At 38.0% G+C, this 144,179-nt stretch overlaps 1 protein-coding gene across 1 annotated transcript; it reads right to left on the bottom strand.

Annotated features, from left to right (window-relative positions):
- Positions 1-46,824: 46,824 nt before the first annotated feature.
- On the bottom strand, positions 46,825-127,474 carry LOC128647430 (UAP56-interacting factor-like). Its single transcript, XM_053700221.1, has 9 exons — positions 127,296-127,474; positions 93,567-93,701; positions 90,904-91,046; positions 61,599-61,717; positions 56,425-56,509; positions 56,298-56,347; positions 56,143-56,217; positions 55,410-55,527; positions 46,825-47,459 (listed from the first exon to the last, which is right to left on the bottom strand). Exons 1-9 carry the CDS (start codon positions 127,363-127,365, stop codon positions 47,364-47,366), a joined length of 891 nt encoding a protein of 296 aa, XP_053556196.1. The 5' UTR covers positions 127,366-127,474; the 3' UTR covers positions 46,825-47,363.
- Between the last annotated feature and the right edge of the window lie 16,705 nt (positions 127,475-144,179).

Raw genomic sequence — 144,179 nt, 5'->3', positions numbered from 1 at the left:
GCCCCCCAAAATAAAAAAATGCCCTACCCTATTCTAAATTACTAAAGTTCAAAGCTCTTTTACCTTACCAGCCCTGAACAGGGCCCTTTGCGGGGCATGCCCCAAGAAGTTCAGCTCTTTTGCCTGTAAAAAAAAACATACAATACCCCCCCCCCAACATTACAACCCACCACCCACATACCCCTAATCTAACCCAAACCCCCCTTAAATAAACCTAACACTAAGCCCCTGAAGATCTCCCTACCTTGAGTCGTCTTCACCCAGCCGAGCCAAATTCTTCATCCAAGCGGAGCAAGAAGAGGTCCTCCATCCGGTAGAAGTCTTCATCCAAGCAGGGCAGAAGAGGTCTTCCATCCGATTGAAGTCTTCATCCAAGAGGCATCTTCTATCGTCATCCATCCGGAGCGGAGCAGCAGCATCCTGAAGACCTCCGACGCGGAACATCCATCCTGGCCGACGACTGAACGACGAATGACAGTTCCTTTAAATGACGTCATCCAAGATGGCGTCCCTCGAATTCCGATTGGCTGATAGGATTCTATCAGCCAATCGGAATTAAGGTAGGAATATTCTGATTGGCTGATGGAATCAGCCAATCAGAATCAAGTTCAATCCGATTGGCTGATCCAATCAGCCAATCAGATTGAGCTTGCATTCTATTGGCTGTTCCGATCAGCCAATAGAATGCAAGCTCAATCTGATTGGCTGATTCAGCTCAATCGGAAATTCGAGGGACGCCATCTTGGATGACGTCATTTAAAGGAACCGTCATTCGTCGTTCAGTCGTCGGCCAGGATGGATGTTCCGCGTCGGAGGTCTTCATGATGCTGCCGCTCCGCTCCGGATGGATGACGATAGAAGATGCCTCTTGGATGAAGACTTCAATCGGATGGAAGACCTCTTCTGCCCCGCTTGGATGAAGACTTCTACCGGATGGAGGACCTCTTCTTGCTCCGCTTGGATGAAGAATTTGGCTCGGCTGGGTGAAGACGACTCAAGGTAGGGAGATCTTCAGGGGCTTAGTGTTAGGTTTATTTAAGGGGGGTTTGGGTTAGATTAGGGGTATGTGGGTGGTGGGTTGTAATGTTGGGGGGGGTATTGTATGTTTTTTTTTACAGGTAAAAGAGCTGAACTTCTTGGGGCATGCACCTCAAAGGGCCCTGTTCAGGGCTGGTAAGGTAAAAGAGCTTTGAACTTTAGTTATTTAGATAAGGGTAGGGCATTTTTTTTATTTTGGGGGGCTTTGTTATTTTATTAGGGGGCTTAGAGTAGGTGTAATTAGTTTAAAATTGTTGTAATATATTTCTAATGTTTGTAAATATTTTTTTATTTTTTGTAACTTAGTTCTTTTTTATTTTTTGTACTTTAGTTAGTTTATTTCATTGTATTTATTTGTAGGAATTGTATTTAATTTATTTATTGATAGTGTAATGTTAGGTTTAATTGTAGATAATTATAGGTATTTTATTTAATTAATTTATTGATAGTGTAGTGTTAGGTTTAATTGTAACTTAGGTTAGGATTTATTTTACAGGTAAATTTGTAATTATTTTAACTATTTTAGCTATTAAATAGTTCTTAACTATTTAATAGCTATTGTACCTGGTTAAAATAATTACAAAATACCTGTAAAATAAATATAAATCCTAAAATAGCTATAATATAATTATAATTTATATTGTAGCTATATTAGGATTTATTTTACAGGTAAGTATTTAGCTTTAAATAGGAATAATTTATTTAATTAGAGTTAATTAATTTCGTTAGATTAAAATTATATTTAACTTAGGGGGGTGTTAGTGTTAGGGTTAGACTTAGCTTTAGGGGTTAATACATTTATTAGAATAGCGGTGAGCTCCAGTCGGCAGATTAGGGGTTAATAATTGAAGTTAGGTGTCGGCGATGTTAGGGAGGGCAGATTAGGGAGTTAATACTATTTATTATAGGGTTAGTGAGGCGGATTAGGGGTTAATAACTTTATTATAGTAGCGCTCGGGTCCGGTCGGCAGATTAGAGGTTAATAAGTGTAGGCAGGTTGAGGCGACGTTGTGGGGGGCAGATTAGGGGTTAATAAATATAATATAGGGGTCGGCGGTGTTAGGGGCAGCAGATTAGGGGTACATAGGGATAATGTAAGTAGCGGCGGTTTACGGAGCGGCAGATTAGGGGTTAAAAATAATATACAGGGGTCAGTGATAGCGGGGGCAGCAGATTAGGGGTTAATAAGTGTAAGGTTAGGGGTGTTTAGACTCGGGGTACATGTTAGAGTGTTAGGTGCAGACGTAGGAAGTGTTTCCCCATAGCAAACAATGGGGCTGCGTTAGGAGCTGAACGCAGCTTTTTTGCAGGTGTTAGGTTTTTTTTCAGCTCAAACAGCCCCATTGTTTCCTATGGGGGAATCGTGCACGAGCACGTTTTTGAGGCTGGCCGCGTCCGTAAGCAACTCTGGTATCGAGAGTTGAAGTTGCATTAAATATGCTATATCCTCCTTTTTTGGAGCCTAACGCAGCCATTCTGTGGACTCTCAATACCAGAGTTATTTTAAAGGTGCGGCCAGAAAAAAGCCAGCGTTAGCTACGCGGGTCGTTACCGACAAAACTCTAAATCTAGCCGTTTGTGTTTTGAAGCCACAACCTAATAAAATGGGTTGAGCTTGTAGGTATAATCAGATCTCATTACTTTATCACACTGTGTACATATACGTGCTTCTTTATCTTATATCTGTTCATAAACCAATCACCAATACTTGGAGAGAACAATGGGAAATTAACATTTTATTACCTTATCTCTTCTATAACCCACTGGGAGTGTAATTTCTTCTACTGGCTGTGTTAACACAGCTTGGCCTTGAGGCCAAAAACTTTCAGGATGAGTGGGGATACCACAGGCTAAATAAACTATTTCAAATGCCAATATAAGGGTAATGGAAATACTTGTAAACAATTTAATACACTCCAGCAGGTAAAGTGGATCATTAGGAACGAATTAAAGGGGACAATGTGTTTTTCAGGACAATAACAGTAGTCTAGCTACTTGGTGGTGGTGGGTTTTACCATCATTCTACTGTAGACTCTTAGGGCTCCATATACTAAGTAGCAAATGTTGCCATGGAGCCCTTGCGTTCATCCGACTGCTGCTTCTTACCCTCCCCCGCCACCTCTGAGTTTAATATGCTTAGCAAGCAAGTGCTTGTGCAACAGCCCATATTAGTGCACATGTAATGTCTGCTGCTTGTCCACCGTGAAACTGGGCAGACAGGTTCCCATTTCTTGAACCTCATCTGCCCGTAGTATAGTACACCGGGCCCTAAGGGCACGATGATCTAAAGCTCTCTGCCTACATGAGATTATCTAAAATGATGCTCCAGGACTGTGAGATCAGGTAGCACTCCCTGATCTCCACATCACTGGGCAGAATACAGAGGATGAAATACCAGTATGGATGTTGAAGTTATACCGGGGGAATGACTGGGACCTTGTAACCTCTATGCACAAGCTGCAGTGGCTTTTTGATGAACCCATATTGTTTTTATATCAAGTGGACAACATTGTGTGTCTAAGAGAATAAATATAACAACTACTTTAAATCAGGTGGCGCTATGTGTTTGTAATTTCAGATTTTATATTATACTTTGTATTTGTTCTATATAAAATAAAACTGACACTTTCAGAAAGGTGGGTGGACAGGAGGAATTCTTTTGGGCTGTACAGGGGAGTTCCCTGGGTCTGTCTGAACCTCTCTCACAATGCTCATGATATGCCTTTAGCATTTTACATCTGTAGGTCTGGTTTATCTTGCCAGTGGTATGCAGATGAAATTTGCTCATAATTCACAATTAATTTGTTAAATTATAGTGAAAACATTTCAGTTTTACTTGTATTTGCTGCAAACGGATACTTTATCAGTGTCAGGTGCTCCTCTGTTAACTTAACTCTCCCATTTGAGATTCTCTATCCCAGCTTTCATCTCTCTGGGACATCCAGCTTATGCTCTTTTTCTTATTGAATTCAGTGAGGTCAGCCCCATATAAGCTCAGCACTATAATTTCTCTCCAAGCTGGAAAATGATTGATCATCTGGCCCTTACAAAGAAAAATCCTTTTACCAGTAAACAATAAAGCATAGTATTTTCTTGCTAGCAAAACAGCATAGTCAAATGCAGTGTAAAACTAAATGATATTGTCCTTCAGCAGTGGTAAAAGCATTGATTACCATTGTGAGAAATTGAATATTCTAAGAATGGATACTGAAAAATTGTGCTGAAAGAATGTGTTCTCTGTAGTGTGGTATTCAACTTGAACTGGATACCGAGCTTCCTCAAATTGCAGATTAAATTGTACAAATCCTTTTTATTTGAATCTTTGCTCCACATGGAATCTAACTAGCGTAGTTTCATTATGTGTAGATAAAGCTTCTGTGGAGCTGGTTCAGTGACCAGGGAAAAGATATGCCCACAGGTGTGTGATTGATCACAGAATACACTGCTCCATTGTACCATTGCTATGAACCTGTACTGAAAATATGAAAGAGACCATCTCTGGGTTATGTAAAACTTATGCCAATGCTATTTGACTGTGTGTATGCATGTTAATGGTTTTGCTCTTTCAGTGCATCAGAAAGCAATTTAAATAAAAATCTATTACATCATAGTAAAATCAATGTTTCCCAATTATCAGGAAACCATAACAAACAACATTTAAATGATTTCACTACATGAGCACACATTTATCAGTCAGTGAGCTACTGAACAGTCCAAGAAAGGAAATACTTTAGGGGTATTTGAGGACTGGAGTTGAGAAATGCCGGTATAAAAGTATATTGGTTCCATGAAGTATGTGGCAATATATGTATCCCATCTGTAGTTTGTAAGTACATTTACAGTCATTCTTGAATTCCTTTCCTGTAATTTTTGGTGTTTGGCCCCATTCTCTCTATGTATTAATGGCCTTTTCAGTAGAGAAGTTCTAATGCAAATTAATTCTGGGCCTGCTATCCCAGACCTCCCCTGTCCAGGATCCTGTGTGATTGTTACAGATTTGGGGCTCTGCATGTTTTACAGCCTGCAGCTTCTCTGGCCAGGGTAGAGGATTTCTAGGACTGTCTCAGCATTGTCCAGGACATGCCCAACTATTCAAAGTACAGTCCGTGACACTCTCCAACCCATTCTAGAGCACACCATGAGGTAAATTTACTAAATGTCTAGTGGTCATGATTCGCTATAGCTAAAAGGTGGCGGACAAGTTAAGGAGGAGCGGTCTTATAACCGCTGCTTCTTAACTTCCATTTAAGGCGAGTCTGAAATGATGGGACTCCGAAGCAGCATCCGCTGCTTCATAAATGGAGCCCCATGACACTGTCCCACTTGTAGCAGCCCAACCTCAGAAAACGATGGGCCGCTGCCCACAAGTACTTTCCCCTCAAAAACTTCCATGCTCTGATTGATTAAACTCCTTTTAGTTAGGGTTTTTTTTTTTCATTCTAATATGTTTACTTCTAATTTTTTAACTTTTGTGTTGGTACAATCAAAATCCAACCAGAAAATTCTGGGAAATTGATTGTATAAAGACCAGACTAGGGCCTCTATTTATCAAGCTGTCTACTTTCCTGCATTCGACGGCCCCAATATGCTCGCCTAAGATCGCCTAAAGTTGCCGCCGCGGACCTGAATACGTTCGCCAAATTTATCAAGAAAGCTGTCAAAAAGCCGCACACCAAGTATGGTGCGATGAGCAGCGGACTCTTGTTAACTAACAGTCATCGATCTTGCTGCTCTTCGGCTTATTCGCAGCTTTCTTGCTACCCTGTCACTAAGCACCCACACTATACTATACTGTTTACCCCCTATAAAGCTGCTCCCATAGTCCCCCGCAACTATAATAAATATATTAACCCTTAAACCACCGCTCCCGGACCCTGCTACAACTATAATAAATATATTAACCCCTAAACCACCGCTCCCGGACCCAGCCGCAACTATAATAAATATATTAACCCCTAAACCGCTGCACCCGGACCCCGCCGCCACCTACATAAAGTTATTAACCCCTATCCTGCCGATCCCAGACCCCACCGCAACTAAATAAATTGTTTAACCCCTAAACCGCCGCTCCCGGAGCCCGCCGCCACCTGCATTATATATATACATATACACACCCCTTATTTTACAGGTACTTTTGTATTTATTTTAGCTAGGTAGTTATTAAATAGTTAATAACTATTTAATAACTATTGTACCTAGTTAAAATACTGTAAATACAAACTTGCCTTTAAAATAAGAATAAACCCTAAGCTAGCTACAATGTAACTATTAGTTACATTGTAGCTAGCTTACGGCTAGATTTGGAGTTTTGTTGGTAACGACCCAGAAAAGCTAACGCCGGCTTTTTTCTGGCCGCACCATAAAAATAACTCTGGTATTGAGAGTCCACATAAAGGCTGCGTTAGGCTCCAAAAAAGGAGCGTAGAGCATATTTAACGCAGCTTCAACTCTTGATACCAGAGTTGCTTACGCAAGCGGCCAGCCTCAAAAACGTGCTTGTGCACGATTCCCCCATAGGAAACAATGGGGCTGTTTGAGCTGAAAAAAAAACTAACACCTGCAAAAAAGCCGCGTTCAGCTCCTAACGCAGCCCCATTGTTTGCTATGCGGAAACACTTCCTACGTCTGCACCTAACACTCTAACATGTACCCCGAGTCTAAAAAACCCTAACCTTACACTTATTAACCCCTAATCTGCCACCCCCGCTATCGCTGACCCCTGCATATTATTTTTAACCCCTAATCTGCCGCTCTGTAAACCACCGCTACTTACATTATCCCTATGAACCCCTAATCTGCTGCCTTAACATCGCCGACCCCTATATTATATTTATTAACCCCTAATCTGCCCCCCACAACGTCGCCTCCACCTGCCTACACTTATTAACCCCTAATCTGCCGATCGGACCTGAGCGCTACTATAATAAAGTTATTAACCCCTAATCCGCCTCACTAACCCTATAATAAATAGTATTAACCCCTAATCTGCCCTCCCTAACATCGCCGACACCTAACTTCAATTATTAACCCCTAATCTGCCGACTGGAGCTCACCGCTATTCTAATAAATGTATTAACCCCTAAAGCTAAGTCTAACCCTAACACTAACACCCCTCTAAATTAAATATAATTTACATCTAACGAAATTAATTATCTCTTATTAAATAAATTATTCCTATTTAAAGCTAAATACTTACCTGTAAAATAAATCCTAATATAGCTACAATATAAATTATAATTACATTGTAGCTATTTTAGGATTAATATTTATTTTACAGGCAACTTTGTAATTATTTTAACCATGTACAATAGCTATTAAATAGTTAAGAACTATTTAATAGTTACCTAGTTAAAATAATTACAAAATTACCTGTAAAATAAATCCTAACCTAAGTTAGAATTAAACCTAACACTATACTATCATTAAATTAATTAAATAAAATACCTACAATTATCTACAATTAAACCTAACACTACACTATCAATACATTAATTAAATACAATACCTACAAATAACTACAATGAAATAAACTAACTAAAGTACAAAAAATAAAAAAGAACTAAGTTACAAAAAATAAAAAAATATTTACAAACATAAGAAAAATATTACAACAATTTTAAACTAATTACACCTACTCTAAGCCCCCTAATAAAATAACAAAGACCCCCAAAATAAAAAATGCCCTACCCTATTCTAAATTACTAAAGTTCAAAGCTCTTTTACCTTACCAGCCCTGAACAGGGCCCTTTGCGGGGCATGCCCCAAGAAGTTCAGCTCTTTTGCCTGTAAAAAAAAACATACAATACCCCCCCCCAACATTACAACCCACCACCCACATACCCCTAATCTAACCCAAATCCCCCTTAAATAAACCTAACACTAAGCCCCTGAAGATCATCCTACCTTGTCTTCACCTCACCAGGTATCACCGATCCGTCCTGGCTCCAAAATCTTCATCCAACCCAAACGGGGGCTGGCGATCCATCATCCGGTGGCTGAAGAGGTCCAGAAGAGGCTCCAAAGTCTTCATCCTATCCGGGAAGAAGAGGCGATCCAGACCGGCAACCATCTTGATCCAAGCGGCATCTTCTATCTTCATCCGATGACGACCGGCTCCATCCTGAATGACGGTTCCTTTAAGGGACGTCATCCAAGATGGTGTCCCTCGAATTCCGATTGGCTGATAGGATTCTATCAGCCAATCGGAATTAAGGTAGGAATATTCTGATTGGCTGATGGAATCAGCCAATCAGAATCAAGTTCAATCCGATTGGCTGATCCAGTCAGCCAATCAGATTGAGCTCGCATTCTATTGGCTGTTCCGATCAGCCAATAGAATGCGAGCTCAATCTGATTGGCTGATTGGATCAGCCAATCGGATTGAACTTGATTCTGATTGGCTGATTCCATCAGCCAATCAGAATATTCCTACCTTAATTCCGATTGGCTGATAGAATCCTATCAGCCAATCGGAATTCGAGGGACGCCATCTTGGATGATGTCCCTTAAAGAAACCGTCATTCTTCAGTTGGACGTCGCCGGAAGAAGATGGGTCCGCGGTGGAGGTCTTCAGGATGGAGCCGGTCGTCATCGGATGAAGATAGAAGATGCCGCTTGGATCAAGATGGTTGCCGGTCCGGATCGCCTCTTCTTCCCGGATAGGATGAAGACTTTGGAGCCTCTTCTGGACCTCTTCAGCCACCGGATGATGGATCGCCAGCCCCCGCTTGGGTTGGATGAAGATTTTGGAGCCAGGACGGATCGGTGATACCTGGTGAGGTGAAGACAAGGTAGGATGATCTTCAGGGGCTTAGTGTTACGTTTATTTAAGGGGGGTTTGGGTTAGATTAGGGGTATGTGGGTGGTGGGTTGTAATGTTGGGGGGGTATTGTATGTTTTTTTTACAGGCAAAAGAGCTGAACTTCTTGGGGCATGCCCCGCAAAGGGCCCTGTTCAGGGCTGGTAAGGTAAAAGAGCTTTGAACTTTAGTAATTTAGAATAGGGTAGGGCATTTTTTTATTTTGGGGGTCTTTGTTATTTTATTAGGGGGCTTAGAGTAGGTGTAATTAGTTTAAAATTGTTGTAATATTTTTCTTATGTTTGTAAATATTTTTTTATTTTTTGTAACTTAGTTCTTTTTTATTTTTTGTACTTTAGTTAGTTTATTTCATTGTAGTTATTTGTAGATATTGTATTTAATTAATGTATTGATGGTGTAGTGTTAGGTTTAATTGTAGGTAATTATAGGTATTTTATTTAATTAATTTAATGATAGTATAGTGTTAGGTTTAATTGTAACTTAGGTTAGGATTTATTTTACAGGTAATTTTGTAATTATTTTAACTAGGTAGCTATTAAATAGTTCTTAACTATTTAATAGCTATTGTACCTGGTTAAAATAATTACAAAGTTGCCTGTAAAATAAATATTAATCCTAAAATAGCTACAATGTAATTATAATTTATATTGTAGCTATATTAGGATTTATTTTACAGGTAAGTATTTAGCTTTAAATAGGAATAATTTATTTAATAAGAGTTAATTTATTTCGTTAGATTAAAATTATATTTAATTTAGGGGGGTTAGTGTTAGGGTTAGACTTAGCTTTAGGGGTTAATACATTTATTAGAATAGCGGTGAGCTCCGGTCAGCAGATTAGGGGTTAATAATTGAAGTTAGGTGTCGGCGATGTTAGGGAGGGCAGATTAGGGGTTAATACTATTTATTATAGGGTTAGTGAGGCGGATTAGGGGTTAATAACTTTATTATAGTAGCGGTGCGGTCCGCTCGGCAGATTAGGGGTTAATAAGTGTAGGCAGGTGGAGGCGACGTTGAGGGGGGCAGATTAGGGGTTAATAAATATAATATAGGGGTCGGCGGTGTCAGGGGCAGCAGATTAGGGGTACATAGCTATAATGTAGGTGGCGGCGCTTTGCGGTCGGCAGATTAGGGGTTAATTATTGTAGGTAGCTGGCGGCGACGTTGTGGGGGGCAGATTAGGGGTTAATAAATATAATACAGGGGTCGGCGGTGTTAGGGGCAGCAGATTAGGGGTACATATGTATAACGTAGGTGGCGGTCGGCAGATTAGGGGTTAAAAAATGTAATCGAGTGGCGGCGATGTGGGGGGGCCTCGGTTTAGGGGTACATAGGTTGTTTATGGGTGTTAGTGTACTTTAGAGTACAGTAGTTAAGAGCTTTATGAACCGGCGTTAGCCCAAAAAGCTCTTAACTACTGACTTTTTTCTGCGGCTGGAGTTTTGTGGTTAGATTTCTAACGCTCACTTCAGACACGACTCTAAATACCGGAGTTAGAAAGATCCCATTGAAAAGATAGGATACGCAATTGACGTAAGGGGATCTGCGGTATGGAAAAGTCGCGGCTGAAAAGTGAGCGTTAGACCCTTTTTTGAGTGACTCCAAATACCGGAGTTAGCCTAAAACCAGCGTTAGGAGCCTCTAACGCTGGTTTTCACGGCTAACGCCAAACTCCAAATCTAGCCGTTAGGGTTTATTTTACAGGTAAGTATTTAGTTTTAAATAGGAATAATTTAGTTTATAATAGTAAATTTATTTAGACTAATTTAAATAATATTTAAGTTAGGGGGATGTTAGGGTTAGACTTAGGTTTAGGGGTTAATAAAATTAATATAGTGGCGGCAGTGTAGGGGGGGCAGATTTGGGGTTAATAAACATAATGTAGGTGGCGGCGGGGTCCAGGAGTGGCGGTTTAGGGGTTAATAAGTTTGAGTGGCGGTGGACTCCGGGAGAGGCGGTTTAGGGGTTAATAAGTATAATGTAGGTGGCGGTGGTGTAGGGGGAGCAGATTAGGGGTACATGTTAGGGTGTTAGGAGTTGACATTTCCCATAGAAATCAATGGGATAACGGGCAGCAGCGAACATAAGCATTCGCTGTTGTCAGACTCCCATTGATTCCTATGGCATCCGCTGCCTCCAGTGCGGCGGATTGAAAACCAGGTACGCTGGGCCGTAAAAAGTGCCGAGCGCAAAGTAGTGAGATTGTGCCGAACTTGCGTTCAGAACATCTGGAGTGACGTAACCATCGATCTGTGTCGGACTGAGTCCGGCGGATCGTATGTTATGTCACTAAATTCTACTTTTGCCGGTCTCTAGCCTTTGATAACTAAGGCGAATCAGGCTCGCCACAAATACGCTGCGGAATTCCAGCGTATTTGCGGTTCACAGCTTGATAAATAGAGGCCTAGGCCTTTAGCTATGATAGGCATTTAAAAGGAAATGCTAGTGTTGACTTAAAATGTTCTATATCTTTATAATATTTTATTTTTTAAATAAATTCCTTTAATTACAATAAATTTAAACATAAATTATCTATTTAAAATTATAGGTAATTTCACTCATTGATATTTTATAAAATTAAAATCAGTAAAAACTATCTATTATTTAAAGTCATGTTGGTTGTTGGCACAATAAAGCTTTTAACAAACAGCAAACAGGGATTTAATGGTCGGGAATACAAGGCCGAAGAGTGTCTGTGTAAATGAACTCACAACTCACTGCCAAGGTTAGTGCCTTTTGTTTTAAATCTCAGTGTATCAGAGAGACACAATCTCAGTGAGGCCTAGTAAGTTTCATTCTCAAGCTCCTTTGTATTTTCTAGCAAATGTTAGCTTTATAATATAATTTATAAATGGATTTTCATTTTGAGTACTGTATGGAGTGTAGATCACACATCAATCATTTATTATAATGTCAGATGTGAAAAATATCATTTTTCTGCAGAAAAAAACAATGTCCGCATATTGGATAAATGCATAAAAATTGTATTTAAGAACAAAATGACCAGAATGTTTTGTCATGAATTAACTTTGGCCTCATGTCAGAGTGACACAGTGGCCCGGTCATAGCAATAGATCTACATTTCTGGAATGTTCCTTTTTTCAGGAAATATGTAGTGAGCAACAGATTGCATCATTAAAGCCAATATGTAATTTTCTGTGTATTTGGAATGTTCTTTGAGTTATTGCAAATTCATATTTTGTTTGTTACTTGACATAAACTTATTGAAGTTATATCTTGTGTAATATCTACAAGTCCAGACAACTAGTACGTACTTTACCGTCTTCAAATTAATTTCTTGTCTGAAAAAAGGGTCATTTAATTCTGAAGTATATTCATCTTTTGCCTTGATTTCCAAGGCCTCTATTTAACAAAGGTCTTGCGGACCTGATCCTACAGTGCGGATCAGGTCCGCAAGACCTCGCTGAATGCGGAGAGCAATGCGATCTCCGTATTCAGCATTGCATATGTACTAGATCGGGTTGATTTCCGGCGATGTCTGTCTGCCAGGTTATGGAGCAGCGGTCTTTAGAAGTGGAACGGTCTCTTAAAACGACATGCTTTATCTGAAAGTTTAATTTGACTTTAGTGTCCTTTTAAACTTTAGAGATTCAGGTAGAACATGCACATTTAAGCCACTTTCCAATTTACTTCTATTACTTCTACTTACTTCTAATTTTACTTATCTAATTTAATTAATTCACATTGTAGCCTTTGTTAAAAAAAAGAATACCTAGGTAGGCTTTGTAGCAGCAACGCAGTACTGGGATCCAGCTGCTGATTGGTGGATGCACATATATGCCTCTTGTCATTGTCTCATCCGTATGTTCAGCTAGCTCCCAGTAGTGCATTGCTGCTCCTTTAGCACAGGATAGCAAGAGAATGAAACAAATTTGATAATAGTAAATCTGAAAGTTGTTTAAAAGTGTATGCTCTACCTAAACCATGAAAGAAAAATTTGTGTTTCATGTCCCTTTAATAGGATTGCACAGAACTATACAAAGAACTCCTCTACTTGCGCACCATCAGTTAGTGCTCGAGCGATATCACACATGAATTTTACTGCACGTCCCCATAGAAGTCTATTATGTGAGAGATTTAGCGCACCCACGCTATCTGATTTGCAGAAGTCAGTGCGCCCTAGGCAGTCACTCAAGTGATAAAAAAATAACTGAGTAGTTTTGATAATAGAGAAGCTATTAATTATGCTTGAGCGATGTTAAAGCGACATGAAACACATCATATTTCTTTCATGATTCAGATAGATCATACAATTTTAAACAACTTTCCAAAGTACGTCTGTAATCTAATTTGCTTCATTCTCTTGGTACCCTTTGTTGAAGGAGCAGTAATACACTATTGGGAGTTAGCGGAAAGCCAATGACAATAAATATGTATATGCAGCCACCAATCAGCAGCTTCTGAGCCTTTCAACAAAGGATAGAAAGAGAATGAAACAAATTAGATAATAGAAATAAAGTGGAAAGTTGTTTAAAATGTCATGCTCTATTTGAATCATGAAAGAAACAAAAATTGGGTTTCATGTTCCTTTAACGCACAATAGCTAATAATTTTGCGCTTCCACTTGTAATCGTGGCCTATATGGCTGTACTGTGTAATTGTGGCCTGGATTTATATAAAATTCACATTGATTTTGCAGTTGTGTCTTACAAATGTTATTTTTATACAATATCATATACACAATAATTGAAATAATCATTTTACATTCTTGCATTTTAAAGTGAGTGTAAAGTTTGCAGAATGAGTGCCCGGTTTTTAGAAATCCTATTAAAAACAGGGGCACTTTCATTCATCAAACTTTACATTTCACTTGTTTTGTTAAAATACTTACCTTTTATTCTTGAAAGCCGCTCCAGCGCTTCCCCCGCCCGTCGCAAGCCTCTTTCATACGTCAGCAATGACGATTCCGGCATGATTGGTGGAAGGCCGGGATCGTCATTTCTCACGTAGGAAGAGGCTTGCGACGGGTGGGGGAAGCACTGGAGCGGTTTTCACGAAGAAAAGGTAAGTATTTTAACAAAACGAGTGAAATGTAAAGTTTGATGAATGAAAGTGCCCCTGTTTTTAATAGGATTATTAAAAACTGGGCACTGGTTCATCAAAATTTACACTCACTTTAAGGATTAAGATTTATTGACTACATTTAAAAATAATCTATATGAATTGCAGTCATCACTGACCTGAATCTTATATAGTAATGTTTTTAATTTTATTGTATCAATTATACAGGAGACACAGCATATAGTGGAGGGGTTTTATATATTGATGTTTTATTTGCATCATTTTTGAGTGCTAATGTGTGTAATATTATTAAGAAACATTTTAAACAGTATAATGCTATGGGGATTTGTCTGTACGCTTCTTAAAACAAAGGCTTTATTGTATAATTTAGTGGAAAAAGTCTGCCATCTGCTGGACAAACAGAAAATCTTGAGGCATATTTTTGTAATGCACCAACAGATTGTGCAGAACTGTACCGGGGCCCGGGGGTACAGAAAATAAACACAAGACAGGGAAAGCAAACCTAAGGATTGCAGCTCCCTAGAGGACTTACATTCTAAGGGGTTTGTAGAAAAAATGTGACATTAACATTTCTACAAAAAAAGAGGGCATCTGTTGCAGAGTTTAAGAATGATGAAGCAACTAATGTCTGTGCCACTATCTGGTGAGATGTATGTCAATAGGTACCAGATGAAGCAAATTTGTAAAAATAAAATGTAAGTAGAGCCTGGTTAATTGTATAAGTAAACAACTGGCCCACCATAGAAGGTGATAAAAGTTAACAAACACATTCAAAGTATATTCAAAAGATTATTTTTTGTGTGGAAAATAATGTAATTCTTCAGTTCGCTCTTATAATTGTCAGACTTCTACATTTCCTATATTAAAGTAAGATATTATAACTATAAAATAAATCTTTAGAATTTCTCTAAAAATTGCACAATTAAGAGCTAGTTTACGGCTCCATTTAATACCAGGTTTCCATTGAAATATTGTGTGCAGTCGCTCTTTTCGTGTAGGTGTTAGCGTTAACACTTCCATCTGATATCGGATTTCTTGAAAATCAAGTTAGTTGCTATGGTAACTCAACCTTACACTATAAAATGCATGTTTTAACACCTGCACTTCTTAATTGAGATCACCTCTAAAGAGAAACAAAAAACAAAATTTATGCTTACCTGATAAATTTATTTATTTCCGGATATGGTGAGTCCATGGCTTGAGTAATTACTGTTGGGAATATCATTCCTGGCCAGCAGGGGGAGGCAAATAGCACCACAGTTAAACTGTTAAGTATCTCTCCCTTACCCATAACCCCCAGTCATTCGACCAAAGGGAAATAGAGAAAAAGGAGTTACACAAGGTGTAGAGGTGTCTGAGATTATAGTCAAAAGAACAACTGTCCTAAAATAAAGGGTGGGGCCGTGGACTTGCCATATCCGGAAAGAAATACATTTATCAGGTAAGCATAAATTTTGTTTTTCTGTCCTAAGATGTGGTGAGTCCACGGCTTGAGTAATTACTGTTGGGAAGCAATACCCAAGCTAGAGGACATGGATAAATAGGGAGGGACAATACAGGCAGTCCTAAACAAAAGGCACCACCGCTTGAAGAACACTTCTCCCAAAAGAAACCTCAGCTGATGCAAAAGTATCAAATTTGGAAAAAGTATGTAGAGAAGACCAAGTTGCAGCCTTGCAAATTTGTTCTACTGAAGCTTCATTTTTGAAAGCACAAGAAGAGGAAACAGCTCTTGTGGAATGAGCCGTAATTCTCTCAGGAGGCTGCTGTCCAGTAGTCTCATAAGTCAAACGAATTATACTTCGTAACCAAAAAGAATGAGTAGTAGCAGTAGCTTTCTTACCATTACGTTTGCTAGAGAAACAGACAAAGAGAGCAGAGGACTGGCGAAAATCCTTAGTTGCCTGTAAGTAGAATTTAAGAGCATGTACAACATCCAAATTGTGTAACAAACATTCTTTGGAAGACGAAGGACTAGGACACAGAGAGGGAACTACAATTTCGTGATTGATATTTCTATTAGAAACAACCTTAGGAAGGAAACCTAACTTCGTACGAAGAACCGCCTTATCGGCATGAAAAATAAGATAAGGGGAATCACTGAAGAGCTGAGAGTTCCGAGACTCTTCGAGCAGAAGAGATAGCAACAAGAAACAAAACCTTCCAAGATAACAACTTAATGTCTATGGAATGCAACTGCTCAAACAGAGCCAGCTGTAAAACTTTAAGAACAAGGTTAAGGCTCCAAGGAGGAGCAAAAGACTTAAAGAAAGGCCTGATTTTGACCAAGGCCTGACAAAAAGATTGCACATCTGGCACATCCGCCAAACGTTTATGTAGTAAAACTGATAAAGCAGAAATCTGACCCTTCAGGGTACTGACTGACAATCCCTTCTCCAGGCCTTCCTGAAGAAAAGATAAAATTCTAGGAATTCTAATTCTACTCCAAGAGTAGCCCTTGGATTCACACCAATAAAGATATTTGCGCCATATCTTATGGTAAATCTTTCTAGTAACAGACTTGTGAGCCTGAATCATGGTCTCAATGACCAACTCAGAAAAACCACGCTTAGACAGAAGTAAGCCTTCAATCTCCAAGCAATCAGCTTCAGAGAAACAAGATTTGGATGAAGGAAGGGAGCCTGAATCAGGAGGTCCTGATTCAGAGGTAGACTCCAAGGTGGGAGAGATGACATCTCCACTAGGTCTGCAAACCAGATCCTGCAAGGCCATGTAGGGGCTATTAGAATAGCCAACCCCCCTCCTGTTTGATACGAGCAATGATTCGTGGAAGGAGAGCAAACGGAGGAAACAGGTATGCCAACCTGAAAACCCAAGGAACTGCCAGAGCATCTATCAGAACGGCCTGCGGATCTCTTGACCTTGAACCGTACCTTGTAAGCTTGGCGTTCTGATGGGATGTCATCAGATCTAACTCCGGCACCCCCCATTTGAGGACTAAGCTGGAAAAAACCTCCGGATGGAGTTCCCACTCCCTGGGATGAAAACCGATTACCTCCATACATTGAGCCACTGAAGGATAAGCAGTAGCCTGAAGAGAGATGCAAGAGGAAATTATTTTGTTTTTCCTGACCTCTGTCAGAAAAATCTTCATCAATAGAGAATCTATTATGGTCCCTAAGAACACTACTCTTGTAGCAGGGGAAAAGGAGATTTTTCCAGATTCACATTCCATCAGTGGGAACAAGAAAAAGACAAAAATATCTCTGTGTGAGATTTTGCTTGTTGAAAAGATAGCCCCTTAACCAATATGTCATCCACGTAGGGTGCCACAGCAATTCCACAAGAACAGATCACTGCCAAAAGAGCCCCCAGAACATTTGAAAAAATTCTGGGAGCCATGGCTAGACCAAATGGAAAGGCCACAAACTGGAAATATTTGTCCAGAAAGGCAAATCTCAGTAATCTGTGATGGTCCCTGTGAATAGAAACATGAAGATACGCATCCTTTAGGTCTATGGTTGTCATGAACTGACCCTCTTGTACTAAAGGAAGAATAGAGCATATAGTCTCCATCTTGAAGGATGGAACTTTGAGAAACTTGTTTAGACACTTCAAGTCTAGAATGGGACGGAAAGTTCCCTCTTTTTTTAGGAACCACAAATAGGTTGGAGTAGAATCTGAGACCCTGTTCCAGCACTGGAACTGGAACTATCACTCTCAGGGAGGAAAGATGTTGTATACATTTCAAGAACGCCTCTCTCTTTATCTGTTCTGCAGATAATCTTGAGAGAAGGAATCTGCCTCTGGGAGGAAAAGTCTTGAATTCCAATTCATAACCCTGGGATACTATATCCACAGTCCAGGGATCTGGGACATCTCATATCCAGGCTTGAGAGAACTGAGAAAGTCTGCCCTCCACCTGATCCAATCCCGGATCGGGGGCAAACCCTTCATGCTGATTTGGAATCAGCTGTGGGTTTCTTTGATTGTTTCCCCTTGTTCCAAGACTGATTGGGATTCCAAGAAGACTTGGATTGTTCCTGCTTGGAAGAAGAAAAGGAAGGCTTTCCTCTGAAGTTACGAAAGGAATGAAAATTACTCTGATGTCCTTTAGGCCTATTCTTTTTATCTTGAGGTAGAAAAGACCCCTTTCCACCCGTAATATCAGAGATAATTTCTGCCAAAATGGGTACAAACAAGGTTTTGCCCTTGTATAGAATCGCCAGAAGCTTGACTTTAGAGGAAACGTCCACAGACCAGAATTTCAACCATAATGCCCTGCGGGCTAGGACACCGAAACTAGAAGCTTAAGCTCCTAGTCTAAAAACCTGTAAAATGGCATCTGCAATAAAGGAATTGGCCAACTTAAGAGCTTTAATACTATCTTGAATTTCATCCAAGGAAGTCTCTACTTGAAGAGGATCAGACAAGGCGTCAAACTAATAAGATGCCACACTAGACACGGTGGCAATACACACCACAGGTTGCCATTGGAGACCTTGATAAACCTATATCTTTTTCAAATAAGCATCCAGCTTCTTGTCCATCGGATCCTTAAAAAAGCATCTATCCTCAATAGGAATACTGGTTCTCTTAGACAGAGTGGAAATGGCCCCTTCAACTTTTGATACAGTATACCAAGGGTCTTTAATGGAGTCCTCGACAGAAAACATTTTCTTAAAAATGGGAGATGGGGAAAAAGACACCCCTGATTTCTCCCATTCCTGTGAGATAATCTCCCTAGCACGGTCCGGCACAGGAAAAACCTCCGAAGTGGAAGGTTCATAAAAGAAACTATTACGTTTACTAGATTTCTTAGGAGTGACAATGACAGGGGTATCGGAGTCCTCTAAAGTAGCTAAAACCTCCTTTAACAATACAGGAAGGTGTTCAAGCTTAAATCTGAAGGATACCACCTTCTCAGAAGAAGGAATTATACTGTCCGAATCTGAGATTTCACCCTCAGAAAGTCCAGATGTATCTTCCTCATCAGACTTATGAGAAAGGGCAACTTGGGAAGCAGAACTGAGGACAGGCACCTTACTTTCTGAATTTCTAGATTTCCACGTGCGTTTTCCCTGTAATCTGGGAATGGCAGCTAATGCCGCAGATACCGCTGAAGATACCTGGGCAGCAATTTCTGCTTTAAAATAAGCTCCACTAGGAGTTATAGAGGAACCTCAGGGCACTGCTTGTGATGCCATTAAGGCTTCGGACATAGCAGGAGAAAGCTAAAGTATCATCCTGAGAGACATTAGGCTCAAAAATCTTACCTTTATTTTGCAAGGTTTTCTTGACACATGAAGAACAAAATTGCATAGGAGCTGCAATTTGTGCATCTAAACATAATAAGCATGAATTCATGACAGCAGGCTCTTGCTCCATATCAGACATATTGTGAAACAGTAAATAAACGTGTACAGATAAGTTTCACAGAATTTAATATTCAATTAAAATAAGCCAAGGAGGGGGCGTGGCCAGGCAGCGCCGGGAGAGGACGCAAATTCAGTGATCTCTATTATGAGATACTAAAGCTTTGAACTATTCCTTAAATCAAACAATATAAGCTGTGGAAAATTGTTCAGCCATCTACATAGAAGCTCGCTGAGCAAGAAAATACCCAACTCGGCGATATTTATCTAGTATTTGTCCTGCCTAAACTGCTGAGGCCTTGATACGTAGGCTTTTTGACACCCTCTCCCGGCGCGCCGAATATAATAGTTAACTTTCCACATTATAATAAACAGCTCATAACAAATATGGAGGAGGCTCATGGGATGTTGCTTGTGCTGCTACAGGACTTGGATCGACAATTAGATTACTGCTATTCAGGGCTATCGGATACCTTAGCAACAGCAATGCGGGGAGCAGTCAGCGATACTCTGGATCTCATGGCACCAGAAATCACGCCGAAAGTTAAAGCTCCGGAGCATATAAAAGCCTCATCTACTCAACCCCCTAGACCTACTGGCTATATCGCTGCATCTAGGTTTACACCTCAAGATCAGAATGTCCCACTCTCCGCCGAGCATGTAACAAGGAGTTCTGAGGAGGTGACAACAGTTAGGAGCTGTGCAGTACTACCAATAAGGTCTTTGCGGACCCCGGAGTCACAAGCTTGCACAGCCGATCAAGGTTACACCAGGGCTGTTCTACATTTTCATCTAGCCCATACCGTACAACTTAAGCGGATGGCCCAGCATGTTCCGAGTGCAGTCGATCCAGTCCCAGATAAGACATCCTATGAGTACTCGATGGGGTCTACCAGGTACAGCTGCGATTCAGAGAGCCAGAGGAATCAGCTGAGCATAGGAGCAGAACTAGCACGACAATGGGGCGCAGCACGCAGCAGCAGAAATCTTTCCACATGCAAGTGGAGGTGGGTTTCTAGAGTCCAAGCTGAGTTTGCCTGTATTCAGCACCTCAGGAGATGATGGCTACATGCAGACAACGAGCACAGAAAGATGGGGACACCCTAGATCTATGGAGGCTTTCCTGTATGACGGAGCTCTGTGGGCCTATCTTCCTATACAAGATACTATAGACAATGGGTCAGTGATGAGCCCCTCACGACTACAGAAGCTACCATCCACTGTACCCACCTCAGGTCTGCTCGCTAAAGGGGTCGGATAAAGAATTCAATCATCTTTATATACACCATTTATTATGCATATTGTAGTTGCTTTATCTCTTAGCTTAAAAGTTTCTCATAGTTTATATTTTAATATATATTTAATTATCCCTGGTTTGTTTTATTTGTGTTATTAACTAACTTTCATGTACATGCTGAAGCTTTTTATATGTATGTTCAAATGTTGCCACATCACTTTTACGGTACTAGTAAAGCTCACAGCTTATAAGGTGCTCATATCCCTATTAGTAAGCAAGGTATATCGTTTGATGATGATAAGGTCCATTTAGCTTTATTTGCCTTTACTTATTTAGCAAGGTAATAAGATCTGAGGGCTCTTTGGAGACTTTATGGATGTGATTGAAACAGCAAGATTGTGTACTAGGGGTCATAGTGTACAGGTTTACATCTATATTATACTACATACTATAATATCCTGCAAGTCTACTTCCAACAAGCAGAACATAAGGGTTTAAATTGACGCTTCCTGCACGATTAGTATAAATAAACCCCCACCTCCTAGGCTAAGAGCAATATGTAGTGAACCTGTTGTACTCCTTACCTAACATTATAGTATATATTATTTGTCTGTCCACAGACAGTTGCCGCCTTATATAAACCGCGGCTATATAATTTTTTGTGGCATACCACTGAATCCTATTTTTTTTTTGGGGGGGGGCTTTACCTTTCATCTGTAGGTTCTGTGTGTTGGAACTTCGTAATGAGAGCTAACTAGCTTGATGTCGACTCCTACCTTATTACACCAGATGTTTGATAGCGTTCTAGATATTAATACCAATTTTACCTGACCTGTACTTGCCCACAGTAATAGGTTGTTACTTGCTCACTATGGCATATGGCTTAATCTATATTATGGGTAGCATGGAGGTACCTGAGATAATTAGGTCATATATGTACCGCATATTAGATTCAGTCTTGCATGATCTTGTACATAGCGCACTAACTTTAATATACATTAAGACTATATTAAGTCTGACTATTTTTCCTTATACTGGCTAGTTGGACTGCTCCTTACGTTATTGTAAATATTACCCTAGGTTATTAATGTTTTATACCACTGATACTGGTTAGATTTATTTACTTTTAATGCCAGAAAAGAATTGTAGGCTCCATTGTTTTGCTTTTCCTGTGTACACATCATAAGTATATTATGTTTATACTGTATTTTTTTTTATTTATTTTTTTTTTTGCACCATTTATATGTACACTGAAATGTGAAAATAATCCTGACTAAGCGTCTCTGTCAGCCCTATTTCCAGCCTATAAGACTGTCCTAAACTCTGCTGGAGACTGTAAGGTTGTGTATTAATCTTTAGCTAGCTATTCATTTTTGAGTTATTCTAGATCATTTTAAATGTACACCCAAGATTGATGTACTCATTAGCATGGAATACAAGTTAACATTGTTACATATGTGGTTCACATTATTCTAGTCACCTCAGCAACTCATTACTTTACCTCCTCCCTTATGCACCCCATTTAGCCTTCTCTAGACCCTATATCTTAAGTCTTACAGGTAGGTCACTACAACTGGGTGGTCATTTCACTATACATGCAGCCCGGTCCAAGTCATATACGCCTATCATTATATATACACTGATGGGTCTGCGGCTGGGACCTCAGAGTTTCTTTATTCATCATATATGGCTTGATGTTGGACACCATTAATAGTGAAACGTTTTAATTACTGCATATTATATAAGGCATAACTCACAACACCTAATTGACGCTGGAACTCCCCTATTATGTTTAGGGCTCTTTTACCTTTATCATATGTAACGGAGAAGTCCTATTATATTACTTAAGATAATCCTGCTCTCCTTATTTAGCCACATACACAGTAAAGCACCCCATCTTGGACCCACTTTTCTAATCATGTAATATGACCTACATTTATTCCCTCCAATTTATTACTCTGACATTCTAAATAGCTCTGCCCCCCATCCCCCCCCTTTTTTTTCTTCAATTAGAGCGGCTCTTGCCCGCTGCACTCCTTTCCCCTTTCCTCGTATATTATGGTCCAAGAGTGACCAAAACAAAACGCTAACTTGCCCCAATCCTATTTGAATAGTTAACTTTATGAAAGCTCTCTCTAGCAAGGAAGGGATCACTTATCCTACTTATATAATATAAAACTGAGGTTACACTATAAAACTCATCAACTTTTTACTGACATACAAGCTAACCATGTTTGGATTATCACTTCCATATTTATATTATAGATTCCTTTATTACCACATAGATAGTAGGAAGTTTGGACATAGCTCTATACTCTATGGTTATGATACTTACATCCCTCCAGAAATGCTCAGACTCTTTGTCTAGAGTTCTTGCCTCTCAACTACTCAACTATACTAATGCTTTAATAATGTATGTCTTATTATCACCAAGTTGTTATTGTTTAAAGATGAATCTTGTTTGTAGCATTTTTTCATAACCTCAATAAAAACTATTTAAAAAAAAAAAAAAAATAAGCCAAGGAAAAAAATGTTATCCCAAATTAGGATCGATCCCCAGCTAAAATTATGTGAGAAAAGTTAAGAAAAAACATTTAATAAACATTAAATAAACTTCTAAAATACCCCTCAGGCAACCCCACACCTCAATTATTGAGGTGCCTTACTGCTACCAATTAAGACCGGATCACCCAGAAAAGGAGAAAAACAACTTTTTCTTCAGAAACGTTATGAAGTAAAGTCGGTCATGTGACCGCAACTGCCGAGATCAAATTACTGCTGCGACACAGAGAGGCACAAAAATAGCTTCCTGGCACACTGAGTACCAGAAATAACCGTTTTTTTTTAAACCTGACAGTTTAAAATGTTGCAGATGTGTGTCAGAAAATAAAGCCTAATAAAAACATTTTACCCTTTCTTTTTAAAAGAGTTTAAATGTTAGTCTTACACATGCTACAGTGCCTGCTTCATGCCCCAGTGTAACTTATACAACAGGATTATCTATGTCCCAATAAAAAAGCAGTGTCTTTAGTGCATCGTCTCCCCAACTGGAAGAAAAAGCATTTACCTGCTCCGCTGTCTGGCATGTAGACAGTTACAAGGTATGAGAAGACACAGTTCCTCACAGAGACCTTTGAAAAAGAAAGAACAGAGTAGCCAACTCTGGCTTTCTAAACTAGAACAGCAATTGTTAGGAAGATGCAGTAAGTGCTTCTTTACAAGTTCCTAACTGCTTTAAAGCCACCACTACCCTACTGCAAGGATTGACGTGGAATACGGCTATACCCCAAAACTTGCTTGTAGATGAAATCATAATTATTCTTCAGACACCTAAACTTCACTTCCTCCATGCACCGAAGGCAAAGAGAATGACTGGGGGTTGTGGGTAAGGGAGTGATACTTACAACTGTGTTGCTCTTTGCTTCTACCTGCTGGCCAGGAGTGATATTCCCAACAGTAATTACTCAAGCCATGGACTTACGATATCTTAGGAAAGAAAACAAAGGTAAGTTTATTTATCATACATATTTTTTTATCTATTAGCAAATACTATTTTTTATTATAATTATATTTTTCACTTTATTAATATATGTAATATGTATAGCCATCCCTAGGCATAGGTCTAGTTAGAATTTTGTAGATATCTGCTTGCATATATTTTGATATGTAAATACATACTGATATTTCCATAAGAACATAAGTGCAACTATTTCTATACAACAATAAATATTACATATTACAATTTTTTTTCAACATTAAAACACTTGCATTTGTTTACAAGATTTTAAATTATAATGGGAATTAGGCCTCTTTTACACCTAGTTGAGCTGGGTTAAATTTTGTTCAATGTATCGACAGCCTCCAACAGTGTATTAATGGTTTGCGCTTTCATTGGATGCTTTCTAATACTTTCTATAGAACACAAAAAATAATTCTGGCCTTTAGAAAAGATTTTCCAATGATTTATCTATAAAAAATCACCATAGACTTTAATGGTAAATTTTGTAGAAAAATTATTAGAGAAACATTTCTAAAGAATTTTTATTGAGCCCTTTGTGCTGATAAAAAGCCACCTTGAAACTTTAAATCTCTTGTTGATCATATTGGGCGAGATTACATATGCGGCGCAGGCTTCAGCGTAACTGTTGAAACCTGCGTCGCCCGTAAATTCACCTTGCACATTGGGGAATCCAATGAACCCTGCCGGTAGTTCATAAACTGCCGTAAGTCGGATAAACTAGCGATGTCCAGAAATGTGCATAAATACGCATTTCTGGAGTCGCCAGTGACTTTAGAAACTGCCGCCGCATAAAAAAAAAACAATAAAAGTTAAATCTCCCATAAAAGTCTAACCCACCTCCCAAAAATAAACCTGACATGTCAAAACCCCTATATCCGCCATCCCTTTAAAACGCAATATACCTAATAAATGTATTCACCCCTAATCGGCCATTCACCCACATGGCAATCTATTTAATAAAAGTATTAACCCCTAATCCACCATCCCCCACATCGCAAAGTATCTTATAAACATATTAAACCCTAAACCACCAAACCTCCACAACGCAATTAATCTAATAAATCTATTAACTCCCGCCAACGACCCACAATGCAAATTACTAATTAAATTGCTAAGCCCCCTTAACCTAACACCCCCTAAATTAATCCCAATTACCTAAAATTAAAAAATACTAAATTACAATTAAAATAAAAAAACTAACATTACTTTAAAAATAAATTTAAATTAATCTAAAATTACAAAAAATAAAAAAGTCTAACATTACAAAAAATAATAAACCAAATGATCAAAAATAAAAAAATTAAACCTAATCCCTATGAAAATAAAAAAGCCCCCCAACATAAAAACAACCCCTAATCTAAACTAAAATACCAATAGGATGAGAGCTACTGAAATCATATTAATTTGCATACAAAGAGAGAAGTGATCTACCTATTGGCTATTCAAATCAGCCAATATGATTTCAGTAGCTCTCATCCTATTGGCTGATTTGAATTTGAAGAATCAAATAAGCCAATAGGAATGCAAGGGACGCCATATTTAAACGCGTACCTTGAATTCACTATTCAGTGTACGGCTGCGATCGTATGAAGAGGATCCTCCACGCTCCATGCCTCCACGGTCGCCGGTCCTGCTCCACGCTCATCTCTGCTCCACCCCGGCTTGGTCCTGGATGAAGAAGGAAGAGGTCCCCGCTTGAAAGAAGATGTCGGCCGCTTGGAAGAAGACTTCATCACCTGGAACAGTACCTTCTCCGCCGGACTTCAGGAACGGTGAGTACCTATTTGGGGAGTTAGACTTAGGCTTTTTTTATTTTATTTTATTTTTTATTTTTTTTAGATTAGGGATTTCTGGGCACTCTTAAAAGAGCTGAATGCCCTTTTAAGAGCAGTAAAAGAGCTGAATGCCCTTTTAAGGGCAATGCCCATACAAATGCCCCTTTAGGGCCAATGGGTAGTTTAGGATTTTTTAATGTTAGGTTTTTTATTTGGGGGGGTTTGGTGGGTGGTGGGGTTTTACTGTTAGATGGGGGACTTAGTATTTGTTTAAGGAAAAGAGCTGTTTAACCTAGGGCAATTCCCTACAAAAGGCCCTTTTAAGGGCTATTGGTACTTTAGTATTAGCTTAGGGGGTGTTTTTATTTTGGGGGCTTTCTTATTTTCATAGGGATTAGGTTTAATTTTTTTATTTTTGATAATTTGGTTTATTATTTTATGTAATGTTAGACCTTTTTTATGTTTTGTAATCTTAGATTAATTTTAATTTAGTGGGGTTTTTTAAGTAATGTTAGCTTTTTTATTTTAATTGTAACTTATTTTTTAATTTAGGTAATTGGAGATAATTTAGGGGGTGTTAGGTTAGGGGGCTTAGTAATTTTAATTAGTTATTTGTGTTGTGGGGGTTTGGCGGATTAGGGGTTAATAGATTTATTAGGATTGTTGTGTGGGTTTGGCGGATTAGGGATTAACAGTTTTATTAGGTTTGTTGCATTGTGGGTTAATGGCGGATTAGGGGTTTATATACTTTATTAGGTTTATTGCGATGTGGGTGAATGGTGGGTTAGGGGTTAATACATATATTAGGGCAATTGCAATGTGGGTGAATTTCGGATTAGGGGTGAATAGTTTAATTAGGAATATTGCATTGTGGGGGGTTGTTGGTGTAGGGGTTAATACTTTTATTATTAGTTGCGATGTGGGGGGATTGCAGATATAGGGGTTTTACGTATCCGGGTTTATTTTTGGGAGGCGGGTTAGACTTTTACTTGAGATTTGAAATTTTGTTTTATTTTCTTAGGCGCCGGATGTTTCTAAAGTGCCGTAAGTCACTGGCAACTCCAGAAATTTGTATTTACGCTCATTTCTGGACATCGCTAGTTTATCCAACTTATGGCAATATATGAACTGCCGGCAGGGTTTATGTAATACCCCGATGTGCTAGATGAAATTACAGGAGGCGTGGGTTTCAGCAGTTGCGCTGAAGCTTGCACCGTATATGTAATCTCGCCCTTAGTGTTTAACATGGAATGCCTACTAAAACTCACTTTTTCAGAATTAATAGATAACATTCTGCCTATTATCTCTATAGAAGCCTCATAGGAAACTTTTTAATTTTTTATTCTGTTGTAAACTTCTAGCATTTCCTAATAATTAATATAGCAGTGGGTCGTTTATGCTCCTCTCATATTTATTTGCAAACTAAGAACTAGATTACAAGTGAAGCGATTAATTTAACGTGCGCCCGTAAATGGGCAAATTTTTTCCATTACGGGTGCACGTTAAATAACCAGCCATTACAAGTGGCTAGTTAATGCTACTGCAAACTAGTGGTAGAACTTTGCACTAAGTGCAATTAACCAGAGGTCAGACCTCTGGTTAATTAAAAAAAAATCCCCCAATTGCCCCCCAAATAAAGTGTACAGTTCTTTTATTATTTTTTTTTAATTATTTTTTATTGAGGTTTAATTTTACGACATACAAACACAAACAATATTTCAATCTTTACAGAGAAATTGTTCCATATTGGGAATCCATATAAATCACACAAGAAAACAATATGTATTATATAAGATATCTAGAAATCATAATAAACAAAATCTTTGCCAAGTAAACTATATGTCCTCCGAATAATATATATGAGGCCACTTTTGGACCATGTAGTACTATAAAAATAGCCGTTACAGAAGACAATCGCGAACAGTAAAAGACCACTCTTGGGTCCCAAATTGTTAACCTCTTTTTTTTTTATAGCATTGATATAATGATCTAGTAGGAGGACATTATGTGTCTAAACTATTAAAGAACAAATTAAATATAGAGTATTTTAGAACCTTCATTAACTATGCTGCCTGCTCCACGCTCATCTCTGCTCCACCCCGGCTTGGTCCTGGATGAAGAAGGAAGAGGTCCCCGCTTGAAAGAAGATGTCGGCCGCTTGGAAGAAGACTTCACCACCTGGAACAGTACCTTCTCCGCCGGACTTCAGGAACGGTGAGTACCTATTTGGGGAGTTAGACTTAGGCTTTTTTTATTTTATTTTATTTTTTATTTTTTTTAGATTAGGGATTTCTGGGCACTCTTAAAAGAGCTGAAAGCCCTTTTAAGAGCAGTAAAAGAGCTGAATGCCCTTTTAAGAGCAGTAAAAGAGCTGAATGCCCTTTTAAGGGCAATGCCCATACAAATGCCCCTTTAGGGCCAATGGGTAGTTTAGGATTTTTTAATGTTAGGTTTTTTATTTGGGGGGGGTTGGTGGGTGGTGGGGTTTTACTGTTAGATGGGGGACTTAGTATTTGTTTAAGGAAAAGAGCTGTTTAACCTAGGGCAATTCCCTACAGAAGGCCCTTTTAAGGGCTATTGGTACTTTAGTATTAGCTTAGGGGGTGTTTTTATTTTGGGGGCTTTCTTATTTTCATAGGGATTAGGTTTAATTTTTTTATTTTTGATAATTTGGTTTATTATTTTATGTAATGTTAGACCTTTTTTTATGTTTTGTAATCTTAGATTAATTTTAATTTAGTGGGGTTTTTTAAGTAATGTTAGCTTTTTTATTTTAATTGTAACTTATTTTTTAATTTAGGTAATTGGAGATAATTTAGGGGGTGTTAGGTTAGGGGGCTTAGTAATTTTAATTAGTTATTTGTGTTGTGGGGGTTTGGCGGATTAGGGGTTAATAGATTTATTAGGATTGTTGTGTGGGTTTGGCGGATTAGGGATTAACAGTTTTATTAGGTTTGTTGCATTGTGGGTTAATGGCGAATTAGGGGTTTATATACTTTATTAGGTTTATTGCGATGTGGGTGAATGGTGGGTTAGGGGTTAATACATATATTAGGGCAATTGCAATGTGGGTGAATTTCGGATTAGGGGTGAATAGTTTAATTAGGAATATTGCGTTGTGGGGGGTTGTTGGTGTAGGGGTTAATACTTTTATTATTAGTTGCGATGTGGGGGGATTGCAGATATAGGGGTTTTACGTATCCGGGTTTATTTTTGGGAGGCGGGTTAGACTTTTACTTGAGATTTGATATTTTGTTTTATTTTCTTAGGCGCCGGATGTTTCTAAAGTGCCGTAAGTCACTGGCAACTCCAGAAATTTGTATTTACGCTCATTTCTGGACATCGCTAGTTTATCCAACTTATGACAATATATGAACTGCCGGCGGGGTTTATGTAATACCCCGATGTGCTAGATGAAATTACAGGAGGCGTGGGTTTCAGCAGTTGCGCTGAAGCTTGCACCGTATATGTAATCTCGCCCTTAGTGTTTAACATGGAATGCCTACTAAAACTCACTTTTTCAGAATTAATAGATAACATTCTGCCTATTATCTCTATAGAAGCCTCATTGGAAACTTTTTAATTTTTTATTCTGTTGTAAACTTCTAGCATTTCCTAATAATTAATATAGCAGTGGGTCGTTTATGCTCCTCTCATATTTATTTGCAAACTAAGAACTAGATTACAAGTGAAGCGATTAATTTAACGTGCGCCCGTAAATGGGCAAATTTTTTCCATTACGGGTGCACGTTAAATAACCAGCCATTACAAGTGGCTAGTTAATGCTACTGCAAACTAGTGGTAGAACTTTGCACTAAGTGCAATTAACCAGAGGTCAGACCTCTGGTTAATTAAAAAAAAATCCCCCAATTGCCCCCCAAATAAAGTGTACAGTTCTTTTATTATTTTTTTTTTAAATTTTTTTTATTGAGGTTTAATTTTACGACATACAAACACAAACAATATTTCAATCTTTACAGAGAAATTGTTCCATATTGGGAATCCATATAAATCACACAAGAAAACAATATGTATTATATAAGATATCTAGAAATCATAATAAACAAAATCTTTGCCAAGTAAACTATATGTCCTCCGAATAATATATATGAGGCCACTTTTGGACCATGTAGTACTATAAAAATAGCCGTTACAGAAGACAATCACGAACAGTAAAAGACCACTCTTGGGTCCCAAATTGTTAACCTCTTTTTTTTTTATAGCATTGATATAATGATCTAGTAGGAGGACATTATGTGTCTAAACTATTAAAGAACAAATTAAATATAGAGTATTTTAGAACCTTCATTAACTATGCTGCCATTTACCATTACATTTTTAATACAATGGGAACATTACTGGCATACACATTTGTGATGGATAGATTCCCTCATATTTTGAGTCATCTAGAACTTTGGTTAAATATGCACTGGGTCTCAGGTAAATACATCAATAGGTCTTCTTCCACTAAGGCTTACATTCCCTAACAGATAAAAAGAAAACCTCTATATAGCCAAAACCCATCAGTATAAGAACACAAAAGGTAATGTACCAGTTAATAATATGGAGAGGAGCTATTTTAGTATGAAAAGGGGATAATTATCAATTATTTTCATGGCCACATACATATATATATAAAAACGTAGAGAAAATAGGTGACAATATTTGCTATATAGATAGAGTCTTTCACATATATTACACAGTCCGCGAAAGAAACTCCATTCCAATAGCTTCCATCTAGAGGCTCATCATACATTCTGACATTGCCACACAGTGCGCCAGAACAAAAAGTGAGCTTCAGAAAGTTCAACCCACCCCAGTTCTCCGGAAGGTTTGGGCACCACTATTTCTCATGGTACATCGGGGCTTAGGTGAATAAGCATATTGGAGGGACTCTGTAATGACCGATACCTGGAGGAATTGATCGTTCACAAATGCAGCCGATACATCGGAGACCCACCACATATCTGGGCTCATGGGAAATCCTTTGAGGGTATCATGGGAGAAAGTCACTGCACTGACCCACCGTTTGTTTGCATTCCAATTCAGGGGGCCGGCCGCATCCCCCACGTCCTGGAGGGTGGTCTGCGTGCAAATGTCTTTAAACTGAAATTAAGCCACTATAGCGTTGGACAACCCTGACTCCATGTGCATTCCTGTGGTTAGTGATACATCAGTGCATTGCGTAGCAAGATATATCTTATCTGCCGTTACATACTCCAAGTTGTCTTCCCCCAAGTAAGGGGTCCGTGCAAGTGTAGCAAGTTCCTTCAAACTGTTAGTCACGCTGTGTTCAAAATCAGCCAGCACCTTTTCCATAAGCTTTTTAAGGTCCTCCATGTTGTTTGATTGTGAGTATAGCTAGATGAAGTAACCCGGCAAACCGGGGGGGGGGGGGAGATGAGGTACGAGATAGAGGCCGCCGCCACTGTCCTCACCGGCCCAGAGTAGGGTCTCTTCTGGGTTATTAGGTAAAACATTTATATCCAGCGATGCAGCATAGGTTGATTTACCATCTGCGTGGTAGCCTGACAAATAATACCGCTGCTAATTTACAATAATCGGCGGATTACTGAAGTAATATGAAGTGCTCCCTATTTTGCGACCTAGTATGGCCGCCGCCTGGACACGCCCCCCCAGTTCTTTTATTTAAATTAAAAATATAAGCATTTTTTTTTTTTAAATAACTGCAAGCAGTAATAAGTTAAAGTAAGGGGATGGGGGCGAAGCAAAAGAAAAGGCCTTTAACACAGGCATGGAACTTCCCCAAGCCTGTAAGTGCGCCGCTTATGACAGCTGGCAGATGTCACCATGGCATCACAAATCTCATCCCCTGGCATTACCATGCACAAGAGAGGGCAAGAGACCTATCTAAGTGCAGCACAGCAGCTTCTAAATCACACTTTACCCTGACTAGCAAAGGACAAGTGTCCTCCTCTGAGGGTGGCATTGCGTTGCGCTGTGCTCAGTGTTGCAAGCTTTCTATGGGCGCTGACTGAGGTCACAAAGGTCATAGACACCGACTAGTGTCCCAAAGAGTCTTCCCTGGCATGCCATTGACAGTGAGAGGTGGCTGAAAAAGACAGCCGTCCTTTAACTGAGGCTTTTACTGATATATCTAGAGTATATTTGGTTAGGTCTCCTATTGTTCTTTGCCTTGGGTAATTAAGAGTGTCAGCATTTAAGTTTGTGGGTTAACCCTTTGTCTGCCAGAGAAGACCACCCGCCCGCATCTCGCACTTAAATGCCTGCTGGACTACAGCCCATCCCTTATCAGACAAGCACAACCGCCTGGCTTTGCCGCCCCCCCCCCTTCCTTATCTATAAAAATAAAAATCTCTTTGGCGCACTCTGAGGGCCCTCCTTTCAACTGATGGAGAGAGGGTCGTGCTTAGCGGCTGACAGGAAAATGACATCCTCCGTCTGCAACCGTGAATGATCCAAACCTGCTTGCCATTCTCCTCTCACCTCCAGCCTGGAAAATGCAAAAACAAAAACAGGCAGACAAGCTGGGTTGTGGATGCTGGTCTCTTGCTAGTGTTTTCCCAATTTGCATAAAAGGCGGACATGGTGCTTTGAGTCCCTCGCATTAGTTCCTAAGGGCATGGTGCTTTGTAGCTTGGGACAAAAACGCTCCAGAAGTAGAAAGGGCTGTCTGTCCTTGCAGGCCTTCCCTGTTACCAAACCATTGATGCTAGCATGCGCTGTCCACGCCAAGACATCTGGAGTTCTTTTTTGCTCTCTTCTGGGGTTCAACAAGCAAAACAGCAATTTCCCTGACCCGGAATAGAACCTGGGCCGCAGCAGTGAGAGCACCGAATCCTAACCACTAAACCACAGACGAAGATGTGCCAAAGCCATTTTGTGGGGAAGCAACATTTAAGGTGAATTAGAACTGCCCATTTGGCGTCAGCTGTCTTATGTCACCATTTTCATGGTCGCAAACAGCCTTTTTTGCGTGTAAGGATTGTTGCTGGGTGGAGGGTGAAGCAAAGGAAAAGGCCTTTAACACAGGCTTGGAAGTTCACCGAGCCTGTAAGTGCGCCCCTTATGACAGCTGGCAGATGTCACCATGGCATCACAAATCTCATCCCCTGGCATTACCATGCACAAGAAGGGCAAGAGACCTATCTAAGTGCAGCACAGCAGCTTTCTCTGGCCAGAGCTGTGGCCTTTTGTGATCACTGAGTGATGTCACAAAGGACAGCATCCCCAGCAGTACTTATAAATCACACTTTACCCTGGCTAGCAAAGGACAAGTGTCCTCATACCTATAGGTGGGGTTTTCTTTTTTATCTCAGAGTGCTAAAAGATAAGTTGTGATCCAAGCTTCAAACAACTCAGGGTATTTCTAGTGATCTTACATGTTCCCTTTATCCTATAATGCAGAATTATGGGAGCATTTAATTCTTTATTTAAAAGCTTAGAGGAGATTGGCGATAGTCTTCTCATTGTTAGATTATTTAAAGTACCATTAAATACAGTAGAATTCAAGTGCCTCAGAAAGTGAGTATATGAAGACTGAGCAAAATTTGATAATGGAAGCAAATTGTAATGTCGCTTAAAATGGCATGCTCCATGCCTCCATCTGAATTATAAAAGTTTAATATTAGTGTCCCTTTAATAATGGTAAACTTAAACCTAGGGAAGAGCTGAGAGATAAAGGTAATGGGATATTCACAAAACGGCTGAAATATGCACAACTCAACCATTTTTTTTTTCATACCCCCTTATAGAAGTTGAATTACATGCCCACTAACTACCTTTTAACAATTATGTTTGTCCGGTATAAACTTATAGAAACAGCCATCCAGTCTCCACACCTAAATACACTGATGACATCATTAAGGCCATAAGGCCCGAAACATGGTCTGTATTTTTATCCCCTATGTTGGAATAAAGATTTGACACAGTGCTGCTATTTGTACTTATTTGGATATACTTGAGGGTGCAGGACCCTACAGGGAGCATGTGAGTTATAGAAGTGCTGGACATACTAATATTTCTTTATTAAGTACACTGATTACAATTTTATTTGGCATTGGAGCCAAAGGACTAGCAAAATAATATTTTGTAATTCACGTAAAACTTTTCGATCTTATCAGATATGATAACTTCAATTCTAAGGCATGTACACAATACATTATGTAGTCTCTGTTGGAGGAAGCTGGAGAGATTGGACATAATGATATAATCCATAATTATGTGAAAAACTTAAAATGTTTTGGCAATTAATTGATCTTTTGTATGTATGTTGTTGAGAGAACAACCTACTTTAGTTGCAAACTTAGACTGCATTTTACTCAAAAGTCACAGTGCTTTAATATCAGGACTATAGAAACCTATGCAAATACTAACATTACAAATGAGGGTTAACATTATGGGGCCTATCTATCAAGCACCGTATGGAGCTTGAAGCCCTGTGAAGCCCCCCTTCAGGCTCACCAGAAACACCAGTTATGAAGCAGCGGTCTAAAGACCGCTGCTCCATAACCTGTCCGCTTGCTCTGAGGAGGCAGACAGACATTGCCGTAATTCAACCCGATCGAATAAGTTCTTGTAAACTGCTGGTGCAATGCCACCCACTGCAGATTTTCAACCAATCGGCCGCTAGCTGGAAGTGGCATTCAACCCGATCGTATTCGATCGGGTTGATTTCTGTCCACAGCCTCAGAGCGGGTAGACAAGTTAGACCACTGCTTTATAACTTCTGTTTTCCGCCATACGGAGCTTGATAAATTGACCCCTTGATCTTATGATTGATCACAGCCTATCAGCTGAGGCCTTTTTGGCTCTTTCCGACTGATAAGGCCACTTTTCTATCAGACTCAATCACAATAGCTTGTTTCTGGCTATTTTTGGACCTACTATTTTGTTTTCAACTCCTCTATAAAAGCCCTATTTTTACTATGGTGCAATCGCAATCCATTTTCAACAGACATTTCAACACCTTTTCAAGACCAGTTATTAAAGACCAGTTATTACTTTTCAAATTTGACATTTCAAGGCACTTGATAGAGCCTTAAAATGTCATTTTGGACATGTTTGCAAGTTTTCCAGGACCATTTAGAATCATTCTATTCAGAAATGACCAAAGAAGACATTGTAGAGGTGTATTAGCATACATATATCGATTCATTAAAATTCTATTCATCACTACTGTATAGGCAAGCAGAAAGAGAAGCGCTCTACCAGGAGCGAATAACAGCTCAGTTGCTTTATAGTGAGTTACCACCAAGAAGCAGCCTCTTTTAGCACAATAAGGCTTTAAACAGAGGAGAACTTTTCGGAAGTATATAAGTCGAATGCCGACTAGCATGGTCAGTCCAGCCCCAAAATACCAGGCAATCCTCCACTGAACAAGAAGATGGAAACCTCAGACGATTGTTTCAGTTCTCTTTGGGCATCGTCAGTAAGGTGCAGCCATGTCCCTCTTAGCACATTGTACAAGGAGTGAATGTCTGACTTCCCCATCACCCCCAGGGAGACTTTCCCAGGGTCATAATACAAATGTATACAGAAAAAGAAGTGCTCTACCTGGGAAAACAACTGCTCAATTACCTGTTCAATACCAAATTACCACCTAGGAGCAGCCTCTTTTTTGTGTATGCCAACATTATTTAGAAGTTTAAAGCACATGGGACTGTAGCCAACATCCCTTAACGTGGTGCAAGAGGAAAATTGACCCATGAATGATGAGAAAGATTGTGTGAATGTTGGAGACAGAACCAGACAACTTCAAAACAGATCCAAGCCAACATTGAAGCTCAAAGTGCAAGAGTTTCAAGCTGTACCATCTGTCGGTTTCTGAATAAAAATGCGCTCGATGGTAAAAGACCTAGGAAGACCCCACATCTAAGAGAGAAACACAGAAAGGCCTGAATGGAGTTTACCAAAATGCATGTTGACAAGCCACAGTACTTCTGGGAGAATGTAATTTGGACAGACTAAAGAAAAGTAGCGCTTTCTGTTAAATAAACAACAACTCCAAGTTTACAGATGGAAAAAAGCAGCTTTCAAAGAAAAGAAAATCCCTAACGTGAAACATAAAGGAGGCTCAGTGATGTTATAGGGTTGCTTTGCTGCTCTGGCACTCGGTGCCTGGATTCTGTGCAGAGTATGATGAAATCAGAAGACCATAAAGGCTTTCTGGAAAGGTACTGCCCAGTTTTAGAAAGTTGTGTCTCAATGACAGATCATGGGTCCTCCAGCAAAATAATGACCCGGAACATACCTCAAAAAGTACCCAAAATGGATGAGAAGAAAACATTGGCCCTCTGTGACTCCAGATCTGAATCCCATCGAACATTTGTGGAAAGATCTGAAACTCGTAGTTGGGAAAAGGCACCTATCAAACCTGAGAGAACTGCAGCAGTTTGCTCAAGAAGAATGGTCCAAACTCCAAGTCAAAAAAGTGTAGAAATTTTGTTTCCAAAGGCCGTGCTACGAAATATTAGGGTAAGAGTACCAATATTCTTGTCTGCGCCATTCTCATTTGTTTTACTGTTTAAAGTAATATGTGATGTCATAAATCAAAAATGTAGTTTATGTTATACTAGGTGATAAGCCTAAACAGAGGGCAGTCTATGTTTAAAAAAATACAAACCCCCAAACTAAAGTTACAAAAAATAAAAAAAGTTAAATTACAGAAAAAAATAAACAAAGCTATCCAAACTAAAAAAATTAAACCTAAACTAATACCTCTATAAAAATAAAAAATCCCCCCAAAATAAAAATACCCCCTAATCTAATACTAAACTACCAATAGCCCCTAAAGGGGATTTGTATGGGATTTGCCCTTAAAAGTGCAATCAGCTCTTTTCCAGCCCAAAAAACTCTAATCTAAAAAAAAAAAAGCCTAAGACTAAGCCCCAAATAGGTACTCCCCGTTCCTGAAGTCAAGAAGAGAAGGTCTTCTTCCAGGCGGCTCCATCATCTTCTATCTTTATCTGGGACGAAGGCACCGCGGAGCGTGGGTGTAGAGCTGTCTTCCCCGATACGTAGATTCTCAGTGGTGGCGGCATTCCTCGGCAGCTCCTCTCCATCCGATGTCCGTCGTACACTGAGGATTGTACTGAAGGTACTGCATTCCATTTGGGGTACCTTGCACAGGGCCGCCATCAGGGGGTGACAGGGGTGACTCCTGTCAGGGGCTCAATGGGCCAGTGGTAACTACAGCAGAGTGCTAATTGAACATGGGAAATGTTATTACAAGGAGTAAAGTATTAGCATTTGAGAAGATTTCTGAGTGTGCACTAAACCACTATGCACAGTGTGAGACAGACTTGACACTTTGTACAGTGTGTGCCTGAGTCAGACAGCATTGCAGAGGAGGTAGGACTTACTTAGTAAATGTTTTTTATTTCTTTGTGCAATTTCAGATTGTAACTTCAGTGTGGTAGTAGTTGTATGGTGGGGCCAGAAATCCATAAAAACACATTTTTTTAGCAGCAGTGTATTTATGATTATTTGCCAATGCTGTAGAAATTCTATATTTAAAGCCATGCAGAAATGTTTCCTCCATAATACACAAATGGTAGGTGCCCTTTTGGCAGATATGCGTTTTTTGTATTAATATATATATATTAATTACATTCCAATTTACTGCCCCTTTATGCAAGGACTTTCCAGATGCAAGGAGGCATTTTATCTAAGATCTTTACATCTGCATAAAATGTTATACTCTCAGACTAAGATGGCTCAGTGTTTGAAATGAGACAGGTTAACTTAAAACTCTTCAGTTTACACTACAGCTGACTTAATTTTGAAATACATACAAACAAGCCTAAATCCTGCATTTAACCAGATCTAATGGTATGAGTACCACAGCTTATGGTTCCACCAAGACCATATAGAGTACAGCATTTTCAAATTCCATAAGTACAGCTGACAGATGGGAACATTTGTACACTATATTTGAAGTAGTGCTCTTGGTTGGGGAAAATGGGGAAATGTCAACCTTTTAAAAGTACTTTTCTTCATCTACCCATCTACCCAGATCATTAATGTACAATTTTGAATTCACAGAATTATTTTTGTTTGCACATTTACAAATATGAATCTTTAAAAAGTGATCTCTTAATTTCTGCAATTTTTTTTATTATGCATGTCACACACTGTTGATTTAGGGGATGCAATGTGCAGAAATGTTACTTCCTGTGAGTGTTTCTGTGGGTGTCTGTGTTTATGTCTTTGTGCTTTTGCTTGTGTCTCTATGAGTGTGTATGTATTTTTTTCTGTGGGTCTCTCTGTGAGGGTGGGTGTGTCTGTCTTTGTGCATTTTCTGTGGATGTCTGTGAGGGTGTGTGAGTATGTCTTTGTGCTTTTTCTATGGCTGTCTCTTTGAGGGTGTGTGTATGTATGTCTTTGTGTATTTTCTCTGGATGCCTCTGTAAGGGTGGGTGTGTGTATGTCTCTGTGTTTTCTGTGGATGTCTCTGTGAGGGTGGGTGTGTGGGTATGTATGTTGGTTTGTGTTTTCTGTGGATGTCTCTGTGAGGGTGTGTGTTTTCTGTGGGTGTCTCTGTGAGGGTGTGTGTATGTCTATGCATTTTCTGTGGGTGTCTCTGTGAGAGTGTGTGTGTGTATGTCTTTGTGTGTTTTCTGTGGATGTCTCAGTGAGGGTGTGTATGTATGTATCTCTGTTTTATGTGGTTGTTTCTGTGTGTGTGTGTGTGTGTGTTTTTGTGTGTTTTCTGTGTGTGTGTGTGTGTATGTCTTTGTGTGTTTTCTGAGGCTGTCTCTGTTGGTGTTTCCTTGGGTGTATGTGCATGTATGTGTTTGAGTTTGTGTGTGTGTTCATTGTCTGTTCCTTTTTAGCACATTTTGACCTTACTACTGATTATTCACATCTTTCTACACACTTTGAGACTAATGAGACCTTTCTGGAAGTCACCAATCCACCATTTAACCTTTAAATTATTGTTAAGGCAGTTCAGGGCCCTTCCTTTCAGCCACTGCATGCTGTTGTCATCATTTAGTTGGCATCTTCCTTGACAAAAAGATAATCGGAACTCCATATTTTGTTTTGTAAATCTCCTTTTTTGACAAAACTGTAGTCTACCTCATTACTTGTCAGGTCAATGTAAACAAGTGCTCAGTGTCTGTTTGGTTGTCTGTGTCTGAGTATGTTTGTGTGTTTCTTTGCGTGTCTGCTAGAGTGTCTATATGTGAATCCTTATGTGTGAGTGTCTGTGTTTCTGTGTTTGTGTGTTACTATCTAATTTACAACATTTCCAAGTTTGACTACACTTAAGAATAAAGTGCATATACATTTTAGTCATTTGGTCAAAAATTGCACATGTCGAGGGGGGGGGGGCATGATCAATGGTTAAGTCAGGGGCCCCAAAATTTCTAGTGGCAGCCCTGACCTTGCATTCCTATTGGCTGAAATTTTGAAATCAGCCAATAGGATTAGAGTTACTGAAATCCTATTGGCTGTTCAAATCAGCCAATAAGATTTCAGTAGCTCTCATTCTATTGGCTGATTTCAAAATTTCAGCCAATAGGAATGCAAGGTACCCCAATAAATATGGGGTACCTTGCATTCAATCTTCAGTGTGCGACGAACGATCGCATGAAGAGGAGCCTCCACGCCGTCGATGACCGCCGCCGCCATTGAGGACCGCCGCTGAGGATCCGAGCATCGGGGAAGCCAGCTCCGCACCTCAGGTCCAGCTGAAGATAGAAGATGATGGAGCCGCCTGGAAGAATACCTTCTCTGACGGACTTCAGTAACGGTGAGTAACTATTTGGGGATTTTTTTTATTTTGTTTTATTTTTAAGATTAGGGATTTAATGGGCTTGAAAAAGAGCTCATTGCCTTAAGGGCAGTAAAAGAGCTGAATGCCCTTTTAAGGGCAATGCCCATACAAATGCCCCTTTAGGGGCAATGGGTAGTTTAGGTTTTTTTAGTGTTAGGTTTTTTATTTTGGGGGGTTTGGTGGGTGGGTTTTTTTTTACTGAGGGATTTAGTAATTTTTAAATGTAAAAGAGCTGCTTAAACATAGGGCAATGCCCTACAAAATACTTTTTAAGGGCTATTGGTAGTTTATTTTATGGGGTGTTTTTATTTTGGGGGGCTTTTTTATTTTCATAGGGATTAGGTTTAATTTTTTTTATTTTTGATAATTTTAGATTTTTTATTTAGGTAATTTAATGTTAGGTTTTATTTAAGTGTAACAGTATTGGGGTTAATTTAAGGGGTGTTAGGTTAGGAGGCTTAGTAATTAAATTAGTTATTTGCATTGTGGGGGGTTGACGGTGTAGGAGTTAATAGGTTAATTAGGTTTATTGCAATGTGGGGGTTTAGGAGTTAATAGGTTAATTAGGTTTATTGCGATGTGGGGTTTGTCGGTTTAGGGGTTAATAGGTTAATAAGGTTTATTGCGATGTGGGGGTTTGTTGGTTTAGGGGTTAATAGGTTAATTAGGTTTATTGCGATGTGGGGGGTTGGCGGTTATGGGGTTAATATTTTAATTATGTTATGTCCGGATTAAGGGTTAATTACTTTATTATTTTGCAAAGTGGGGGTTGGCGGTTTTGGTGTTTGTTAGTACTTTGTGTGGGAGGTTAGGTTTTTTTTTGTTATACTTCGTGCGGGCGGTTACGTGTTTTTTCGTTATTTAGTGCGGTTGGTTGCGGTTTTTTTTTAAGGCTTCAGGTTTGCCTACGCTGCATCCAGGTGGATTCTTTTGGCTGCGCGCACAGCCAACATTCTTTTGAGAATGCGTGCGTAACTGGTTACACCGACGGGCACGTTACAAACGCAATTATAGTATAGATTACATTTAAAATAAAGAATAGTGGATACCAAATACTTTTTTGTAAATTTTTACTTAGTTCAGGGAAAAGTGTGCGTTTTCCTAAAAACGTGGAAGGGTACCTATATTTTCGGCCACATCTCTATATATGTATATGTTTTGAGTATGTGATATCTTGTACAGCTAAGGGGATCTGCATATAAAGTGAGATCAGCACTTCAACATTTACAAATAGCATTGAACAATCACTTCTAGTATAAGAAGTTATCACATTTCCTTGAAATAAAAACCGTAGTCTTCATCTTGTAAGGTCATGCCAAACGGTGCAATTACAATCATTAAATGGAAATATTGTAGTAAAAACAATGCTTGTAAAATATTAAAAGATAGCATTTGTGCCAATATGCCCCTCATGCTATCATTCAGATGGTTAAGCAGTGGTAAAGATGGAAGTGGAATATAATAGGTTAATCTTATGCATTTAAATGAGCATTTCCCTTCAACAGTGAAAAAAGGGGTTAATTCAAAAGAACGTGACTGTAACCTTAAAGGGACAGTAAAGTCAAAATGAAACTTTCATGTGTCAAATAAAGCACATAATTTTAAACAACTTTACAATTTACTTCTGTTATCAAATATGCTTCATTCTCTTGGTATCTTTTATTGAAGAGTAAAACTAGGTAGGCTCATAAGATCTCAGGAGTGTGCATGTGTCTTAAGTACTCTATAGCAAAAGTGTTTTGTAACATTGTATAACAAAGCTACAGATAATGCTGCATAACACTGCTGCCATAGAATACTAAAGACATGTGCAAACTCCTAAGATCTTATGAACCTACCTAGTTTTACTCTTCAATAAAAGATACCAAGAGAACTAAGCAAATGTGATAACAGAAGTAAATTGGAAAGTTGTTTAAAATCTCATGCTCTGTTTGAATCATGAAATTTTCATTTTGACTTTACTGTCCCTTTAAGAGGTTTGAAAGGAAAATTTTATTTGTCAGTTTTGGGTGACCTCTCTATCCCGATAACAGGTACTTAAAGGGACACTGAACCCAATTTTTTTTCTTTCGTAATTCAGACAGAGCATGCAATTTTAAGCAACTTTCTAATTTACTCCTATTATCATTTTTTCTTTGTTCTCTTGCTATCTTTTTTTGAAAAAGAAGGCATCTAAGCTAAAGAGCCAGACAATTTTTGGTTCAGCACCTGGACAGCACTTGTTTATTGGTGGGGGAATTTATCCACCAATCAGCAATAACAACCCAGGTTGCTCACCAAAAATGGCCCGGCATCTAAACGTACATTCTTGGTTTTCAAATAAAGATACCAAGTGAATGAAGAACATTTGATAATAGGAGTAAATTAGAAATTTGCTTAAAATTGCATGCTCTATCTGAATTACGTAATAAAACATTTGGGTTCAGTGTCCCTTTAATACATAAAAGGCCTTTTCAGAAACTTTTCTGTTGAAAGCACATTTGTGACGACAGGCTTTTAATGAAGATTGTGAATAGGCTCCTATACCATTAACTGAATGTCCACTTACGTTAAGATCCACTTTTGCCATTAGAGTAATTTTACACCTTATCAGCAACAAATCTTCCAGATCAAATAAACATTGGTGAACCAACTTTTGCTACCAGACTGACAAAATGAGGAATTTAGGGAAAAACAAAAATTCAATATTAAAGTTAAAGGGATAGTCTACTCAAGATAGCTAATCTCTTTATTACTCATTCCCCATTTTTACACAACCAACTGTGATTACCTTGTATCTAAGCCTCTGCAGAGTGCCACCTTATTTCAGTTATTTTGACAGACTTTTAGCCAATCAGTGCTGACTCATAAATAACTCCACAGGTGTGAGCACAATGTTAGCTATATGTCTAACCATGAAAAGCTAATAAAATGCACTGAGATAAGAGGCGGCCTTCCACTTAAAAATTAGCATTTGAGACTACCTAGGTTTAGCTTTCAACAAAGAATACCTAAAGAACAAAGACATTTTGATGATAAATGTAAATTGGAAAGTTGTTTAAAATTGCATGCCCTTTAATCATGAAAGTTTAATTTTGACTAGACTGTCCCTTTATCATCTGGTTTTAAGAAACAATTAAACTTTTTTTTATACTGTGCTGCATGAGCAATAGTGCTTTAACTTTGAGTCTTTATCAATCTAATTTTATGCCAAATTTAATAGTTTTGTCTAGAATTGTCTAAAAATCCTCATATGGTCATCAGAAGAGGTAAACTGCCAAATGTTAGAGATAACAATTATCTTTTAACATATAGGGCTAGATTACAAGTGGAGCGCTAAATTATTGCGCTTCTAACCAGCCATTCAAAGTGGCTGGTTATTGCTACTGTGAGCTTGTGGTAGTAATTAGCGCTCCTTCTCAAAGTGCCCCAAATGCTCTTAAAATAGAGGGCTTTATAGTTTTTTTATTAAAAAAAAATAGCATTTTTTTAAAAATAAAAATAACTGCCTTAGGCAGTTTAGGGGCTTTAAAGTTGGTGGGAGTGGGTTGTTAGAATAGGAGCCTATGGAAGCACGCTCTCTTGAGCGCAATGCTTCCTAGCAATGCAAACGCAAGCTCGTGTTCGCATTGCGCTTAACTTGTAATACCAGCCCACATTATGGTGCGCTAGTATTATTGCATGCAAGCGATATTTAGCCTTCCACTTGCAATCTAACCCTTTTTGTTTCATAAAAACTTTCATTAAAAAATAGCTTTATAAACATAGAATGCCAAATAGATAGGGTGTCCGTTGCATTCATATTGCTCTGTATTCTTAATGCTATTGAGTTACTATTTCAAAGCTAATGACTGAAAATGTATCTTTTGTATAAACCAGGTGTTTACAGCATTGAATCTTAGTGTAGAAGTTATATTACAATAATGTTCTAAAGTATTTGGGGTTTTTTCATAGAGAGGACAATAACAGGATTGAAACATTTTATTTTTTTTAAAACTTCAGTTTGGTATAAGGAGCACTGGAGCAGTGAAAATGGTTGTTTTCTTGTTTATAGCAAAAGGCCTCCAAATAAACAAAAAACAATATACGTGTATACATAAACTGTGTACATAGTACGGAGGGGGCGGATCTATGTGCGCTTTTACAAAGGCAGGGTAAATATCTCTGCACTACATCAAAGCTTTTTTAGATTTGTTTCCTAGGGCACTTTTGCATTACAGCAGTGGGCTTTGAAATTTTGCATGTTATTCAGCGAAATATGTTTAAAAAGTAGTGTTTAAACATTTCTCTTTGATGTTATGGTTCTTATGCAAGAAAAAGTGTGTAGGCCGGGGTTTATATTTATAAATAAAATTATTTCCAAACCCTTACAAATCGTCTGCCATAATGCAGGGCAATGGGATAAATTGTTCATTACAATACAGAGATAACAGTGCTCCTTTAAAGCACACTGCAGATTTACAAATAGGCAGAAAAGACCTTGACGTTTTGATTTCTGATGATAAACCACCAAAAATACAAGGTAATAAAGGGAAATAGAAATTGCATAAAGTATGTCTAAAAATGTCAGTGAGCGGGCGCATAGAATCCTTGACAAAAGTCAGACCTTGATATATAATTGAACAACAAAACAGGAGTAAGACAAAAATATCACAAGGTCTGATGAAAAATAGCCTGGAGGGAACATTGTGTTATTCAGTTATAGTATTGAGGGCCCAATATTTAAAACCATTAATTTTGTTGTTGCATGTTTGATGGGTTTAGTCACTAAAAGGTCCATTATTTTCAATCATCACATAAACCTTTAAAAAAAAACTTTCAGTATTTGTATCTAATGTTCTTTGCTGGGGGCAATTATTGCCAAATATAGATTCTGTGCTTCTACACTGAACAAGCAATCAAAAGCTACGATTCCTCAAAACTCATTTATAAAAATAAAATCTCACAGAAACACCTATCTGCAACACTGCAACACAGAACTGGAGCACTGCAAAAAGATTTGTGTCTTCCCCTTGTCACATCCATGAGACGGGGTGTAGTTTATATATTTTATCAGCTAATTGAATTGTATATAGAGGTATAGAAGTTTATTCATTAGCACAGACATCCCAACTCTCCCTGAAGTTCAGGGAGTCTCCCTGATTGTAATAGCGGCTCCCTGATGCCAGCAAATGGAATACAATTTCCCTGAAACTCCAAGTACCAAATCCGTAAAAGTGTTTCTTTAAGGAATGCCTTTAGTTGCTGGGACATTATAGAACCCTCAAAGCATGCATCAGTAACCAAAAAGCCCCCACTGATTCTAATAAAATAAAACACAAATACTACCTTATTTACTGCACGTACATAAACTTTGTATTCTAAAATATTTGAGCATTCAACAAGCGTACGATCACTGGAAAATAGGTTTGTTGTATGTGGGTGTGCAATAAAGCTACTTTTTTTTAATGTGACTTTAGTGGGAAGCTACTTTAATGATAAGTCCCTATCTTATTAAGGGTTTCAAGGTGTCCAATATATAACTGTGGGGGGGGGGGGCAGTAGCGGGTGAAGCCACCTCCCTGAAATTAGTTTTTGCAGGTTAGGATGTCTGCTAGCAGCATTATTTAAAAAGATGAAGCATTACCTAGTTTATATCAAGGGAGTTAAACTTTTTCAAATGAGATGGCAAACATTATTTTATTGTCATTGTCAGTGAACATGTTTTAGAAGTGTTATAAATCAAAATAAATAATTTTAATAAAAATATCCAGCAAGCAAATAATTAGCATAGTTTAAAGGAAAATTCCGGTCAAGATTTAATTATATAAATAGAAATATTTGCAGTATACATGTTTTGGTAAAAATTATTCTAGTAAAAGTTATCACTTTTTTAGTGTTAACATTTTTTTCTGCACATGCACATGATGCATAGCTAGAAATTCTTAGTGCACCAGCATTTCAAATACTGCAGCTGCTCAGATCTTCAGTGGGGCTTGTATCCTGTAAGCAATTAACAAATTGAGTAATTGCCAGATTGTACAACACCTTAGGCTCTCTGAGCAAGTGATGTGTTTAAAATGCTGGTCACAGAGCATACTCAAATACTTTTGAAACAGCTATAGCTTTTATTAGAAGCATTTTTGCTAATACATGTTTATTACAAAAATGATTATATTCAAAACCGAAATGCATTCATGTAGATACAAATTTTGGCTGTAATGTCCCTTTAAATTGAGATGATACTCAATGTTAAATCACTTGAAAGTGGTGCAGCATAACTGTAGCAGCCCAGAAATATTTATTTAGCTCAAAGAGTAAGTGCACTGTGAACAGTTATTCTCCAGCTACTGTCATTTGGTGAAGAAGAAAAAAAATCAGCAGCCAATCAGCTTCATCAGTGCTGAGTTCACACTTTGTTTTCCTGTGATCCCATTGGATTTCATCAAAATCTCAAAAGATTTCATAGTAAACATCCTTAAACTGAGGATTGAAATAAAGTGACTGTGCCTGCACATGGCAGATGCACACTCCAGCTGAAGTTCCTTTACAGTGGGATGGGGCTACTGAGGAAATGTTATCTTTTTACATAGAGATATTCATGCGATTGTTTTTTCTAATCACAGTGAAGAGAAATTAGACAGTCACAGTGAGGATAATCACTTTCCATTTTATAACTATATAGGACGTGGGGACTTATTGTAGCTCCCAGGCTCTACATTGGACAACAAAGCTAAATATATTATCAATAATAAATATGCCTTACAGTAAGATTATATGATGCATTTTAAATAATAGATGAATTATCAATATTTGCTTGAAACATTAGGATACCAAGAGAGCAAAGCAAATTTGATTATACAAGTAAACTGGTTGTTTAAAAATGCATTATGTATACTCCATCTGAGTCATGAAATTGTCATTTGCTGTCCCTTTAAGGGGTGTGGTTTTAAAATCCTGCTATAAGAGAGGTTTTCCAGATCACTTATAATCAAATCAGTGTTGCATTTGTATGTGTTCAGAGCTAATGTCCCTTGTCTTTATCATGATAAACTACAGATCTCAAACTCCGTTATCAAAGTCATACTGGGAAGAAATCATAGCACAATGGTCAATAACTCAGAAGCTTCAAAATACAACAAATAAATACCATCATTTTATTAAGCGTGAAACATGGGTAAGATTCAGATTCATTCAAAAAGGAAAATATGTTTATTTAAAAAAAAAAAACTCAGACTTTTGATAGGTTAATAGGTTATGGCAGTTTTTACCTTTAAAACACATTATATATAGTAATAAATCAGAGATAAAAATAAATAGTACGAAATCACATAAAATACCTGCACATACTATTTATTTATAACAAGCATTCCAATTAAAAATAATTGTTTGTGCAGTTCCCATCTGAGGTGTAAAAAGACACTGACAAAACAGAGTGGGAAACAAGTTGTGGGGTGACCATTTGTAATCCTTAAAAGCCATAAAAACATTGTGCCTAGATATGAGGTTACCATGTGACACACGTCAGTGTTAAGCCTGTACAGTATTGGAAATATAGAATGGAGTATGTGGAAATCAGCAGGAGCTGATGGGAATTGTGTGCACTGGGGAAAGCTCTGAGCCTTAAACAAGCCACTTACAATGTTAGGCTTTACTGGACCCATAGAAAAGGGGTCAACAAATGATTATAGGAAAAAAAGAATAATATGAACAAAAGTGCTGTGGGTAAGAAAAGAGGGAGGTGTTTTAGGTGAGTTCTGTTCTTTTCTGAGAACTATAGGTTACCCTCTGTGAGCTCCCTGTTGCCCCAGAGATTTCTGTAGTGGCGCAATTCCCTAGAGCATCACAGTCATGACTACATGTATATCCTATAACTCTAGGCCAGTGTGACTGTCCGTGCACCTCTTCTTGGTGTTGTAAATTGCCCTCTAATCTTCAGAGAGGAGAATCTTTCATTCAGTGTTACATGGGTCTACAAAGAAAGAAAAAAAATATCATTGCTGCATGAATTAAAAAAAAAAACTAGGATATAACACAATGTGGTCTGCAGACATGTGGAATAAATTAAAAGTGAATGTTTCACCCCCAAGTAGTAAATCTGCCACTAAGCAAACACATCTCAGTAGACAGCTAGTCAACTTGACATTATACCTGACAAGTTCAACAGTTTATAAAGCTGGCATGACCTTGAGTAATTATCTGCAGAAAATCTCCTGTTCTATGTGCAGTTTAAACTGACAAAGTTTTACAGGAAAGTACTATTTTCAGCAGATCTAACTTATGGAAAATCTTGTAAGCCACTAAAGTATACCGTGCAGTCTGGGATTGTGCTGGAGCTGACTTTAACTATGTGTTTATTGCCTTTACAGGGGTTACATGCAAGCATAGTGCAATAATAAAATGCTGTAACATATAACATTATTTTTTTTTCAAACTTGTATCTCCCCTTATGTACTACACTGCAAAATACCTGCTTACAAAATGAATGTTCTAAAATATTTAAAAAAATGTTTATCTTATTTCCTTTGTTGTGACAAATTAAAGACATATACAAACAAACTCCTGCACTGATCAGAATTTTGTTGCATGGTCAGGGATCTGAAATCTACAGAATACACTCCAACCTCTCTGAGAGGAAGTAGAGAAATCACAATTACATGAAAAGTGGGCAAAATAGTTTGCAGTACAAATGTTTTTTTTGACTACACATTATTAAACATTGTTCATCACATCAGCCATTAGTATGGGGTTATCACAAAGGTAGGTCTTCACATAGCTCTCACATTATAGCTTGAACAGAGAGGAGGGTTGGTGTGAATATATGTAAATATTTCTACATATGAGAGGGTGAGACTGTTGGGAGAAAATGAGATAGGAACAGCATTTATTCATTAAGAGTTGATGGCATCCTGAATGTGTGCTCCCCACTCCCCCTATAACTTAAGGTCCTCTGCTTCCCATCTACTCTCCATTCCCCGTTACCAGAAAGCTAGACAGTCGGCGTTCAACTCCTCATTCAGAGCTCTGCGACTGTGGAATAACTTCCCAGAAAGCACCAAATCCTCCAGAAACCCGAGATGCTTGAAAAGAAAAATCTCTCTCTCTTTACAAACAAATCAATCTTGTAAAGACTGTGAATTCTAAAACAAGACCTACCTTGTGCCTGTATATAGCTATGTAACTATTTGTACAATATGTAATGTATTGCTGGCATATACCAGGACATACTTGAAAATGAGAGAAATCTCAATGTATTTTTCCAGGAAAAACATTTTAGGCCAGATTACGAGTGGCGCGCTAACAGTTAAGTACGAGCGATAAGGGGTATATCTCGTGTGTTTGCGCATGTCGGGTTTGTTTTCTGCTCATATTACAAGATGAAAGTAAAAGTGATCGCTTGAGCGCAATCACGATTTACGCTAGCATGATTACTGCGTCCTCAGAGCTTTGGTTAACTGGTTTGCCAAATACAAAGTGTCACAAAACACATCAAAAATATATTACAAAGTACAGTTTAAAAAATAATATTGCACAAAAAAGTTATAAGGGCTCAAAGATATGAGGTCCTAGGTATTAGAAAAAAAGACTGCAAAGGGCTTTAACATAGAGAGAGATACATACGTATACATGTCTAAATATGTATTTGTTTATATATATATATATATTTGTGTGTGTCTATATATGTATACATATGTATTTATTGACATATATACACATATAAACACATAAATACATATGTACACATATATAGACATATACAGGGAGTGCAGAATTATTAGGCAAATGAGTATTTTGACCACATCATCCTCTTTATGCATGTTGTCTTACTCCAAGCTGTATAGGCTTGAAAGCCTACTACCAATTAAGCATATTAGGTGATGTGCATCTCTGTAATGAGAAGGGGTGTGGTCTAATGACATCAACACCCTATATCAGGTGTGCATAATTATTAGGCAACTTCCTTTCCTTTGGCAAAATGGGTCAAAAGAAGGACTTGACAGGCTCAGAAAAGTAAAAAATAGTGAGATATATTGCAGAGGGATGCAGCACTCTTAAAATTGCAAAGCTTCTGAAGCGTGATCATCGAACAATCAAGCGTTTCATTCAAAATAGTCAACAGGGTCGCAAGAAGCGTGTGGAAAAACCAAGGCGCAAAATAACTGCCCATGAACTGAGAAAAGTCAAGCGTGCAGCTGCCAAGATGCCACTTGCCACCAGTTTGGCCATATTTCAGAGCTGCAACATCACTGGAGTGCCCAAAAGCACAAGGTGTGCAATACTCAGAGACATGGCCAAGGTAAGAAAGGCTGAAAGACGACCACCACTGAACAAGACACACAAGCTGAAACGTCAAGACTGGGCCAAGAAATATCTCAAGACTGATTTTTTTAAGGTTTTATGGACTGATGAAATGAGAGTGAGTCTTGATGGGCCAGATGGATGGGCCTGTGGCTGGATTGGTAAAGGGCAGAGAGCTCCAGTCCGACTCAGACGCCAGCAAGGTGGAGGTGGAGTACTGGTTTGGACTCGTATCATCAAAGATGAGCTTGTGGGGCCTTTTCGGGTTGAGGATGGAGTCAAGCTCAACTCCCAGTCCTACTGCCAGTTTCTGGAAGACACCTTCTTCAAGCAGTGGTACAGGAAGAAGTCTGCATCCTTCAAGAAAAACATGATTTTCATGCAGGACAATGCTCCATCACACGCGTCCAAGTACTCCACAGCGTGGCTGGCAAGAAAGGGTATAAAAGAAGAAAATCTAATGACATGGCCTCCTTGTTCACCTGATCTGAACCCCATTGAGAACCTGTGGTCCATCATCAAATGTGAGATTTACAAGGAGGGAAAACAGTACACCTCTCTGAACAGTGTCTGGGAGGCTGTGGTTGCTGCAGCACGCAATGTTGATGGTGAACAGATCAAAACACTGACAGAATCCATGGATGGCAGGCTTTTGAGTGTCCTTGCAAAGAAAGGTGGCTATATTGGTCACTGATTTGTTTTTGTTTTGTTTTTGAATGTCAGAAATGTATATTTGTGAATGTTGAGATGTTATATTGGATTCACTGGTAAAAATAAATAATTGAAATGGGTATATATTTGTTTTTTGTTAAGTTGCCTAATAATTATGCACAGTAATAGTCACCTGCACACACAGATATCCCCCTAAAATAGCTATAACTAAAAACAAACTAAAAACTACTTCCAAAACTATTCAGCTTTGATATTAATGAGTTTTTTGGGTTCATTGAGAACATGGTTGTTGTTCAATAATAAAATTAATCCTCAAAAATACAACTTGCCTAATAATTCTGCACTCCCTGTACAGAAGTGCGTTGGAGTCCTTTAATAAAGGTTTTAGCTATGTATTTACTGTAAATATTTCCCATTCCAATGCTCTGCACATAGCAGACTATGTTCTATGTATTTCTAAATAGATATTCCTACATATAAATATATATATATATATACCTAAATATAATCAAATATATACAGTATATAGGTATAGATATATATTGTACTAAAATACCATCAGCTATATGTAGAAATATGTGTTTGTGTGAATAAATAGAACATATTCTTCTATGTGAAAAACATTGGAATGTAAAATATTCATATTTTCATGTCGGGTTAGTGCACATAAGAATATGGGATAGGGTTTGCACGCGAGTAGGGTTTTAGCTTTGTTTTCCACTTTTTTTGCTCCATTGACTTCTATGGGGGAATAGGTTATCACAAGAGAAAACAGTCTACTTTCAACAATAATAACAGCATAACCCAACGTGCGCAAAAATCTTACTTCTAGCACAGTTAACGCTTGAGTGGGAGTGTTAAAAAACGCTCCACTTGTAATCTGGCCCTTTATAAATAAATAAATACATTTCTGGTGCAGAGTGTGCAGATCTTTCTCACCATTGTTATATTTGCAAGGTTCAACTATCTAAGGTGTAAGGCAAAAAAAAAAAAACATATAGGAACATACAAGTAAGTACTGATTCACACACTACCATTTGAGTTACATCATTTTTTAACACTGCATTTAATTTTAGGGTTTTTTTGCATGATAAACTGGTCTAATTTAAAGGTGAGATTTACTCATTTTGTTATGTGGAGGTTTAGGAGGATACAGACAATCAAGAGCTGTATCACATCATCTAAAATGTGGCCATTCTTCCCCTCTATTAATGTCCCGTTCCATGATTTTTAACCTTGCAACTGAGCAAACATATATGTTTCTGAACTACCACTATTCCATAATAGTGCTATTTACAATGGAAAGTAGTCCTTTTACCATCACCCTATCCACTAAGCAAGACTGCAAAACACATGAGTGTGTGAGCCTAAACAGTAAAATAAAAAATAATAAACTGTGCTTGTTTTGCAGGTGACAATATGGTAGCTATTCTGCTCTAATTCACTCACGAGCTATACCACCCCAAAATGGCATATGTAAAGCAGCACACAACGTGTGGAACAGACTTTTGAGTTTGAAGATACTCAAAACTAATATGAAATTGCTCTTGTGTCACCAATTTTAATTAATTTATCTTTAAAAAAGCTTAACCTGCCATCGATATTTAAGGACAGGAAATACAAGTTTAAGGCAATAATAAGGTGGTTGTGTCATGTGCTCTTTTCTTACTGTGCTTTCACACATGACCATCAACAAAAATCCTCCCTTTAAAAGGAGGTTATATACATGTTCCTAGAACAATCTAATGGCAACTAAGAACTAGAAGGTCCATTCCCCCTGATTTGTAGCTTATTTAAATTTCAAGAGCATTTACTGCTACCACTACAACCTTTGCTGGACGTCCACACCCTCTCATGGAATTCTGGGATAGAAAAACAGTACACAACTTTAATTTATATATACCTGTATATGTAGGGCAAGTAGAAATTAAACTGGGGTGAGTAGAGAGGGAGATAAATTCAGTCTATAAACTGTGCAAAATGACCAGCAAATGTATATATTTGTAATAATTGTATTAAATTTATTTGTTATGATGTAAAATAAAAATATATGAAACATTACTGCACAATAAAGTGTTTCACAATTGCTAAACATATGCAAAGAGGGGGTGGGGTAGTTGGTGTGGTGCGGGCAGGTGAAGGGTGGTATCAGAAGTGGTGAGAGAAATTGTAGCCTTCCTAGTAACTTAGGACTTGCAACTTTGATCCCTTTATATATATATATATTCCTCTGCACTAGTAACTTCTGTGACTAGTAAACCATAGTGATATGTTTTAAACTGTGTGTGTATATACATATTTATTTCTATTTATTTATTTATTTATTTACAAAATCCTTATATTTATCCACGACAATCATTAGAGGTAAATGCATCCATAATGTTTATACTTTTACTAGTGGCAGAATCATCACCCTAGAATCTGAAATCTGTTTTTATAAAGATAGAGAATCTGTTTCAGTTGTAGTTCAGTTATACAGTTTGTTCTTTTGCTCAAATACCCCATTTAAAGCAACAACTGTGAATGATTAATATAATGAGGACTAAATGGAAGAGTTTGAAAATGTAATAATCAGTTCCATGTCTAGGAGTGAGTATTTGCCATTATGCCTGTATGCTGCTGAAAATATAGTAAGATACATACTTGCATTCAAGTTTAAGCAGTGTTATACCAGAGATGCTACCCTCTTTATTTTTATATACTGTATTTCTCACATGGGAACAACCCATTGCACCACCAAACTAAACAGGATCCATTCATGCAGCTAGAACTACAGAAAATAGTTTTAAAATCTGACATGTTATGTAATTACAACTCTATGTTGAGTGGCACCTTTCATATATTCTCTGGTTAACAGTTAAACATGCTGCTTGCTGTATTTTATTTTAATTTGATATTTAATAATGCAAGAAAACAGTAATGTAAAATGACTTCATTTCTAATTAAGTATTGAATTAGGCATTTAGAGACAATTTAACGCTTCAGCTGGTGCTCAGACAAATTTGTTACACTGCACTTTTTATGTTCTATATTCTGTTTGTAATGGTTGCAGTATCAAAGTGCATAATTCCTTACTTATCCTGCATAAAAGAAGGATGTTGTAGTGATCAATAACTTGCAAAATAGCATCCAAAAAAACAAACAAGAAGCTCCCAGACATGGATATAGTTTGTTTTTATAGTCACAATCCCTGGAACATATTCTTCTTTTTGCAAATAATGTGCTTTTCACAGAGAGAACTGTAATGCTGTATATCAGGCTAGTTATGACTAAAAAAAGGACAGTCAAACCTTGAAAGCCATCATCTGAACTGGAACTGTATGTGTTGGTCTTATGTAAGAAACATGCATTTGTGGTTGATGTATCTGTGAAACATATGTCTGGGGTTTGCCATGTCTGTCTCTCTGGGAATAGCACATTCTGGGGAAAATAAGGCTACTCCTGGGTGGTAATAACCATCCATAGGACAAGTTATAATTCTTTTGTTAGTTCCCTGGTTAAAAGGACACTAAACCCAACTTTTTTCTTTAATGATTCCCGATAGAGCATGCAATTTTAAGCAAGTTTTACATTTACTCCTATTATCAATTTTTCTTCGTTCTCTTGCTATCTTTATTTTAAAAGCAGGAATGTAAAGCTTAGGAGCCGGCCCATTTTTGGTTCAGAACCCTGGATAGTGTCTTGCTTTTTAGTTATTACATTTAGCCATCAATCAGCAAGCGCTATCCAGGGTGCTGAACCTAAAATGGGCCAGCTCGTAAGCTCTACATTTCTGTTTTTTAAATAAAGATATCAAGAAAACGAAGAAAATTGATAACAGTAGTAAATTAGAAAGTTGCTTAAAATTGCCTGTTCTGTCTGAATCATGAAAGAAAAAGTTTGGATTTAATATCCCTTTAAGAGTTTATCTCTTTTTGTGTCTGCAAACTTGTAAATTAGAGATGCACATCAGAATTAGATAACATGGTTTTTGTGTCTGGTTTTCAAATTTGAATTCATTCCAGTCCAACTGAACACCACATGATAATCTATTTATCACAAAATGATAGAAAGGTATTAGTTGCGTCCATCATGAGTTGATATTATTGAATTAATTGGATGTTTGTTTGTTTTTGTTTGTTTGTTTTAGCTGTGCATTGTTTGTTCCCCTGAAAATACTTTGATACATATGTTTCTTACAGATTTTGTATGTAGTTACATTTTGCTGTTATATAATTTACTAATTACAGTTTTGTTTTTTAATTCAGACTGTGGCCCCCATACAGACTGAAGTTGTTAACAGTTTAATTTTGTTGTCCAATATTCAACAGGACAGTCCAGTATTTAAGAAGGTTGGCCAGCAATATCTATAGAAATAAATGTCCTGAGTAGCAACTACATTTAAAGGAATTGTATGCATTTGTCTATTCCAAATATGCGGTCAGAACGAGGTGACATTGTATTATTGGTAAATAATGAGAGTAAAAAAATTACTTTATTTGTTTCTGATGATCATGGGGGTTATCCCATTGCTCTGTGTTTGTTAATAGCATTCATGGAGGGTGTAAATATTCTGTCTGTGCTTTCTACTGGCTATCAGAAGGGGTCAAATAACTGCTCTTTTTTATGATGTGGCAGCAACAGGTTTAATAAAATCACTACTTTGTGTATATTGCTAAAAAATAAATGCCATTGTGATAAAATCACTACTCAGAAAAATAAAGCAGGATCTAGGGTGAGGTCTCAGGTACAGCTTTGGGGAGGGGCCAATGTGTGACCCGACCAAATGCCCATCTCCAGTCAATGGTCGACCATTGATTTGTAATATGAATGTAATAATTGCCGGTTGTATGGATACAGATTTCCAGGATTTAGAACGCTACACTGGTGTATATGTTATATATTAAAAAGAGAACAATTAAAACCAATCTTGCTATTATTCATGGAGATAAGTGTATTGTTTTTTACTTACATGATTAGCCATTGCTTTAAAGTTGAATCTTAATGGAACTCCTTTTGGCAAAGGATGTACAGGTTGAGCTTTTTTTCTGAATCTCAATCCTGGGTGCTTAATGTTTGGCTTAGGAGATCTATGATAAAACAAGCCAAAAGCCAATATTAGAGGGGACACTGGATGTTGAATTAAGTAAACATAGTGTGCAAAGTGTCTGAAGCTCAGATTTATGGTGGCTGTAATGTAATGTCTTTGCTGTAAAACATATACATTTTTAAATCTCCACTTGAAAGCTCCTTACATTACAGTCTGTCAACTGTCCCTTTCTGTACAATATTAGTGTACAGGCCTGAGGGACACTGATGCGCATGCGCAGGATATCATCTTAGGGAAGCCAGGCAAAAGACTGATTATGGAGCACGTGTAAAAAAAGGCGGTAGCATTCTAATGACTACTAATTTTGAGAAGAAAAAAAAACATGCAGCCTTGTTAATCTTGCAGCTACAGCATTAATCTATAGCTACATTAAATCTGTATTGCACACTTTTTATACTATGCTTTTTTATTCAGAATTTATTGTCTCTTCAACTCAGAAAGAAAGTTCACTTTGCAACACAAAATAACCTAATATTAAACATAACTAACTGAAAGGTACTCTCAAATATCAGTAACATTCCCCTGACAAAATGCAGTGAGATTGAGAAGGTAGAAAGATGTTGCACTTAACTGAAAGAGACAATACAACACTTACATTGTATTTTGCCTTGCTTTAGGGTTATTAACAGAGATAGTTAATGTAGATCCAAATTCATCTTCAGTTTTCCACCTATTGAATAAAAATCATATCATATATTCTTATCCACTCTTCAAAACGCTTTATCTTATTGGGAAAAAAAATACACTTACTTTTTGAGATTGGACATTCTTTTTATAGAATTTGCCTTTTGTTGTGTTAGCTGGAAAGTATAAAAAGGATATTACAACATGATATTTGAAACTATGAGATGTGCATCACTAAACACTTCATACTCACCCTCCTGTTTTGATTGGCTATGTATGGCCTTTGCTGTCTCTGTGCCTGATTGAATTGTGGCCTTCTGTTTTGTTCGTTCACTGTACTGTAATGAAATAGGGGGGGGGGGGGGGAATGTTATTTCCCAGCGATTATGACTACAAGCTGAAATGCATCAGAATTGTTGAGTTTTTCAATCTTTTGTGAAGTCTGTTCTAAACAATGATGGTTTTAATTTGAAACAATAAACTGCTATTTTATCCAAGTGGTTAAGCTTGTTTGAATTTCTCTATTCTCCATGTTCAATATAGCAAATATAAATGCAACAATGATTTCAAATATCGGATTTGTGGCATTTTAGACACATCTGCATGGAAGATGCACCTTCATTTACACTTTAATATAAATTGCTCTGTATTGTATATAATATGCAGTATATATTAAAATAGTCCTAAAGCCCGTGTACATGGGCCATTTTTTGCAGTACAGCGGTCCCACCCCTTGCTCTCTCTCTCCCCCCTCTCTTTTGCTCTCTCTTTCCCCCCTCTCTTTTGCTCTCTCCCCTCTCTTATGCTCTCTCTCCCCCCTCTTTTGCTCTCTCTCCCCCCTCTTTTGCTCTCTCCCCCCTCCTTTGCTCTCTCTTTTACTCTCTCTCCCCCCTCTTTTGCTCTCTCTCCCTCTTCTTTTGCTCTCTCTCCCCCTTCTTTTGCTCTCTCTCCCCCCTCTTTTGCCCTCTCCCCTCTCTTTTGCTCTTTCTCTCCCCCCTATTTTGCTCTCTCTTCACCCTATTTTGCTCTGTGCTCTCTCTTCCCCCTATTTTGTTCTTTTGCTCTCTCTCCTCTGTCTTTTGCTCTCTCTCCTCTCTCTTTTGCTCTATCTCCCCCCTCTTTTGCTCTCTCTCCCACCTCTTTTGCTCTCTCCCCCCTCTTTTGCCCTCACCCTTCTCTTTTGCTCTTTCTCTCCCCCCTCTTTTGCTCTCTCTTCACCCTATTTTGCTCTTTTGCTCTCCCCTCTCTTTTGCTCTCTTTCCTCTCTCTTTTGCTCTCTCTCCCCCTCTTTTGTTCTCTCTCCCTCTTTTGCCCTCTCTCCCTCTCTTTTGCTCTCTCTCCTCTCCCCCCTCTTTTGCCCTCTCTCCCCCTCTTTTGCTCTCTCTCCTCACCCCCCTTTTTTGCTCCCCCCTCTCTTTTGCTCTCTATCCTCCCTCTCTTTTCATCTTTTTCCTTCCTCTTTGTCGATATCTCTCGTCCATGCCCACTCCCACCTGGCCACGCCCCAATCATGGGCGCTCCTGCCGACCACGCCCCCTTCACAAGCACATCCAGTCACGCCCTTACCATGCCCGCTGGTCACGTCCCCTCACGGCTCTCCTGTCTGGCCATGCCCCCCACTACGGCGCTCATCCTCTCTGTTGCTCAAGGCCAGGTATGTTTGTTCTCGCGCAGTCTCTACTGTGCATGACTGAATCTGACAAACATACCTGGCCTTTTATTATATAGGATATATATATATATATATATATATATATATATATATATATATATATATATATATATAAATATACTAATGGTAAAGTCCATTTTTTGTAGTGCAGCGGTCCCAACTGCCCATGCTCCCACCCGGTCACGCCACTGTCACGCCTGCTCCGACCGGCAACGTCCAACCCCCACAAAGTACATAATAAAGTTATTAACCCCTAATTCACCATTCACCCACATCGCAATCTACCTAATAAATGGCTAGATTACGAGTTTTGCATTATGAGTGAAAAAGCCTTATAACGCTGAATTTTCACTACCGCTGGTATTACGAGTTTTGCAGGTATATATGTACCGCACACTTTTTTTGGCCCTAAAACAACGTAACTACCGCAATTCAATGGGACTTCCATAGCGCCGATATTGCGAGTTTGCCTGTCCGGCCAAAAAGTGAGCGGTACAGCCAATGCCGTCAAGATCCGTACCGTAAACTGAAAGTCAGTAGTGATGGGTTTTTCGCTACAAAGCTGTAACATAAAACTCATGACTAAAGTGTTACAAAGTACACTAGCACCCATAAACTACCTACTAACCCTTAAACTGAGGCCCTCCCGCATCGCAAATACTAAAATAAAATGATTAACCCCTAATCTGCCACTCCGGACATCGCCGTCACTATAATAAACATATTAACCCCTAAACTGCCGCACTCCCACATCGCAAACACTAGTTAAATATTATTAACCCCTAATCTGCTGTCCCTAACATCGCCGCAACCTACATTACTGTTATTAACCCCTAATCTGCTGCCCCCAAAATCGCCGCCACTATACTAAAGTTATTAACCCCTAAACCTAACCCTAAGTCTAATCCTAACACCCACTAACTTTAATATAATTAAAATAAATCTAAATAAAAATTACTATCATTAACTAAATAATTCCTATTTAAAACTAAATACTTACCTGTAAAATAAACCTTAAGCTAGCTACAAAATAAATAATAGTTACATTGTAGCTATCTTAGTTTTTATTTTTATTTCACAGCTAAGTTTGTATTTATTTTAACTAGGTAGACTAGTTAGTAAATAGTTACTAACTATTTACTAACTACCTACTTAAAATAAATACAAATTTTAATAGAATGCAAGCTCAATCCTATTGGCAGCCAATAGGATTTTTTCAACTTTTATTCCGATTGGCTGCTAGAGTTCAATCGGCCAATTGGAATTCAAGGGACGCCATCTTGGATGACGTCCCTTAAAGGACCCTTCATTCTTCACTAGCCGTCCAAAGAAGAGGATGCTCCGCGCCGGATGTCTTGAAGATGGAGCCGCTCCGCATCGGAACGATGAAGATAGAAGATGTCATCTGGATGAAGACTTATGCCCGCCTGGAGGACGACTTCTTGCCGCTTGGATGAAGACTTCTCCCGGCTTCATAGAGGACTTCTTGCCGCTTGGATGAAGACTTCTCCCGGCTTCGTTGAGGATGGATGTCCAGTCTTCAAAAACTGTAAGTGGATCTTCGGGGGTTAGTGTTAGTTTTTTTTAAGGGTTTATTGGGTGGGTTTTATTTTTAGCTTAGGGTTTGGGCTGAAAAAGAGCTAAATGCCCTTTTAAGGGCAATGCCCATCCAAATGCCCTTTTCAGGGCAATGGGGAGCTTAGGTTTTTTTAGATAGGATTTTATTTGGGGGGTTTGGTTGTGTGGGTGGTGGGTTTTACTGTTGGGGGGGGTTGTTTGTATTTTTTTTTACAGGTAAAAAAGCTGATTTCTTTAGGGCAATGCCCCGCAAAAGGCCCTTTTAAGGGCTATTGGAAGTTTAGTTTAGGCTAGGGTTTTTTTTATTTTGGGAGGGCTTTTTTATTTTGATAGGGCTATTAGATTAGGTGTAATTAGTTTAAATATTTGATAATTTCTTTTTTATTTTGTGTAATTTAGTGGGGGTTTTTGTAATTGAGTGGTTTTTTTTTTTTGTTTGTTTGTAATTTAGTTAATTGTATTTAATTAATGTAATTTATTTAATTGTAGTGTAAGGTTAGGTGTTAGTGTAAGACAGGTTAGGTTTTATTTTACAGGTAAATTTATATTTATTTTAACTATTTACTAACTAGTATACCTAGTTAAAATAAATACAAACTTAGCTGTGAAATAAAAATAAAACCTAAGCTAGCTACAATGTAACTATTAGTTATTTTGTAGCTAGCTTAGGTTTTATTTTATAGGTAAGTATTTAGTTTTAAATAGGAATTATTTAGGTAATGATAGTAAGTTTTATTTAGATTTATTTTAATTATATTAAAGTTAGGGGGGGGTTAGGGTTAGACTTATGGTTAGGTATAGGGGTTAATAACTTTAGTATAGTGGCGGCAACGTTAGGGGCAACAGATTAGGGGTTAATAAGTGTAGGTAGGTAGCGACGACATTGGGGGCAGCAGATTAGTGGTTAATAAGTGTAGGTAGGTGGTGGCGACATTCGGGGTGGCAGATTAGGGGTTAATAAGTGTAGGTAGGAGTTGGCGATGTCGGGGGTGGCAGATTTGGGGTTAATAAGTATAATGTAGGTGGCGGCGATGTCGGGGCAGCAGATTAGGGGTTAATAAGTGTAATATAGGTTGCGGCGATGTGGGGGGCAGCAGATTAGGGGTGTTTAGACTCATAATCTAGCCGAAAGTGATTAACCCCTAATCCACCATTCACCCACATTGCAATCTACCTAATAAAGTAATTAAACCCTAATCCACCATACACCCACAACGCAAATAACATAATTACAATATTAACCCCTAAACCGCCAACCCCCCACAACGCCAACAACCTAATTACACTATTAACCCCTAAACCACAAACCCCCCACAACGCTAAGAATTAATCTAATTACTAAGACACCTAACACCCCCCTAAATTAACCCCAATTACATAAAATAAAAAAGACTGTCTTCTTAATAAATTAATTAAAAAGTACCAAAATAAAAAAATCCTAACTTAAAATTAAAATAAAAAAAAAAACATTAAAAAACTAAGATTAAATTAAAATAAAAAGTCTAATATTACAAAATATAAAAAAATCTAAAATTACAGAAATCCAAAATATCCAACATATATAAAATAAACTTAATCTAATACCCCTATAAAAATAAAAAGTCACCCCAAAATAAAACACCCCCTAACACTAAACTACCAATAGCCCTTAAATGGGCAAATGGTGTGTGAAGAGAGTACTCTATAAAATAGCAATAGCACATAAACATTCAACAAAGAGATAAAAATTAATAATAATAAGTAACTGAATAAAAAAGTTTACTACCTTTTAATAAAAAGTAGAATAAACCAGTTGGTGATGGTGGACATAAACTTTTGGACTCTATGCAGGGATATCATTTTTTTTTTTACACCATTTGACAAGTGATAATCACTAAACAATATTTGCAGTTTCAAATACATTTTCATCTATCAAAAGTTTATAAAGTCCATGGCTGACTCTTTATCTGTAGAACAAGGCAGCAGAAAAATATTTCGATTACAAGGATGGGATTGCAAAATTATATCAAATGACTAGCCAGACATGAGTCCCTCTGAGTCATGGTGTTGCTGAGCAGTTGCTTATTGTGCTTAATGACAAATCCAGCCCTTTTGCTAATCCAGAAACCTTCCCCAAATGGCTCACTGTCAATGTTATAGGTTTGCTTTATTTGTGAAAGTTATACTTTCCAAGGTACCTTCTTGTTAAAACCTGAACAGGAATACTTGTTGCCCTGAATCTTCTCTGCTGCTGAGGGCCTCTTCGTATTTTTGGTGTTCCTCTGCTTGTATAATTTCCAACAGCTTTCTGTGTACCCTGTAAAAATAATGAACAGTGGTTATATGTGTTTATACCACATGATTTATGGTGGATTTAGACATATAGGGCTAGATTTCAAGTGGCACACAATCAATAGGTGTGATATATTTTGTACAACCTTGTGCAATGAATAACACACAATCTGGTATTACAAGTCAGCCAAAGCACCTTAATGCAGCTGAAACATTATTAGAGCGCCCTATACTTTTAATGGATATAATATATATATAAACACTCATTGTGCGTATATAACAAATGTTGAGTTTAGTTGCCCTCGAGTGCAATCCAAAATACCGCTATAAAATTTAAATCTAGAAAATTATAAATATTTATAGATCTATATAAATATATTTTATATATACATATAGATATATATTTACACTCACACAAATAATTTTAACTATATATATCTATATATATATATATATATATATATATACACACACACACATACTATATTAAATATAATATATATATTAAAGGGACATTCAAGTAAAAAAAAAAAAACTTTGATGATTCGGATAGGGCATGTCATTTTAAACAACTTTCCAATTTACTTTTATTACCAATTTTGCTTTGTTCTCTTTGTATTCTTAATTGAAAGCTAAACCTAGGAGGTTCATATGCTCATTTCTTAGACCTTGAATGCCGCCTCTAATCTGAAAGCATTTTGAAAAAATGTCACCACTAGAGGGTGTTAGTTCATGTGTTTCATATAGATAACATTAAGCTCAGGCACGTGAAGCTCCTAGGAGTCAGAACTGATTGGCTGAAAATGCAAGTCTATCAAAAGAACTGAAATGAGGGGGCAGTTTGCAGAGGCTAAGATACAAGGTAATTACAGAGATAAAAAGTTTATTAATATAACTGTGCTGGTTATGCAAAACTGGGGAATGGGTAATAAAGGGATTATCTACCTTTTTAAACAACAACATTTCTGGTGTTGACTGACCCTTTAAGATATATATATATATATATATATATATATATATATATATATATATATATATATATATATATATATATATATATATATAGAGAGAGAGAGAGAGAGAGAGAGAGAGAGAGAGAGAGAGAGAGAGAGAGAGAGAGAGAGAGAGAGAGCGAGAGAGAGAGATAGATAGATAGATAGATAGATAGATAGATAGATAGATAGACAATTATATAATATAATTATATTGCCCAGAGGGCAGTCTAATTTTTTTTTTAAGCTACAGATGTAGAAACAACCTGTTTTGTAAATTGTAACTCTTCTTTTATCTAAATATTTACAGGTGTAGCAATACTATAATTTTAATTGACTATTGTCTTAAATATTTTCTATATAATAAACTACAGATATCCACACTCTTTTTGGACAAACTACTGTCCTACATAAATACAAAATATCTTCTCTTTAAATTATGTCTAATTTAATGCCTTCATGCAAACCATGCTCGTTTATCAGTCATCTACAAGCTTTAAAAGCCAAGAGCTAAACTCTGGATCAACAGATCTGACATTATGGCATCTATTTATCAAGCCGTCAATCGCAAATACACTGGAATTCCGCAGCGTATTTGTGGCGAGCCTGATTCGCCTTAGTTATCAAACCCTACAGACCGGCAAAAGTAGAATTTAGTGACGTAACATTCGATCCGCCGACAGATGTTCCGAACGCAAGTTCAGCACTATCTGACTACTTTTGCTAGTTATCAAAAGTCTACCAGGTACGCTCGGCACTATTCCGGCCAAGCGTACATGGTTTTCAATCCGCCGCCCTGGAGGCAGCGGATGCCCTAGGAATCAATGGGAGTCTGAAAGCAGCGACAGCTTATGTTCGCTGCTGACCTATATCAAATTAATTCCTATGGGAACGTTTACACCTAACACCCTAACATGTACCCCGAGTCTAAACACCCATAATCTGCCCCCCTACACCGCCGCCACCTACATCATACTTATTAACCCTTAATCTGCTGTCCCTAACCCCTAAACCGCTGCTCCCGGAGCCCGCCGCAACTAAATAAAGTGTTTAACCCCTAAACCGCCGCTCCCAGAGCCCACCGCCACCTACATTATACTTATTAACCCCTAATCTGTCCCCCCTACACCGCCGCCACTTACATTATACTTATTACCCCCTAATCTGCCCCCCCTACACCGCCGCCACTATATTATATTTATTAACTCCTAATCTGCCCCCCACACACACCGCCGCCACTGTATTAAATTTATTGACCCCTAAACCTAAGTCTAACCCTAACCCTAACACCCCCTAACTTAAATATAATTTAAATAAATCTAAATAAATATTCCTAGCATTAAATAAATTATTCCTATTTAAAACTAAATACTTACCTATAAAATAAACCCTAAGATAGCTACAATATAACTAATAGCTACATTGTAGCTATCTTAGGGTTTATTTTTATTTTACAGGCAACTTTGTATTTATTTTAACTAGGTACAATAGTTATTAAATAGTTATTAACTATTTAATAACTACCTAGTTAAAATAAATACAAATATACCTGTAAAATAAAACCTAACCTAAGTTACAATTACACCTAGCACTACCACTATAATTAAATTAATTCCCTACATTAACTACAATTAAATAAAATTAAATAAAATTATCTAAAGTACAAAAATAAAACACTAAATTACAGAAAATAATAAAATAATTACAAAATGTTTAAACTAATTACACCTAATCTAATCCCCCTAGCAAAATAAAAAAGCCCCCAAAATAAAAAAGCCCTAAAAGCATTGCCCCAAAGTAATCAGCTCTTTTACCTGTAAAAAAATTACAACCCCCCCAACATTAAAACCCACCACCCACACAACCAACCCTACTCTTAAACCCACCCAATCCCTCCTTAAAAAAACCTAACACTAACCCCTTGAAGATCACCCTACCTTGAGACGTCTTCACCCAACCGGGCCGAAGTCCTCAACGAAGCCGGGCGAAGTGGTCCTCCAGACGGGCAGAAGTGTTCATCCAAGCCGGCAAGAAGAGGTCTTCCAGACGGGCAGAAGTCTTCATCCATCCGGCGCGGAGCGGGTCCATCTTCAAGATATCCGACACGGAGCATCCTCTCCATCCGGAGTCTTCTTCAACAATGACGGGTCCTTTAAGTGATGTCATCCAAGATGGCATCCCTTCAATTCCGAATGGCTGATAGAATTCTATCAGCCATTCGTAATTAATGTAGGGAAAATCCTATTGGTTGATGCAATCAGCCAATAGGATTGAGCTTGCATTCTATTGGCTGATTGGAACAGCCAATAGAATGCCAGCTCAATCCTATTGGCTGATTGGATCAGCCAATAGGATTGATTTTAAATCCTATTGGCTGATTGCATCAGCCAATAGGATTTTTCCTATCTTAATTCCGATTGGCTGATAGAATTCTATCAGCCAATTGGAATTGAAGGGATGCCATCTTGGATGATGTCACTTAAAGGACCCGTCATTGTTGAAGAAGACTCCGGATGAAGAGGATGCTCCACGTCGGATGTCTTGAAGATGGACCCGCTCCGCGCCGGATGGTTGAAGATAGAAGATGCCGCCTGGATGAAGACTTCTGCCCGTCTGGAGGACCTCTTCTGCCCGGCTTGGATGAAGACTTCTGCCCATCTGGAGGACCACTTCGCCCGCTTCGTTGAGGACTTCGGCCCGGTTGGGTGAAGATGTCTCAAGGTAGGGTGATCTTCAAGGGGTTAGTGTTAGGTTTTTTTTTAAGGGGGGATTGGGTGGGTTTTAGAGTAGGGTTGGTTGGGTGGGTGGTGGGTTTTAATGTTGGGGGGGTTGTAAAAATTTTTTACAGGTAAAAGAGCTGATTACTTTGGGGCAATGCCCCGCAAAAGGCCCTTTTAAGGGCTATTTGTAATTTAGTGTAGGGTAGGGCTTTTTTTTTATTTTGGGGGGCTTTTTATTTTGTTAGGGGGATTAGATTAGGTGTAATTATTTTAAAAATCTTGCAATTATTTTATTATTTTCTGTAATTTAGTGGGGGGGTTTTGTACAGGGAGTGCAAAATTATTAGGCAAATGAGTATTTTGACCACATCATCCTCTTTATGCATGTTGTCTTACTCCAAGCTGTATAGGCTCGAAAGCCTACTACCAATTAAGCATATTAGGTGATGTGCATCTCTGTAATGAGAAGGGGTGTGGTCTAATGACATCAACACCCTATATCAGGTGTGCATAATTATTAGGCAACTTCCTTTCCTTTGACAAAATGGGTCAAAAGAAGGACTTGACAGGCTCAGAAAAGTAAAAAATAGTGAGATATCTTGCAGAGGGATGCAGCACTCTTAAAATTGCAAAGCTTCTGAAGCGTGATCATCGAACAATCAAGCGTTTCATTCAAAATAGTCAACAGGGTCGCAAGAAGCATGTGGAAAAACCAAGGTGCAAAATAACTGCTCATAAACTGAGAAAAGTCAAGCGTGCAGCTGCCAAGATGCCACTTGCCACCAGTTTGGCCATATTTCAGAGCTGCAACATCACTGGAGTGCCCAAAAGCACAAGGTGTGCAATACTCAGAGACATGGCCAAGGTAAGAAAGGCTGAAAGACGACCACCACTGAACAAGACACACAAGCTGAAACGTCAAGACTGGGCCAAGAAATATCTCAAGACTGATTTTTCTAAGGTTTTATGGACTGATGAAATGAGAGTGAGTCTTGATGGGCCAGATGGATGGGCCCGTGGCTGGATTGGTAAAGGGCAGAGAGCTCCAGTCCAACTCAGACGCCAGCAAGGTGGAGGTGGAGTACTGGTTTGGGCTGGTATCATCAAAGATGAGCTTGTGGGGCCTTTTCGGGTTGAGGATGGAGTCAAGCTCAACTCCCAGTCCTACTGCCAGTTTCTGGAAGACAAGTTCTTCAAGCAGTGGTACAGGAAGAAGTCTGCATCCTTCAAGAAAAACATGATTTTCATGCAGGACAATGCTCCATCACATGCATCCAAGTACTCCACAGCGTGGCTGGCAAGAAAGGGTATAAAAGAAGAAAATCTAATGACATGGTCTCCTTGTTCACCTGATCTGAACCCCATTGAGAACCTGTGGTCCATCATCAAATGTGAGATTTACAAGGAGGGAAAACAGTACACCTCTCTGAACAGTGTCTGTGAGGCTGTGGTTGCTGCTGCACGCAATGTTGATGGTGAACAGATCAAAACACTGACAGAATCCATGGATGGCAGGCTTTTGAGTGTCCTTGCAAAGAAAGGTGGCTATATTGGTCACTGATTTGTTTTTGTTTTGTTTTTGAATGTCAGAAATGTATATTTGTGAATGTTGAGATGTTATATTGGTTTCACTGGTAAAAATAAATAATTGAAATGGGTATATATTTGTTTTTTGTTAAGTTGCCTAATAATTATGCACAGTAATAGTCACCTGCACACACAGATATCCCCCTAAAATAGCTATAACTAAAAACAAACAAAAACTACTTCCAAAACTATTCAGCTTTGATAGTAATGAGTTTTTTGGGTTCATTGAGAACATGGTTGTTGTTCAATAATAAAATTAATCCTCAGAAATACAACTTGCCTAATAATTCTGCACTCCCTGTACTTTAGATAATTTTATTTAGTTTTATTTAATTGTAGTTAATTTAGGGAATTAATTTAATTATAGTGTAGTGTTAGGTGTAATTGTAACTTAGGTTCGGTTTTATTTTACAGGTATATTTGTATTTATTTTAACTAGGAAGTTATTAAATACAAACTTGCCTGTAAAATAAAAATAAACCCCAAGCTAGCTACAATGTAACTATTAGTTATATTGTAGCTATCTTAGGGTTTATTTTATAGGTAAGTATTTAGTTTTAAAAAAGAATAATTTATTTAATGCTAGGAATATTTATTTAATTTATTTAAATTATATTTAAGTTAGGGGGTCTTAGGGTTAGGGTTAGACTTAGGTTTAGGGGTTAATACATTTAATATAGTGGCAGCGGTGTAGGGGGGGCAGATTAGGGGTCAATAAATTGAATATTGTGGCGGCGGTGTAGGGGGGCAGATTAGGGGTTAATAAGTATAATGTAGGTGGCGGTGGGCTCTGGGAGCGGCGGTTTAGGGGTTAAACAATTTATTTAGTTGCGGTGGGCTCCGGGAGCGGCGGTTTAGGGGGTAAACTGTATAGTATAGTGTGGATGTTTAGTGACAGGGTACCAAGAAAGCTGTAAAAAAGCTGAAGAGCAGCGAGATCGATGACTGTTAATTAACAGTCCGCTGCTCATCGCACCGTACTTGGTGCGCGGCTTTTTGACAGCTTTTTTGATAATTTTGGAGAGCGTATTCAGGTCCGCTGCAGCGATCTTAGGCGATCTTAGGCGAGCGTATTGATGCCGTTGAATGCAGGTAAGTTGACGGCTTGATAAATAGATGCCTATTAGTCAGCTTCAAAAGTTTAAACTTATGCAAGAGTGGATTACATTTTATGCTGGCTTCAACTATAGCTATTCTACTTCCGTGTGCAACAACAGTTTGTCTAAAATCACCTCTGAGTAGAATAGTTTTGCCTCCAAAAGGTTTGTTGTTGTTCATCAACTCTTGAAGGAGTTTGTCGACACATCTAAGTGCATCACTGGAAGACATGGTTGAATCATCCCAAGTAAGTATCTTTGCACTACAGATCAATTGCGCATCATTAGAGGTTTGCCTCATGGAAGAGGTTGAAGTATCTACCAAAGGAACTGGCAACTTAAACTGTGAGTGGTATATTTGTCCACCTTCCAGCAAATTTACCACAATACCTGTTGAAGCAAATGGTAATGCTACCTCAATATTCCCTCTAATTGTCCTCAACAGAGTCTTGTATAGGTAAGTTTTTCCACGACCACCTGGACCATCAAGGAAATAACACCTTTGTGGTAAACTGTCATTTTCCGATGCAGCAATCATTTCTTTTTTTTTTTTTGTAAATATTTTTTTATTGAGGTTTTGAGATGTGAATAACAAACAATAATCGCCTTACAACATCAGAGACATTTACAGCATTGTTTAAAACGTATTGACACTTGCATAGTAAAGGAAAAAATATAACAGTGCATAACAGGAGATAGGCTTATTGAACCTCTATTTTATAATACTATAGCATAATCAGTTGACCGCTTTTGGGTCAAATGGACACGAAAGCTCAAAGGCTTCTAGTAGTCAGGTGATCAGCCACTTTTGGGCCATAGAATTATATTATATAGAAAATAGAGAGTAGTCCCACCTCTGCAGGTTAAATACTCTGTAATCTTCTGACACTAAGTTAGCAAGATGTGGGGAGTTGGATATTGTGATGGCCAGACTTAGGCCATTGTGTAAGGGGGGGAGGGGGGGATGTCAGCGGGCGAGCGCCGCTCAAAATATAGGGGATATGGGGGGGCGGAGCCGTCTATATTGAACCAAAAAAGTAACCCAAGGGATGAGAAAAGATTAATTGGTATACTTAGAGAGAGAATGGTATTTAACATCAGACATTCATAACATAGTAGTAAGGTCACATGCTAATTAGTAGCACAGCGCTTAGTCCCTGATATAAGATAATATTAAGGGTTTAAAGATGTAAACACTTTATAAGATACGAATAACATCACCTTTATAGCACACAAGGGACAGTAAATGCATGGTTCTCTGGAGTTAGATCACGAACAATGCAACAGTAAAAGAGCATAATTAATTATGAAACATAGATATCGAGCCTATATGGCGAAGATATCTATGTTTCATAAGTAATTATGCTCTTTAACTGTTGCATTGTTCGTGATCTAACTCCAGAGAACCATGTATTTACTGTCCCTTGTGTGCTATGATCCAAATCTACAATAGCTTCCACAAACAGGCATAGTGCAGCAATCATTTCTTCAAAACTTTCTCTTTGAAGGTCATTAAAACATTCCTTCATTTGAACTCCAGTATAACTTTCAAAAGAAACATCATAGAGATCTCTGGATTTTTAAGTAAATTGTTTGGAGGATTTGGTAAACCAAAATCTTGAAAAAATTTTCCATGAACAATTAATATATCCTGAATATTTCTAAGTGCATAATTTAAACCATTTTGACACTCTGGTGTGTGACCTGGATGTCTTGAAAAGTTTTTTTAAAAAAATTCTTTGTACTTTTCAAAAAGCTCTTTAGCATTTGGTGGAGATGATAAAGCACAAATATGAGCAAAAAGCTCTCTAAGCAGTTGAGGCTTCATTTCACTTGGAGCTTCATGAAGAGTTAATCCCAAGATTGATCATCTTCAAAAAGATAACGTTTTTGAGCTGCTTCTTTAAATGTGTGAAAATGAACACCATTAACTGTACGGATATCTTCAAAAGAAGTTGCTCCTTTACCATGAAGTAAAAGCAAACATAAACAAAATCTCTCAACATCTGAAATTAAACTTACAGAGTACATACGACCAATAGTGTTATTTGCTCGATCTTGTACTCTTTTTTTTCATGTTGTTGTCTTTTGTTGGAAAACAAAATGCTGAGGTTTATCAGTGTAAAGATATGCATGAGCTGACAAATCTTCTTTGTTTAATTTAAACCAAGCAGTCAAAGTTGTGTCTCTCTAATGTGTTCTTTCTACTGCAGTTTCAATATTGTCTTCAGTAAAATATACTGACTGTTCTCCAGGAAGGTGAACTTGTAATCACACAATCGTATGCAGTTGATGGTGCCGCCATGCTGCTTCTGGAGCACTAACATATCTGGAATCCATAAATGAACTTATCTCCTCATGAAGAAGTGTTTCATGTTCTTTAATTGCAATATGCCCTTTATAAATATATTTAAATATGTACTTTACACTTTTTATAGAAGCACAACTTTCAATATTAATATGGCAGTTGTATTTTAATGTCAAGTATGAGTTGTATGGTACAACCCAAGAGTTATCTATTTTTTTTACTATTTATTTCAATTGAAAGTCTTTTTTTTGCTTCTCTTGTAACGTGGATAACCATCTATATTGCTTAAAGTTTCTTCTTGGAAAGATTTTGGAAACTGCTTAGAGCAAACCCCATCAACCATACATGGAGATCTTAGATTATGCTCCCAACAGGGCCCATGTATCATATGTTTGTTAACAATTGCATGTAACCGTGGATTGACTTCAATGTTAGGTATTTCAGCACAAGTAAAGCTATCAATAACTTGTGCATTTTTTGGCTTATCTTGTGCACATAATATAAGCAAAATATGTGCATAAGGTAATCCACGTTTTTGAAATTCAATTACATGAACTTTGGCAGCTGGTTTACCCAAAACATGTTTCTTTGTGATACCATCAAGAAGTTCTTGAAGGTTTAAATGAAAAACTTTTGCCACTAAATCAGGTCGAAATTCAACTGCTTGACCTTCTTTCAGATTTAAAACAATTTCTGACCACTTTGGGTTACATGTCAGGCTTCCCATACAAATCAGGCTTCCCATACTTTCTTACAATAGCTATGGCATCTTGGTAATTCTGTACCATGTTTCTGGGACTACCTTGGAATGTAGATGGAAGTATAACTGCTGGAAGTAAGCCCTGCTCTGCAGCTACATTTTGAAGATGGTCCATGAGACCTGTATACTTTTCAACCCTTAATTTTGACTGATTTTGTCTTACATAGTTTAAACAATTACCTTCTGTTTTAACATATGCATCTACAAAGTACTGCTGAGTCAATTTGCCAGCACTCAGAAATGGGTTAAACTCGTGACGGATGGAAAGTATATACCCATATAATTGCATTTGTGTGACCCTTTCTCTTGGCTTTGCTAAGGATTGAGTTCTTATATTTCTAACAGTAGTAGGGTTATAATTAAGTTTGATTTTAGGTGACAAACTTTGATCCCCAAAAGGGAAAAGAAGAGGATACAACATTGGTTCCAAATTTGGATCTAAAATACTTATCTTTTCTGTTTTTTTCTCTCCCCATCTTTTGCATGCTCTCTCTCCCCCTCTCTTTTGCGCTCTCTCTCTCTCCTTCTGTCTTTTGCGCTCTCTCTCCCCCTCTCTTTTGCTCTCTCTCTCTCCCCCCTCTCTTTTGCTCTCTCTCCCCCCTCTCTTCTGCACTTTCCCCTCTCTTCTGCTCTTCCCCCTCTCTTTAGCTCTTTCCTATCTCTTTTTGTCTCTCCTCCTCTCTTTCTATTTCTCTCCCCTCCCTGTCGCGCCGACAGTGCCTGGCCACGCCCCCCCGCCATGCCCAACCATGCCCCCAACCATGTCCGGTCCCACCCAGCCATGCCCACAGTCCCGGCCCAGCCACACCCACGGTCCCTCCAGGCCATGCCCACTTTCGCCGCAAACAGCATGGATTGTCAGGTAAGGCCAGGTTTGTTTGTCCTTGTGCTGTCTCTACTGTGCATGATAGCTTCAGACAAACACACTTGGCCTTTTATATAATAGGATTAATCTACAGGTGTATTATACATATATTTATATGTATATAACCTACAGGTGTAACAACACCCTTATTTAAATGGACTGCTGTCCTAAATATATTGAAAATATGTAATTTCTAATAAAGCTACAGGATATATAATTAAGCTAACAAAGTAGCAAAAATGTATAGTGCTTTCACTCTAAGAGAAAAAAGCGCAAACAGGACTCAAGTGCAATAAAACACACAGTGGCAACCGCGCTCAAAGAATCACACTTACAATGTTTATTAGAAATAAAAGCACTTAAACAATTAAACAGCAGCAAGCGGTTAATGTTGTAAAAACTCCTGGTACTCAGCTGCTCCAAGAACGCTTCCCCCTCTGTGTATAATCAGTTCCACACCTCCGCCGGAACTTTGGTAGCAGGGAAAGACTTGTTAATCCAACTACGGAAGCCCTGTGTAACCAAAACAAGGCAAGCGTATTCTTCCTAGAAAACTTTCAAATACGGATCCTCTAAACAGTCACAAGTCCTTAATGATTACCCCAACGCGTTTCATCTGCTAACGTGCAGACTTCCTCAAGGAGAGTAGTAAATTATGTGATGCCGGATATTCCAGAGTCTCTTGAATAAAAACCCTCCATTATTTTTCTATTGGTTGTTCCCAAAATCATAAAGACTGCCACAGGGTCCTAAAAACCCAAACTCCAAATGACAAAATAAACAACATAATATTATACAAATGTACATCCAATACCTATTAAATACGCCTATCTCATATAACAAATAGATAATTAATCCATAGTCTATGTAACGCTTAAAATTTGAATACATATATAAATAATTAAAACTCATTGCTTTTTCAAAAAAATATACAAGTTCATTTAAATATATAAGTTAAATACATATGTTTAACACATTTGACATACTTTTTTTCCCCAACAAAGCAAGAGTAAAAACAACACTCATTCCTATAAAATCAGATGGTATATAACCCTTAATTTAAAGTATAAAAAATATAAAAAATATGTGCGGGGAAAATTTAAGGGCGAATTTCATAATGTTTACGTAAATATGAGGAGAAATAAAATTTATGAAAACATATTACTCCCAAAAGTACGAGTGGAATATAAATAAAATATTATTTGATTTTGATATCATCAAAAAATATATCTATATATAAAATGGGAGGTAGAGGAAGAATTTCATAAAATTTCAACAGGTAGGAAGTGAATTAATACATATATTACACACATAAAACTTCATAAAAATTTAAAATTTAAAATAAGAATTGGAAATGGACCCCTAACAAAAATTAAACCAACTATAAAAAAACTACATAAAAGCAGCTATGTCTATGTCTATATTTAATCCTTTTGGCTGTAAACTTTTCAATTTATGGATCCAAAAAGTCTCCTGCTTCCTAAGACTAATCAATCTATTGCTACAGCTACTAGGTATCCAGTCTATGGCCTGTATTTTCAGAGACCTAGCATCCCCCCCATGGAATTCTGCAAAATGTAGGGGTACACTATGTTTGTCATTTTTCTCTTTTATGTTATATAAATGTTCTGAAAACCTACGTCTGATTTTCCTTTTTGTACGCCCTATGTAGATTTTGTCACAGTCACAAGACAGAAGATATACCACATATGTGGTATCACAGGTACATCTACTTTTAATGTCATAACATCTCAAACCCTCACTATCTTTAAAATTAGTTTCCTTATTAATGTGTTTACACATGCTACACACCTTCTTGCCACACTTATATGTACCCGGTTTCAAACTCAGCCAATTACTTCTTATTGATCTGTTGATTTCTATTTTCCTCAACTTACTTGGGGCCAGAAGGTTTTTGAGATTCTTTCCTTTTTTAAAAGTAAAGTCGGTGCAAGGACAGGGTCAGTCTTTAGAACTCCCCAATGTTTTCTAATTACATTTTTAATGATTTTATTTCCCTCGTTGTAGGAGGTAATAAATCTTAATGTATCATTATTACCAGTGTCTAACTCCTTATTCCTAGGTTTTAATATTGACTCCCTATCTATTTTATAAGCTCTGTCGTATGCCTGTTCTATTGTTTTTAAGTTATACCCTTTCTCCAGAAACTTAGAGGACATGTTTCTTGCTTCTTCTTCAAAAGTATTAATATGAGTACAGTTTCTCCTCAATCTCAAAAACTGTCCATACGGTACATTCTCCTTCCATCTATTGAGGTGTGCACTCCTGTTATCAATATAGCTGTTCCTATCTGTTTGTTTTCTAAAATTAGTAACTGCTGTTTTGAAAGTGTCATCAACATATAAACATAGGTCCAAAAATTCAATTTTTGACCTTGAATGTTTCCCAGTAAAACTCAAATTAAAATCATTATTATTAATATATAATAAAAAACTACTAACAGAAGAGTCATCTCCATCCCATAAAATGATTATGTCATCTATATAACGATGGTATTTAATAATATTATCTTTAAACAGATTATTGTTCCAAATCCTTTCACTTTCGAACCTATGCATATAAATATTTGCATACGATGGGGCAAACGTAGTCCCCATCGCCGTTCCTTTCACCTGCCTATAGAAAACATCTTCAAATACAAAATAATTGTGCTCCAAAATAAATTTTGTGCACCTGAGTATAAAATTTAATTGTTCAAACTGAAAATTCCAATTCCTTAATTCCACCTCTAGGGCCCTCAGTCCCTTTTCATGTGGTATTGAGGTGTAAAGGGCTGACACATCACAGGTTACCCAGCAATAGCTTTCCTTCCAATATAAACCCTCCAATAAATTAATGGCCTGCGTGGTGTCCTTAATATATGACCTTGTATCTTTAACAATGGGTTGCAAGTAAAAATCAATATATTTTGAGACCTTATCACTCAGGGAATTAATCCCTGAGATTATGGGTCTTCCTGGTGGTTTCTGTATATTCTTATGTACCTTTGGCAGGTGATAGAATAATGGGACCCTCGGTTCATTTTCCTGTAAATATCTGAACTCATCGCTATTAAGGATTCCTTCAGTTTTCGCTATTGCCAAAATTCTATTGAATTCTAATTGATATTCCTTTGTTGGGTTCCCCTTAATAATGCAATAAGTATCTGTATCTTTTAACAAATTATGAGCTTCTGCTAGGTACTCCTCCCTCTTTTGTATGACAATCCCACCCCCCTTGTCAGCAGCCCTAAACACAATATTTTTATTATCCATTAATTTCTTTAAAGAATTTCTCTCTTGGGATGTCAAATTATCATTATATTTATTGATCATATTATTTCTCTTTTTGTGGAATAAATCAAAAATCTCTTCCATCACTAATTTCGTAAACACTGGGATTTGATCCCCCTGTATATTTACTGGATAAAATGTAGATGGTCTTTTAAAATTACTATGACGTATTTTTGACTCTTCCTCATGTAATGAAATATTAAAAAGTTCCTCAATATTATTAAAGCTGTCACTACAGTCCTCAGCCCTAACACCTAAATCTTCTAAGGATTTTAAAATAGTTAAAGTTTCAATGTCTTTTCCTTCTAAATGATCCTTATTGGCATGTGTTTTTGAGCTAAATTCCTTCTTGTTATAAAACCTTTTTAGAACTAATTTTCTCACAAATTTTTGAATATCAATAAAAACCTCAAAATCATTTGGTAATGCTTTAGGCGAGAAGTTCAAACCTTTACTTAAAAGTCTAATGTCATTAGTGTCAAGCTCTAGATTGGCTAGATTAAAAATCTCTAATTCCTGTCTTCCTCTCGTCTCTGCCTTCTGTTTGGCTGTTGCGACTCTAACTCCTCCTCTCTTTCCTCTCCTTGTTCTAGAGTTCTTTTGTTCAATCTCTGTCTGGTTTCCCAAGTTCCCTGATGTATGTGTCTCGGATCCTGTTCTAATCAGTGATTGTGTGGTGATGATCCCTTCCCTAAAAAATAATCCCTATTACTATTACTACCCTCCTGTCTATGACTACCTCTCCAGTCATTATTATCTGTTCTATAATTATTATAATTATCCGATTTGGGTTTTGCCCCTAAAGTTGACCAACTGGATTCATTTTGAAACTGGTTTAAAACTTCAAACCTATTTGATGTACTAGTCATAGGACTATTAGGTTTTGGCTCTCTCAAATTCTCTTTCCTATTAGAATTATATAATCCAATTTTTTCCTCCCTTCTGTCCTTGGCTAGTCCCCAATCACCTTGGTTTGTATAATTTTGTTTAGGGTTCCCCCCAAAATTTTGTTTATTAGAATTATAATTATAACTTCTCCCAAAATTCCCATTTCTCTGGTCAAATCTGTTATAGTTATTACTATCATTATAACTCCTGTTCGTATTAGACCTCTGATTGTAGGGATAAAAAACATTTTTATTATTAGAACCTTCATTTTTATTAATATTATCTTCATATTGAGAATAGATTTTAGTTTGATTATTTCCACCCCCTTGTCTTGAAAAATTACCCTGTGAATTTTTTCCTTTATTAATCAAGCGCATATTTTCTGTCTTTTTTCTAAAATTGTAAATTTTATCCTCTTTGAAATCCTGGATATCGCGTGTTAGTTTCTGCTGCTTACTCTTTTTAAGATCCATTTCCAATTCTTTAATCCTATATTGAATGCTATTATTTCTAGTGACCCATTTCTCCTCACTTTTGAACCCTTGAATTTTAGGGAGTATATCTTCTAAATCCTTCTTGATCTTATTTAATTTAAATTCCCTGTACTTAATGAGTACTTTAATTAATTTCAGTGAGCATTCATGTAGGGCCTCTTCCCACTCACTGGTATACTCCACATCTTCCAGATCAAATGCTGGATATTTAAAGATACGGAGACCCCTAGGGATGATATTATGGAGCACATAGTTAACTAGCAGTATTAAATCCTGCCACTCACGAGTATCCTGCTGTAACAATTTTTCTAATTTCTTAGATAAAATATCTGGGGATTCCACATTATTAGTGGCACCCTGAACATCTTTCATTAAATCTAATTCACGTTTTCTATTGTTTCTAGCACTATAATCCCCAAAAATTTCTATAAAAACTTCCTGGGTAGTCATGCTGCCTTTTGTAAAAAGATACAAAAAGAAAAACACACACAGTAGAGAACAATGGCGCTAACCCTTTCTGGAAATATTAATAAAATTATTATTATTATTATTATACCTCACTTGTTTAAAAGTACCACATTAAACATACATATAAAACCGATATATATACACACAAAATAATAATAGGCAAAATAAAATAAAATAAAGAACAATGTTAATATCTTCTTTTGTTAAAAACAAAATAACCCAAATATGCAAACATATGTACCAAAAAAAAAATGTATATTACCACCTCCGGATGGAATCAACTGTATCCCACTTGAGAACTCTGCTGCTTATTTTACCAAATGTATCCTTCGTACCACTTGCAGCAGGGCAGGAACTTTCACTCTAAAAGAAAAAAGCGCAAACAGGACTCAAGTGCAATAAAACACACAGTGGCAACCACGCTCAAAGAATCACACTTACAATGTTTATTAGAAATAAAAGCACTTAAACAATCAAACAGCAGCAAGCGGTTAATGTTGTAAAAACTCCTGGTACTCAGCTGCTCCAAGAACGCTTCCCCCTCTGTGTATAATCAGTTCCACACCTCCGCCGGAACTTTGGTAGCAGGGAAAGACTTGTTAATCCAACTACGGAAGCCCTGTGTAACCAAAACAAGGCAAGCGTATTCTTCCTAGAAAACTTTCAAATACGGATCCTCTAAACAGTCACAAGTCCTTAATGATTACCCCAACGCGTTTCATCTGCTAACGTGCAGACTTCCTCAAGGAGAGTAGTAAATGATGTGATGCCGGATATTCCAGAGTCTCTTGAATAAAAACCCTCCATTATTTTTCCTTTTTATTTTTAAAAAAGGAAAGAATCTCAAAAACCTTCTGGCCCCAAGTAAGTTGAGGAAAATAGAAATCAACAGATCAATAAGAAGTAATTGGCTGAGTTTGAAACCGGGTACATATAAGTGTGGCAAGAAGGTGTGTAGCATGTGTAAACACATTAATAAGGAAACTAATTTTAAAGATAGTGAGGGTTTGAGATGTTATGACATTAAAAGTAGATGTACCTGTGATACCACATATGTGGTATATCTTCTGTCTTGTGGCTGTGACAAAATCTACATAGGGCGTACAAAAAGGAAAATCAGACGTAGGTTTTCAGAACATTTATATAACATAAAAGAGAAAAATGACAAACATAGTGTACCCCTACATTTTGCAGAATTCCATGGGGGGGATGCTAGGTCTCTGAAAATACAGGCCATAGACTGGATACCTAGTAGCTGTAGCAATAGATTGATTAGTCTTAGGAAGCAGGAGACTTTTTGGATCCATAAATTGAAAAGTTTACAGCCAAAAGGATTAAATATAGACATAGACATAGCTGCTTTTATGTAGTTTTTTATAGTTGGTTTAATTTTTGTTAGGGGTCCATTTCCAATTCTTAAATTTTAAATTTTTATGAAGTTTTATGTGAGTAATATATGTATTAATTCACTTCCTACCTGTTGAAATTTTATGAAATTCTTCCTCTACCTCCCATTTTATATATAGATATATTTTTTGATTATATCAAAATCAAATAATATTTTATTTATATTCCACTCGTACTTTTGGGAGTAATATGTTTTCATAAATTTCATTTCTCCTCATATTTACGTAAACATTATGAAATTCGCCCTTAAATTTTCCCCGCACATATTTTTTATATTTTTTATACTTTAAATTAAGGGTTATATACCATCTGATTTTATAGGAATGAGTGTTGTTTTTACTCTTGCTTTGTTGGGGAAAAAAAGTATGTCAAATGTGTTAAACATATGTATTTAACTTATATATTTAAATGAACTTGTATATTTTTTTGAAAAAGCAATGAGTTTTAATTATTTATATATGTATTCAAATTTTAAGCGTTACATAGACTATGGATTAATTATCTATTTGTTATATGAGATAGGCGTATTTAATAGGTATTGGATGTACATTTGTATAATATTATGTTGTTTATTTTGTCATTTGGAGTTTGGGTTTTTAGGACCCTGTGGCAGTCTTTATGATTTTGGGAACAACCAATAGAAAAATAATGGAGGGTTTTTATTCAAGAGACTCTGGAATATCCGGCATCACATCATTTACTACTCTCCTTGAGGAAGTCTGCACGTTAGCAGATGAAACGCGTTGGGGTAATCATTAAGGACTTGTGACTGTTTAGAGGATCCGTATTTGAAAGTTTTCTAGGAAGAATACGCTTGCCTTGTTTTGGTTACACAGGGCTTCCGTAGTTGGATTAACAAGTCTTTCCCTGCTACCAAAGTTCCGGCGGAGGTGTGGAACTGATTATACACAGAGGGGGAAGCGTTCTTGGAGCAGCTGAGTACCAGGAGTTTTTACAACATTAACCGCTTGCTGCTGTTTGATTGTTTAAGTGCTTTTATTTCTAATAAACATTGTAAGTGTGATTCTTTGAGCGCGGTTGCCACTGTGTGTTTTATTGCACTTGAGTCCTGTTTGCGCTTTTTTCTTTTAGAGTGAAAGTTCCTGCCCTGCTGCAAGTGGTACGAAGGATACATTTGGTAAAATAAGCAGCAGAGTTCTCAAGTGGGATACAGTTGATTCCATCCGGAGGTGGTAATATACATTTTTTTTTTTTTGGTACATATGTTTGCATATTTGGGTTATTTTGTTTTTAACAAAAGAAGATATTAACATTGTTCTTTATTTTATTTTATTTTGCCTATTATTATTTTGTGTGTATATATATCGGTTTTATATGTATGTTTAATGTGGTACTTTTAAACAAGTGAGGTATAATAATAATAATTTTATTAATATTTCCAGAAAGGGTTAGCGCCATTGTTCTCTACTGTGTGTGTTAAAAATGTATAGTGAAAACTGCTTTAATCTATATATAAATATTCTACAGATGTAGTGACAGCCTTTTTTTATATTCAACCATCATATATATATGTATATATATATATATATATATATATATATATATATATATATATATATATATATATAATAAATATACCAGTTTAGCCAAACCCTATTTGCCAAACTTATTGAAAATGTATATATATATATATATATATATATATATATAACCAACAGGTATAGTGACAACCTTATCTGGATGGACTGTTCTAAATATATTCCAAATATAGTATAGATAATAAGGCTACTGATGTAGCAATAATATTTATTTTTGTTATAATGATATTAATATAGCAACACTTTTATTAACTATGCTGCTTTCATCTATATTTATATAAATTCATCTACAGGTGAATTATATATATATATATATATATATATATATATATATATATATATATATATATATATATATATATATATATATATATATATATATATATATATATATATATACATATATATAAAACCTACAGGTGTAACAACACCCTTATTTGAATGGACTACTGTCTTAAATATACTAAAAATATGAAATTTCTAATAAAGCAACAGAATATATAATACAGCTACCAAAGTAGCAAACATTTTTTGTGAAAACTGCTTTAATCTATATATAAATATTTCTACAGGTCTAGTGACAGCCTTTTTTATGTTCAACTGTCCTATATATATAATAAATATACCCGTTTAGCCAAACCCTATTTGCCAAACGTATTCAAAATGTATATATATATATTTCATCAGATTAAAATAGACAAACGTTTCGGCACTGCATTGTGCCTTTATCAATGTCAAGTACAAACAACACATAAACAGGGTGTAGAGCTGCACTCTGTTTGTGTGTTGTTTGTACTTAACATTGATAAAGGCACAATGCAGTGCCAAAACGTTTGTCTATTTTAATCTGATGAAATAAATTTTTTACATTTTATTATAAAGCCCAGTGAGTGCCTGCTGTTTGGATACACTGGGATGGATATTTGCAGTGCACCGTGGCAATGGCTGATAGTTTGATTGTGCAATCCTTACATTGACTTTATATATATATAAAACCAACAGGTATAGTGACAACATTATCTGGATGGACTATTGTCCTACATATATGCCAAATATATTATAGATAATAAGGCTACAGATGTAGCAATAATATTTATTTTTGTTATAATGTTACAGATATAGCAACACCTTATTTAGCAATGCTGCTTTTATCTATATATATATAAATAAATTAATCTACAGCTGTATTATATATATATATATAAAACCTTCAGGTGTAACAACACCCTTATTTGAATGTACTGCTGTCCTAAAAATATTGAAAATAGGTAATTTCTAATAAAGCTACAGGATATATAATAAAGCTACAGCCTTTTTTTTATATTCAACAGTCCTATAAAAATAAATTATATAAATTATATTTATATATAAAGTTTAGGAGTGGACAGCACATACAGACCGGACCGCGTACACATCCTATGACCCACAAACAGGCTAAGCTTTGGTTGCTATCGCACTCACATAAAGCTGCACTACTTGCAGAGTCACAGGCAGTTAACCCCGGGCCTGCCAGGGTGCAGGTCCACAGGGTGAATTACAGAAACAAACACAGTTACACACACATAGAAAAGTCCAGCACTCGCTCACAAGCTCTCAGCTAAGAATAAAAGCAAAACTGGAAGAGTTAGTTACCGCATTTGGCCAAATGGGACAAGCTCAGGCACCACGTCAAGGTCTCTTCTTAATTAATACTGTTATGAGAGTGGGAGGTGACCTCACCGGATGGGGGCGTGGCTTACGACCGTGATTGTCTATATCGCAGTTACCAAGTAAGATGTGTTGTACAAGCTGTATACATCTATGCTCTGCAATAAAATAGAGTTGTACCTTCTATGCTGTGTCCTGCATCTCATGACATGGTGTCAGAAGTACGTGCCTGCACTTCTGTTTCCTGAGTAATGACGATGTTTAAGTTTACCCCATCTGAGCCTTTTGATTTCTCTCAGCCTGCAGCTTGGCCCACATGGCGTCAGCGGTTTCAACGCTTCCAGATTGCTTCCAAGCAGGACAAGGAGAGTGGTGAAGTACAAGTTAATTCTCTTTTATACTCTATGGGGAAAGATGTGGAGCCAGTGTTCAATGCCTTTACTTTCCAAGAAGAATGTGACTTTAAAATGAACAAACTCAGTGCTCACTTTGTGCCCAAAACAAATGTGATTCATGAAAGGGCTTGTTTTCCCAAACGTGCTCAGCGTGTGGGAGAATCTGTGGAGTCATTTGTGCACAGCCTGTATGAACTAGCTGAATTCTGTGAGTTTGGTGTTGCTAAAGAAGAGCAAATCAGAGACAGAATAGTCATAGGAATTGCAGATGCTGAGGTCTCACTGAAGCTACAGTTGGAGGCTGAATTAACGTTAGATGGGGCTATTAGGATGGCCCGCCAGAGTAAACTGGTGAAAAAGCAAAGTGCTGATCTGAGGTCCGAGAGTATTGTGGATAAAGTGCAGCAGTTCAGGAGAGCTGCAGGTGAAAGGCGGTAGAGCGGTAGACCAAGGGCAACAGATAGGCCCAGAAGTTGATGGGCACAGCCGGCTCGCTGCATGCGATGTAACCGTACCCATGATCAGAATGTAGTATGCCCCGCTAAAGATAAAAGATGTAGAAAGTGTAACCGAATGGATCATTTTGAAGTGGCGTGTAAAGCTGAATACATTAAGGAGATGCATGTGGATAGTGATCAGGAGGGTCAAGAAGTGTCCTTTGCAGTGTCTGTTGTTGAACGGTCTGGTTCAGACGAAGATTGGTGGGTTACCCTTACTGAAATGGGAGCCAAGGTTGCCTTCAAGATTGACACGGGAGCAGACATCACTGTAATGTCCCTTGCAGCATTCATAAAACTGCCTCGACAGCCTCAGCTGGTGAAAGTTAAAACGAAAGTTCATAGTCCTGGTCCTGAGTCCTGGTCCTGAGTTCCGCTCATGCCTCAAGTGGAGAAGGAACTTCTGCGTATGAAGAATATGGGAGTTATTGAAGAGGTTGTTGAAGCAACTGACTGGTGTGCCCCCATTGTGCCTGTTGCGAAGGAAAATGGGAAGGTACGCATCTTTGTAGACTTGAAGAGGCTGAATGAGGCATGAAGAGAGAAAGAGATATGCGCTGCCGACGCTTGAAGACATAGCTCTGTAACTGGCTGGGGCGAAGTTGTTCTCTACACTGGATGCTTCCAGCGGCTTCTAGCAAATACCTCTAGATCCACAGTGCCGCAAACTTACTACCTTCTTTACACCGTTAGGTCAGTTTTGCTTCTGCAGACTCCCCTTCGAGATATCCTCTGCTCCTGAAATCTTTCAAAGAGAGAGATGAGTTCCCTCCTAAAGGACCACAAGGGCATGGCAGTCGTCAAGGACAACATTTTAGTGTATGGGTCTACATTGGAAGAACATGACCAGTGATTGGGCTGTCTGATGCAGACCATTAGAGAGTCCGGCTGAAATTGAATAAAGAGAAATGCAACTTTAGAAAATCTGAGTTATCTTACTTTGGGCATATCATCAATGGAGATGGCATCAAGCTGGACCCTGATAAAATCCTTGCTATTGAACAGAGGAAAAGTCCTTCTGATATATACGAGCTGAGACAAATATTGGGCCTTGTGAATTATGTGGGCAGGTTCCTTCCAGATGTATCCACAGTACTACACCCTATCACAGAGTTGTTGAAGAAAGATGCTGCCTGGGTCTGGGGTCCTTCACAGGAAGAAGATTTTGTAAAGGTCAAGTCCTTGCTGGGGTCTGTCCCAGTTTAAGGGTCTATGACCCTTCTAAAAAATTATAAAGTAATTCCTAAAAGGGAAGAACTGAGAGGATGCGCTATTGAACGTCAGAAAGTTAATATAACCTATTAATATGTAGTGATAACAAAACTAAACTAAATCAAAATATATAGTGCTAATGGTAAGTGAAATAATCAATCTACAAAGATTAAGTGAAACAATGTAGTAATACCAAAGCAAATAAAAATATAAATAGTGCTGATTGTTAGTGATAAAATCAGTCAAAAATAATACAATATATAATGGAAATAAAATGATGCAATAGTTCGTGTCAGTGTCCAAACAAAACAAATTGGAAAAAATGTCCAAATCTGGAACAAAGGATATGGAAATGCAAATGCTTAGGGTGCTTGGCGTGCTCCACTTGTATCCACGGTGTGGTGGGTCAGGTGTCTAGGATAAAGCAAAAACAAGGGGCGCCAACATAGTGTAAAACGTATATGCACAAAGAATTGTGAAGGAAATGTGCAATGAACTACTCACAAAATAGGTGGCACCTTAAATCAATAAAGTGCAAACAGGCAGGCTGACGTTCATAACCAGCAGTCAGTACGCTGGAGGTCTCGCCCAAGAGACCCGGCAGAATCTGGACGGATGGAAAGCGGCACTGGTAATTCCCTTGGACCGGCAGCCAGATAGAAAGCCCTGGAGACAGAAGTATTCTCCCCCACTCTGCTCACACAATCAGAATATGTTTCACAAAGCTGACAATATCAGCACACACGTTCAGGACAAGATGTCTTTTCAGCAAGACAAAGAGACCAAAGGAATACCGGGTAGTGGTTTAAAACAAACAGGTTTAATTTGCAACGCGTTTCTCAGTCTTAAAAAGACCATTTCATCAGGCAAATTAAACCTGTTTACGTTATGTTTTATCCTAGACCCTTCTAAAAATACTGTGGTTAGTGCTGATGCGAGCAATTATGGGCTAGGGGCTGCCCTCCTGCAGCTGAATGAAAACAAACTACAGCCCATTGCCTACTGTTCCCATACACTGACGGCTGCTGAGTCGAAATACGCCCAAATTGAAAAAGAGTGCCTGGCTGTAGTTTGGGCCTGTGAGCACTTCCAGTGTTATTTAGAGGGTTTTGAGAAATTTAGTCTGGAAACTGACCATAAATCGCTAGTCCCTCTAATCAACTCCTATGATATTGACAAAACACCTCTAAGATGCCAGAGACTTCTGATGAAGCTGCTCAGGTTCAACGTTCAGGCAGTGCATGTGCCGAGGAAACTGGTCGTGGCAGATACACTATCCAGGCTCCCGCTGGCTGCTGCTGAAGAATCTTCAACGGAATTAGATGTGAAAGTGTATGTAGATTCAGTTCTGGCCTCTAAATCCATTTCGTCAGGGAAGCTAGAACAAATAAGAAAGGACACGTTTAGATACAGACCTTCAAGAAGTTATTAAGTACATAAAAGAAGGTTGGCCCGAGAGCCGGGAAGCCTGGATATCTTTAAGTTCTTACCAGTCAGAGAGGTCACAGCTCACGGAGCTGGATAGGTTGGTGCTGTTCTAGGACCGCATTGTTATTCCTGTTAGCATGCGGCAGGATTCATGATGGCCACTTTGGCATTACAAAGTGCAGAGAAAGGGCAGCTACGGCAGTATGGTGGCCTGGGATCAGTTCCGACATTGCAAGCCACGTGTCAAAATGTGCCTTTTCCCCCTATTTTAAGAGGGGTGCCTTCCCCTAAGCAAGATCACAGTGGGGATACTTATTTGCTTCCAGCAGACTTTCAATCACCTTCTTCTGTATAAAAGGACATGTAAAATGACATCAAGTGGAAGAGTGGTGAAACTTCCAGCCCGATATCGGGATTAGCACTGTAGTTAGAACAGTGACCAGAAGAATGGGCAGAATAATCCCATTGTCACTGTGGACTAGGGTAGTCCGGATTGTATTTCTTGTTGATCATATATATTCTCTTTAACTTGTTATTTGTTATGCACTAAACAAAACTATTTTGTATGCTTCTTGTATACCTTGTTATTTGATGTACTCTAAAAAAAAAATGTATGCTTTATCATTTGAAAAGGGGGAAGATGTGATGAAAGTGGGAGGTGAAGTCACCGGATGGGGGCGTGGCTTACAGCCGTTATTGTCTATGTCGCAGTTACCAAGTTAGATGTGTTGTACAAGCTGTATACGTCTATGTTCTGCAATAAAATAGCGTTGTACCTTCTATGCTGTGTCCTGCATCTCATGACAGACACAAAACCCAAAAATTTTCTTTCATGATTTAGGCAGAAAATAAAATTTATAACAACATTCCAATTTATTTCTGTTATCCAATTTGCTTCATTCTTTCGTTATCCTTTGTTAAAGAAATAACAATGCACACTGGTGAGCCAATAACACAAGGCATCTATGTGCAGCCACCAATTAGCAGCTACTGAGCCTATCTAGATATGCTTTTCAACAAAGGATAGTAAGAGAATGAAGCAACTTAGATATTAGAAGTAAATTAGAAAGTTATATAAAATTGCTGCTCTTTCTAAATCATGAAAGAAAAAATGTGGGTGTCATGTCCCTTTAACTCTTTAATCAGGCAATCAAGGCATTAAATTACTATATTGTCAAAGCTCAATGTTACTTTGCAATCATTGGGTTAAATCACACTTAAATAACAAACTTACTTTATGGTATTATACTGTGCATTAACTCATTCATTACTTATGTGTGTTCAGTACAAGCAAGGTCTAAGCCATTGCTACATAAAATAGTTGTGTATTTCCAGATCTGCATACATAAACTGCCCATGATGTGCATAACTTTGGGGGTTGGGGGATAAGGGTTGAGGTGGAAAAAAAGGTTAATTTTTTTTACATTAACAGCTATTAAATATATAAAAATAAATTTTATATATGTGTATATATATATATATATATACACATATACAAGAAACTTATGGCTCACTCACAGCCTAGATATGACATTCCACACGGTTTCCTTTCTTTCTCCCTCTGCAGCAAAGATGCCCTTCCACCACAGCACCGCACCAACAGAGACCTCTGACAGCTCATAAAAAGCAGGCACAGTTAGGATTTCTAAAATGTAATGCTGCGCACTGGGAACCAAGAAGGAAGTCACTGCAGGAAACGGAACTCAGAATTAGGACACTGCCTCTGCGCTCTGTACTTAATAGCCTCTGCTCTGCAACACTACACTTCAAACATCTAACACTCAGGCTTACAATTTAAAATTAATAAATGCATAATATGCAGCCTGCATTAGCCTCTCCAGCCAAAACATTTATTAAAAATGCCAGACATACACAACAGTCTGCTAATGCTGTTAGGCCCCTCCCCCTCTGGGGCCCCCGGTGCCACTGCACCTGCTGTACCTTTAGTAGTTCCGCCCCTGGTAATATGACTAAAATAATAAATGTTAATATAGTTGATGAAGCAATGTTAATGCACAATTCTACTTACATTTCTGTGGTCAACTTGTAATCTAGGCCATAATATAATATGATAGAAACCTTCATGAATATTAAGAGATTCAAAAATGATGAAGCAGAAATAATTTTTCACAAAAAGAGTAACACTAGTACAAAGGGTCATGCTCTCAAGTAAGAGTGAACTAGGTTCAGAAGTACTTTGTATAGAAAGTGTCTACAGGATTTCTCCAGAATAGACCCTAGTTTGTGGAACCCTCTGCCTCACTCCACAAGACTCTCCCTTAGTTTTCATAGTTTCAAGCGTTCCTTAAAATCTCTACTGTTCAGGGATTCATATAACTTACACTAACCTCTCTTACCTCTTTTTCTTTCCTCCTCCTTTGTCATCCCCTTGAACCCCCTTAACATATAAGCCTACGAGCCCAGCTGTTTTGTAGACCACATACATGAGATGTGATTTACAACAAGAGAAATCACCTCTTTGACAAAGAATAACAAGAGAACGAAGATCCTCCACCATGTTTTTACTGAAGGCCACAAGCTACGCATTTTTCTCCTATAAATGCTACCTTTGCATATTATTCCTATGTTTATAGCACTGCGGACTCTGTTGGCACTCTACAAATAACTGATAATAATAATAACAATAATAAAGATCCATGGAATAAACTTGTAACAGAGGTCACATAAAGAAATGTAAGAATTCCTAGGATATGCACACATAAGCCTATCATAAAGGGTAGATAAATATAGCTCATAGTAAAGCAACTACAAGACATTAAACAAATAATACATAGCAAGCAGAAATGAGGTTAAATACAAAGTAAAATTGTGCTCCAGCATCACTTCATATGAGAAGACAGCTGTTGTGCAAATGAGAAACAGGCACACATGTGAATGCTACAACTACTGGCTGTTTTCCACATGCTTATCTGGAGCAGAAAATGGTTTTCCAGGAGAGCAACTTTGACTACATATTTAACTCTTTTGAAGGAGTTAGACACTTATTTAACCCCTTAACGACTGAGGACCTGCCAGGCACATCCTACAAAAAATGGTTGTTAATGGCCTGGGGTTTTAAGCACTGGAAGCGATCAGGATCCCTTCCAGCCGTATTGCAGCGATGGCTCGATATTGAGGCATCCTGCAATACCCTCTGCTAAGCAACTGATGAAGAGAGGGCCACTCTCTACATCTGCCAGCGATGGTGGCAATCGTTGGTGGCGTGGGAGGGATAGGAGGGAGGCGGGTGGGCGGTCCATCGCTGGAGGGGGCGGGAGTGTGTGTGAGAGGGGCTGGAGTGGCGGTGTAGCAGGTGGGACTGCTTACACTACGGAAAAAGTGTGAAGTGGGAAGGAGGGAGAGTGTGATAATATGTAGTAGAAAAATGATCTGGAAGGAATTAGGGTGGTAGGGGAATGAGGGGGGTGGCAGCAACAATACGGAAAAAAAATATTTATTTATAGATAGCAAAAAATATAGGAAACTGGGTACTGGCAGACAGCTGCCAGTACCTAGCATGGCGGCTAATATGTAGAGGGGGAAGGGTTAGAGAGCTGTTGGGGGGGCTCAGGGAGGTTGGGAGGTAAGGAGGGATACTACCCTGCAGAAAATATATACAAAATAAAAAAAATATAAACCCTTTTATTTTTATACTGGCAGACTTTCTGCCAGTACTCAAGATGGGGGTGAGCTTTGGAAAGTGGGGGAGGGAAGAGAGCTGTTTGAGAGGGATTAGGGAGGGATCAGCTGGTAGGATATGTCAAGTGGGAGGCTGTTCTCTACACTAAAGCTAAAATTAACCCCTTCACTGCTTGGAATAATAAAAGTGTGGTGTGCAGCTGCAATTGGCAGCCTTCAAATTACCAAAAAGCAATGGGATATATGTCTGCTATTTCTGAACAAAGGGGATCCCAGGGAAGCTTTTACAACCATTTGTGCCATGATTGCACAAGCTGTTTGTAAATAATTTATAGCGAGAAACCTAAAGTTTGTTAAAAAGTTAACTATTTTTTTTTATTTGATCGCATTTGGCGGTGAAATGGGGGCATTAAATATACCAAAATGGGTCTAGATCAATACTTTGGGTTGTCTACTAAAAAAATATATATTTATGTGAACGGTTATTCAGGGATTCCTGACAGATATCAGTGTTACAATGTAAAAAATTGTTTGGAAAAAGCAAAGTGCTACTTGTACTTATTGCCCTATAACTTTTTAAAAAAAAGCAAAGAACATGTAAACATTTCTAAACTCAGGACAAAAATTAGAAACTATTTAGCATGGGTATTTTTTGGTGGCTGTAGATGTGTAACAGATTTTGGGGGTCAAAGTTAGAAAAAGGGTGTTTTTTTCAATTTGTTCATCATATTTTATATATTTTTTATAGTAAATGATATAATGAAAATAATGGTATCTTTAGAAAGTCAATTTAAAGAAAAACTGTATATAATATGTGTGGGTACAGTAAATGAGTAAGAGGAAAATTAGAGCTAAACATAAACACCACAGAAATGTAAAAACACCCCTGGTCCTTAACTGTTAAAAAATTGAAAATTGGTCTGGTCATTACGGGGTTAAAAGAAGGGACTAAATAAAACATAATAAAATAATAAAGCATTTTATTTTTATACTAAAATGCTTTTTTTAAAAGCTTTTTTAAAGTTCAGAAAGTGGGTATTGTAGATATTACTGGAGACTACTGTGAGTGATATTACAGCTGTGCTGCATGCATAAAAAAGGAAATCATAGAAGAGGGAACAAAGAAGTGTGAGCAAAAATAAAAAAATAGCTAGTGGGTGAACAGGAAAAAGAGAGAAGGAACAGTTATATGGACAAAAGATCTGTAGAATTTACATAGCACATGAATAGCAAACAATCAATGTTGCTAAGAAAACACTGCACAAAGGGCTCAATTTCACATTCTAGGTAAAAATGAAATTATTGTCCATATTTAAATAGGAAACTAAAGGTCAAAATTTAAATATTTGTGAGTTAATTTTAATTCTGAATAGATTTGTGCAACATATTTCTTTTAGCAAAAAATGCTTCTAGTAATAGTTATTGTTCCAGAGGCATATGCCATGCATACACTGTGCACCACTTTTCAAACACTGCACCTGGTCTGAGAGTCAGTGGTGACTTGAATGAAGCAAATTAAGACTGACTTAACTCATACTACTGCTGCCTCCAATCCTGCACTATGGACAGGGCGAGTGGGGCACCTGCCCACACTGTCATCAGGGATGAGAATATGAGAATATGCATCCTAACTTTAATTCATAAAGAAGTGTTTATGATATCAGTAGGTATGATATATATATATATATATAGTTGTATTCTTTATATAGGACATACTACATGTTGGGACAAGGGGGTGGTCTGTGGGGCCCCACAAATTTGTGTTGGCTGGCCCTCTGAGTAGGCACAGGGTTTGAATAAAGGAACGCAGGAATACACAGCATGTATGTGTATACTGATGAAACAGAAATACCTGTTACTAAAAGCATTTTCATTCATAATGCTATATTATAAAAATGGCAAAAATTGAATTGTACTCATGCACCTTTCAGTTCATCCCATCATGCTTTTCTCACCTTCATTTCTGTATTATTCCGGTTTAGGGGACTGACTCCATTTAGGGATGCAGCTCTTCTAGTTACTGGTCCTGTTTTGCTATTTCTAAGATTACCACCAGAATAACCTTGTTGTTGAAAGCCTAATTTACTCCTGTTCGGTCCTAAAGAATGAAATAAATCAATAAATTATGTTTTTCCAATCAAGTACACTGCTGAAATATATTTTTAAACTTGATTCAAGGGACATGAAACCCAAGTTCTTTCTTTTGTCATTCGGATAGAGCAAATATTTTTAAACAAATTTCCAGTTTACTTCAGTTACCAATTTTGCTTAAATCTCTTGGTATCCTTTATTGAAGGAACATACATATATACACATATACTGTATATGTACACTTTGAAGCCCTTTCCACTAAATACCTATAAACATGAAACATTATTTTTATTCAATTTTAATATTTTTTTGTAAATATTTTACTGTGTTTTCACTGTAAATATTTTACATTCCAATGTTCTTCACTTGGAAGAAAATGGTCCTTGTATTTCTAAGTGGATATAATGTATGAAACTACCAGTATCTGTTGGGGTGCTTATGTTGAAATATTAGATGGTTTCATAATATTGAAGTGTATACGGCCTCTTGAAATGCACGCTACTTATCTCAGACATGAGACATTTGCGTACTTCTTATGTACAATCTGGTTTCCCTTAGGAGCCTCTTTTTTACATTAATGACCAACCGTGGTGGTATAGATTTATACACACTACCCAATATGCTGTCCACCTCTAACAACATACACACTCTGACTGCAGGGGACTCCCTATATGAGACATCCACATATAGCCTCGTTCACAGCTAACACATGTGACAACGGGCTGGCACGAGCGCACACTAGTGTTGTTTTCAGGCCCGCAACTAGGTTACCATGACGACGCATACACACGTGCATACGTCACTGGTATATGCTAATTAGCCATGCGCTAAGCTAAGGAACAGTACGGGCGCCGGAGCTGCTTCTCTTGGCGCTTGATACTAAAAGGGTTTTGTTTTTCTGATCGCTACGTTGTTCCCCCACGGAGCTTTTGGAGCTTGATTTGTTCTTTAGGAAGAACATGACTTTTTGACACGCAACGCATCTACATCTGAGATAGGATTTATGATTTTTTCATAGAGACTATCACACACCAATCTGTTATAATACGATTTGACGTAAACTAACTACAGGTACAATACTTTATTTTGAATGAATCCACAGATTGTATATGATAGTATGGACTTCCTGCAATATGACATTTGAATTGTATAGGTCTGTTTTGACTGGTAATAACATATATAGTTACTGGGATTGAATGTGATATATTGTGACATTTGAATTTGCAACACATAGCAGTGTTTGTCTAAAATCAATATAACATGTTTTAGAATTTGTATGCCTCTAAATGTAATGATTCAACTAAGGTATGAACATATGGTTGCCTAGATCCACTGACATATTTAATAATTAGCATATCTGATAGTTTATGCATTTATTATACCATCTATACAATTTTGAAACATATATGAATGCCTGTATTGGTAGTAAGGTCACACTGAGGTATACAGGGGTTGTCACCATGACAACCCTAGTTTTGGCGCAATTCACATTTGATTTGGTGGTGGGTGGGGCTTAAGGGGTATATAAGTCACTGTGTCACTGTGTTTGCTTTGGTCTGAGGAAGGGGTCTGTGAACTCCGAAACGTTACCTAATAAATAATTTTTTCTGTAAAATCCAGTGAGTGCAGTCCTATGTTGAAGAATACTATGAATATTATTTGATCTGGCACCCTGGTTGGCGACTATATGACATTGGGAGTGCAGATACACATGGAGGATATATATATATATATATATATATATATATATATATATATACCTACCTGTATATATAGATATATATGTATAGAAGTACAGTATATTTAAAATATATATATATATATACAGTATATATACTGTATATAAAGAACATTTTCTGTTATGTGAATAACATTAGAATGTAAAATATGCACGCTCCATTGAAGTCTATTGGTAGCAGAAGTTAATGCGGTCATGTAGTCCTGAAGTTAGAGCGCATCGTGTTTCACTCACGAGCTAACTTTTTACTTTCATCTTGTAATACGCGAGCTAATGCGGCCATGCTATTTTTTTTTAATTTAAGCGTAGTTAGCACACAAGCAAAAAAAAAAAAAAAGAAAAATAGCACAACACAATCTGGCCCATTATGTTTAAAGCATAACTGTTTAAATACACTACTTAGCCCAAATTAAAAATATATATATATTTATTCCCAGTATACAGAGAGTCCATAAATCGGTAACAAGTGTTTATAGATTGTGTAGCTGGAATATTTTTTCATTGATATGAATGTAATGTATTTGCAGCTAATAGAGGCTGTTATTGATCCTGACACTTCAATTACTTCAGCTAAGTTCCTTTGGGTTTCAGTTTTTGTAGTCTAGATCTAAGATTTGTTGCCAACAAGATATTTTTATTTTTAGTGTGAAAACTATTGATGTAAATGAAACAGACCAATATGTGTACCATTTTTTTAAATGTATTGCTTAGATTATCTGTGTAAAATCACATCTATATTACATAATCCCACAACATCCCATAACAATTTCTTCTATCAAAAGTACATACCTTGGTAATTTTTTGGAATGCCTTTCAAATACCTATTGACTTGGAAATTAGCATTTCTTGCTTTTCTCTGTTCAGTTGTTCGGTTTAATACTGGCTGACCATCAATTTCATCCTTCTGGAGCTTTATGATGTCATCTGAATGAAAGAAAATTAATAAAAATATAATTGAATTTTGCCCAAAAGTGAATTGTTATTAACAGACATTGATCATGGTTGAGAAAACTGTGAGCCACAGCTGATTCTCAAATGCTAATTATCAAGCCCCAATCATCCAAAAATTTAGTACTGTACAGTGTTGTTTTACGCAAATTGCATGACACCACTTTGATACTTACACATCATTTATTGTTGTGAAACACACAGAAACAATTGTGATTCTTCTGCAGCTCTTAGATGTTTAATTTGACAGCAGTTTTTTTTATTTATTTATTTATTACAATTGCAGTGCTGTTTTAAGTTCAGGAGTTACCATGTGATACCATTTTTAAAGGGACAGTCAAGTCCAAAGAAAACTTTCATGTTTCAAATAGGGCATGTCATTTTAAACAACTTTCCAATTTACTTTTATCACCAATTTTGCTTTGTTCTCTTTATATTCTTAATTGAAAGTTAAACCTAGGAGGTTCATATGCTAATTTCTTAGACCTTGAAGGCCGCCTCTAATATAAATGCATTTTGATATTTTTTCACCACTAGAGGGCATTAGTTCACGTGTTTCATATAGATAACATTGAGCTCATGCACGTGAATTTACAATGGAGACAGCTCTGATTGGCTAAAATGCAAGTCTGTCAAAAGAACTGAAATAGGGGGCAGTCTGCTGAGGCTTAGAAACAAGGTAATTACAGAGGTAAAACGTGTAGAATTATAACTGTGTTGGTTATGCAAAACTGGGGAATTGGTAATTAAGGGATTATCTATCTTTTAAAACAACAAAAATGCTGGTTTTGACTGTCCCTTTAAATGTTTATAACTCTCACTTGTAATGACCAATGTGGTAAATAGTTGGTCACATGGGGATGGATTGGTATTTGTCATTAAACCTAAAAACACTTAAAGGGACAGTCAACACCAGAATTTTTGTTGTTTTAAAAGATAGATAATCCCTTAATTACCAATTCCCCAGTTTTGCATAACCAACACAGTTATAATTATACACGTTTTACCTCTGTAATTACCCTTTATCTAAGCCTCAGCAGACTGCCCCCTTATTTCAGTTCTTTTGACAGACTTGCATTTTAGCCAATCACAGCTGTCTCCATGGTAAATTCACGTGCATGAGCTCAATGTTATCTATATGAAACACATGAATTAATGCCCTCTAGGGCTGAAAAATTATCAAAATGCATTTAGATTAGAGGCGTCCTTGAAGGTCTAAGAAATTAGCATATGAACCTTCTAGGTTTAGCTTTCAACTAAGAATACCAAGAGAACAAAGCAAAATTGGTGATAAAAGTAAATTGGAAAGTTGTTTAAAATTACATGCCCTATTTGAAACATGAAAGTTTTTTTTGGACTTGACTGTCCCTTTAAGTAAATCAATTTAATGATTGTTGAATTATAGCCAAATAGACAGATTTTAAATAGATTTTTGTTTGCAGTATAACTCAGGGATCCTAGGGGCTTCTAGTACCATAAGAAAAGGCATGTAGATCTATTAATAATCTCAATAGGTCAATTTAGAATTTGAGATACACTATATAACCAAAAGGTATGTGGACACCCCAAATAATTACTGAGTTCATATATTTCAGTCACACCCATTGCTAACAGGTGCATAAAATCCAGCACATAGCCATTAAATCTCTTTAGAACACTGGCAGCACAATGGGCTAATAGCTCAGTGACTTTAAACAGGGCACTATCATACATAGGATGCCACCTTTGCCACAAGTTAGTTTGTGGAATTTCTGCCCAACTAAATATTCCCCAGTCAAATGTAAGTGCTATTATTGTGAAGTGGAAGTGTCTAGGAGCAACAGCCCAGCAAGGAAGTGGTAGGTATACAACTTACAGAGCAGGGCCCCAGAGTGCTAAAGTTTGTTGTGCATAGAAATAGCCCATCATATGTTGCATTACTCACTCTGGAAGCAACATTAGCACAAGAACGGTGCGTTGGCATCACCAGATCTACTCAACAGAGAGCCATAGTGCATTTTTTTGGGCCCCCTAAAGGTAACTCAGTAGTAAGCAATAGTAATAATATACATGCTTCTCTGTATAATGATTTTGAGGATAGTTAGATGGACCTGCAATGTGCACTAATAAAAGGCTCCCTATTCAGTATGATTGTACATATTCTGCACAAGTCTATATATAGGCTGCTATAGGCCCCCTCAACACTCGAGCCCTGCGTCACTGCTCCTGCTGCTTTAATGGTAGTTCCGCCAGTGTATTGGGAGCCTCATGAAATGGGTTTCCATAACCCAGCAGCTGTGTATTAGCCTCACATCAGCATGAGCAATACAAGCGTTGGCTGTGGTGTAAAGCATCATTCCACTTGACTCTGGAGCAGTGGAAATATATCTCTGGAATTATGAATCATTCTTCTCAAAATCTGTGTGTGGTGGATGCCAGGAAAATGCTACCTGCATAGTGCCTACTGTAAAATTTGGTTGAAGAGGGATGGTCTGGGACTGTTTTTCAGGGTTTGGACTAGGCCCATTAGTTCCAGTGAAAGATCATCTTAATGCTGCAGGATACAAAGACATTTTAGACAATTGGCTGCTTCCAACTTTGTAGCACTAGTTTGGTGAAAGTGTTTTCCTGTTCCAGCATGACTGTGCCCATGTGCACAAAATGAGATAAATTAAGACATGGTTTGCAAGTTTGGCGTTGAGGAACTTGAGTGGCCTGAGGACCTAGACCTCAACCCCACTGGCTACCTTGGGGATAAACTGGAACACTGATTTAAAGCCAGAACCTCTCATCCAAAATCCATGCCTGACCTTACAAATGCTCTTTTGACTGAAGGGGCACAAATTCCCACAGACAAGCTCCAAAATCTTGTGGAAAGCATTCTAAGAAGAGTGGCAGTAGTGGTTTGTGACTCCATATTAACAACCATAGTTTTGGAATGGGATGTCCAACAAGCTTTTATAGGTATGAACGTCTGGTGTTCACATACTTTTGGCCATATTGGGTATATAGCTCCAAAGAGGCATTTATTTAATTTGTGCTCATAAGCACACACACACAAATATATATGCAATAATCTAGTCAATGACTCATAGAAAAAATGATAGATTTATTTAGTATGTTAGAAACAGGTGTTCTCAGCTTTCAGTGCGAACCAATCAACGGCTGGGTCCCCTAAGTCAAAACCACACACATGTTAATAGTTTGTAAAATTTATTATAAGTGCAAATATATTTATAGTGATTCAATATGTAAAAATAAATACATAGAAAAAGCTGGCCAGCTCACAAAAGTTGCTTACGATGCAGGCTATTGACCTTAAATAAGGCTAGAAAGAGTTATTAAGCAACACCCCTACCAGTGGGTAGCCCCGTGTATACACAGGAATCTGCTACCACGGATGACACTGGGGATCCATGCAGAGTAGCTCGTAACACAAGAATTATATTGGCAACACCTCTCTCAGAGGATAACCCAATCTAAATTGGAAAGTTGTTATCATGAGTAAACACCTGAGGATCTATGCCTAATACTAACTATATTGTAAAGTTGTGCAAAATAACAATAGGTTACATGTTTAACCTTTTACACTTTCATATCAGTAAACAACACCCCTACCAGAGGGTAGCACCAATATTATAAAGAGGTACCAGCTACCATGGTAAAAATTTGGGGATCTATGTTTATAAGATACTAGTTGTGTAATCACAGCAATATGAACCGTATATTAAGGGCAGGCAAAGATAGACATTTAAATTCATATTCTAGAGAAATACTTCATTTCCCCTTGCAGCATATAGTTGAGCTGTTGCGTATAGAGTTCATTCTATTTCATTTATCCCAGGCAATGCATTCCATTTGCAAAACAGTTAGACTCGTAAGTCCATGAATACATTACAAATAACTTCCGGGAAACTAAATCCTCCTCCGTTAGATTCTCTTTAGGATGATTTAATCCGGGTACAGAGCCTGCTTCCTATTGCGGTTTCCAGAGCTGTGTTTACGGCTTGCATCGAGCAACATTTAGGACCTGGTTCTCAGCTGTGCAGAATGACGTCACACGCCAACGGCCGTTTCACCCCCCACGTGACCAAGCGTCATTGGGCTTCCTCAGGGCGTATCATATATATATATATATACCAAACAGTGCCTGTGCTAATGCAATTTTTTTTTTAATATCACTTAGTGGCCAATGGCATCCACAGAAATGTTTTCAGATAGGAGGTAATAAAATAAAATGCTCTGAACACAGTTACATTAGTAATAACAAGTGGAACAGGAGAGAGTTGCTTAAAGGGACACTGAACCCAAATTTTTTCTTTCGTGATTCAGATAGAGCATGCAATTTTAAGCAACTTTCTAATGTACTCCTATTAGCAAATGTTCTTCATTCTTTGGTATCTTTATTTGAAAAGCAAGAATGTAAGTTTAGATGCCGGCCCATTTTTGGTGAACAACCTGGGTTGTTCTTGCTGATGGGTAGATAAATTCATCCACCAATAGACAAGTGCTGTCCAGGATGCTGGACTTTCTTTTTCAAATAAAGATAGCAAGAGAACGAAGAAAAATTGATAATAGGAGTAAATTAGAAAGTTGCTTAAAATTGCATGTTCTATCTGAATCACAAAAGAAAAAAATTGGGTTCAGTATCCCTTTAATGTACAAATGAGCTGCACATCATTTTAAATATTATAGTTCATTGGCATCAAACCATTGAATTAAGTAGGTGCTTACATTTGTATTTGACACATCTTGCCCCCTCCACGGACCTCCAAGTCAGTGGCAGTTGCTCCATGGTATGTCACTTTTAAGTATAAAGTGTAGATACCAAAAATCATTGAACTACACACAAGAGTTAAAGGCAGCTTTCAATGTGGAGGCTGTGTTCTATGCAAATATATTGTTCGATCAAAGACATTTTCAACTGGCACTGGATTATATTTTATAAAACAGTTTATTAACTGTAAAACGGAAAATGTAATCTATCTATTATCCTGCAGTTGCCCGGTGTTCTATGTGGGTAAAACCAGGCGAATGTTGAATGAAAGCGTGACCGAGCACAGGGATGATATTAAGGCAGCAAGTAAAGGAGAGATAAAAAGTGGTGTAGCTTTACACTTTGCTACACACCACGGTTGCAATGTAGCTGACTTAAGAGTAATTGGAATTGAAAAATGTTCCCTCTATGGGAGAGGAGGGGACATTGATAATGGTCTCCTCAAAAAATAAACTGAGTGGATGTATAAACTCCAAACACTTACTCCAAAAGGCCTTAATGAAAAGTTTGAATTTGCAGCTTTTTTGTGAATCTTACTTGCCTTTGAAGTATAGAAATGAAAGGGCTTAACTGTGTATATATATGTATATAGATTTACTGTGTTGTTACATGTTCTCAGCCTGCACCAATTCTAAAGGACTAAAAGTCAGTATGTTGAATTTAATTTAAAATAAAATATAAGAAAAACTGTTTTGACTTGTGAACCATTTTTTATTTCCTATATGTAAGGTTTATGTTTAAAACGTAAACTGTTGGTTTTTAAATATATATAATAGTTTGATGTATTAATATACACATTCAGTATCTAATAAATTAAGATTAAGCACTATAGCATAAGAAAAACTGTTGAATCAGTTATCCTTTGCACTCCAAATCTTTTCACCTTTCCTGGAAAAGGGAGGTATGCTTGTAAGCAACTCAACCTATTGGTCTTCAACTAAACAGCGGTATCCAATCGCATTGAAGCATGCACGGTTAAAAAGCCAAGGCCTATACTAAGAAGATAACCGTTTACCCTGAGGAAACCCCTATGACGTAGTGTCACGTGGGGGGTGAAACGCGCGTCGGCAGTGATGTGCTCGGAGCAAGAAACTTTGTTGCGGAATAAACAGATGACCAAACAAGTTCTGTGTTTGCGGCAAATCAAGGAGGACCCTAAATAGGTATAAACGCCTGCCTTTGAAAGCCGTGTTTTGGTGGCTATGTGAGTAGCTGAAGTATGACTGTTTGATACAGCTAGGGAGAAAAAGTTGAATGCGGTTTTTGCATTTGGAGAAATAAGAACTTTGCCATACTCGCCATTTGCAGACATTTGCAAGCATAAGGTGATATGTATAACAATACACCGGAAAATAAGCCTTTACCGCATGTGGGAAAACATATGAACTGTTCTTCTTTTTGCTCCTATATGTTCATGGCCGCAATGTTTTAACAACTTTGTCTTGTACATTTAATGTTGTGACCAATATAGCCATGGTTTAAACAAGACTCGTTTTTGGAGTTATATGCATGGATCCTACATACTATTAATTTTCATGACACCGGATTCTATTTAAAGAGGTGCCCTCTGAAATTGGTGTTGCATATAACTCCGTAGTCTTTGTTATTTAAACCGGAACATTTATAATTATATAAGTGCTTAAAATTGATAGGTACTTGTTTGTATTAACATAAATGCCTTATTAAAGGATGTTAGATGTATCCAGCAGGCATAGATCCTCTAGGATCACTATGATAGCCAAATACTACGCCTAGGGCATTGCTATCCTCTAGTGGAGGTGTTGTCCTGCGGATACCTGGTCATTGTATTTGGAAAATTTGTTTTTATAAAAAGTTGATCATTATATCCACAACTTGTTTGCCTTTGCTCTAGAGTACTTTAAAAATGGTTCACTAGTCTGTTTGTGAGATAAATAACATCCTATCCAACATGTAGATTTGCAATCTTTGAGGACACTCTGTGATTTATTTCAACAACATTTTTTCTTGAATATTTAATTCAAAATAAAATATTTGTGCTGAAATCCCTGTCTTGTGTGTAGTTCAATGATTTTTGGTATCTACACTTTCTACCTTTTTTTTGTTTTTTGTATAGTACTTTTAAGGGTCTGCACAATGTTCCTTTATATAAGGTAATATATATCCTGAGTTAAATTATACACTCAGGATACCGTACTGTTAAGGCTATCTCCCTGCCCCCTATCTATATCACTTTTAAGTATAATGGAGTCTACAAGGAGGAACAATTACATATAGAGAATCCTGGGAACCTCAGCAGTTTATAAAATGGAATAAGTGTCTACATGCTACAGAAATGTTAGCAACTTTAGTAGCTTAATGTGTAAGATGTCTGGAAATTCATTTAAGGATATGTAATTTTTTAATTAACTATCATAGTTTATTGTGAAATGTCCTAACTTCAGAAAACATTTTGTTTTAAGTTATCATATATATCTGAAGTCTTTTAAAAACTGTAAAAAAATATATATTAACCGTCATTCAGGTTTTTTTTCCAAATAGATAATACACAGTTCTAAAATACTATGGAACCTGGTATCTAGAACTGTGAACATTGAATGCATAACCATATTACCCTCTGTCTGCAGCCCATTTTTATGCAGCCACAATGTCACTGCACGGCCGGACACTTACCTGCTACTGGCTTCCGGTGGCATCCTAGATGTGGTGTGGTAACAGTCTCTACCTCCCGGGCCTCCTATCGCTGGCCCGTGACTGTCTTCCCCTCTATTTCTCGCCGCCGAGTTTTGCGGCAAACTTGCTGTCATGGTAGAACTCGGCGTTTGAGCATAGGAAGGGAGGAGGGGTCTGGGTCTGATGGAGGAGTGCAGGCCAGGGACTCTGAGAAAAACCAAGATGGTGCTGAGTCCCTGACATCCTCTTATTGACTCTGCTTGCTCCACCTACTGGGGGCAGGTGACCGGTCACGTGACTTAGTTTCCCTATAAATTCTCAGCACGCCCCCCAGTCAGTCCTTTATTATTTTCCTTGCTTCTTGGTTCTGGAGATCTTACCTTATATTTTGTCTGTGTTAACCATGATTCCATTATACAGATTTCCTGGTTCCTGACTTTGGATTGTCCTTTTTATTCGCTTGCCTGCTGCCTGCCCTGACTTCAGGTTGTTTTGACTATGTCTCTGTCTTTGCCCTTTCATTATTATTAAAGGCCTCCGTGCCACCACTGACCCTTCAGGATTCTGTATCCACTCTCAGGATTTCCTGAGGGTCGTGATTGTAAGGAAGTGCTGTTCCGCTGCAACTGGGTTCCAATACAACACAAAAACCCTTGGTGGGTTGTTACACACAATCACACCTGAAGGCTGCCCCTATCCTCGCAAGACCAGGACAACACTTTTTTACACACTAATAAGAAATACTAACTGCTCATTATGCATATGATGTTTATGCAGATTTTAGCTTTGGATACTTCAGCCTTGTTCTCACTATATATTTTAGAATATATAATGCGAACAATATATCAAAAAGTACTTTGAAGAATCCCATTATATTGTCACTGTCATTGTTAATCCTTTGGGAGGGACAGAACACATGCCATTTTACAAGTAATGTGTTTCAAATAAAAGAACAAAGAATATGCATAATAAATATCCACCCTTGTTATTTCATCTCTGTCATAGAGACAGTTGTACACAGACATGCTGCAATTATTTGTGTGAGCTGACAGACTCTTCCACAAAGTGACCAACATGTGAAAACTGATCAGGCTTCCCCCAGCAACTGCTGCTGTCAGCTAAGTTTGGTGTGACTAAAATGAGGGGGAGACACAGCTGCCTCTTTACACAGCAAATAGTTCTGTTGAGTGTCATTGTTTTGTCCAGTCCTAGAATCTAGATGGAAAAAAGTAAAGTGGTCAAATTGACCACAGCAGATGCAGGGCCACGCCCATTTTGTTTTAATAGGAATTCCCTTTAAAAGTCAAGTGTTACTTCTATGCTGTGAAATTGGATTTAACTATACAGCATCTTATGCGGAGCATTTTAGAATGTCAAATAAGGAGTAAAATTAATTTATAAATGTCATCACATTTCCAAGCACTCTTCTTTTGGGTCTCACAAGGATTCACAACTCATGAAAATATGAATATATGTTCAAGATTCACTACATGCAAATCCTGGGTATATACTGGGAAAAAAAATATTAAAGTCTGAAATAAAGTAATGCATCTATAATAAAATGTTCCCTTAAAATAGCCCTCATTAAATATTAGATTTAGATTCTATTATAAAGATACCATAAGGTACCCTGAGTTAAATATGTTATTTATCTTAAGTTGGAAAGCTTTAAAATAAATTGCTTCAAGCTACTGAAACTAATGTAGTAATACTATTGAGTCTTCAGTGTGTTTTACATGGAATTATTTACTGTAAAATTTAGCCTTGCAAGCTTTCTGCATTACTGCTGGTCGCCTTTCTGCCCTTCGGATGTGCCTCTGTATAAAATAAAGAAAATGCAATATCATTTTAGTATTTTAGTTCACATGACAGAATATTTCCAATTAACTTTTTCATGGCTTATTTGTTAAATATGGGTAAAAAAAAGAAGGCTAAATCCATTTAGTTCTATGAATGTTTGGCCATAAGAGCTTTTCATTATCTCTCTGGTGATTTCTTTTATTTTTTTATTAATGCATTTCTTGTCATTGTTCTCTTTCTGTTCCTGGAAATCAAAATGATGCCCCAAGGGGTAAATATACTCTGCACAGTGTTTTGAAGTACAAAGAAGGAGACGTGGCTACATTAAAAGGCCTAGGAGCTGTCACTGTGTGTGTCAGACAAATAGGTAATGCAAGCTGACACACAAAACAATGCTATCTATATACCGGTATTAGACTCAATGCCTGGATCTAGGCAGAATTTTACAAATGTTGCTAAGCATCAATGCAGCCTATAATCTATCAGTAAACTGGAACAAACTGTAATTAAAATAGGGACATTAATGCATTAACACATTTCCTTTAGATGCTTTGTTCAAATTAAAGATCTAAACAAGTGGTTTTCAGCTTTTTAGTGAATAATATTTAAATAATGTGGGTAAGATTATTTTACTTTGTTTTCATGTTTCAATAAGATTAGATGATACCTTTCTCTGGATAAGTACAAATTTACAGTGATTAAAAAGGACCAATATAAACTGGAAAATAATTTATTGTGGTAAATAAAACCATGTAACAGTTGCTTTTCAGCATCTATTAATTCCAGTTACAGAATGTCAGGTTTCTTATGAAAGCTGAGTTTTGTGCTCCTAAAATGTAATCATACAAAGAAGATTGTATGGGTTAAAACTGATTATGCAGATTATAAACTAAATTGCTTATTTACAAAGCTAATCAACAGAAATAAACATATGACTTACTATATCAGCTATACACAGAGTAATTATAGAAGCCTGTGGGGAACAGCATTAAAGGGACAGTCAACACCAGAATTTTTGTTGTTTAAAAAGATAGATAATCCCTTTATTACCCATTCCCCAGTTTTGCAAAACCAACACTGTTATAATAATACACTTTATACTTCTGTGACTAATTTGTATCTAAGCATCTTCTGACCGCCCCTAATCACATGACTTTTAGTTATTATCTATTGACTTGCATTTTAGCCAATTAGTGCAGTGTCTGCCACTAGCATGATCACAATGCTATCTATATGGCCTACATGCAGGGCCGGCTCAAGACATTGTGCTGCCTGGGTCAGAAATTACAATGACGCCCCACAATAATAACATTATTGATTAACATATCAACCTACTAGCCTGGCCACTGACATTACTAAGCTTGCCTACCTGCATGCAACCAATGCTTATTCAGCATAAGTGGGAAAGAATTTAGGGGGTTTATTCTGTGTCTTTGTGCATTCCCACACAGAGACAGAAGACAGGGGTCTGACAGTGACTGACTCAGTCAATAAAGTGCTGCCCCTTGTCAAGTGCTGCCTGGGTCCCTTGGACCCACTTGGTCCCATGGTTGAGCCGGCCCTGCCTACATGAGCTTGCTCTCCCCTGCTGTGAAAAGTAAATAAAATAGAGGCGGCCTTCAAGGGCTTAGAAATTATCATATGTGCCTCCCTAGGTTTGCTTTCAACTAGAATACCAAGAGAACAAAGCAAAATTGTTGATAAAAGTAAATTGGAAAGGTGTTTAAAATTACATGCCCTATTTGAAAAATGAAAGTTTTTTTTGGACTTGACTGTCCCTTTAAGACAGTATATTTATGTCAGTGAGACACTGTGTCACTGTGTACTTATCTTAGGTGTGGGGCAATATATGTGGCGGTAACTTGCTATGTGAGATAAAAAGTATCTGAACACATTGGCAAGTGGCACAAAAAAATCAAACTCCATTTACAAAGGAAGGCTATATGAGTGTACAATAATATCCAAATGTATTTCATACATTAAAAAACTTTACATAACCAAACAAACAAACATATGCAAACTGCTGTGTGGCCTGAATATTTAACCCCTTAACGACTGAGGACGTGCAGGGTACGTCCTCAGAAAAAAGGCAGTTAATGCCTGAGAACGTACCCTGCACGTCCTCAGTGTGGAAAGCAGCTGGAAGCGATCCTGCTCGCTTCCAGCTGCTTTCGGGTTATTGCAGTGATGCCTCGATATGGAGGCATCCTGCAATAACCTTTTTAAGTCATCCGGTGCAGAGAGAGCCACTCTGTGGCCCTCTCTGCACCGGAGATCGGTGGCTACCTGCGTTGGTGGGTGGGAGCCGGACCGGGAGGCGGGTGGCGGCCATCGATGGCCATGTGGATCTGAAGGGGGGCGGGATTGTGGGCGGGGGTGGCTGGGGGCGCGCACGGGCGCGCGCGCGTGCACGGGAGGGTGGGGGCGGGCGCGTGCACGGGGAGGGAGCGGGTGGGAACCGCTACACTGCAGAAAATGGGGATATAAAAAATATAATACAAAATAAAATCCAAACAATCAGCAAGGTGGTGGGGGTTTGTTTGTGGGGGGTGGGGGGTTGGGGGAAGCTACACTACAGAAAAAAACAAAAAAAAACCCAAAAAAGCACTTTTTATTGTAAACTGGGTACTGGCAGACAGCTGCCAGTACCCAAGATGGCCCCCAATAAGGCAGAGGGGAGGATTAGAGAGCGGTTTTGGGGGGGATCAGGGAGGTTGGGGGCTAAGGGGGGGATCCTACACAGTAGCATATGTAAATATGCTAAAAAAAAATTCATTTTTTTTTTAAAAACCCTTTTATTTTAGTACTGGCAGACTTTCTGCCAGTACTTAAGATGGCGGGGACAATTGTGGGGTGGGGGAGGGAAGGGAGCTGTTTGGGAGGGATCAGGGGGTGGGATGTGTCAGATGGGAGGCTGATCTCTACACTAAAGCTAAAATTAACCCTGCAAGCTCACTACAAACTCCCTAATTAACCCTTTCACTGCTAGCCATAATACACGTGTGAGGCGCAACAGGATTTAGTGGCCTTCTAATTACCAGAAAGCAACGCCAAAGTCATATATGTCTGCTATTTCTGAACAAAGGGGATCCCAGACAAGCATTTACAACCATTTGTGCCATAATTGCACAAGCTGTTTGTAAATGATTTCAGTGAGAAACCTAAAATTGTGAAAAATTTTATGTTTTTTTTAATTTGATCGCATTTGGCGGTGAAATGGTGGCATGAAATATACCAAAATGTGCCTAGATCAATACTTGGGGTTGTCTACTACACTACACTAAAGCTAAAATTAACCCTACAAGCTCCCTAAAAGCTCCCTAATTAACCCCTTAACTGCTGGGCATGATACACTTGTGGTGCGCAGTGGCATTTAGCGGCCTTCTAATTACCAAAAAGCAACGCCAAAGCCATATATGTGTGCTATTTCTGAACAAAGGGGATCCCAGAGAGGAATTTACAACAATTTATGCCATAATTGCACAAGCTGTTTGTAAATGATTTCAGTGAGAAACCTAAAGTTTGTGAAAAAATTTGTGAAAAAGTGAACAATTTTTTGTATTTGATCGCATTTGGCGGTGAAATGGTGGTATGAAATATACCAAAATTGGCCTAGATCAATACTTTGGGATGTCTACTAAAAAAAAATATATACTTGTCAAGGGATATTCAGGGATTCCTGAAAGATATCAGTGTTCTAATGTAACTAGCGCTAATTTTGGAAAAAAATGGTTTGGAAATAGCAAAGTGCTACTTGTATTTATGGCCCTATAACTTGCAAAAAAAGCAAAGAACATGTAAACATTGGGTATTTCTAAACTCAGGACAAAATTTAGAAACTATTTAGCATGGGTGTTTTTTGGTGGTTTTAGATATGTAACAGATTTTGGGGGTCAAAGTTAGAAAAAGTGTGTTTTTTTCCATTTTTTCCTCATATTTTATAATTTTTTTATAGTAAATTATAAGATATGATGAAAATAATGGTATCTTTAGAAAGTCCATTTAATGGCGAGAAAAACGGTATATAATATGTGTGGGTACAGTAAATGAGTAAGAAGAAAATTACAGCTAAACACAAACACCGCAAAAATGTAAAAATAGCCTTGGTCCCAAACGGACAGAAAATGGAAAAGTGCTCTGGTCACTAAGGGGTTAACACATATATATTAAAAAAATAAGGTGCTCCCCAAAGACCACTATACACATACTCACCTATTCTCTTCTACTAAAAAAACTAAAACATGGGTCAGGTAGACTCTTGTTTATATTATTATTATTACTATTAGTAGTAGTAATACAAATACTAATAATACATTATTTCCTTGATGCTATATTTAATTTGTGTAATGTTAACCAGACTATATATATATATATATATATATATATATATATATATATATATATATATATATATATATATATACATATATATTAAAAAAAAAGAGAGCAGTCAATAAAGATAACAAGCCGCTCTGCTAAACTTAATATCTCCAATAGGTGAAATACAGTTTATAAACAGTTTTTTATGTGCTCAAGAAATGTTTTTTTCTTTGAAAGAGACTTCTTCTGGTATGAAAATAAAGTAAGTAATTCCTGCTTACCAGCTATAACCCCAATTATATGAGGTAAGGTTTTCACTCTTTCTGGGTAGAGATGGTTGTGTCTTTAAACCCCTGTGTAGTGACCTCCGAAATTTCCTAGACCGCTTGTCGTTCCCTTGGTATTATCGGAGCCTTACGAATTCAATGGTAATCTTGGACTCTCTGTTGTTCTTTCAAATGTTGGTGAGAACCTTTTCTCCTCTCAGGTGGTGATAATCTCTGTCCTCTCAGATGGTATTCTTTTATCAGCTTTTATCAGTTCACCTGCAATGTGTCTCTCTGATGTCTGATGACCCTGATGTGTTCACATCGGTAGCTTCGCATTTTAAATTTGAGCATAATGGGGATTCCTCATTGGCTCTTTTTCAAGCTATTGATCATGTACCCTGGACAAAAAGAGGTGGTGATAGGGATTATGCCCTATGTAAGAAAGAAGTGAAGTGGATCTTTTATCTACAAACTAGATCACCAGAGGGATTAAATATTGAAGCAGATGTGAATTTATTTGTTTAAATTAATTTAAATCATGTTAGCTTTCAAGTACCTGTTATTTATTGTCCCTGCTTTCACATAAATGCTTGTGTGGTTTTCACTCTTGCATTTATGTGACTAGCTTATAATATCCTCTTTAAAATAATATTGTGTTTAAAATTGTGTTTAAATTTGTGTTTAGAATGTTTATCACATTTCTGCTATTAAGGTATAGCTTATTCAATTTTGTGTGTCAGGTCTTAGTAATAGCCTCTTAAGAGTTAACAGGAAGCTGTACTAATTAGATTGCTTGTGGCTATTTAAGAGTAGCATTAGGATATGTTAGATATGTAGTGATCAAGTGCGGTAGTCCCGCACGAAACGCGTTTACTGTTTCTTTTTTGCTACTTTCTACTCACTCCGGTCCGGGAGTGAGTCACTTTTCACTTGATGGTGACTATGTCAGTATATTTTTGGTTTTATGCTTTTGCCCAATAAATCCTTTTTACCACATTTTGAAGATCTTTTCGTCAGTTTATCCGGTGCAGCCGTACTAACTGTTCTAATGTGTCTCTCTCCTAGTCAGAAACACTCTGGGAAGATAAGGCTCCGATAATACCAAGTGAACAACAAGCGGTCTAGGAAATTCGGAGGTCACTACGCCGGGGTTTAAAGACACAACCATCTTTACCCAGAAAGAGCGAAAACCTTACCTCATATGATTGGGGTTATAGCTGGTAAGCAGGAATTACTTACTTTATTTCCATACCAGAAGAAGTCTCTTTCAAAGGAAAAAACATTTCTTCAGCACATAAAAAAACTGTTTATAAACTGTTTTTCCCCTTTTGAAGATACTAAGTTTAGCAGAGCGCCTTGTTATCTTTATTGACTGGTCTCTTTTTTCGAATAATTGTTACAGTGACAGGGGTACACTGTGTCAATATCTAGGCAGCACGCTAACCAATTCCTATTGGAACACTAATTACTGTGCCTTATTCACATCAATTATTCATACCACTCCTATAGTTCTTCTCAGTATTAGAACACCCCCCCCCCCTGTATATACTAAGTAGGGGATTTTATTGATACCAAATATATTTACATCATACGGTACATATCATATACTCTAAGTGAGGTACACTAATGATACCACTTAGGTTTTAGCGCTGGTGTTCTCTCTTTACATAATATATATATATATCTAAAACAACAATGCTCAGCAGTAATTTGGCAGCAGAGGTTTCTGGGAGTTTAAGTCTCAGATATTGGTCTGTATAGTGCTGTATACATTTTGTACGATACAACAACTATGAAATTCAATAGGATAAACATACATTGTTAGAGTATGAATACTCTAAAAAAACAAGAGGCATATTGGATTTTTGTATTTAAGATGAATACTCTAAAAAAACAAGAGGCATATTGGATTTTTGTATTTAAGACTATCAAAGTAAACAAGACTTGTAAGTCATATACTACTGGATCAGAATATGATATCAAGGGCTGTATAAAATGTTCTACTGATCATGTTATCTATTTAGTTGAATGCACAGAGCATAAAAAACAGTACATAGGAATGACAACAAGGGATGTAAGAACTCGTATTCGAGAGCACATCTCATATATAGAAAATGATATATCATGCTCTGCTCTTGCATCCCACTTTATAGAGGAACATGATCAGGATTTAAGTACCTTCAGTTGGTCAGCCATTGAACACATTCAAAAGTCACACAGAGGTGGTGACAGGCTGAATACGCTAAAAAAATAAGAGGCATATTGGATTTTTGTATTTAAGACATTAGTCCCAGAGGGATTTAACTCAGAACATGACATCATTAATTGCTGGAGTAATAAATAGTTAAATTTAAGAGTAGTATAATCTAGCAATATTTGGCCTATCAACCCCAACTTTCGTTAGTTCTATATATGGGAAGTTTAAAGCTAAAATTGAGTCAATAATAGTATACATATATAAACAAACGAGACTGCATAAAAGTAACTTTCTAGATATCTAGCAACTATAAGGAAACTAATGCAAAATAAAGGCTATATAGCTATATTAGATGTACCATAATAGCTATGGGGTTGCTGTGGCATAGTGCTTAAGTCTAATGTCTCTTAACCCAAAGGTTGTGAGTTCAAACCTAGCCTCAACTGCTTAAAAAACTTTTTCTGTATATGATTTTTCTATATGTGTCTTTAATTGATGTGTTAGAAGTTGGCATTGTAAATGACTAAAAATGAGTACCTTCTATTAAGTTGAATTTGCAATTCAACACTAGCTGTGTCTTTCTATAAAATGCTACATAAAGACACTTATAGGATTAAGATTAACCTATGTAAATTAATAGAATTTCTTTCCAAGCTGTCAAGCCGATTGAGGCTAAATCCTATTGTATACATTTGATTGGAGTAAATGTTTGAGGGCGTATACCTGTACACAGGTAAAAAGGCTACAGGTGTAGAGGTTCAGGTATGGTCTATGATTAAGGCGGTCAGGATCCGCCGAAACATGTAAGACTGAAACTGGACCTCACATCAGCTCCTATGGTTTTAAGTGTGTGTCTCTGAATTGTTTGTGAAAGAAAATTACAATAAATTCACAGTGTTTTGGAAGTATTGGATGGATCCGCCTCTTCTTTTCTACTTCATGTAACTTGCAAACAGGAAGGAGTTTGCTCTCAGGATCACATCCCAAATTGGAAGGCAGCATCAGGTGCAGCTGTGACCGGGCGAGCTGTGAAATTTGGGACGCAACAGGAACCGCGACTGTGGAGGTTGCAAGCGGACACTCTACACCAGGTAAGACCTCTTCCTTCTGCTTTGAAAGGAGTCAGATCCGGGAGGACAGACCAAGTGAGGCTGCTGCATGAAGAGTGGGGTGAGTGAGAGTGTATCTAACCGCATTTGGCAACCTGTACCTGTAGTTCATATAAAACTTGCTATATAAAAAGGGGAATAACACACTGCACCTTATGTACTTGTGGCTAAGGGACTAAAGACATTGCACAGGGCAAACCTGGTGTGATGATAGCAGGATGTGATGTCACTAGCATGTGGGCGGGGGCTTAGGTCCGGTGTCTGTGTCGCAGTTAGTTTAGTACAATCAACCTGTCTGGATGTGTATTGCTATGCTCTGTAATAAAATAGAGTTGTACCATCATTGCTGTGTCCTGCATATGTCCTGCATCTCATGACATGGTGTAAGAAGTTCTGGACTACGCTTCTGTTTCTGATGATGACGATGTCAAAGTTTACCCCACCTGAGCCTTTTGACTTTTCTCAGCCTGCAGCTTGGCCCACATGGCGTCAGCGGTTTCAGCGCTTCAGGATTGCATCCAAACTGAACAAGGAGAGTGGTGAAGTACAAGTTAATTCTCTTTTATATTCTATGGGGAAAGATGTAGAGCCAGTGTTCAATGCTTTTACTTTCCAAGAAGGGGACGAAGTTAACTTTGATATAGTTATGGATAAACTCAGTGCCCACTTTGTGCCCAAAAGAAATGTGATTCATGAGAGAGCTTGTTTTCACAAACGTAATCAGCGTGTGGGAGAATCTGTGGAGTCATTTGTGCGCAGCCTGTATGAATTAGCTGAATTCTGTGAGTTTGGTGTTGCTAAAGAAGAGCAAATCAGAGACAGAATAGTTATTGGAATTGCAGATGCTGAAGTCTCCCTGAAGCTGCAGTTAGAGCCTGATTTAACGTTAGACGGGGCTATTAGGATGGCCCGCCAGAGTGAACTGGTGAAAAAGCAAAGTGCTGATCTGAGGTCTGAGAGTATTGTGGATGAAGTGCAACAGTCTAGGAAAATTACTAGTGAAAGGCACAGTGTGAGCGGTAGATCTAAAGTACTGGAAAGGCCTAGAAGTGGATGGGCGCAACATGGCCGATGCACACGGTGCTACCGGGCTCATGATCAGAGTGCTATATGCCCGGCCAGAGATAAAAGATGCAGAAAATGTAACAGAATAGGCCATTTTGAAGTGGTGTGTAAAACTGAATACATTAAGGAGATGCAGGTGGACAGTGACCAGGAGGGTCAGGAAGTGTCTTTTGTGGGGTCTGTTGTGGAACGGACAAGCTCAGAGGAAGATTGGAAAGTTACTTTTACTGTAATGGGAGCCAATGTTGATTTTAAGATTGACACAGGAGCTGATATCACTGTAATGTCTTTTGCTGAATTTATGAAACTGCCTCGACAGCCCCAGCTGGCGAAGGTTACTACAAATGTTCATAGTCCTGGTGGCCGCATTGATTGTGTGGGGAAATTTCTTGCAAGCTGTGAGTACAAACAAAAAAAGTTCACCATGTGGGTGCATGTGATCCGAGGTCAGTGTGTTAACAGTTTATTGAGCAGAAAAGCAGCCTGTGACTTGGGCCTCGTGGCCAGAGTGAATGAGATCTCTGAAGATATGTTTGGCGAGTTGGGCCTACTGAGCTGCAAACCTGTCCGTATAGCACTTAAAAGTGACGCAGTCCCGTACAGTATTTCTACTCCTCGTAGAATTCCGTTCCCGCTCATGCCTCAAGTGGAGAAAGAGCTCATGCGCATGAAGTCTATGGGGGTTATTGAAGAGGTTGTTGAGGCAACTGATTGGTGTGCCCCCATTGTTCCAGTTGCAAAGAAAAACGGAAAGGTGCGCATCTGTGTGGACCTGAAAAGGTTGAATGAGGCAGTGAAGAGGGAGAGATTTGTGCTGCCGACACTGGAAGATATAGCCCCGAAGTTGGCTGGGGCGAAGTTCTTTTCCACATTAGACGCTTCTAGCGGCTTTTGGCAGATCCCCCTGGATCCAAAGTGCCGCAAACTGACTACCTTTATCACTCCGGTAGGTCGGTTCTGTTTCTGCAGACTTCCCTTTGGGATATCCTCCGCTCCTGAGATCTTTCAGAGGGAAATGAGTTCTCTCCTGAGTGGCCACGTGGGCACAGCAGTCGTCATGGACGACATTCTAGTGTATGGATCTACAGTGGAGGAGCATGATCAGCGTTTGAGTTGTGTGCTGCAGGCTATCAAAGAGTCTGGGCTGAAGCTGAATAAAGAAAAATGTCATTTTAGGAAAACTGAATTATGCTACTTTGGGCATATCATCAACGGGGATGGCATCAAGCCGGACCCCGAGAAAATTCGGGCTATCGAACAGATGAAAAGCCCTTCTGATGTACATGAGCTGAGACAGATATTGGGCCTTGTAAATTACGTGGGCAAGTTTCTTCCAGATTTATCTACAGTTTTGCACCCTATCACAGAGTTGCTTAAGAAAGATGTTGCCTGGGTCTGGGGACCCTCACAAGAAAAAGCGTTCCTGCATGCTAAGTCCCTGCTGGGGTCTGCCCCAGTGCTGGGGTTCTACGACCCTTCAAAAAAGACTGTGGTTAGTGCTGATGCAAGCAGTTATGGGTTGGGGGCTGCACTCCTGCAGCTGAATGACAACAAACTACAGCCCATCGCCTACTGTTCCCGCACACTGACGGCTGCGGAGTCAAAATACGCTCAAATTGAGAAAGAGTGCCTGGCTGCAGTTTGGGCCTGTGAGCGCTTTCAGCGTTATCTAGTGGGTTTGGAGAAATTTAGTCTGGAAACTGACCACAAACCGCTAGTCCCTCTTATCAATTCTTATGACATCGACAAAACACCCTTGAGATGCCAGAGACTTTTAATGAGACTACTCAGGTTCAATGTTCAGGCAGTGCATGTGCCGGGGAAGCAGCTGGTTGTGGCAGATACACTGTCCAGGCTCCCGCTGGCTGCTGCTGAAGAATCCTCCACAGAGTCGGATGTAAAAGTGTATGTTGATTCAGTTCTGGCCTCTAAGTCCATTTCTTTAAGGAAACTGGAAGAGATAAAGAAAGAGACATATTTGGACACAGATCTGCAAGAAGTTATAAGGTACATAAGAGATGGCTGGCCCGAGAGCCGGGCAGCCTGGATGTCTTTAAATGCTTACCAGCCAGAGAGGTCGCAGCTCACGGAGCTGGAGGGGTTGGTGCTGTTCCAAGACCGTATTGTAATTCCCGTCAGCATGAGGAAGGAGATGTTAAACAGGATTCACGATGGCCACTTAGGCATTACAAAGTGCAGAGAAAGAGCAGCTACAGCTGTGTGGTGGCCTGGGATCAGCTCCGACATTGCAAATCACGTGTCTAAATGTGCCTTTTGCCGGGAACGCCGGCCTACTCAGAGAAGGGAGCCCTTAATGTCTACTCCGCTGCCTGCGGGGCCGTGGCAGAAAATAGCTGCTGATTTGTGCGAACTGCACGGGAAAAAGTTTCTTGTTGTTATCGACTACTATTCCAGGTATTTGGAAATAGCACCCCTGAATGATATCACAAGTCAGGCCGTTATCATTCGCCTGAAGAGCTTGTTCGCCCGCTGGGGCATTCCAATGGAGCTGGTGAGTGATAATGGCATGCAGTTCGCTTCTACAGAGTTCAGTGCTTTCAGCAGGGAATATGATTTTGTACATTCCACGTCAAGTCCACATTATCCGCAGGCCAACGGAATGGCTGAAAGGGCAGTTCAAACAACAAAATTCATTCTAAAGCAATCTGAACCGTACCTAGCCCTCTTGTCATACAGGGCGACGCCCATTCAAGCCACCGGGTTTAGCCCGGCACAGCTGATGCTAGGACGCCAGATTCGCACCACTTTACCCTCAGTGGGTGTCTTCAAGCCGCCTGGCCCTGTTCCTCGGGACGAAGTCCTTAGGAGGGATGAAGAGGCCAAAAAGGGTTATCGTTTCTTCTACGACAGGAGACATTCTGTCAGGCCTTTACAGGAACTGAAAGCGGGCCAAAGTGTCAGAATTAAACTGGATGATGAGAAGAAATGGAAGACGCCTGCTACGGTAGTGGGCCGCTCTCCAGAACCAAGGTCTTACACAGTCCTTACAGAGGGAGGGACGGTTACACGCCGTAACCGAAGACATCTTCAGCCTGTACCTGAGAGTCTGGAACCGGATACCTCAGTACCACCGCCGGTGGGATCTCCTGTTCTAAGAGAGGTGCCTTCCCCTCAGCAAGATCATAGCGGGGATATATCTTTGCCTCCAGCAGACTCTTCTGTATCAGAGGACAGTTCATGCAAAGTTACATCAAGCGGAAGAGTGGTGAGGCTTCCGGCCCGATACAGGGACTGACTTTAGCTAGAACAGTGACCGGAAGTATGGGCAGAATAATCCCATGGTCACTGTGGACTAGGGTAGTCTACCCCGATGTCCAAGTCAGGATGTAATTTATTTGTTCATGTTTTCTAGTCTATCTGTTTTTATAATGTTCTAAAACAAAATGTTGTTGTATACCCTGTTGGTGTACCTTGTTATTTAATATATGCGAATGTATGCTTTGCCTTTGAAAAAGGGGAAGATGTGATGATAGCAGGATGTGATGTCACTAGCATGTGGGCGGGGGCTTAGGTCCGGTGTCTGTGTCGCAGTTAGTTTAGTACAATCAACCTGTCTGGATGTGTATTGCTATGCTCTGTAATAAAATAGAGTTGTACCATCATTGCTGTGTCCTGCATATGTCCTGCATCTCATGACACCTGGTTTTGCCATTTTTTCAGAAAATTGTTAGAGTTCCCAGTTAAATATTAAAAAGCATAGAACATATGAAATTAAACTTCCCCCAAATACTTAAAGGGACACTGAACCCACATTTTTTATTTTGTGATTCAGATAGAGCATGCAATTTTAAGCAACTTTCTAATTTACTCCTATTAGCAATTTTTCTTTGTTCTCTTGCTATCTTTATTTGAAAAAGAAGGCATCTAAGTTTTTTGTTTGTTTCAGTACTCTGGACAGCACTTTTTTATTGGTGGATGAATTTATCCACCAATCAGCAAGGACAACCCAGGTTGTTCACCAAAAATGGGCCGGCATCTAAACTTACATTCTTGCAGTTCAAATAAAGATACCAAGAGAATGAAGAAAATTTGATAATAGGAGTAAATTAGAAAGTTGCTTAAAATGTCATGCTCTGTCTGAATCACAAAAGAAAAAAATTGGGTACAGTGTCTTTAATAATATAATATATTCGGTGGAGCCTAGACACGCTCAGAAATGGACGTTTAGTCTCTGAGCTCTATACTGCAGGATATACAAAATCAGGACTTAAGATAACGAAAAGGCTAAAGTGACATGTGAAATTAGGTGGAAAAGAAGAGGAAAGATTGAGGATCCGCAATCTATATGAACGGAAGCCATAAATGAGCAGCAGTGATCCACAAACACCCTGAAGGTGCAAGAGCGCGCCAAAAAAATAAATAAAAAAAATTAAAAAGCATAACAGACGACTTGGCCGTTATCTAAGAGGGAGATTCCCCTTCATCAGCCCGGTAATCACGGTAAAGTGGTGAGTGTTTACCTAAGAGGTCCGGTGTTCAGCGGAGCTGAAGAGGTGAGAGCGGCTTTCTCAAATGCCGCTTACAGTTTATGGCACCCGGTCGAGCAAGCAGTCAGGTGACTAGAGTGAGGGAGGCGGATGGGCCTGTACCAGAGCACAGAGTGTAAATCCCATAGAGACAGGGACAGCTACCTCGCATAAATGCAGCACAGGAGGATTTTAAAGGGGATTGTCTACGATCCATAGAAAAGTGCAGAAAAATAAATCATAGTGACCAAACCTGCAGTCACATCTAGGAAGGGGCCTCAGGGGATGAAATTTTGTCCACAAGACAGAGATGGAAAAAGGGTCTCATAAATTACAATGCTAAAGACTTAACTGAGGATATACAGTTTGTAAAGATTATAACACTGGGGGGGGGGAGGGATTTCCTGTAGAAAATTATTTAGAATTATCAGTCCAAGCTGAGGGGAAAATAAAAATAACAACTACGGTAAACTACCAACAGAGGGCAAAAGAGTGCAATCTGGCTCTCTAACATACAAGATAAAGCAATACATAGCCTGAGAGGCATCAGAAATTAAAATAAAAACTGTGTGTTTTACATAGCAGAGGATGTTGTGAAAGTTTGGAGACATTGTTAATACATAACTGAGTGAGAAAATAACACTCTCTGGTATATTATAATAGGAAGTTCCTCATTGTAGAATATTACAGAAGCCAATATGTCAGTCAGAAAATCTAATAAAGGAGAGAAGACTGTCAAAAACTCCACAGTGAACAATATTTTTGGACTGCCTAAAAGCAATAAAATTGCAGACCCTTTAGAAACAGAGAACGAAGACATTTCAGACTCTGAACAAATGAGTGCAGGACAAACGGACGCTGGTACACCAGTGACTAGAGAGGACCTACGTGACCTTGTCTCTAAGCATGACATCACCACCAATTTTGAGAGGTTATGGGAAAAAATGGACAAGATGCACAGTGCAGTCACCTAGAGCCTTACGGAAATAAAGTCTGATATTGCAGATCTGGGAGGGAGACTGGAATTGCTGGAGGAGCACAGGGAGGTCATCACGGAAGAAATATCAGCGGTGTCCCAGAACCTCTCCCTACAACAACAGTCTATCATAGACTTGGAGGACAAGATGGACGACCTCGAGAACAGGGGACATAGGAACAACATACGACTCAAGGGGATTCTGGAGACTGTCACGAACCAAGAGCTCATGATGTACTTACAACAGCTCTTTAAAAATATAACTGGGAACAAGGAGGATACAGACTTTAACATCGAAAGGGCGCATAGAGCATTAAGAGCTAAACCCAGAGGCGATGCGCCAAATAGAGATGTCATAATCAGATTTTCATTCTTTCCAGAAAAGGAACGCATACTCCAAGCATCAAGAGATAATCCAACCTTTAAGTTCCAAGGGTCAGTTATACAGTTTTTCCAAGATCTCAGTCTGCGAACCCTGCAAAAAAGAAGCCAATTGCGTCCCCTGACAACACTTTTAAGGAAACACCAAATTAGATACAAATGGGGCTTCCCTTTTGCTCTCCACATTACGAAAGACAACAAATCAATCACTTTAAAAGATCCGGAAGAAATCCCTACCACCTGTAAGATACTAGGTATAGAAACACCAGTTGTACCGGAGATAGAACCACCCCCACAAAAATCGTCCATCACAACCCCATCTGGATGGGCCAGAGTAAATCGAAAGAGACCGAAGAAATGAGACCGACAAGATGATGGAACAAGAGAGAGATCGTGGATGCCTCTTTTTCATTGTTGATCAATAATGCTGAATGATGTACATTCATAATCTAATTAGTTCTCTCTGAGAAGGGAGGGCTAGGAAAAGTTGAGATATGGACGCCATAAGTTGGGTGCCTTCTAACTAACCAACCAATTCCTAGTTTATTAGAGATAGCCAGTTTAGTCAAATAGTTGAATAGAACTGATTTTGAAATTCTAATTATATGTTGTCATTTACATATGCAGTTCTTGCTTCCACTAAGTGGATGCAAAAGAAGTTACCAGTTGTGTTCCCCAATTTAGGGGAAGACTATTGTTTACAAGGTATAACATTGTTATTGTTAATGTTATCACTGTTTATTTACTTCATATTTTTATTTCAGTTTTTTTGGAGACACCAAGACCAATTCCTCAGATTCTGAGATCAGGCTCCTTTTAAATTATTCTCATGACACCACAAATACATCTTGTATCACATAATGTTAGGGGGCTGAACTCGGACATAAAACGCAATACGGCCATAACACAATACCAAAGGATGGGGGCTAATTTAGTTTTCCTTCAAGAAACTCACTTTACTAAACAGATGATACCAAAATATTGGTCTAAGACCTTCACTCAACACTATCATGCTATCACAGACAAGAAAAAACGATGGGTGTCGATATTAATTCACTCCTCGCTGGGGTTTAAACATGAAGCAACAATAGCAGATGTGGAAGGTAGATATCTGATAGTCAAGGGACACATTTCTGAGTCAACCATTGTTTTTTGTAATGTGTATACCCCAAATGAAAATCAACATATATTCTTTAGAAACATATCACACCTAATGACTGATTGGGCCCAACACAAAATTATATTGGCTGGGGATTTTAATATTTCTCTGACAAAAAAGACAGTTACATCGCATAAGCTCAGTTCTAAAGAACATAGACATAACAGATTGGTAAAAGAGATAGGAGAACTTTTGACCCCCCACACACTCATAGATACTTGGGTTACCCTATATGGTACTACCACAGACACCACATTCTACTCGGCAGCTCATCGGAGCTATACTAGAATAGATTATATTTATATAAGCCAAATTTTACAACTGCTGCTAAAGGCCTCATCGATCCATCCGTGTGTGTGGTCGGACCATTCTGTGCTCTCCATACACCTGGATGGTGTACTAGATAAATACAGGACTAGATCATGGACATTTGATCCATCATATTTAAAAGATCCGGCCAAATTAAGTGAAACAGCTAATTTAATCAATGAATTCTGGAATAACAATAAAGGATCTACTACTAATCCGATATTTCAATGGGCGGCGCACAAAGCTTACTTAAGGGGGATATTAATTCAGGGTAAAACATTTCAAATAAAAATATACAAGGCAAACATAGACCAGCTTCATCGGGAAATTGGGAAGCTGGAGACCCAACACAAACTTACCCAGAGTCCCAGGGTCCTTAGAATCTTAGAGACCAAAAGGGCTTCTCTAGCAGCCCTACTGAACAATCACTCTTTGAGAGTGATACAGAAATTAAAGTCTCAGTACTACATATTCGCAAATAAACCAGATAGATATCTGGCCCATAAATTAAGAGAACGTAATAAATCCCTATCCATTCCGTCCATTCTACTTCCTAACGGCAAACTAACCACCCACCCTCAGCAGATAGTAGACGCATTTGCGGCCTTCTATGGTGAATTATATAACGGGAAGAAAGTAACGCCCTTCCCTACGCTTAACCCTAAAATTAAGGCTTTCCTTCAAGACGCCAACCTAAAGGCCATCTCGGAAGAGGATAGAGATTCTTTAAACGCTCCAATAACAAACAGTGAGGTTAGGACAGTTATTAAGGAGCTCAAACAGGGCAAAGCAGAGGGACCAGATGGTTTTGCCGGTGAATACTATAAAACTTTTAAAGAGATTTTGGTTCCTCATATTACAGAATTTTGCAATCATATTCTAAATGGTCATTCGATACCCCCTGAATTACTTGCTGCAAAAATTTTGGTGATTCCAAAACCAGGGAAAAATTCCAGATATTGTTCCAATTACCGCCCTATATCCCTTATAAACCAAGATTTAAAAATATTGACAAAAATTATGGCCAATAGACTAAAACCTATACTTCCCCTATTAATACACCCAGATCAAGTGGGATTTATTAAAGATAGGAAAGCCCCAGATAATATTTGAAGAATGATAAACATTATAGATTTTCTATAGGTAACAGGGATGCCTTCTCTGCTTCTATCACTGGATGCGGAGAAGGCATTCAACAGAATTGATTGGAATTATATGAGAGAGGTCCTGGCTTTTATGGGCTTCGAGGGACCATTCATTAAAGCAATACAGGCAATATACTCACTGCCCTCAGCACAGCTGACAGCGACGGGATATAGATCCAAAATCTTCCCTATATTGAATGGAACGAGGCAGAGGTGCCCCCTTTCCCCTTTAATTTTTGCACTATGCATCAAACCTTTAGCGTCAAGAATACGAAATTGTCCAGACAATACAGGGGCAACAATATTAAATCCGACCTACAAACTAACGTTATTCGCGGATGATATTCTCCTAACTCTGACTAAACCATTAATATCACTACCCAATTTATATAATATACTATCTCAGTTCTCTGAGATTTCGGGATACAAGGTTAATCATGAGAAATGCGAGGCCATGCCACTAGCTATGCCACCGCATACTAAGAAAATGATAGAAGTAAATTTTGACCTCAAATGGGTTCAAAGTTCGCTCAAGTACCTGGGAATACACCTAACAACAAATTATGACCAATTATACAAACACAACTACATACCGATTTATAAAGCCATTAGGAAAGATTTAAACAAATGGAAGACGTTTACATTTTCATGGCTAGGAAGACTCTCAGCGGTCAAAATTAATATCCTGCCACGTTTATTATATCTGTTTAGGGCTCTTCCCATCAAAGTCCCAACAAAGGACTTAGAGAATTTACAGAGAGACTTGGTGACATTCATTAGGGGGAAGACAATTCCAAGAATACCTGTATATATAATTACTAAATACAAGAGCCTGGGAGGGGTGGGGGCCCCTAATCTGTTGGAGTACTATAAAGCAGCGAGATTGGCACAAACGGTGCTGATGGGAAGACAGACAGAAGACATAATGTGGACAAAAGTGGAGGGTGGGATAAATGGTTCATCCCATGCAGATGAATTGATGTGGGGAGAGAGACACAGGGGGGAAATATATGACAAACGATACATATCCCCTATATGGGAGTTGACCAAACGCACATGGGATGCGCTAGCTAAAAATAAAGGACTAATTCCACAAAGATCACTTACAACACCCTATATTTTCCCTAAAGAATACCAAAATATAGTTGATAAATGGGCAAATAAGGGATTATATAGAGTAGCGGATGTATTGCATAATAGAGCAATAATGACCTTTTCTCAGATTCAGACTGTACTACATCCTGTAAAACTACATTGGTATCAATACCTCCAACTCAACACAATTATACAGCAATATGTACATAACACAAACAAGTGGGAATATACACCTCTGGAGCTCATATTGACATCTTCAGGCAGAGCAAAACAGACTATATCCAAACTATACATACAAATACAATCTTTATCAAGTTTTACAAAATCCAGCATAGTTGTCAAGTGGGAGACAGATCTACATATTAAAAGAGAAAAGAAGAAATGGGACGATATGCTTAACTCAGCCTGTAAGGGATTATTGAGCGCTAACCTGAGGGAAAACACAATAAAGACTATATTTTGGTGGAATTTAATACCCTTACAAACATCACACATGTCCCCTTCACATAACAGAATGTGCTATAGAGGATGTGGAGAAGTGGGTTCATACTGTCACATGTGGTGGGAATGTGGACAAGTGAAGCTAATATGGGAAGAATTATCTTCTTTACTTAGGGAATTGTTAGATGAACCTATTCAATTAACTATTCACCAATCCCTCCTACATGAACCACTAAGACGGTACAATAAACATATTAACATATTTATCAAAATATTGTGTACAGTGGTACGAACATGTATAGCTTGATACTGGAAATCGAGTGTACCAAGCTGGCTGGAGATTAAGAAGCATTTTTTCAATGTAATGTAGTAGCAAAAATGTTTCTGTTAAAGGGCGTTACTGTTTCAGCTGCAGTTGCACATGTACTGCGCATGCCCTGTGCACCAGCAAATACAATGCTTGTCTTTTGTGACGCAGAGTATGTGTGCCTGCCATTAGAATGATCATGTCTTCTTCTGGAAGTATTTTTGCTAATGCAAGTATATCACAAAAAAAAATTCTAATTAAAATTGAAATGCACTAAAATGCATTTCATTTTGACCATTACATCCCTTTAATATGCTAATGTGAGTGTGGGGGTACACTTTACTGTTGTACAATGTGAAACATTGTTTAGTGGTCCCTAAATGATCTATTTATATATGCATGAACACTCCAATAACTACATCAAGCGCCCAGTTTAGCCAATTAGCACATAATGCACACAAACATAAGGCTGTGTAACTGTGGTTTCCAACCAAATTAAAGGGGTCACATTCAAACTATACGTTCAGAACTAGCCTCCACTGAACCACGGCACCTTTTGCAGCACATTTAATGGGACTATATGTCACTGTAAGCTAGTTTAGTGCAACAAATGCTTACGTAAGTTAATAATGAAACATTTGTGAGTCTTCACTACACATTTACGTATATGCTGCTGACTGTGGAAGAGTTTGTTGATCTTTTGATCACTGCAAGAATCTGACGTGTGTACATGAATGTTTGCTGCACTAGGGTAAGTATAAGCAGTATCCAGGGATGACTTATCCATTTGGCACAGTAGGTGTAGTGTTTAGGGCTCATAAACATTTAGGGTCCCACATGAATCAGGATTTTTTTTTTTTTGAGTTTTAAGAAAATGTTTTAATTTTCTTAAATAACAGCAAATTAACATGAGGTAAGTTCATGAAGTAAGAAATTCTTGCTTCTCTTCTTAGGACATTTGGTCCTAATTCTGTGACAATGCTCTGCTTTTATTGTTTAGAGAGGTGACATCTAGTTCCCAATATAACTCTCTATTCTCATGCTTAAAACAAAAAGGGGGGGGGGGCGAGGGCCCCATGAAGCTTAAAGTGCCTAGGACCCACGAAAGTCTAGATGCTGCCCTGGCATTACCATATATCTTGCCAAACCACTGCTCCTCTAATACTTGTCTATAATGAAATGTTCATGGTTTTGTGTCTGTTAAGAGAATTTACAATACTTGATCATTACACCTCTTACTTAAAGGGACAGTATACTATAAAATTATTTTTCCCTTAATGTGTTTCCAAATCCTTTTTTTACCAGCTGCAGAGTATAAAATGTATGAGAATTGCTTTTTTAAGGCTTATTTATGTATATGAATTAGCTGATTTTGTGTTTTAAAGCCACAGCCTAATAAAAAGGGTTGAGCTTGTAGGATAATCAGATCTCATTACTTTATAAATTTGTGTAAATATACCTCCTTCTTTATCTTATATCTGTCCATAAACCAATCAACAATACTTGGAGAGAACAATGGAAAATTAACATTTTATTACCTTATCTCTTCTATAACCCACTGGGAGTGTAATTTATTCTACTGGCTGTGTTAATACAGCTTGGTCTTGAGGCCAAAAACTTTCAGGATGGGTGGATACCACAGACTAAATAAACTAATTCAAATGCCAATATAAGGTTAATGGAAATACTTGTAAACAATTTTATACACTCCAGCAGGTAAAGTGGATCATTGGGAACAAATTAAAGAGGAAAACATTTTTGAGTAAACTGTCCCTTTAAAGAAACCCAGGTGTAGCCTTTTGGTTTAAAATGCTTGAAACCCCTGGTACATGCATCATATCATGAACATCACTGTCCAGTTTAGTGTTCACTATTCTGATGTTGGCTCTAAACTAGCTGCTGGACCTTATGCAAGGCTTCCTAAAGGCACAAGAGTAGAATATCCCTTTGCTTTGTTGACAAATTTTCAAAATTTGCTGTCAAAAACCCCAGGTTAATAAAGTAGAACAAAGTTAGATAAAAAATAAACAAGTGACAATTATTTATGTTTGATCTTACCAGTGGGCCACTGGTAAGAGATAACTGTCTTGGTCTTGGTATTGAACATTGCAGTCTAGTACCTCACCTTGCTGACTAATAAAATGTATCTAAAAACCCAGAAACATATAGGTTTCATGTCCCCACTGTGCAACCCTGATGGAATTTTATTGTTCTTGGTGTCGCACTTTGCTTGTCAGATGTCTGACTCTGCCTAGATGACAGGCAGTGCAACAGCAAGACTATGTGCTCCCCTTATTTTCTTAGGTTGGAAAGGTTGAACATGGTGCTTGAAAGACAACAAATTACCTGCATGGGGCAAACAGAAATCAGAGACACTGAACAGCCCAGGGGGGTATTAAAGGGGCAGTATACACCAATTTTCATTTAACTGCATGTAATAGACACTACTATAAAGAATAATATGCATAGCTACTAATATAAATATCTAGTGTAAAACCTTTTAAAAACTTACTTAGAAGATCCCAATTTAACACTGTTAATGAGATAAGCCTGGGACACCCATTTAAAGGGGCTGATAGCAGAACATCCCCCTCCCCCCTACATATGAAAAGACCTATTATACAAACAGAAGCAGTCTGAAGTTAGTATACATAAGTATACCTCTAAAACTTTGGGGGCTTGGTTAGGAGTCTGAAAATCAGAACAATGTTATTTAAAAATAAGCAAAACTATACATTTTTACAAAAACACCCCCAGATGGGCTATATAAATGGATCATCTACATAACATTTATGCAAAGAAAAAGCTAGTGTATAATGTCCCTTTAAGCTAACGGTTAGCTGGGCAATGGTTCTGATTTGAGGTCAGTGGTATGACCTAACCTTAGGCCTGTGAGACACAAGGTGTGTAGGGCCATTTTCATGTGGGTCTAATATAGGCAAGGTGATTTTCAGAGAGCTGAAACACCATTTTGTGTCTGATCTGAGGTCCAGGTTGATATGATGCTGGTCTCATGTGGCTCCTAATGGGCATAAAAAAGCTACATGGAAATTAAGTCTGGTGTGGTATATTACATTGTTCATAGCTGACACAAAAAGGTGTAAAAGAGCATATGAGGCTGTGATAACTGGCACAATAGGGGTTGCATAGTATATAAGGAATATGTAGTATAAAATATAGTTCATAGCTGGCACAATAGGGGATGCATAGTATATATGGATACAAACAAGAAAAATGTATACAATAAGGATATTGACTCCCCTCTGGTGATAGAACCGCTGCCTTCCAACAGACTCTCCCAAGGACTGTTTAATAGGTATGTGTTTGTAGAAGGAGGCGCTGGTTCACAGAGGATCCCAGTGAATCCACTGGGATCCTCTGTGAACCAGCGCCTCCTTCTACAAACACATAGTATATATAGAATGTAGTATATAATATAGTTCATAGATGGCACAATAGGGGCTGCATAGCAAAAAAACAAGAGAATTTGCAAGGGCATATGGGGCTGGTCTGGTGTGATTCACAAATAGCACAAAGGAGGCTAAAGGAGATGGATGTCTAATGACTAATGATGCTCATGGTGAGCACAAAAAGTGGTGGCAGAGGCCTGAGGTTGGTCTGAAATGTGATGTGGCCCATAACTGAAATAAATGTGCCCTGCGTTTGAAACTTGTGCGCATACATCAGTACCCAGACCAGTCTCTTGCCCACCTGTGTCCCCTTTATATTAGCTATTTGCCACCACTAGATGCCAACACCAGATTGTATTGTGTATTTGTGCACAGCTTACACTTTTCAGTTGCTCATTGGTCAATAAAGGCAACTCCCACAAATGTATTAGTAGACAGGCACACACCACCACAAACACATAAACAAAAATGTATTTTGTAATTACAAAAACAAAAATTAATACTTATTTAAATTGTGTCCTCTTTTAAGTGCAACAAAAGTAAAATATTTTAATTTCTCTTTATAGAACATGCATTATTTGTGGCAGAAAAAATATTTTTCCTTGCACAGTATCCCTCATTACAAAAATAGATCCATGGATCAGACACACACACAAAAAAACTGAGACCCTGGAACAAATTTGCAGAATGATAAGCAGATACTTGACAGAAATGACCAACAAGGTGTTTGCTACTCTAGGTGTAAAGTAAGGCATATCTAAATATAGTTCATAGCATCAGCATTCTACATAACTATATACAATGACTGAGCTGATCAATGAGAAAATAGTCTTCTTATGTTTTGTTTGTATCACATATTAATATCTTATAGCAAATGTCCATGTTATAGAAATGTAAACCTATTAAAGGTGATGCAGTGTTTTTAAAAATAACAATTATAGACAGTGTTTAAGTACAAAGTAGCATGTAGAAATCTCTTGTATATTAAAAAGCATATCCATTAATTGGTAATATAAAAGTTATGAAAGTTATAATATGGGTAGTTTAAACAAATTACAATATAATAAATATAGTCTCACATATGCAAATGTATACAATATATCTCTGCTTAGCAAAACGGTGCTAATTTACCATACAAATGTATCACTGGTTATTTGAACAGTTACAGATTCATAAAAACACAAAATAACTTTACTGAAACTGTGACTGTGTCATATAGCTGGATGGTGTAGTGCCAGCACATAGCTGCTCAGCTTTATTCAAGCTATATATAGAACTGTTGAATTTGATATGTTATTTTATAAAACGCAGAGCCAGCTAATAATCTGTTTTACTCATTTAATTTAGACAATAAAGGATATCAGTGCAGCCTTTACTGTGGTCTATGGACTGTTGCCAACATCAGTTCAGCAGTTTAGCCAAGTTAGACCATTGAGAACCGATACCTGTTTCTTACACAGAAAAATAAATACATATATTTGTACTTATAGAACAGCCTTCAAGACTGTCATTTATCATCAATGATATATTCTGAACAACTCATGTGTAACTAATTACCCACTAACCTATCAATTTTTCAGAGTAACTACAGAATGGCTCAAACAATTTGTAAGTCTGCACTTTAGTAAGAAAGTCATCATTATCCTCACGGCCTGTGGAACTTTACAGCACACTTTTAGTGACGTGACCTACCCAAGGACATATCAATCTTTCCATTGTCCACTTGGTGCTCGCTGTCAGACTGATTCTCCTGGTCTTCCATAGTTTTGGTTAGCGGCTCCTGGGATGATCCAGCACAGGCAGCGCTTGGAGACACAGCGGGTGACACTGCCCTGGGGTGGCGTGCTCACTCTGCCCTCTCCTGGCTGGCGTGCGAGGCACTTAGCCTCTATCTCACTGCCTGCCATGTATGGTTAGAGCCAAATACGGGCAGCAGTAATACAGATTACACGAGACTGCCTATATCACATCAGTACATTATTATCATGGCAATTTAAGAAGAAAAAAAAACATAATTCTAACAAAATAATATTACTATACACGAACTATAGATTGTTTATGTTGAATTTAATTTAGTCAATGGCAACTATGTTGTTAATCCATTGAAAGAAATAACGTCCCATAGTGTATGTAACACATGCAGAAGGATAATGTTTTTCTTTTCTAAAGGGTATAAAAGTGCCTGTGGTCTTGGTCCCAATTCCTCATGCTCAGTTAATCTTCCTCTAAAGTTTAAACGAATACAACACAAAAGCACATCACTTCGCTACCCTGTCATTTATCGTTTGGGAAAGTTCTAAGGAAATATTGCTAAAGCGGCACCTACTCAACATTCTGATTCCTGCTGAATTTTAGCAAGCAGCATCCAGTAATTTTATGATTTTTTTTAATAATAATGGAATTCACATTATATATACAGGGACTCTATACAGATCTGACCATATGTTGTACCTAGAAAGATTAAGAAACACTTTATCTGAGAGGGCTTAACAAGAACATCATTGATCAGAAACAGAAACTGATGTCCAAATAGTTCAACCAAGGGAACAGCATAAATCAAAAAATGTAAGTCTGTTAAAATAATATAGACACAGAATTAGAGGACAAATGGTCGATATAAATGAGCTATACACTCACTTGAGTAAATACTGTGTAAAGACTTTTTTAGTTTCAAATGGTGCAGACCCTATATCTAAGATTATTATCTAAAGACTGTTAGAAGAGAAAAAGGAACATCATCATACATGTACCTTAAAAAAGATAGGGAATGAAGCACTCTTTTATGAATATGCAGGTATTTAATATACTCTCATTTCCAGAGATATGTAAGAAAGCCAAGAATAAGATACACATACTTACATGGAATAATGCATCAATATGTACATTCTACGTAAACAGGTTGTCATAGTGAATCAACCTTCCACAATGCGGCATTCGTAGGAAAAACTTGTAAAGCCAATCAATTTCCCTGAGGAAGCCCCGTCTACCAATAGACGTTGGGGGTGAAACGCACGTAGGCATTGGTTGCTACTGCCACGTGACCTAGCTCAACACATGGGATTACGCTGTTCCAGAGGATGCTGATGCTGGCGTTTTTTTTTAACGCAAGATTAAACTGTTGTTCCGGATCCAAGTTACTTGGAACTCTTGCAAGGCTTGATAAGGCTGACACGAGAAGACAGATACGTTTTAATACAGTGCTGATGCTGCATACTATTCCAGGATTTGGCATACAATTGATTGGCTTTACAAGTTTTTCCTATGAATGCCGCATTGTGGAAGGTTGATTCACAATGACAACCTGTTTACGTAGAGACTGCCATTTATAGCATCTCATTGATATTAAATGCTTTTGTCTTTGCCGTTATCTTGCAGTACTGTAACTGTCTATGTTCTGTATCGAACCATGCAAGATATTTTCTTCTTGCCAGTCATTGCAAGATTCAACTTTGAAGCTACTTCCCTCCACTTAGATCCCTAATTAGAACCTGCCCAGGCTATTCCTCCTTGTACATTTTAAAGGGGTTCTGTGAGCAGCTGGGGTGTAGTGGTAGCGCTGTAACATATAAAGCTGTGCTAATTTGATGCGCTTATGTGTTTAGGCTACTGCTAGTCATGTGACTTAGCTATTTGGTTCTATAGACACTGTATTTACACTGTACATATTGATGCATTATTCCATGTAAGTATGTGTATCTTATTCTTGGCTTTCTTACATATCTCTGGAAATGAGAGTATATTAAATACCTGCATATTCATAAAAGAGTGCTTCATTCCCTATCTTTTTTAAGGTACATGTATGATGATGTTCCATTTCCTCTTCTAACAGTTTTTAGATAATAATGTTAAATTAATGTTCTTATTCGTAAGTTCATGTAATTTTTGCATTACTGAACCAAGTTTATTAAGCGTTTAAACCCTGCATCACTAACCATCTAACGAGTTATGGCATGTCATGAACTTTGTATTATAATGCTACTTTGCCATAAATACTGATCAGATGCTCCCACTTACAGCCATAATAATAATAATAATAATAAATATAATAATAATAATAAGTAATAATAATAATAATAATAATAATATAATAATAATAAGTAATCGTACAGTAAGATAATATAATAAACCCAGTTGTACTTTACAGAGCTGGTAACAATGACCTAAAGATCTTGTTTAACTCATAGTTTTTTTCCTCTCCACTGTTAGTGTGGTGAGGTGATTGCCATTGTAAAATATCTGCAATTTATCAGAATGAACAATGATGCTGGTGGGCTTATATTAAAAGTCTTGCTTAAGAATTTGTTTTAAGCAATTTTTTTCAATTATTACATTTATTTATATAGCATATTTAAAGTGACATGAAACACTTAAAGTGAATGTCAATTTGGATGAATTAGTGCCCGGTTTTTAATAAACCTATTTTACTAGTTTTCTTCAAAAACGTACCTTTTAATCCTGGCAGCCGCTCCAGCGATTCCCCCGGCCTTCGGAAGCCTCTGCAATGTCAGACATGACGATTTCAGCTTCCTCCAATCACGGCTTCCCCCCAGGGGGAATCTTGGCCTGATGCAACGCCGCAATTGGAGGAAGCCGGATTCGTCATTTCGGACCCGCAAAGACGACTTGCGACGGGCGGAGGAAGTGCTGGAGCGGCTGCCAGGATTAAAAGGTAAGTTTTTGAAGAAAACAAGTGAAATGTCAATTTTGATGAATTAAAGTGCACTTGTTTTTAATAGGATTATTAAAAACCGGGCACTAATTCATTCACTTTAATACTTTTTATCCACATTCCTCTAATTATGGGTGCTGCCATTATGGAACTTAAAAGTACATGAAACCAACATTTTTTTTCTTCTTCATGATTTTTAAAGAGCAGGTAATTTTAAACAACTTTTCAATTTACTTCTATTATCTAATTTGCTTTATTCTCCTGATATCCGTTGTTGAAAAACATATATAAATAGGCTCAGTAGCTGCTGATTGGTGGCTGCACATAGATGCCTCCTGTGATTGGCTCACCCATGTGCATTGCTATTTCTTTAACAAAGGATACCTAAAGAATGAAGCAAATGTAATAATAGAAGTACATTTGGAATGTTGTTTAAAATTGTATTTTCTATCTGAATCATGAAAGAAATATTTTGGGTTTCCTGTCTGCAAAAGGCTTAAACATAGAGATACATAGATGTGCGTTTATATGTGTACAGGGAGTGCAGAATTATTAGGCAAATGAGTATTTTGACCACATCATCCTCTTTATGCATGTTGTCTTACTCCAAGCTGTATAGGCTCGAAAGCCTACTACCAATTAAGCATATTAGGTGATGTGCATCTCTGTAATGAGAAGGGGTGTGGTCTAATGACATCAACACCCTATATCAGGTGTGCATAATTATTAGGCAACTTCCTTTCCTTTGGCAAAATGGGTCAAAAGAAGGACTTGACAGGCTCAGAAAAGTCAAAAATAGTGAGATATCTTGCAGAGGGATGCAGCACTCTTAAAATTGCAAAGCTTCTGAAGCGTGATCATCGAACAATCAAGCGTTTCATTCAAAATAGTCAACAGGGTCGCAAGAAGCGTGTGGAAAAACCAAGGCGCAAAATAACTGCCCATGAACTGAGAAAAGTCAAGTGTGCAGCTGCCAAGATGCCACTTGCCACCAGTTTGGCCATATTTCAGAGCTGCAACATCACTGGAGTGCCCAAAAGCACAAGGTCTGCAATACTCAGAGACATAGCCAAGGTAAGAAAGGCTGAAAGACGACCACCACTGAACAAGACACACAAGCTGAAACGTCAAGACTGGGCCAAGAAATATCTCAAGACTGATTTTTCTAAGGTTTTATGGACTGATGAAATGAGAGTGAGTCTTGATGGGCCAGATGGATGGGCCCGTGGCTGGATTGGTAAAGGGCAGAGAGCTCCAGTCCGACTCAGACACCAGCAAGGTGGAGGTGGAGTACTGGTTTGGGCTGGTATCATGAAAGATGAGCTTGTGGGGCCTTTTCGGGTTGAGGATGGAGTCAAGCTCAACTCCCAGTGCTACTGCCAGTTTCTGGAAGACACCTTCTTCAAGCAGTGGTACAGGAAGAAGTCTGCATCCTTCAAGAAAAACATGATTTTCATGCAGGACAATGCTCCATCACACGCGTCCAAGTACTCCACAGCGTGGCTGGCAAGAAAGGGTATAAAAGAAGAAAATCTAATGACATGGCCTTCTTGTTCACCTGATCTGAACCCCATTGAGAACCTGTGGTCCATCATCAAATGTGAGATTTACAAGGAGGGAAAACAGTACACCTCTCTGAACAGTGTCTGGGAGGCTGTGGTTGCTGCTGCACGCAATGTTGATGGTGAACAGATCAAAACACTGACAGAATCCATGGATGGCAGGCTTTTGAGTGTCCTTGCAAAGAAAGGTGGCTATATTGGTCACTGATTTGTTTTTGTTTTGTTTTTGAATGTCAGAAATGTATATTTGTGAATGTTGAGATGTTATATTGGTTTCACTGGTAAAAATAAATAATTGAAATGGGTATATATTTGTTTTTTGTTAAGTTGCCTAATAATTATGCACAGTAATAGTCACCTGCACAAACAGATATCCCCCAAAAATAGCTATAACTAAAAACAAACTAAAAACTACTTCCAAAACTATTCAGCTTTGATATTAATGATTTTTTTTGGGTTCATTGAGAACATGGTTGTTGTTCAATAATAAAATTAATCCTCAAAAATACAACTTGCCTAATAATTCTGCACTCCCTGTATATATAAACATATATACACATATAAACACATTAATACATATGTATACATGCATATAAAGACATATATAGAAGTGCATTGACACCCTTTGCAGTCATGTAGATGAAAAAATGTAAAAGCATATTTATGCAATATTCATACTTTCCTGTAGCATATCAGTCTGATCCCGCCTATTATGGTCAATCCAGTACTGAAATACCAGGCAATTCCTCTCTGAACAAGGAACACAGCAACCCCAGACAATCGTTTCAGCCTTCATTGGGCCTCGTCAGTGAGGTGTAGCCATATTCCTCTAAGCACACTGAGCAAGGAGTCCACGTCTGGTTTCCCCTTTTTCCCATAGGGAGACTAAATACACACAGAGAGAAGCACACTCACAGGAACGAACAACTGGCTCAATACCATTGTTAGCCTGTTCTATGGCGATTTACCACCTGGGTGCAGCTTCTTTTAGCCCAGTAATGCTTTTCACAGAGTAGAACTTTCTTGTAGCACATCAGTCTGATCCCGCCTATTATGGTCAATCCAGTACCGAAAAGCCAGGCAATTCCTCTCTGAACAAGGAACACAGCAACCCCAGACGATCATTTCGGCCTTCATTGGGCCTCGGCAGTGAGGTGTAGCCATATTCCTCTAAGAAACACGTCTGGTTTCCCCTTTTCCCATAGGGAGACTAAAAACACACAGTGAGAAGCACACTCACAGGAACGAACAACCGGCTCAATACCATTATTAGCCGGTTGTTTGTTCTTGTGAGTGTGCTTCTCACAGGAACACCTCACAGGCTACACCTCACTGCCGAGGCCCAATGAAGGCCGAAACGATCATCTGGGGTTGCTGTGTTCCTTGTTCAGAGAGGAATTGCCTGGTATTTCGGTGCTGGACTGACCATAATAGGCGGAATCCGACTGATATACTACAGGAAAGTTCTACTCTGTGAAAAGCATTACTGGTCTAAAAGAAGCTGCACCTAGGTGGTAAATCGCCATAGAACAGGCTAACAATGGTATTTAGCCGCTTGTTCGTTCCTGTGAGTGTGCTTCTCTCTTTGTGTGTGTGTGTGTGTGTGTATATATATATATATATATATATATATATATATATATATATATATATATTGTACAAAAATACCATCATATATATCTAGAAATGTGTATTTATGAATAAACAGAACATATTTTGCTATGTGAAGAACATTGGAATGTAAAATATTCATATTTTTATGTCAGGTTAGCGCACTTGAGAATGTGCAATCATGTTTGCGAGCGAGTCGGGTGTTAGGTTTACTTTTAACTCAGGTTTACTTTCAACTCATAAACGAGCGCAACCCGACGAGCACAAAAAAGCCAAACTTCTAGCGCAGTTAACGCTCAAGCGGGAGCGTTAACTAGCACTCCACTTGTTATCTGGCTTTAAATTTTAGATACTCTTATAATGATACCATAAGGTACCCTAAGTTAAATATGTTATTTATCTTATGTTGAAAAGCTTTAAAAGAAATTGCTTGAAGCTGCTGAAACTTTTTTTGCTCCATTGCCTTTTATGGGGGAATACGTTAGCATGATTGCGATATTCTAAATTAAAGGGACACTGAACCCAAATTTTGTCTTTCATGATTAAGATAAAGCATGACATTTTAAGCAACTTTCTAATTTATTCCTATTATAAAATTTTCTTAATTCTCTTGGTATCTTTATTTGAAATGCAAGAATGTAAGTTTAGATGCCGGCCCATTTTTGGTGATGAACCTGGGTTGTTCTTGATGATTGGTGGATAAATTCATCCACCAATAAAAAAGTGCTGTCCAAAATAAACGGCTAGATTACGAGTTGTGCGTTAGGGTAAAAAAGCAGCGTTAAGAGGTCCTAACACTACTTTTTTACGCCCGCTGCTATTACTTGAAGGTTTAGGGTCATCGCACACTTATTTGGCCTTACCGCAAAACGACTTACGTAAACTTCGTAAAGTCTTTTTTCTATGGGTCTTCCATAGCGCCGGTATTACGAGTCTCTCCTGGGAGGCCAAAAAGTGAGTGGTACACCCTACCCTGTCAAGATCCGTAACGCATTCTAAAGTCAGTAGTTAAGAGCTTTATGGTACAACGCCGTAACATAAAACTCATAACTAAAGTGCTAAAAAGTACACTAAGACCCATAAACTACCTATTAACCCCTAAACCAAGGCCCTCCCGCATCGCAAACACTAGAATACATTTTTTAACCCCTAATCTGCCGCTCCGGGCATCGCTGATACCTACATTATATTTATTAACGCCTAATCTGCCGCCCCCAATGTCGCCGCCACCTACCTACACTTATTATAATCTGCCACCCCCAACATCGCCGCTACTATAATAAACATATTAACCCCTAAACCGCCGCACTCCTGCCTCACAAACATGAGTTAAATATTATTAACCCCTAATCTGCCGTCCCTAACATTGAAGCCATCTACCTATATTTATTAACCCCTAATCTGCCAACCCCAACGTCGCTGCCACTATATTAAAGTTATTAACCCCTAAACCTGTCTAACCCTAACCCTAACACCCCCTAACTTAAATACAATTTAAATAAATCTAAAGAAAATTACTATCATTAACTACATTATTCCTATTTAAAACTAAATACTTACATATAAAATAAACCCTAAGCTAGCTACAATATAACTAATAGGCAAGTTTGTATTTATTTTAACTAGGTAGAATAGTTATTAAATAGTTATTAACTATTTAATAACTACCTAGCTAAAATAAATACAAAAGTACCTGTAAAATAAAACCTAACCTAAGTTACACTAACACCTAACACTACACTATAATTAAATAAATTAACTAAATTAACAACAATTAAATCAATTAAATTAAATTAGCTAAAGTAAAAAAAAACACTAAATTACAGAAAACAAACAAATTACAAGATATTTAAACTAATTACACCTAATCTAATAGCCCTATCAAAATAAAAAAAGCCCCCCCCCCAAAATAAAAAAAACCCTAGCCTAAACTAAACTACCAATAGCCCTTAAAAGGGCCTTTTGCGGGACATTGCCCCAAAGTACCATTGGAACAGCCAATACAATGCAAGCTCAATCCTATGGGCTGATTGGATCAGCCAATAGGATTGAACTTCAATCCTATTGGCTGATTGCATCAGCCAATAGGATTTTTTCTACCTTAATTCAGATTGGCTAATAGAATTCTATCAGCCAATCGGAATCTAAGGGACGCCATCTTGGATGACGTCACTTAAAGGTACCTTCATTCGTCTTTAGTCGTCGGATGAAGAGGATGCTCCGAGTCGGATGTCTTGAAGATGGACCCACTCCACGCCGGATGGATGAAAATAGAAGATGCCGTCTGGATGAAGACGTATGCCCGTCTGGAGGACCACCTCGACTGGCTTGGATGAAGACTTCTCCCGGCTTCGTTGAGGACTTCGGCCCGGCTTGGATGAAGACTTCTCCCGGAAAGTCGATCTTCAGGGAGGTTAGTGGTGTATTGGGTGGGTTTTATTTTTAGGTTAGGGTTTGGGCTTGCAAAAGAGCTAAATGCCCTTTTAAGGGCAATACCCATCCAAATGCCCTTTTCAGGGCAATGGGGAGCTTAGGTTTTTTTAGATAGTATTTTATTTGGGGGGTTGGTTGTGTGGGTGGTGGGTTTTACTGTTGGGGGGGTTGTTTGTATTTTTTTTTTACAGGTAAAAGAGCTGATTACTTTGGGGCAATGCCACACAAAAGGCCCTTTTAAGGGCTATTGGTAGTTTACTTTAGGCTAGGGGTTTTTTTTTATTGTTTTTTTTGGGGGGGGGCTTTTTTATTTTGATAGGGCTATTAGATTAGGTGTAATTAGTTTAAATATCTTGTAATTTGCTTAATATTTTCTGTAATTTAGTGTTTGTTTTTCTTAGTACTTTAGCTAATTTAATTTAATTGATTTAATTGTTGTTAAGTTAGTTAATTTATTTAATTATAGCGTAGTGTTAGGTGTTAGTGTAACTTAGGTTAGGTTTTATTTTACACATAATTTGTCTTTATTTTAGCTAGGTAGTTATTAAATAGTTAATAACTATTTAGTAACTATTCTACCTAGTAAAAATAAATACAAACTTGCCTGTAAAATAAAAATAAATCCTAAAATAGCTACAATGTAACTATTAGTTATATTGTAGCTAGCTTAAGGGTTTATTTTATAGGTAAGTATTTAGTTTTAAATAGGAATAATTTAGTTAATGATAGTAATTTTCTTTAGATTTATTTAAATGATATTTAAGTTAGGGGGTGTTAGGGTTAGACAGGTTTAGGGGTTAATACATTTAGTATAGTGGCGGCGACGTTGGGGGCGGCAGATTAGGGGTTAATAAATGTAGGTAGGTGGCGTCGATGTTAGGGACGGCAGATTAGGGGTTAATAATATTTAACTAATGTTTGCGAGGCGGGAGTGTGGCGGTTTAGGGGTTAATATGTTTATTATAGTGTCAGAGACGTTGGGGGCGGCAGATTAGGGGTTAATAAGTGTAGGTAGGTGGCGGCGACATTGGGGGCGGCAGATTAGGGGTTAATAAATATAATGTAGGTGGCGGCGATGTTGGGGGCAGCAGATTAGGGGTTCATAAGCATAATTTAGGTGGCGGCGGTGTCCGGAGCGGCAGATTAACGGTTAATAAGAATAATGTAGGTGTCGGCGATGTCGGGGGCGGCAGATTAGGGGTAAATAAGTGTAAGATTAGGGGTGTTTAGACTCGGGGTTCATGTTAGGGTGTTAGGTGTAGACATAAATTTTATCTCCCCATAGGAATCAATGGGGCTGCGTTAAGGAGCTTTACGCTGCTTTTTTGCAGGTGTTAGACTTTTTCTCACCCGGCGATGTCAGGGGCGGCAGATTAGGGCTAAATAAGTGTAAGATTAGGGGTGTTTAGACTCGGGGTTCATGTTAAATTTTATCTCCCCATAGGAATCAATGGGGCTGTGTTAAGGAGCTTTACGCTACTTTTTTACAGGTGTTAGACTTTTTCTCACCCCTCTCTCCTCTTTGATTCCTATGGGGAAATCGTGCACAAACACGTACGACCAGCTCACCGCTGATTTAAGCAGCGCTGGTATTGGAGTGCGGTAATGAGCAAAATTTTGCTCAACGCTCACTTCTTGTCTTTTAACGATGGGTTTGTAAAAACTCGTAATTAGCACCGCATAGCCTCTAACGCAAAACTTGTAATCTAGCCGAAAGATAGCAAGTGAACGAAGAAAATTTGATAATAGGAGTAAATTAGAAAGTTGCTTAAAATTGCATGCTCTATCTGAACCACGAAAGAAAAAATTTGGGTTCAGTGTCCCTTTAAGCTTTTTGCATGCATCAGGTTGACATGAGAGTGTTAACTTGTAAATTTTAACTTGTAATACGAGCGCTATCCGACACGAGCAAAAACCTTTCTTCTAGTGGAGATAGCGTGAGAGCAGGATCGATAAATACAGCTCCACTTGTTATCTGGCCCTAAATGTTTAAACTCTGAAAATAATTTTTATGGTTTAAAAAGATAGATACACAACACTGTTATAATAATACACTTTTTACCTCTGATTAATTTGTATCTAAGCCTCTGCAGACTGCCCCCTTATTTCAGTTCTTTTGACAGACTTGCATTTTTGCCAATCAGTGCTGACTCCACGGGAGTAAGCACAATGTTATCTATATGACACACATGCATTAGCATGGTCTAACTGTGAAAAACTGTCAAAATGCACTGAGATAAGAGGCGGCTTCAAGGGGTTAGAAATTAGCATATGAGCATACCTAGGTTTAATTTTCACCAAAGAATATCAAGAAAACAAAGCAAATTTGATGATAAAAGTAAATTGGAAAGTTGTTTAAAATTGCATGTTGCATCTAAATCATGAGTGTTTAATTGTGACTATGCTGTCCCTATAATGGTCTTGGGCCGTGCTGCTTTATTTTGTGATGGTTTCTCAATAGAACTTGGAGCAGGTTCAGTGCACACCCTAATATACACAGATGCTGGCCTTTAAACTAGGTTCTGATAATAACCAACATTATGTAATAGTGTGAAAATTACATAAATATCACAATCAGATTTGCTTTTACCCAGCTGTGTATTTAGTTTCTGTGATGCCCTAGAAACTGGGAAATCTTCTGCCCATCTCTGATCTCTCAACCACAACAATTTTAGCCCCTGTTTGCTTCATATATTTCCCACAGCCAGAGGATATGCACACTGCAGCCCCGCTAGACCACCAGGTAAACAGATACCATTAGTATAAAAAAACATTTGGACAACATAGAGGTAAGAAGCCCTCATGCAATTGAACTACTTACAAATGACCGCTCTCCCTAAATCCTGTTGCTCTAGAAATAGGCCTAGTTGGCCCTGTGTTAAACTATGTCCCTACAGATATCTCTTATTATGCGTGCCAGTATATTCCATTACTATCTATATTACTCGGATGTTGTATAAATGCACACTTTTTTTCTGTATTCTTCTTTCATTAATCATAATTTTTTTGTAGTTTTGCAACAAAAAGTTTATAAATTAACAAACAAACAAATAAAAATAGAATCTTCAAGGGCCCCTTGGCCATTCTGAGGTATGATGGTAATAAATTACATTTAAGGGGATATTAAACACCTCCTGCCTGTCGGTAAAAAAATTGTGCTTATCCCATGCTTCAAAAAGAAGCCAAAAAGCAAATCTTGTTCTGTAAAATTCTGCAGATTTTCAACAATGGATACCGAGAGAATGAAGCAATATAGGTAACAGAAGAAAATTGGAAAGTTGTTTAAATTGGCATGCTCTGTCTAAATCATGAACTAAAATATTTGAGTTTTATGTCTCTTTGATTCCAATATGTGTATCCTTTCAACTAGAGATGGCTATAACTAATTCATAGATCAATTGCAATTGGTTTACAAACCTGATTTGTGTGGCAGTATTTTTCTTTGTACTCCCGTTGGGCTTGTTTGGAAGAAAGTAAACATTGCCTCAGGTCTACCAGCTCCACCCTTAGTTTCCTGGCCCTGCATGGAGCTCAGTTGGATAATAGTTTGTCCCCCCAACTTTTCTGCAACCATCACTGATAGTAGGTTTAGGGTCCTGGGTCATTTATGATGCACTCCAACCTCTCTGAGGGGTGGTAGAAAAAAAGAGGGCAAACATTAGATTTTGAGTTGAATGTTCCTTTAAGTAAATATTTTCTGAAAAAAGGTTGATCACAAAAAAAGTTTTTTTTTTTGTTTTTTTTTGTCCAATATTCGTTGAGGATCGTTCATAATGAAAATATGTTCATCCACTATTTCCTATAGGGATCATCTTCAGGGCAGCAGAAGAGCAGCAGGAAAGCTTAAAAAGGGACAGTCAAGTCCAGATAAAACTTTCATGATTCAAATAGGGCATGCAATTTTAAACAACTTTCCAATTTACTTGTATCACCAATTTTGCTTTGTTCTCTTGGTATTCTTATTTGAAAGCTAAACCTGGAGGTTCATATGCTAATTTCTTAGACCTTGAAGGCTGCCTCTGCATTTGACAGTTTTTAACCACTAGAGGGTGTTAGATTGTGTTTCATATAGATAACATTGAACTTATGCACGTGAATTTACCGAGGAGTGAGCACTGATTGGCTAAAATGCAAGTCTGTCAAAAGAACTGAAATAAGAGGGCAGTCTGCAGAAGCTTAGATACAAGGTAATCACCGAGGAAAAACATGTATTATTATAACTGTGTTGTTTATGCAAAACTAAGGAATGGGTATTAAAGGGATTATCTATCTTTTAAAACAACAAAAATTCTGGTGCTGGCTGTCCATTTAAATAAAGTAGTAGTTAAAGCAAATGCAACAAGCCAATTCTTTTTTTATGGGGTCAGAATTGGCAAAATACAATGAAGCTTACATACTTATTAGCTGACACAGGAATCAAATCAACTATTTAGTGTAAATTTGAATTATGAAGTTTTTCCCCTGCAGAAAAGCCTTTGCTGCCTTTAGAGTAATGGTTTTAACAGATGATTGAATCAAATAAATATTTTTGTTGCATGCATTTATTCAGTTTTTGGTTAAAGAGGCTGCACATTTGTGATTTTCTGATGAATACTACATGGAAAAATTTGTGTTTGTGTTTGTTTTTTTACACATTCCATGACTACTGTCTACTAACTTCTGATGTATAGCTCTCCCATCTGTTTTCAATTATTTAATTTATTATAATATTGATTTCACAAGTATGCATTTTTATCAGCTATCTGAAGCTCTTCTGTATCATTGAAGGTTCCAGAAAAGTTAGTATGTGGAGTCTCACATGATCCACAGGTGGTGACAGGGGTGGGAGAAGGCTTAGATACGGGAGTAGGTAAGGGAGAGGTTGAGTCACAAGTGTTCCATGGGTGGCTGGAGGCCTAGATATGCATGTTCCATAGGCAGAGGGAGGTGGAGTCACAGGTGTTTTGGCGGCAAAGCAGGGCACTTTTAGGGTGTGGTAAGTCATTATTAAAGCTAGAACATTAGCAGTAAAAAATATTAATGAAGACATAACAAAACTAAAAAATTTCCTAGAGAGCAAGAAAAAAGAGATTGCAAAAGATAAAGAAAGAGAACTAATTGGTAAACTACAAGAACTTAAGGGTGATATATTAAAAACCAAATGGCACAAGTATCGGAGAGATCAGGGAGATTACAATCTAGAACCAAATAAAAATATGGACAACATGAATGTGATCAATAATGCATCCCTGTTTAGTAAAAGGAAGGATGACAAGGAAATAGTGGGAGAAAAAGATTTAGAGCCAAATAGACTATCTAATCAAGAAGAGAGGAGAACTAATCCCTATGAAAATAATATTGGGAACTCCCATAGAGAAGAGAGTAGAAGAGAGTATAGGGGAAACATAGAACAGTGGAAAGGTGATTATGACAATAGGAATTATAAACATAGATACTCTAGTTATAGAGAAAATAAGGGCCAATATCACGAAAAATGGGAACCTAATTATATGGGATATTCCAACCAGCGTACACCCCATAGAGGTTATAATAACTATCATCCTAGATCCAATGGAATACATCAGTCAAACGTGAGGTATGAGAGAGAATACCATAATGGTAATGAAAACCACTATAGAAATTCTTGGAGAGGAAATAACTATAGGGGTTGGAATCAGAGAGGAACATATAATGAGAGAGGGTGGTATAACTGAAATGACCAATGGAACCAACCCAACAAGAATTTAGAATACAGGGAGTGCAGAATTATTAGGCAAATGAGTATTTTGACCACATCATCCTCTTTATGCATGTTGTCTTACTCCAAGCTGTATAGGCTCGAAAGCCTACTACCAATTAAGCATATTAGGTGATGTGCATCTCTGTAATGAGAAGGGGTGTGGTCTAATGACATCAACACCCTATATCAGGTGTGCATAATTATTAGGCAACTTCCTTTCCTTTGGCAAAATGGGTCAAAAGAAGGACTTGACAGGCTCAGAAAAGTCAAAAATAGTGAGATATCTTGCAGAGGGATGCAGCACTCTTAAAATTGCAAAGCTTCTGAAGCGTGATCATCGAACAATCAAGCATTTCATTCAAAATAGTCAACAGGGTCGCAAGAAGCGTGTGGAAAAACCAAGGCGCAAAATAACTGCCCATGAACTGAGAAAAGTTAAGCGTGCAGCTGCCAAGATGCCACTTGCCACCAGTTTGGCCATATTTCAGAGCTGCAACATCACTGGAGTGCCCAAAAGCACAAGGTGTGCAATACTCAGAGACATGGCCAAGGTAAGAAAGGCTGAAAGACGACCACCACTGAACAAGACACACAAGCTGAAACGTCAAGACTGGGCCAAGAAATATCTCAAGACTGATTTTTCTAAGGTTTTATGGACTGATGAAATGAGAGTGAGTCTTGATGGGCCAGATGGATGGGCCAGTGGCTGGATTGGTAAAGGGCAGAGAGCTCCAGTCCGACTCAGACGCAAGCAAGGTGGAGGTGGAGTACTGGTTTGGGCTGGTATCATCAAAGATGAGCTTGTGGGGCCTTTTCGGGTTGAGGATGGAGTCAAGCTCAACTCCCAGTCCTACTGCCAGTTTCTGGAAGACACCTTCTTCAAGCAGTGGTACAGGAAGAAGTCTGCATCCTTCAAGAAAAACATGATTTTCATGCAGGACAATGCTCCATCACACGCATCCAAGTACTCCACAGCGTGGCTGGCAAGAAAGGGTATAAAAGAAGAAAATCTAATGCCATGGCCTCCTTGTTCACCTGATCTGAAATCCATTGAGAACCTGTGGTCCATCATCAAATGTGAGATTTACAAGGAGGGAAAACAGTACACCGCTCTGAACAGTGTCTGGGAGGCTGTGGTTGCTGCTGCATGCAATGTTGATGGTGAACAGATCAAAACACTGACAGAATCCATGGATGGCAGGCTTTTGAGTGTCCTTGCAAAGAAAGGTGGCTATATTGGTCACTGATTTGTTTTTGTTTTGTTTTTGAATGTCAGAAATGTATATTTGTGAATGTTGAGATGTTATATTGGTTTCACTGGTAAAAATAAATAATTGAAATGGGTATATATTTGTTTTTTGTTAAGTTGCCTAATAATTATGCACAGTAATAGTCACCTGCACACACAGAAAATAGCTATAACTAAAAACAAACTAAAAATTACTTCCAAAACTATTCAGCTTTGATATTAATGAGTTTTTTGGGTTCATTGAGAACATGGTTGTTGTTCAATAATAAAATTAATCCTCAAAAATACAACTTGCCTAATAATTCTGCACTCCCTGTATAAAGAAGTGAAACAACAACAGCAACGAGAGAATTGGAGAATACCAACTCATAATAGATATGAGACACTAGAAAATGACCCAAATGACTATCAAATTACTCAACCTAGCACCTCCAAAAAAGATTTTTTAGATGTAGGCAGGGAGAGAACCCACGATCCTCCAAAAAGGAAAAAGGAGAAGAGAGGGAACAGAGGGAGAGGAAAGGGAAGATTAATACCTGGAGATGATATGCTTGAAACTGAAACTGAGATCAAAACTAAAGGAATTTTTAATATTAGTAATGTTCCACTAACTAAGGAACAAGAATTAATATTGAGCAAAGGTTTGACATTTGCCCCTTCATCTAAGATGAACAAATTTTAACATCTTATTAATATAAATCAATTTATCAGAAAATTGACCCTGAAAAAATATTTTATTAAGAATCCAATATTAAGAAATAGTTTAGAAGAGAAAAAAGAGCCAGCACCAAAATGTTATATACAGACAGAATTCAGGAAACAATCAACTTTTTTCCCCAGTCATGAAAAAGGGAACTATATTGAGTCTTTTGAGAAATCAGTGAAAAAAGATTTAGACGAATTAGATATAACGAATACTAAAAATATTAAATGGAATTTGTCTCTCAAAGAAAAAAGTGTATTAAATGAATTACAGAATAGGAAAGATCTGGTGATAAAGCAAGCGGACAAGGGTGGGGGGATAGTTATCATGAGCAGCACTTATTATTTAGAAGAAGCACAGAGGATATTGAATGATACTACTACATATAGAAAATTAAATGGGGACCCTGGGGATACCTATCTCAAGCAGCTGGAAATACTTTTGAATGATGCTAAATCGACAAAACTAATTAATGACTCCGAATATGATTTCCTACTAGTTAAAAATTTTAGAACAGCATTTTTTTACTTTCTCCCAAAGGTCCACAAGGACCTAGAGAGACCACCAGGGCGACCCATAATATCTGGGATTGAAAGTATAACATCGAATTTGTCGCATAGATTATTTCCT

This window comes from Bombina bombina, chromosome 1, assembly GCF_027579735.1.
Source record: "Bombina bombina isolate aBomBom1 chromosome 1, aBomBom1.pri, whole genome shotgun sequence".
Classification (NCBI taxonomy): domain Eukaryota; kingdom Metazoa; phylum Chordata; class Amphibia; order Anura; family Bombinatoridae; genus Bombina; species Bombina bombina.
Note: the sequence above shows the minus strand (reverse complement) of the source record. Positions and strands in the feature narration are given on the sequence as shown.

What these genes read in the sequence shown, in the direction of transcription:
- LOC128647430 (XM_053700221.1), bottom strand. Translation starts at nt 127,365, where the DNA reads ATGGAAGACCAGGAGAATCAGTCTGACAGCGAGCACCAAGTGGACAAT. An exon ending in AAAGATTGATATGTCCTTGG is followed by an intron (nt 93,702 to 127,295) that starts GTAGGTCACGTC and finishes TCTTTCATTCAG; the next exon opens with ATGACATCATAAAGCTCCAG. An exon ending in AAAGCAAGGCAAAATACAAT is followed by an intron (nt 55,528 to 56,142) that starts GTAAGTGTTGTA and finishes GTTTTATCATAG; the next exon opens with ATCTCCTAAGCCAAACATTA.